General features: G+C 47.9%; 1 protein-coding gene and 1 pseudogene across 4 annotated transcripts; both read right to left on the reverse strand.

Moving 5' to 3' along the window:
- Window positions 1–38,925: 38,925 nt before the first annotated feature.
- On the reverse strand, window positions 38,926–109,971 carry LOC128333146 (mitochondrial peptide methionine sulfoxide reductase-like). 4 transcript variants are annotated; one of them, XM_053268267.1, is made up of 8 exons: window positions 109,764–109,903; window positions 99,668–99,770; window positions 94,683–94,936; window positions 81,822–81,890; window positions 80,526–80,645; window positions 70,568–70,672; window positions 62,687–62,793; window positions 38,926–41,208 (listed from the first exon to the last, which is right to left on the reverse strand). In XM_053268267.1, exons 4-8 carry the CDS (start codon window positions 81,862–81,864, stop codon window positions 41,050–41,052), a joined length of 534 nt encoding a protein of 177 aa, XP_053124242.1. In that variant the 5' UTR covers window positions 81,865–81,890; window positions 94,683–94,936; window positions 99,668–99,770; window positions 109,764–109,903; the 3' UTR covers window positions 38,926–41,049. The 4 variants fall into 4 exon arrangements, with proteins under 4 accessions (XP_053124242.1, XP_053124244.1, XP_053124241.1 ...); XM_053268269.1 differs by lacking the exon at window positions 94,683–94,936; XM_053268266.1 differs by lacking the exons at window positions 94,683–94,936; window positions 99,668–99,770 and having other exon boundaries at window positions 109,764–109,971.
- Window positions 109,972–124,957: 14,986 nt separating this feature from the next.
- Window positions 124,958–125,907, reverse strand: LOC128332795 (testis-specific serine/threonine-protein kinase 1-like; annotated as a pseudogene).
- Window positions 125,908–144,179: the final 18,272 nt, after the last annotated feature.

A 144,179-nucleotide genomic window follows, 5' to 3' on the forward strand; every position in this document is an offset into this window, starting at 1 on the left:
GAAACCGGGTCTCACTGATCATGAGACCCGGTCCATTGTGTCCATTGTGTTCTCCAGGAAGGGCTGCATTTGGGGCAGGTGACTACCTGGTCCTCAGCATTTATTTATGTATTTATTACATTTTATATCCCGCTCTTCCTCCAAGGAATCCAGAGCGGTGTACTACATGCTTAGGTTTCTCCACACAACAACCCTGTGAAGAAGGTTAGCCTGAGAGAGAAGTGACTGGCCTAGAGTCACCCAGCAAGTATCATGAGGCTGAATGGGGACTTGAACTCGGGTCTCCCCGGTCCTAGTCCAGCACTCTAACCAATCCGCCTTTGTTGGCTCCATGTACAGGGTGTTTCAGTTATTCTTAAAATGTCAACATAAGATCATAAGGACAGCCCTGCTGGATCAGGCCCAAGGACTATATAATAGTCCAACATAGGAACATAGGAAGCTGTCATATACTGAGTCAGACCAATGGTCTATCTAGCTCAGTATTGTCTTCACAGACTGGCAGCGACTTCTCCAAGGCTGCAGGCAGGAATCTCTCTCAGCCCTATCTTGGAGATGCTACCAAGGAGGGAACTTGGAACCTAGTTGCTCTTCCCAGAGTGGCTCCATCCCCTGAGGGGAAGATCTTACAGTGCTCACACGTCTAGTCTCCCATTCATAAGCAACCAGGGCGGACTCTGCTTAGCTAAGGGGACAAGTCATGCTTGCTACCACAAGGCCAGCTCTCCTTTCCAGCATCCTGTTTCACACAGTTGCCCACCAGATGCCTCTGAGAAGGCCACAGGCAAGAGGTACAATCATGCCCATTCTCCTGCTGTTGCTCCCCTGCAACTGGTATTGAGAGGCATCTTACCTCTGAAGCTGGAGGTGGCCTATTGCCACCAAACTAGTAACTGTTGATAGACCTGTCCCTCATGAATCTGTCTAAGCCCCTGTTAAAGCCATCCAGCTGGTGGCCATCACCACACCCTATGGCAGAGAATTCCATAGATTATCTGTTGTGTGAAAAAGTACTTCCTTTTGTTGGTCCTAAATTTCCCAATGCTTCCCTAAGAGCAGAGGAAACAAAACTGGGTTGATATTTTTATTTGCTTACTTACGGCATTAACAAATACAGGTTTACACATCCATCCATGCAAGTGTAGCATCTTATATGACAAGAATAAATCATGCACACAGCTCATTCATCAACGTTGTCAAAGATCTATACATTGATGTGTGTTTTTTAAAAATTGGGGATTCAGAGGTTGAACAAACAGAGGGGACACTTCTCATCTGAGGTCCATTTAGTCTATGACTGGCCATGCTTGTGTCTGTCTGTCTTGTGAGACGTAGCTGAATTAAACATCATGCCTGACATTCCGACTAAGGTTACTCAAAGAAGTCCGACTCAAATGAAAAAGTCCTTTTAATTTCAATGGGACTTTCTCAAGTAAAATTTCTCAGCCACTAAGAACAAAAATTGTAGTTGCTAATACATAGCAGTAAGAGTGAAAGTGTTATATTCCAGGATGAGTTGTTTGGCAATCTGGCAGCTTTTTAGTAGCTGGCATACTGACACCCCTCCCCACAATAAGCAGAATGTTAATATTTTATTTATTTATTTATTGTTAAATTTATATAACGCCTTTCATTAAAGCAATCCCAAGGCGGTTTACAGCAAAAATTTAAATACAAGATGGTAAAAAAAGACACAATTAAAATATGAAGTGGGGGGGGGAAATTAAACAAATCTGATTAAAAATTTAAAACAAAAGCATAAAGGCAATACAGACTATAAAGAGCAGCAGCAGCAGAGAATCAAATAAATGCCTGGGCAAAAAGCCAAGATTTTACACTTTTTCTAAAAGCTGCGATGGAGACCGAGGAGCGAATAGCCACCGGGAGAGCATTCCAGAGTCTGGGGGCAGCAACAGAGAAGGCCCTGTCCTGCATGCACGACAGCCAAGCCTCCCTCATTGTCGGCACCCAGAGCAGAGCCCCCTCAGATGACCTCGTTGAGCGGGCAGCAACTCTTGGGAGCAGGCGGTCCCTCAGGTATCCCGGGCCCAAACCGTTAGAAGGTTTACATTATATTCCAGTAGTTTGGACCTAGCTGTTTCTAACTTCAGTGCAAAATCCTATGTGCTTGATCCATTTGGGCCAGGATCCATCATTTCCTGCACAGGCCCCCTTGAAACAAATGTGCAAAGCAGCTGGAAACTGGCAGGTCAGAACAATGAGGCTATCATATGATGCTTATCATGGAGACAAAGAGGTGGGGCGGAGGGAGAGAGGGAGATAAAGTAGGGGAGAGAGGGAGAGAGTTGGAGAGAGAAACAGAGAGCAAGAAAATGAAAGGGAGAGGGGGAGAGAGGGAAGGAGGGATAGAGAATAAAAAGAAAGAAAGGAGAGAGGGAGAGGGAGAGTGGGGGGGAGAGAAAGAAAGAGGGAGAGAAAAAGTTGGGGAGAGACAGATAAAGAAAGAAAAAGGAAGAGAGAGGGAGAGAGAAAGAAAAGAAGGAAAGGAAGGAAGGAAGAGTAAGTGATGGTGCTGCTTACTTCAGCTGTGATTATTGCTGAGCGCTAGCTTTGCATATTGTTTAGCAGTTCTACTTGTAGGATGTGCCAGCTTCATCTCATTCTTTATCGGCTTCAAATAACCTTTTATTTATTTTTAGATAAGGTGCAAGCCATCTCAAAAGAAGTATTTTCCACTCTCATCTGCACGTTCAACACTGGCTTCCGGCTGTGGCCTGAACCTGAAGAACTTACCCAGAACTGATCAGAGAGTCTTCAAGAATTCTGAGAAAGTTTGGAAACCAGATTTGAAATGGAGTGTTTAATAGTCACCCCGGGGACAAAATCGACAAAAAGGTTTCCTGTGCAAACCTCATAGAAAGGAAGCCCCCTATTCATTTCAAGGCGGCCTGCACAAGATAACATGTTGGGGGGATTGTGGCCTTGTGTAGATTGCCATGCTGCTGTGTCGCTTCCATCCAGTGAGGCTGACACAAGAGAGCACTTCCATATGCACAGATGTTTTAACTTGTGGCATTTGGAAGCCACCTTCTACTAAATCAGACTCCTGGTCCATCTAGCTCAGTACTGTCTACATTGATTGGCAGCAGCTCTCCACGGAAGGGAGGAGCAGGGCTGGGTTTTTGGCCTCTTTGAACCAAGTTTGACTTTGGCGCCTCCCCAGTCGAGAAGTGTGGAAGGCTGACTTTAACTTTAATGGCACAGTCTGCTCATTCTCCAGGACTGAGGAAATTTTGGAATGGTGGAGAGAGCAAATCAAATCAAGGCAAGGTTGGCTTGGCTTAGGAATACAGGATGCTGCCTTCTACTGAGTCAGACCATTGGTCCATCTAGCTCTGTATGGACTGGCCAGAGGGGCTCTTACCCCTGGACTTTGGGGCCTTCACACACCCTGGGGACCCCCAAATCATCTTTCGTCTGTCCTGGGTGGTGTGGTTCGTGCCCTCAAGAACCTATGTGTTTAAAAAATTATGCTTAATTTGCAGCGGGGCTGGTGGGGGGGGGCTCCAAAGGCCTTTAGGTCCAGGCTCCAAAATTACCTAGCTGCACCTCTGGGACTGGCAGTGGCTTCTCCAAGGTTGCAGGCAGAAGTCTCTCTCAGCCCTACCTGGAGATGCCAGGGAGGGAACTTGGGACCTTCTACATGCAAGCATACAAGTGCTCTTCCCAGAGCAGCCCCATCCCCTAAGGGGAAGATCTCATAGTGCTCACATGTAGTCTCCCAATCAAATGCAAACCAAGGCAGGCCCTGCTTAGCAAAGGGGACCATTCATGCTTGCTGGCACCAGGCCAGCTCTTCTCCTTTGCAAGTGCAGTCTTTCTCCCTCCCCCCGCCATGCCTCCCCCTCTCTGGGGAGGAGAGCGAATGGGCACTCCCAGCACATCAGACGTGCCAGTAGTTGCCTGGAGAGGGAAAGCGAGGCATGTGGTGCCCCCCAAGACCTGGTGCCCTAGGCAACTTCCTAGCTCGGTCTAGTGGACAGGCCGGCCCTGGGGAGGAGCAGTGGAGAGGTGAGCTATAAAAGGTTTTGAGTTCATAACAAGTAGTGGGCTTAGAAGACTGAAGGCGCTGTGGTGAGCTGGTCTTGTAGTAGCAAGCATGAATTGTCCCCTTTGCTAAGCAGAGTCCGCTCTGGTTTGCATCTGACGACATGTGAGCACTGTAAGATATTCCCGTTCCCTTCCTGGCAGCATCTCCAAGAAAGGGCTGAGAGAGATTCCAGCCTGCAGCCTTGGAGAAGCTGCTGCTAGTTTGTGTAGACCAGGCTTGCTCAACTTTGGCCCCCCCCAACTGTCTTTGGACTACAACTCCCATAATCCCCAGCCACAGTGGCCGATTGTCTGGGATTATGGGAGCTGTAGGCCAAGGTCTGCAGGAAGGCTGAAATTGAGCAGCCCTGGTTTAGACAATACTGAGCTAGATGGACCAATGGTCTGACTCGGTAGAAGGCAGCTTCCTACGACCACTGGATTTGGCACCTTTGCTATACAGAGCCCGAACTGCCAGCTCTGCCATGCAGACTCTGTGGTTTGCGTGTTCGCATCTTCATTTGCTACTTCCCTTCCCATCCCCAAATGTACAGATGATCACCTGTCTAAATAAATGCAGAAATACATGATGGCTCTAAGGAATTGGACCTGCACTACAACAGAAAGGAAACAACATCAGCTCGTGCACACACGCGCACGCGCACACACACACAAACACACACACACACGGCTTACCTCCACCTGCCACCTGTTCTTGGGTGGATGGAAAATGTGTTTTAGGAAGGAAATGGTGTCTCAGAGGTCAGCAGTCTCTTTGCCTTGGAGCGGCTTCTGCAGAATAGTATGGAGGTCTCGTGATGGCACTGGATGGGCTGATCAGTTTCAAGAGAAGATGGCCATGCTTGGAATGGTAGTTGAGAAGGGGACATTTTGGCAGCTGTCGGTGTTCATGGGGGAGGGAGGCCTTCCTGCACTCCTGGTTTGGCCCTTGCATGCATAAGTGGGAGTGGAGACACACCCTCCATTCAAAACAAAAAATAATGTGTTGCAGGTGGGGCATATCCCTGATTCCTGAGTCTTCAAGCGCATTGATTCTGGCATTACAGTCGCCCCCTATCATTATTGCTGCCCTCAGATAGTCCATCATCAGCTGCATGAGGTATCTGAAAGGGACTCCAGCTGCAAACCCAGGAAAGCCACTGCCAGTAAGTGCAGACCAGGCCAGGGCTGATCAACTTCAGCCCTCCAGGTGCTTTAGGACTACAACTCCCATAATTGCCAGCCACAGCAGCCAATAGCCAGGGATGATGGGAATTGTAGGCCAACGTCTGCAGGAGGGCAGAAGTTGAGCAGCCCTGGTGTATATTGAACAATGGTTTGCCTCTGTACGGGGCATCTTCCTATGTTATCCTTCCTGTGCTTCCTACGATGCTGCTCATGATATGAACCAGAGCGAAGACCTGTTTGCTCCATCGTGCACAGCATGTACCATGCATGCATCTGACATTACCCTGAGGGGCAGGGCCCAATCCAGAGCTCAGGCACCTTGGCACAGGACATCTGTGACTCATTGTTAGAAGCATGACGGTCGGCCTCCTTGCAGCTGGGAGGAAGAGCCTTGGCCCATGCAAATCCGATCTGCTCTAGAGATTGCTCTCCAGTCCCCTCCGCTTTCTGGCCCCTGGGTGAGTGAATTTAGCAGCCTGGCCTTTTGACAGCGATAACCTGCATCTCCGTCGCCACCCTTGACTGCATCGCACCTGCGAGGCTCTGCAGCAGAGGAAGAGGAAGATGGAAATTTTTTTTCTTTTTTTTTGGCAGAAGTCTCTTCGGAGTTTAAATCTAGGCCTGCGATGGTGCAGCTGTGGCTTTGGTCAAGGAGGTCTGCTGCAGAAGGCTTCTGCCAGATGCGAAGCAGCGGGTGAGGAACCGAGGAGCGGATTTGTAAGTGTGGCATGCATTCAGCGCTGGAGCAAGTGGCAGACTGAGGGGGGCGGGAGATGCCACGTTTGAATGCTCCTCCGGGCAATGAAACAAAACCATCCATAAGAACAGCCCTGCTGGATCATGCCCATCTGGTCCAACTTCCTGCTTCACACAGTGGCCCACCAGATGCCTCTGGGAAGCCCACAGGCAAAAGCTGAAGGCATGCCCTCTCTCCTGCTGTTGTTCCCCTGCAACTGGTATTGAGAGGCATCTTGCCTCTGAGGCTGGAGGTGGATTATACTATCCCTGCAAGTATAATCTAGTACTGGAGGGTCCCCACCTTTCATAACAAATGTACCCCTTCTTCAGATCAGGTACCCCATAGAGATTTCAGAGAGATTTCCAGGTATCCCACAGAGATCCCCATAAAGAGCTCAGGTGCCCCGCAGAGACAGACGGACAGAAACACACACACACACACACACACACACACACACACACACACACACACACGTGTCAGTTGAGAGATGGGCTACATAAAGCAACAAAACAAGATCAGGAGTATCATATACGACCAATTAATATTTATGATCTAGAAACAAATATTCATATATTCATGTTCATATATAGCATAATAGATAAGAAAATATTAAATACTCCACAAAAACAGTTGGAAATATACATTCCATGAATCTAGTTCACAGATGCTTTACCCAAAATGACTGCAATAATAACGTTTATTGAAAAGGTTCCAAAGTATAGTATTGCTGGTATTTAGATCCTCGGTTCTTTTTAGGAGAAGATAGGCACGTTTTGATTCTTGGTCTTCCTCAGTGGCATCCTAATTTCTCTGTTTATGTGAAGGATCAATTTATCTAAGAATAATGATTGTATACATTATATTGTAAAATCTGTTCCATATCTTGTTTTAAATCACAAAATCACCCTTGTAAAATACATCTGCTAACAGTTGACTTACCCCTCTTGAGGAGAGCTTTTACCAGAAGTTCTTGCTAACTGTAGTAGCTAATGGTGGTAGTAGTAATAATTTGCTTCTTATTAGCATCGCTCCTATAATGGACAACTTTGACATTAAGTACCTAAGACACTAAAGTATTGTGTGGATTATAAACCAAATTGCTTATAAGATATAAGCTTATCAAGTGGGAAGTGCTGTTACTAACAAATAATAAATATTTTGAGTCTGTAGCTGCGGCTTCAACTCCCACTGAGATTAATGGGATAAGTAAATTTGCCCCATTAATTTCAAAAAGACTGCTTATGAGTAACTTAATCTGAATGTAAGCCGGTGACTGGAGTAGCTCATCTCATAACTGTAAGGTGTGTGTGTGATAGATAGATAGATAGATAGATAGACAGATAGATAGATAGATAGATAGATAGATAGATAGATAGATAGATAATCTCAGAGGCACAAATTCCTCTCAATCCCAGTTGCAGGGGAGCAACAGCAGAAGAAAGGGCCTGCCCTCAGCGCTTGCCTGTGGACCTTCTCAGAGGCATCTGGTGGGCCACTGTGGGAAACAGGATGCTGGACTAGATAGGCTTCTTGGGCCTGATCCAGCAGGGCTGTTCTTATATTGCCTATTTGCTTTCAGACTGGAATGTAGAAATTACCTTTAAGGTGGCAACATTTTTGTGTCGCAGCCTGTAAGAGTAGACAAGGTTTGGTTAAATATTAAATGTTAGTTAGTAGAATATTAATATATTAAATCCTATCTAGGAGTTAATATATAAGTTTTCTGACATCTTGCATCATCTGTTTTGCTATTGTATGATTGTTCTGTGTTTTGCTGGTCCTTGACCGAAATAAAGATTGATTGGGCTTTATTATTAATTATATTTCCTTCCGAGTGAGGGAGTGAAGGAAATAAAAGCCCCCAACTGGCAACCAAGCTTTGGCTAGGAAGGAGCAGGAACCTAGGAACATAGGAAACTGCCATATACTGAGTCAGACCATGGGTCTATCTAGCTCAGTATTGTCTTCACAGACTGGCAGTGGCTTCTCCAAGGTTGCAGGCAGGAATCTCTCTTAGCCCTATCTTGGGGAAGTCAGGGAGGGAACTTGAAACCTTCTGCTCTTCCCAGAGCTCTTCCCTTCTTCATCCCCTGAGGGGAATATCTTGCAGTGCTCACACATCAAGTCTCCCATTCATATGCAACCAGGGCAGACCCTGCTTAGCTATGAGGACAAGTCATGCTTGCTACCACAAGACCAGCTCTCCTCTCCATAAGAGAGAGAGGCCATGTGTGCTGGCCACGCCCCCTTTGTCTGGTGCTGGCCACGCCCCTGGTGCTGGCCACGCCCCCTTCATCTGGCATAGATGAAGGGGTGTGGCTGGCACACGAGCAGCATTGAAAGGAAGGCGCATTGAAAGAGAGGTGCAGAAAGTCAGGCCTTTGCTGCAGTCACTTCTTGCCTTAGAAACATCGAGACACAGGAAGCTGCCTCATACGGAGTCAGACCATTGGTCTAGCTAGCTCAGTATTGATTGATACTGATTGATTGCCACAGACTGGCAGCGGCTTCTCCAAGGTTACAGGCAGGAATCTCTCTCAGACCTACCTTGGAGATGCTGCCACGGAGGGAGGGAATTTGGAACCTTCTGCATGCATTCATGCAGATGCTCTTGCCAGAGCAGCCCCAATATCTTCCAGTGCTCACACATTTAGTCTCCCATTCAAATGCAAACCAGGGGGGACCCTGCTTAGCAAAGGGGACAATTAATGCTTGCTACCACAAGACCATCAAGGTATACTTATAAATACTTATATGTTATACAAATGATTAAGGATCTTGTTGTGTGTCCCCCCCCCCCATTTTTCTCTTTTCCTTGTTTTGTTATTTCTTTTTCATTTTGATTATGTAACCATCCATGTGGATTATTTCTGTTTGTTGTTTTAGTTGAAATAAAGGGTAGTTGGGGGGGGGAGTAATGTATATATGCCTTTGATGAGGTGTATTTATTAATGTATTTTTCGCTGATGTACTGTGCAATGTTCCATCTGCCTTGTAAAGAGACATGTGGACAGCTGTGCCAGAAGTGTGCAGAAATTGGAAATTGGAAATTGTGGTCGTCCATCACAACTGTGCTTGTGTGCAAGAGTGATCTTGTGCAACTGCACATCTGTTACAAGGCAGACAGAATGTTACACAGTATGTCAGCCTTTGCATTTTTAGGTTGGTTTGCTGCTGCTGCTGCTACTACTACTACCACTGATATACTGCTTTTCAACAAAAATTTCAAAGCCGTTTACATTGAAAATTAAATAATAAACAAGCTGGTTCCCTGTCCCCAAAGGGCTCGCAATCTAAAAAGAAAATATCACAAGAAAAACATAAATCAATTTCTATCTCATACAAGAAAAACATATTTATCTATCTATCTATCTAATGGAAAGGTTCATCTGCAGTTGCCACCAGCTGGTCTAGGGGGTACTCAGGGACTAGCCAGTCCTTCTCTGTTGCCACAGGAGAGACTAGAATGCGCTCCCTGCTGAAATAAGAGCCTCCCCATCTCTGACAACTTGTTAAAAGTCTCTAAAGTCGCTATAGACTTGTTTTTTCACCCAAACTTTTTAAATGGACTGTGGTCCTAAATTGTTTTATTTTTAATTTGTAATCTGTTGTAGGTTGTTGTAAACCACCCAGCAGAGATGGAGGTTTGGGGCAGTATACAAATTTGAAAAATACAATACAATAAATAAATATTTTGGTTTCTTTTAAGGCAGGAGGTCCTTTCCTTCAATCTCCCAAACCCAAGCACAGGTGGACTAACCTGGGGGCACAGGTGAGCACCTCAGCTTGCCTGTGGTTTGGTTTTGTTGGCAGTTCAAATCTGCATCCTCCAATCAAACTGTGGAACAGGGGAATGAATAGTGATTAGCCATTCCCCACCCCCTCCATTTATCCACACACACACACACCAGTGGATAATCCTCAGGTGAAATGGGCTTTTAGTGAGCTGATAAGAAGCCATCTGAAGGAACAAAAGAGACTCTTCTGGATGCTGCTGAGAAATTGCATTCTCTAAGCCTGGGGCCAGGTTGCACCATCAGTAGCATGTTTCTTGCAGATCAGGGCCCCTGTTCACTTGGCAAGGCCCAGCAGGAGCAGCCATTGAGGAGGATTTCAGCCATGCAAAGTCTGCAGTTGTGATCACAGCAGGAAGAAGGAGACATGGAGCTATTGAATGGCTGGAGAAAGGATGGAAATGAAGGTGGAAACTGTCCCCCAAATGCTCTGGCATCCAGGGCATGCTCATTTGCAAAATGCAGGAGACTGCAGCTTGCCTGGAAAGGGGATCAGCCCTTATCAGGCCTCACTGCTGCTGTTCAGACCATAGAATCAGAGACTCCTATTCATAGGAGCCTGCAAAAACAGGCTAAGGGAGCCCAGCCCAGTTCTGCATGCTTGTGTGAACGACCGGAAGCGTGCCCGATCCTGGCAGCTACATGGTGGAGAAGTAGCCTCCCAGTTAAACGACGTTAAGGGAGTGAGTGCTCCCTTACCCTCGGTTTTTGGATCGTGTGTCAGCCGCGGCTGTGGGGTATCCCAGTGCGTTATTGGGGCTCTGGGGGGGGGCAGGGTGATATGGGGCGGCGCGTTCTGGCACCCTGACCCTGGGAGCTGCAGAAGAAGAATTTGAGAGTTGCAAGGGACCCGGAAGATCTTCAAGTCCAGCCCCCTGATTTCAGTGAAGGAAAATGCCTTTCAGCCTCTGATTGGAAACCTCCAGTGAAGAAGAGCCTGTCACTGCATGGAGCAGACTATTCCACTGTTTAACAGCTCTTACAGTTAGGAAATTCTTCCTAATGTCTAGCCTGACTCTGCTTCCTTCTGATTTCAACCCACTGGTTCTAATTTGGCTCTCTGGAGCAACAGTGGATAAATCTGTTCCTCCTTCTGTGTGACAGCACTTCAGATAAGAACATAGGCAGCTGCCATATACCGAGTCAGACCATTGGTTCATCTAGCTCAATATTGTCTACACAGACTGGCAGCAGCTTCTCCAAGGATGCAGGCAGGAGATTTTCTCATCCCTGTTTTGAAGATGCCAGGGAGGGAACTTAGAACCTTCTTCATGAAAGCAGATGCTCTTTCCAGAGCGGTCCCATCCCTTAAGGGGGATATCTTGCAGTGGAGTCTCCTATTCAAATGCAACCAGGGCAGACCCTTCTTAGCAAAGGGGACAAGTCATGCTTGCTCCCACAAGACCAATATTTAAAGAGAACTAATCATATTTCCATTTCATCTTCCCTTCTCCAAGCTAAACGTACCAAGCTCCTTTAACCAGCCACAGGGCTTGGTTTCCACCATCTCAGTTGCCCTCCTCTCCCAACCCTTTTACAGATAAACCCACACTAGCATAAAGGAGAGGAAACCATCTTCTTTTACAACCAACCAGAACGATAACTTGCAAGTTTGCAAAGCGGCCTGGGAAAGGTTTATTTAAGGGCAAGGGAGAGTTTGAGAAGATCCACCTGGAACAGAACAGCCCCAACTGGCTGGAAGGCTCTGGCATCCGCTTGACTCCAGCATGTCTGGCCTGCCATCTGGAATGCATATTAGAGACAGCCACACAGCTCCTGTTAGCATGTTGCCCTTCAAAGGGGGCTTGGACCCTACTGGCTGGCAAGTAATCTCTTGCCTGGTCCAAAGCTAGGGATGGATGGAGGGATCGATGGAGACACCGTGGCTGACATACAGAGCAAGGATGCACTAGTGAAGCAAAAGAGCAGCCTAACAGAACTTCCCAACAAACTGCACCAGTGCAGCAGTGAAGTAGGGATGTGCTGAAATGCGATCCGGGTGCCGAACCACATTTTGGCACAATCCTTTTGTTGAAAAGAGGCATATACATCTTCGTCATTGTAGTGCTATGATTATTTTACATTTATATCCCGCTCTTCCTCTGAGGAGCTCAGAACAGTATACCTGGTTGTTTTTAGCCTCACAACAACCCTGTGAGGTAGGTTAGGCTGAGAGATAGATGACTGGCCCAGTCACCCAATGAATTTCATGGTTGAATGGGGATTCGAACTCGGGTCTTCCCAGTCCAACACTCTAACCACTCCACATAGTAGAATGCTGGACTTGGAGGATGCTTCTTGTGTTCTTAACCACACCTCTGCACTTATACCTCATTGGTGAGCAATCTAGGAATGGCAGCTTGGTGCTGCTGGACTTCGAAACTCAAGAGACACTCCTACCATTCACACAGGAAACGGTCTTATACTGAGTCAGAGCATTGCTTCATCTGGCTCAGTATTGTCTACACAGACTGGCAATAGCTCTCTAAGATTTCAAGCAGGAGTCTTTCCCAGGCCTACCTGGAGAAGCTGCCAGGAACTGAACCTGGGGCTTTCTGCATACAAAGCAGATACTCAACCATTTAGCTATGGTTCCATCCCCTAAAGGGAATATCTTACAGTGCTCACATGTAGTTACCCATCCAAATGCAAATCAGGGCAGACCCTGCTTAGCAAAGGAGACCTTTCATGCTTGCTTCAGCAAGACCAGCTCTCTTCTTCTTGATATGATGAAATTGCATCCACAGCCTGAGTCTATCCCCAAGACTCTTTTTTGTCTCCTTGAGGTCATTCACACAATCAAAAAACTGTGTTCTACCTGGGTTTGGCAGCTGTGTGTGCTCCCAGTTTTGCGTTGTGTGGAAGCAAGATAAGGGGGAAACCTGGGTAGAAGTGACTGTGTGAAGTAAGGTAGAGGGAAATGCTATGCAGGTTTTTTCCTCCTACCTTGCTTCCACACAACCCAACATTAGGAGCACACAAAGCTCCCAAACCTGGGTAGAACACAGTCTTTGATTGTGTGAATTGCGTTTTACTTCCCTTCCCAAAGTCTTCTGCACTGCAAGTCAAAGCTATAACAGAAGCACCAACCACACTGTATGGCTTGCTGCTTCCATAAGGCAACGGAGTAAAGCTTTCCAAATTCCAAGTGCTGTTATTAGGGAGGCCTCTAGTGGAAAATAGAGGATACAGTCCAGTTCAGCCAGCAACAGACAATCTGGAGAACTGGAATGGTGCTATACTGGGCAGATTCCATAAGCTGAAACTGTCTCCAGAGGCAGTCCCTATGTTCTGGCATCCATCCATGGCCAATGACTGTCCGACAGTTGTCCCCATTTTCACCTCTTGGAGATGCCTTATTCAACTTTGCTTGATGCGAGTTGCTCAAACTGTCATTCTTCAGCTCCCTGCCCAGAGTCTCTAGAAATGAAATCTCCCAGTGGGATCAAATGTCACTGATTTCAAAAAAATCTGTCCCCCTGGGGAAGGTCAGGAGTGGAAGTCAGAAGAGAAAGAGTCAGGGCAGAACCTGGTGGACCAGAGGCACAGAGCCCCTGGAAAAGGTGGCATCGGAACATAGGAAGCTGCCTTATATTACTGAGTCAGACCATTGGTCCATCTAGCTCAGTATTGCCTACACTGACTGGCAGTGGCTCTCCGAGGTTTCATGCAGGAGTCTACCTGGAGATGCTGCCGGAGATTGCACCTGGGACCCTCTGCAGGCAAGTAGGTGCTCTACCACTGAGCTATGGGCCCCATCCCATCCCCTGACAGATCAGGAGTAAAATCAGGGCAGACTCTGGTGGGTTATGAATGGAGCCTGGCAGACTCTAGGAACCTAGGAAGCTGCCATACACTGAGTCAGACCATTGGTCCATCTCACTTAGTATTGTCTATATATGTAGACTGGCAGCGGCTTCTCCAAGGTTGCAGGCAGGAGTCTCTCTCAGCCCAATCTTGGAGATGCTGCCAGTGCTCACACATAAAATCTCCCATTCATATGCAACTAGGGCGAACCAGGGTTAAGAGGACAAGTCATGCCTGCTCCCACAAGACTAGCTCTCCTCTCTAGAGTCCATGGGCACAGCCCGGCAAAAGTTGTAGTCTACTGACCTTTCAGATCTCGGTACACTTCCTGGTCAATGACCGAATAAACTTATGTCTATCTCGGCACTACTTATTAGATTGCAGTACTACTGACATTGGCTGATGCTGCACAAAGTTCCATGCATAATGTAATGGAATATGTGTACAATTGTGCAAATGCACTCTTTTCTTAAATGCAAAAATGACACAACAAGAGTTCTGCAATGGAAAGCCAGGATTTCTAATGGCTGTCCACCATGCAACCATATTTCCACCATTTTTGGATTTGCTCTTTGCACAGACTACTGTGAGCTACTGACTTGAGTGGCCAGGCTGAGCCACTAAAATGCTGGCTCCTTTCCAGCATTGGTGTGCTATATAAAAGAGGTAAGTTTACTGGCATGGCTGCTGTTAGTGGAAGACTCTGCACTGCAGGCTTTGAAATTACATTGAACTCCACAGAATGGCTGCAAGCTTTCAAGCTACACAGAACTCTGCAGAAGGAATGCAAGCTCTTAAATGTCATTGGACTGTGCAGGACGGACACAAAGCCCATTTGTCTGGCATCCCTAAGAGAAAAAAAAGTCTGTCCTGCTCACTACTAATTGATAACACATCTTTTTAAAAACACATACAAAAACACATCTTTTTAAAGAGGCTTTTTAATGCCCCTTTTGTGGTTATATCTGGTAGGTTCCTTAGTTCTTAGTTTTTATAATTCTCAATTCTAGCTTTTAAATATTTTTAATCTGCAATTTAATACTGATTGTGGACTCTCTGACACAAAGCCTTCCATCACATATAGCATTGCCAGATACTGTGCGGCTGCGATCAGCATTCGTCGGAGGATGATAGGCTGTGAGCCCTTTTAGCCTTCATCCAACTCCAGATGATGTTGGCCTGCCTACACCTCCTCTTATTTTTTTTATTGCTTTTTAATTTTTAAACTGGATTTTACTATTTTATATTCTCTGTGCATTTTCTATAATAGATATAGTATTCTTTTATTTTTAGCAGGTTTTAATTTTTTTTAGTATTAATATATGTAATTTATATATATATTAGCTTGTCTCTTTTAAACAGCAATTATTTTTAATTTCAGCCTGTTAATGATATTTTGCATTGTACTTGCAATCACCTTTATTTTTAACACGTAACTTATAATTTGTACCTTTTATTAGCCTCCTTAGTATCACTTTCTTTTAACTTGTAATTTTATGCTGGTCTATGACCATAATAAAGGTTGATTGACTGATTGATTGATTTATACTGATTGTGATTTTTAACCTGACATAGAAACATAGGAAACTGCCATATACTGAGTCAGACCATTGGTCTATCTAGCTAAGTATTGTCTTCACAGACTGGCAGCGGCTTCTCCAAGGTTGCAGGCAGGAATCTCTCTCAGCCCTATCTTGGAGAAGCCAGGGAGGGAACATGGAACCTCAGATGCTCTTCCCAGAGCGGCTTCGTCCCCTGAGGGGAATATCTTAACAGTGCTCACACATCAAGTCTCCCATTCAGATGCAACCAGGGTAGACCCTGCTTAGCATTAAAATTAACCAAAGCATTAAAATTAACCAAATTAAGCGAACATAGCTATGTTTGCTTAATTTGGTTAATTTTAATGCTTTTATCATATATTGTATCTATTTTATTGTTGTGAGCCACCCTGAGCAGTAGTGTACTGAAGGGGTGGGGTATGTATGTATGTATGTATGTATGTATAAATAAATATTACTGTGGGGCGATTCACACCGCTATAGGCTACCTCCAGCTTCAGGCAAGATGCCTCTAAATACCCGTTGCAGTGGAGAAACAGTGGGAGAGAGGGCAGGCCCTCACCCCCTGCCTGTGTGCTTCGCAGTGGGCCACTGTGGGAAACAGGATCGGATCATAGGAACATCGCTGCCTTACACCGGATTACACTATTTGTCCATCTAGCTCAGTATTGTCTACATACACAGGCTCTGCCTTCTCCAAGGTTCAGGTTAAGGAGTCTCTCTCAGCCCTGTCTGGGAAGGAACTTGGAACCTTCTGCATGGAAGCCTGCAGGTGCTCTTCCCTATCCCCTAAGGGGAAGATCTCACAGTGATCACAGGTGTAGTCTCCTGTTTAAATACAAACCAGGGTTTGGACCCTGCTTAGCAAAGGGGACCATTCATGCTTGCTTCCACAAGACCAGCTCTCCTCCCAGGGACTAGATAGGCCTATCAGATGCTGGATGAGATACCCTGTTAACTGGGCAAAGAGGCACCTTTTACCATGGTGATTCTCTTTCTTTAGCAGGGGGAGAGTAACTGGCCCTATCCACCCCCAGCACAGTACTTCCAGTGACTGTTGCTGGTGTCTATCTTGTGGGTTTTTTTTAGAATGTGAGCCCTTTAGGGACAGGGTTCCATCTTATTTGTTTGTTATTTGTATATGTAAACCGCCCTGAGCCATTTTTGGAAGGGCAGTATAGAAATGGAAATAATAATAATAATAATAATAATAATAATAATAATAATAATAGGGATAAAGGAAGCTGCCATGCTGAGTCAGAGCACTGGTCCATGTACCTCAGTATGGTCTGCACAGACTGGCAGCAGCTTCTCCAAGGTTGCAGCCTGCAGGCAGGAGTCTCTCGCAGCCCTGCCTTGGAGATGCTGCCAGGGAGGGAACCTGGAAGCTTCTGCTCTTCCCAGAACAGCCCCACCCCCTAAGGGGAATGTCTTACAGTGCTCACATGTCTCCCATTCAAATGCAAACCTGGGCAGACAAGGGGACAGTTCATGCTTGCTCCCACAAGACCCGCCTCAGGCCTGATCCAGCAGGGCTCTTCAGCATGCAAATGCTCCATCCTCCTTTTCCTTTCGGGTGGCAGATGGATTGGGGGCGGGGGCGGTATGTGCCTGGTGTGCCCCATATGCGCCAGTGTTTCCCTTGCCCTTGAAGGCAGTGAGCCTGCTTCCCCTCAGCTTGTGGGGACAGGGCCGAGGCAGGGAGTGAGCAATCGCTTCCTCGCACCTGGGCCAGTGCCTCAAAGGTGTGTCATTAACAAAGTACTAATTACCCTGAGAACCTTGAAAGGGAAAGTGCAGGCAGAGGAAGGGAATGTGGGCTGGCGGCTTCTCCCTTGGGAAAGCGCTGAGTGGCCAATTTGCTAGTTTCAGTCCTTTGTTCTCTCCCCCCACCCCCCAAAGCCTGTTCTGAGCTCAGCCCTGGAGGGAAGAGCAGGCCTGGCCACAAGAGACCTCCTGGGCATCGGGAGGAAGGAGGGGCCCTCAAGAATGGACCCCAAAGAGAGGCTGCCTTTTAGGAACATAAGGAGCTGCCTTATGCCGAGTCAGACCCTTGGTCCAGCTAGCTCAGTGTTGTCTACCCAGACTGGCAGCGGCTTCTCCGAGGTGGCAGGCAGGAGGAGTCTCTCTCAGCCCTATCGTGGAGATGCTGCCAGGCAGGGAACTTGGAGCCTTCTGCATGAGCAGCCCCATCCCCTAAGGGGAATATCTCCAAGTGCTCACACGTGTCTCCCATTCAAATGCAAACCCGGGTGGAGCCCGCTTGGCAAAGGGGACAATTCATGCTTGCTACCCCAAGACCAGCTCTCCTCCTCACTTCTCGCTTCTTTTGAGGTATAGCAGTTCTGTTCTTTAGCAGCAGCAGAGCAAGTAGAAATAAAAAAGGGAAACTTTTCTTGGTCTGGCAATACCAAGCTGGGGAAAGGTTGGAAGGAGAGCTGGCTTTGTGGGAGCGAGCATGAATTGTCCCCTTTGCTAAGCAGGGACTGCTCTGGTTTGCATTTGGAGGGAGGACTACTTTTGAGTGCTGTCAGATATTCCCTTTAGGGGATGGGGCCATCATTCAGTGGAAGAGTATCTAGGTTCCAGGTTCACTCCCAGGCACCTCCAGATAGGGCTGGCCTGGCAGAGACTGCTGCCAGTCTGGGTAGGCAATAATGAGCTAGACCAAGGGTCTGACTCAGCATAGGGCAGCTTGCTTCATTCCTGTGGTTGCCTGGTCGATTTGTGTCTGTTTTGCAGATAATAAAAGCACAGAGCCTTTTGTCCATTCAAAAAACACAACAGGCAACTCCACCCAGCTGCCTTTACCACAGGGTACAACAACAACAACAACAATCTTCTTTTGTTTTTATTCATGGACAAGTATGGACCCACAACAAAATGTTGCCGTTTAGGGATTGTGGAATAAGATGCCTCTAACGCTGAATGCTGTGAGCTTAGGGTTCGGTGAGACTGTGTGACAGACCGTGAGCAGCAGATTAAGAGATACAGGGCACAACTGCTCCTCAGGACGGTTGTTTTTATCTTCTGGGGGGGTGGGGACCAGTGAACCCTGTGCACACCAAGAGTTTTCATGCTTTGGGCTCTTTCCCTGCCAGAAACACAAAGAAGCTCTTCTCGCGACCAGGTCTGCGGGGAGAGCAGGCATAGCCCGCTCTCCCTGCAGAGGATCAAAAGGCAGCCCTGGGTGGCTTCTGTCGCGGAGCCGGCGGGAGCTGCGGGGATCAGGGTCCGTGGGGCCCCCGGAAGTTCCAGGATGCCCCGCGCATGCGCGTAGGGCATCTGGGAGATATCCCCGGACCCGAAAGGCTGCCTGCAGCCTCCCGGTTGGGGGGTCTACTTGTGTGTTGCCGTGCGCCGTGGCAACACACAAGCAAAGAGAGGAGGATAATGGAGCGCCCGCTCCGTTACCCTCCTCTAAGGGGAGGGGTATTTATGGAGGCTAGCTGCTGGGAGCTGCGTGGCTCCCATTACAGCACACAATTGCCCCAAACCGGGCTAGGCTCTCGTGATGTGCACGGACCGGTCCAGAGGCCATTCTAAAGGCCTCCGGACCGGTTTGGACATGGGGCGGTTCGGCGGTTCAACGCCGGGGTGGGCGTTCCTTTAAGGGCGGGGGGAGGGTGTACTTACCCCTCCTGCTGCTTTCCCCCCACCGGCGCACGTATTTTAGTAAGCATTTGGGGTGGCAGGGTACTTCCCTGCCGCCCCTTCCCCCGGTCGTCAGCAAAAGGCACAGCTCCACGGTTCCGTGCACATCCCTACTAGGCTCCCTTAGCCCGCTTTTGGGCGATCGTGAGAATAGCCTCAAAGCTGTGAAACAGCTGGTGAGAAAACAAGAGTTTTAGATACCTTCCCCCCTCAAAAGCAGAAGGGCTTGTGACTGTCCTGAGGGGGTATTCTTAAAGCTGAGAAATCTCCTATTTCTGTTCAAGCCCTCTTTCCACCCTTGCCACTGAGATCCACCCATCTGCCTGTCTGTTAGCTGCTCTCGGAGCCTGCAAACATTCCATCCCATTGACTGAGATTAGGCAGTTTGGGTTTGGGGTTTTTATTTACCCAATAGTACAGCAGCTCATCCTAATAAGCCAGGGGGGGGGGGACCAAAGCAGCAGCTAAGTTTCATGGGATGACCCCTGGTTCTAGTGTTGTGAGAGAGGGAGGAAAATGTCTCGCTGTCTACTCTCTATGCATAATTTTATAACCTCGATCATGTCTCCCCTGTAGTTGCTTCTTTTCCAAACTAAAGAGTTCCTGATTCTGTAGCCTTGCCTCACAGGGAAGGTACTCCACAGCATGGATGCCTCACCAACGGTACTGCCAGTTGCTGCCATTCAGTGCAGACAATACCAAGCCAGACTGGCCAATCGTTTTGACTCCGCAGAAGACAGCTGCCGATGTTTCTAGGTCTCCCAGTCATAATACTCCAAGAGCTGATGTTGACTTTCTGCGATACCACATTGCAGCGAGTTTGACATTCCAAGCTGGAGGCAAGGCAGAAACAGGCTTGAGGAGTCAGAATAACCCTTTGGCTGATGAGTCATGAAGATGTCCCACTTCCTCTGAGTCAGCAGCATCTGCGAAGCCCTCTTGAACTGGGCGGCCTTTGCCATGAAGACAACACAAGCTGCCTTTCCCAGAGGGGAAAACACCCATTCATTGCTCATTTGCATATGCTAATGTGGCTGGAAGCCTACACATGGCTTGCCGAATCACCATGAATTGAGCTCAGAAGAATGTATAATATATATGACTTACATACATATGGTGCAGAGAAGGAGACCTCTAAAGGAGAGGTATGCGTGCTGCTTTGATGCACCGTAAAAGCCATGCCCGCTCTGACTGCTCCATGCGCACGAAGCATCGGTAAATGGCCAAACTGGATATGATGCAGGGGATCTGCATTCAGATCTCCAGACATAGGAACTTAGGAACATAGGAAGCTGCCATATACTGAGTCAGACCATTGGTCCATCTAGCTCAGTATTGTCCAAACAGACTGGCAGCGGCTTCTCCAAGGCTGCTGGCAGGAATCTCTCTCAACCCTATCTTGGCGATGCTGCCAGGGAGGGAACTAGGAACCTAGATGCTCTTCCCAGAGAGGCTCCATCTGCTAAGGGGAATATCTTATGGTGCCCACACTTCTAGTCTCTCATTTGAATGCAAACCAGGGTGGACCCTGCTTAGCTAAGGGGACAAGTCATGCTTGGTACTACAAGACCATTTCTCCCCTTCCTCATCTTTTTCTTTCATTTGGACTGAGGTCATGGTGCCTGGAAAGTGTTTTTTAAACTATACTTTATTTTGATTCATATTTACATTTCTATCCCCCTTTCCCTCCAAGGAGCCCAGAGTGGTGTACATGGTTATGTTTATCCCCACAACAACCCTGTGAGGTAGTTTAGGCTGAGAGAGAAGTGACTGTGTCACCCAGTGAGTCTGACGGCTGAACAGAGATTTGAACCTGGGTTTCCTTGGCCCTAGTGCAACATACTAACCACGATACCTTTTACCTTTTGCTCTCAGAGCTGCTATTGTTTGAAGGGCAGGTGGGGTTGGGCGGAGACAGTGGTTGCGACATACTGTGGTGTGCAAGAGTATGTCAGTGTCCTAATGCTGCATTTGTGCAAATTGCATTGCATAAGAGTAAGCCCATTGTTTCAATGGGCTTACTGCTGTGTTAAGGACAATTGTGCAACACAGTTGTTACACAAAGGGGCTATTCTCACAATTGCAGAAAATCGGGTTAGCCTCCGCTAGCCTGATTTTCCGTAATCGTGAGAACCACCGGGCTCAGCTGTGAGCCCGGTGGTTCTAGAGAGGGCAACCCACTCAAGTACCCCTGCCCTAAAACCAGGTTTGTGGAGCGAGCGCTCCGCAAACCTGGTTTTCAAGATCGTGAGTAGCCACGAGGAGACCCCCGGAAGGGAAGGCAAAAAGCCGCCTCCAGGCTCCGGGGGTCTCCCCAGTATGCCCTGCGCACTCGTGTAGGGCATACAGGAGCTTCTGGGGGAAGTATGCTGAAAGGTGGTGCAGGGATTTGAACCGGCAACCTCTGGCTTGCTAGTCAAGTCATTTCCCCGCTACACCATTAGGTGGCTTCTTAGCAGGCAATACACCTGAGTAAACCTTCATTAAGAGGTAAGATTTCCAAGGCGCTCATTAAAGATCTCCTCACCTGCTGGAAGGCTGAGCGTGGGCAGGAGACATCCGGCCTTTCTCTGATACAAGATAAGATGGAGCACAAGGCAGACAGGCTATCTGGCAGCTACAACCTTGAGCAGAGGAGGAGGAAGGATTCCAGTGTTTCCCCACATATTTTGGAGAGCTTAATCATGCCTTTTCTCTCTACATCCTGTTTTCCCCAGTGTTTCCTCATTGATGTCCATGATTTGACCGAAATGGTACTGCCAGTTTCACCTGTGGTTATTGGGAGTATCCCATGAAGAGGAATAAAAATACTGACTGCCACGCGAAGCAAGGAACTGTTGGTTCAGCGAGAGAGCAGCCTAACAGAACTCCCCAACTAACTCCACATGTGCTGTGGGAAAGTGGCAAAGTTTTGTTTGTTTGCTATTAATCAAAACTAATCAAACAAGAACGTAAGTGCACTATACAGTCACCAGGGCTCAGGAGGTCCACCAGTCTACTTCTCTGTGCTGAGTGAAAAATGACGCCTGATGAGCAAAAAAAATCCAGATGAGTAAAGTACCAACATAAATAATAAACATAGCTTGACAAGTAAAAAGCTTTGTCTGGCTGGTGAATGGAGCCAACATTTCTTGACTCCTGACAGTCACTACCCCATCACACGCAAATGGGGAAAAAGAGAGGTAAGGATAAATAAAAACTAAATAGAAATAAGTCAATAAATGCAATATATTCATAAAATAATAAGGAGAAAACCACCTGGTGGGCCAGTGTGGAAACAGGCTGGTGGACTGGATGGGCCTTGGGCCTGATCCAGCAGGGTCTGATACCTGATACATTGCCTGATATATTGGTATGTATGTTATGTCTTATGTTAACTCCTCCACGAATCAAACATTGATGGTACGAGTGCTTACTATCAGAACCCAAATAAGTCCAAAAAGGGATTCCATAGTTCCATAAATGTGGAGGATCTGTCCATTTCCCTGAAGGTAAACTCTCCCCTGGTTGCAAGCTTTACCATGTCTCCCAGCCAATCATCCAATCATGGTTCAGCTTGACTTTTCCAATGCTGCAGAATTAGTCATTTAATGACCACTCCCTCCCCTTCCCCAGGAAGCCCTTGAACCACCTGAAAATATATCCCTGAGGGTTGCATAGCTTCCAAGGACGTATTCTCCGGTAGCACAGAAAGCTTCATGGGGAAGAGGAGGGCATCAGTTTTGCCTTTCTGCTGCATCAGTGCAGTAAAGTGGGATATTTTTTTCTTTTCGAGTGGTAGGGTTAAAGATGCGAAGGCGCGTCAGATATTTCTGGTTGTATCCAGTAAATGAGGGCAACGGGGCAGCAGAGAGGTATACTGCAGCCCCAATAAACTTTGGAAAAAAGGAGCGCCGGAGGGGGAACAGCGGAGGGAAGTGACCCTCCCCCGCAATCTTAAAGCAGCACACACACACACACCCGCCATCAAACTGCCTCCGCCTGGTTCCATGCACATCCCTAACAGGGAGAGCCCACATGAGCGGCTTCGGCATGATTTGGGGCCAGCATTTGAGGGCCATGACTCAGTGGTGGAGAATCTGCTTTGCATGCAGAAGGTCCCAGTTTCAATTCCTGGCATCTCCAGGTAGGACTGGGAAAGACCCTGCCTGAAACCTTGGAGAGCTGCTGCCAGTCAGTGTAGACAATACTGAACTAGATGGACCAATGGTCAGACTCAGTATAAGGCAGCTTCCGACATTCTATAGGGCATCCACCTCCTGTCTTACTCCCTCCTTGTAGCTTAGCAGCTTTGTGTGTAGCACAGGGGTAGGATTTGCAAATGCATGTCTAAATTGAGGCAGCAGAATGGCACCTTTATGTCAATCTGGTTGGAGGCAACATGAAAAAAACTGTCCATTTGTCTGCTTCTTCAAGGCTTAGGGAGGAGCTCTCTGAGGACGTTTTGTCTGAGGACTCTCTCAACATCCAGGAACCTGCATTGGAGGCATGCACACCTGTCAACAGCATAGAGCTGGAAATAGAGACACTTTTCTATTTACTTCCAAAACAAACAAACACATATGGGAGGAGAGCTGGTCTTGTGGCAGGGAGCTTGAATTGTCCTCTTTGCTGAGCACGGTTTGCCTTGGTTTGCATTTGGATGGGTGACCACATGGGAGCACTGTCTCACAGGTAGAGGTTATTCACACACAAAAAAACCTGTGCTTCACCCAGTTTTTATAGCTGTGTGTGTTCCTAATTTTTGGTTGTGTGGAAGCCAGAAAGCAAGCTACCTCGCTTCCACACAATCACTTCTACCCAGGTTTTTCTCCTACCTTGCTTCCACACAATCAGAGGTGCACCTAGATAATTTTTGAGCCTGGACCTAAAGGCTTTTTGCGGCCCCCTGCACCCACCTCACAGTATTTTAAACACATTTTTAATGTGACCACATCACCCAGGACAGTCCAGAAAGGATTTGGGGTCCCCAAAGGGTGTGGAGGCCATGGACTTTGGCCCAGAAGTCCAGGGGTAAGTGCGCCTCTCCACACAATCACTTCTACCCAGGTTTCCCTCCTACCTTACTTCCACACAACCCAAAATTGGGAGCACACACAGTTCCTAAACCCAGGTATAGCACAGTTTTTGATTGTGTGAATGACTTCGAAGTCCCATGAGAGGGCCTCTACAATACCCAAATAATGAAAAAGTAGGCCACAACATAATCCAGTGTGGTACTGTAATTCTAAATATTTACAGAATAAGATCAGACAACATATAAATGAATGGGCAACATATCAATAAAACGAAATGTGTAACAATGGAGAGTTGGTAAACACGCTCCCAAGGTTGCAGGCAGGAGCCTCTCTCTCAGCCCTGGCTGGGAGATGCTGCCAGGGAGGGAACTTGGGACCTTCTGCATGCAAGCAGGCAGGGGCTCTTCCCAGAACGACCCCATCCCTTAAGGGGAATATCTTCCAGCGCTCACACATCTCCCATTCAAATGCAAACCAGGGCAGGCCCTGCTTAGCAAAGGGGGCCAAGTCATGCTTGCTACCAGAAGACCAGCTCTCCTCCCTCTAACCTTGGAGAAGCCGCTGCCAGTCTGTGTAGACAATATCGAACTAGGGGTCCACCCCACCCCCCCCCCGCCCCGCCCCGCCCCCAAGAGGCACAGCCAGGGTCCTGGGCTGGGAGCTAGCCCTGAGACCCGCCACACAACAGCACCATGGTCTGGGCGGCGCCTGCGCGGAACGTCTCTCCAGACCGGAGATGAGTAGGTGGCAGCAGCGGGCGTCACTCAGGCGGCCCAGCTGGGTCTCGGTGGCTTCGCTCTCGGCAGCCAGCGAGCGACGGAGGGGAGCGTGGGCGGAGAGGAAGGGTGGCCCGGGGCTGGGTGTCAGCAGCAGCAGCAGCAGCAGCAGGATGAGCTGCAGGCTGGTCCAGCAGCAGCAGCAGGTGAGCAGGGATGGGAGAACGCGGCTTGCAGGAGCGGCAAACAGGACACCGCAGAGATCAGATTACTCACCTCCAGCTGCTGGGAGGCACAGCCGCGGCAGCGCAGCTAATAAAAGACAGGCGGCTTCCTGTTGTTGCCTCATTAGCACCCGCCTACCTGACCAGGCCCCCCAGAGGAGGAGGCAGATGTGTGGGGCTGCTGGGAGGAAAGGCCTCCCCACCCCCCCACCCCCGCGGCGCGGCTCTTCCTGAAGGGCTCATCATCTCTGTTCTCCTGTAATCGGTGGTTCGGCTTTAAACTTATTTTTTATTTATTTTCAGATTTGTATGCCGCCTTTGTTTAAAAAAAACAACAGTACACAAACCATAGGAAGCTGCCGTCTACCGAGTCGGGCCCTGGGTCCATCTAGCTCAGGATTGTGTTGACCCAGGCTGGCAGCGGCTTCTCCAGGGCTGCGGGCAGCAGGAGTCTCTCTCTCTCTCCTAGCCGTCTCTTGCCAGGGAGGGAACTTGGGACCTCAGATGCTCTTCCCAGAGGAGAACCATCCCCTAAGGGGAAAATCTTAGTGTGCTCACATGTAGTCTCCCATTCAAATGCAGACCAGGCCTTTGATTAGCAAAGGGGGCAATTCATGCTTGCTACCACAAGACCTGCTCTCCTTCCAAGGCAGTTTATTTTATGTTATTTTTACACTTATATCCCACTTTCTCTCCAAGGAGCCCAGAGCCACACATGGCTATGTTGATCATCACAACAACCCTGTGAGGTAGGCTAGGCTGAGAGAGAAGTGACTGGCCCAGAGTCACCCAGAAAGTTTCATGGCTGAATGGGGATTTGAAGTCAGGTCTCCCTGGTCCTAGTCAAACACTCTAACCACTACCCTGTTTCCCCGAAAGTGAGACCTACCCCGAAAGTAAGACCTAGCAGTAATTTCTGATGTACCGCTAATTGCCCTAGTGCATTTTTGGGGGCTAAAATTAATATAAGACACTGTCTTATTTTCGGGGAAACACGGGTATGACACACTAGCTCTCAGTACTGGTTTATGGTATTTTAAAAACCATACAAATATATTAAATCAGAGTTTCTTAAACTTAGATCCCCAGATGTTGCTGGACTACAACTCCCAGCATCCCCTGTCCTCATGGCCAAAGGCCTATAACTTAAAACAATACAAATATCAAGTTTCAATATTAAAAATAATACACATCTATTAAAGTTAAAAACATATACAATAAAAACACTACAGTATACATAGGAGCATGTTCAGTGCCACAAAGAATCTGTGCACAGTATGGAAAGGCAGATCTGTACACATGCGCAGTCATTTGCCCATTATGTTCAGTGTGCCATGCACAGTAGTACAGAGCTGGTCTCAAGCCTGCATTTGAGGGGGCCTTCATCAGGTTGCAGATTCACCCTAAGCACGGCTGTCCCTAGGGGCCAATGTGAAGTAGTGGTTAGATTGTGCTGGACTAGGACTGTGGAGCCTGAGTTCAAATCCTCACCACTGGGTGACTCTGGGCCAGTCACTTTTATCTCTTAGCCTAACCTACCTCACAGGGTTGTTGAGAGGATCGACATTACCATGTGTGTCCTTCAAAGAACCTTTGGGCTCTTTGGAGGAAAAGCAGGATATACATGTAAAAATAAATAAGAATTAAAAATAATAATGTCGGAATAGGACTCTCGTAGTGTGACTCAGGCACAGATGACATGGGATCAACTCCTTCCTTAACCCTTGACAGTGGGTGGCTTTGGGCAAAGCAGCACCTCTGAAGCCTGGCCCAGACATGCAGCAGAATGAGGTAGACCACAGTTTGGGAATACCAGTTTCAAATGTGCTTGTGCACATGAAAACACCCTGCATGCTGAAAAGTAGCACCACAAGGTTCCAGCCCAACTCTCTCCTTGCAAGGAGATTGCAGGAGGGAATGTAGGAGAGCATTCAACACACTCCATGAAACCACCTGACAACTCTACCACGTCATTGCACCAGACCACAGCCTGAAGCACATTATTTCCACCTCCGTTCGAATGCCAGCCTCTCTGTCGTCAGGCCTGGTTCTCAGAAACAACAGATGTGGTGGCAAACCTGTGTCTGGACTGCAAACTGCTCTAGGGGCTAGCATATCCGGATGCTTTTACATGGGGTGGGGCCAGGGGTGGGGTGGGGAAGCCTGCGCTAGAAAACTAGCATTGCAGAGAAGATAAGCTAGGACCAATCATCTTGGTGTAGGGCACAGCCAGACTGCATGTAAAGGAGAACAGACATGGTATTGAATGAACCTGTACCTCGACAAATGCCTTGTTCTGCTGTTTGCTGGACTTGGTCAAAAAGGATTCAATAGGTGGAGTTTTCTCCATCACTGTATCTTGGTGTTGGGGAAAGCTCCGTCTGTTGGATTTCTGCCTGTCACATCATAGTTAAAGTGATAGTTAAATTGCTGTAAAGGAGATTTGCTAAACTGAACTTTTATTCAGTTCTGTATGTATTCTGCATTTTGTAAAGCCTTTATAGTGGTACACAGTAAAACATGGATTGATTGACTGACTGAGCATAGAATCCACTCTGCACCCATTAAAAAAAAAAAAAAAAGCCAGTGTGGTGTAGTGGTTAGATTGTTGTACTAGGCCCTGGGAGACCTGAGTTAAAATCCCTGTTTAGCCATGAAACTCACTGGCTTACTCGGGACCAGTCACTTCTCTCTCAGCCTAATCTACCTCACAGGGTTGATGTGGGGATAAACATAACCATGTAGACCACTCTGGGCTTCCTGGAGGAAGAGCAGGATACAAATAGAGAGAGAGAGAGAGAGAGAGAGAGAGAGAGAGACCACCCACTTTATAAGTGAATGATGTAGACAGATATGTTAAAAAACAAGGTGGCTGCTTTTGTAATGTTTAGTTTACATAGGAAGCTGCCTTATACCATGTAAGACCACTGGCCCATCTAGCTCAGTATTGTCGCAGGGCTGCTCAAGTTCAGTCCTCCTTCAGATGTTGGCCTAGAATTCCCGTAATCCCTGGCCATCGGCCACTGTGGCTAATGATTATGGGAGTTGTAGTTCAAAAACAGCTGGAGGGCCTAAGTTGAGCAGGCCTGGCCCTACACTGACCGGCAGCGGCTTCTCCAAGGTTATAGGCAGAAGTCCTCCCAAGCCTTTCCTGGAGATGCTGCCAGGGAGTGCAAGTGGGACTGGGGCGGAGCCACCATTGAGCGAATGGGTTCAAAGAACCTGGGCCACCGCCTCTCAGGGTCCACCCCTTGCACTCCAGACACGCCCCCCTGCTCCACATAGCCCTGTTTGGGAGCTAAACCACATCCTATATCTGATGTCAGATGAGGGGGTGTGGCTAAATGCTCCCAGCGTCTGGCCACTGCTGGCCTCCCTCCTCCTCACCTGACTGGGACCTTCTGCATGGAAGCAGATCTTTTACCCCTGAGCTCAGCCTTTGGCCCCATCCCCTAGGGGGAATATCTTACAGCACACAGTGCTCACATGTAGTCACCCATCTCAGTGCAAACCAAATTAGCAAAGCGGACAGTTCATGCTTGCTACTACAAGAACAGCTCTCCAGGTTGGTTCAAGAACTTGGCCTACCTCACAGGGCTGTCCTAAAGGTGAACGTGGTCCTCTTCATACAGTACTTTGCATATTAAAACTGCTGCTCTCCAGGGAAGGGGAACAGGGTTATTCGCCCTCCTGAAAAAGCACAACAGAACCACAGATAAAACCAAGAATCACAGAGCAGGAGCAAAATAACCCGTAGGGTGTTATTGTGCTGCCTGATCCCAAAGCACGTGTACTTGGAAGTAAATCCCACAGTGGCCAATAGGGCTTGTTCCCAGGTAAGCATGCACAGGAGTGCAACCGTTGTAAACTTGCAAGGAGCACTTCCTAAACTCAGCACTTCAGCTCTTGCAAAGCTTAGCTTGGCTCCCTTGACATTTGTTGTCATTTGTTCAGGAAACCTCAGTCGAGAAGCAAAGGAAGGGATGCCAGAGAGAGATAAGGCAGCAAAACATATTCAGGGCCATTGACCTTAATAGCAGGTGTCTGCTTTTCTAAAAGGGTCGAAAGGGATCTGCCTATATGTGAACTGCCCAGGGACATTTTTGTATGGGGTGGTGCAGAAATGTACTAAATAAATAAATAATGTTCGGAAGAATCACCTGGCAGAGCCTCCTGGGATAGTATCACTTCAGAATGCAGGTAGAGGAGAATCACCTGGTCATGCCCCCCCCCCAAAAAAAATCAGAGGCCCTTACACAGAGATAAGTAGCAGATGTGGCAGAAAACCAGACTAGAACCCTCTCCTCTGGCTATGAAGCCTCAAGCATGACATCTTTGATGTCAGGAGGTATTCAGGCACATGATCTCCCACCTGCAGGGTGAAGGAGCAGAGTTCCCAGGAGGGTTGTCACATGTCATCCTTTTTCATATGTAGGATGGTCCTGAGTCAGAGTAGGTACAGTAGCTGTAGGAACAGAGGAAGATGCCTTATACTGAGTCCGACCATTGGTCCACCTAGCTCAGCATGGCGTACACTGACTGGCAGCGGCTTCTCCAAGGTTTCATGCAGGAGTCTTTTGCAGCCCTAGCCGGAGATGCTGCCAGGGAGTGAATCTAGAGCCTTCCGCATGCAAGCAGATGCTCTGCCTCTGAGCTAGGGTCCCAGCCCCTGTTTTGCAAGAGGATTCCAAGACTGGAATAGATTCTGAGACTGGCAACACATTACTACAAGCACTGTGTCAAAGAGAGTCGCATAAAAGGCAGGTCTGGTTTATACTTGCAGTGGAATAAGGTGGCAGAAAGCTGAGCTGAGTGGTACCAGGGTTTTTTTTTGGTAAAGCAATTCTGTGCTGGTTTTCTACCTGCAGGGAGGTTTACAAACAAAAACAGAGAACATTAAAAAGCAATCTGTACAGTGCATTCTATCATCTCTGAACTCTGACACCTCATTTTCATTGTATTCAGCTGCATGTGTCTACCAAACCTTTCTGCTGAGTATCCTGAAGTCTCCGCCACCTGTATCCCACCCTTGCCCCAGGCGGGTGGAGATAACTGGAAGGGATCACAGATGGTCCACTTTTCTCCATCTGTTTATCTGTGCACATCTAACCTTTGGCAGCTAATTTGGCCAAGAGCTTGGGAGCGGGAGGGGAGGAGAAGGGACGGGAGGGAGGGACAATTAGGGACTGGAGGAGGGAAGAGATAAGCAGAGCTAAAGGAGGGCTCTGGGATTCTGTCCACTTTTCTCTGCCTGTCTTGGGGGGAGCTTCAAGAATTCTCAGCAGTTTGAACCTGGTTTCCATGTGCCTCCTGTTGACATGAAGAGTGCAATGCATAGCCAGAGGTCTAGACAGCAGTAGAAGGCACTGCTGTCTCCTATGGGAGGAGAGCTGGCCTTGTGGTAAAGGTGACAGCAATTTTGGACACAGTGCTGGCAGGGGAAACGTGGTGGTGGGGTTGGGGGAGAGCACCTTCCCTGCTCCTGAAAGGTAACACACACACCTGCCACCAAACTGGCTATCTGCCTGTTCTTGCACATCCCTAATGTGTGCTCCCAATTTCTGGATGTGTGGAAGCAAAGTAAGAGGAACATCTGGGTAGAAATGATTGTGTGGAAACAAGGTACAGTAATCCCTTGACCTACGAACTACTCAACTTACGTTTTTTTCGAGTTACGAGCGACAAAAAAGACCGGAAGTAGTTGCCGGTTTAGAATCAGCTTACTCGACCTACGGATGTTTAGATGCGGCTTCCTCGAATTGCGAGTGTTTTGAGACTTCCGTGGTGCGCTCCTCGACTTACGGAAATTTCAACCTCCGAACGTGCGTTCGGAATGGATTATTTACGTAAGTCGAGGGACCACTGTAGGAGGAAAACCTGCCCAGGTTCTCCTCCCACTTTGCTTCCACACCACCAAAAACTGGGAGCGCACACAACTCCCAAACCTGGACAGGGCACAGTTTTTGATGGTGTGCATGACCTCTCTGTTTTCCAAGCAGGGGCCATTCGGGGGAAAAAAAACACCCTTCAAACTGAGAGGCATTTCCCACTGTGCTGGCCTCTGCACAGTACTGTGCTTTTCTCAGTGCTGGGAGGGCCTTCTGTGAGAGATGGAGCCCTCTCTTCAGAGCTCTGTGCATCAAACACTGGAAAAAACTACACTTCCCAACACTCTGTGCACATCCTTCAAGATGGTGCGGGGCTTAAGAGGGCTCCCTTTCCCTTAAAGAAGCCCCCCTGGTACTGGAGAGAGCGCAGCACTGCATAGTGAGAATGGCCGCCTGTGGGACTATTAATACACGATTGCCTTTGCTGGAGCTTCACATAGGCCAAATAAAAAATGAGTCGGGGAGCCACTCTTGGGGTTGCTGGGGATTGTCGCTGGCCCTGGGCCTTACAATGTGTGCCTTGTCCACACAGCCATTTGAATCTAGATTTAATGGGGGTTACGTCAAAGTGATGGGGGAAGCTCAGGCCATAAACCGCCATGGCATGGGTTCTCACAATCACTCCAAAGCTGGTAAGCCACATTAAACCTAGATTCGAGCAATTGTGTGCAGGAGAGCTGGTCTTGTGGTAGCGAGCATGACTTGTCCCCCTGGCTAAGCAGGGTCCACCCTGGTTGCATATGAATGGGAGACTTGATGTGTGAGCACTGCAAGATATTCCCCTTAGGGCAGAAGGTTCCAAGTTCCCTCCCTGGCAGCTTCTCCAAGATAGGGCTGAGAGGAATTCCTGCCTGCAACCTTGGAGAAGCCGCTGCCAGTCCATGTAGACAAGACTGAACTAGATGGACCTATGGTCTGACTCAGTATATGGCAGCTTCCTATGTTCCTATGAGTCTAATGAAGAACATAGAGATAGAGGAATGCTGGCTTTATAAAGCAGGACTGAAGAATGTGTTAATGGCCAATACAGAAAAACAATGGCTTTTCCTATATTAATTAAATTAAAGAAATGGCTGTTCGAGCTGCATGTGCACCAGGGGAATCTCAGACTGGAGCAGCAAAGGGTCATTGCAGGAGAGAGGGATTCCAGCACATTTGAGCCATCCCAGCCACATCTGTCAGGAGTGAGTGGGGGCTCCAGTTCTTTAAGCAACCCTCCTAATGGAGCCGTAGAGTTCCTATTTCCCGATGAGGAAACGTTTTCGGCAGCAAAATCCTTGCTCCAGGCAGCATCCTGAGCCAGCCACTAACTTGCCTATGCCCACTTGGCTTGAAAGCGTGCCAGGTATGCCTTCTGTTGCTGCAGTATGGAATAAGCCAATGTCTGGGGAGGGATGGAGCCAGCAGTCTCAACTGACCACCTCTCTGCTGCATGCATGGCAGGGATGAAGTTCAGCCAAAGCAAGTCCGGGGCAGGGTGCGGGGAGAAGGCACAAGGTTTGCAGCCTGTGCATCCTCCTTGCCGTTGCTATTCAGGAGAGTCTGATTCATATGACAGAGACACGAACCCTTGCTTGCCCTCATGTACATACAGGCCTTTTGCAGTTGTGCCACCTCATGGGTACTGTTGTCCACAGTACCTATGCAGCATTGTGACTGTGACATGAGCCAACTCTGGCTTGGCTGGGAAAGTCCCCTGCCTGCAGCCTTGGAGAAGCCGCTGCCAGTCTGTGTAGTCAATGCTGAGCTAGATGGACCGATGGCCTGACTCGGTAGAAGGCAGCTTCCTATCCTATGTCCCTATAAGCCTATGAAGGCTTATGCCTTCATCACTGGTGGGCTTAGCAGAGGACAAGAAAGTTGTACCCACAGCCATGCTAGGAAAGCCACAGAACAAAAACAGAGCCAGAGATGACTTTCAAATGCTGAACTCAGTAGCTGCTACATTAGTGGTGCTTCTTCCCCCTCCTCCTCCAGGAGGCATTGCCAGCATTACTTAATTCCTAAGAAGTTCCTAAATAATAGAAATCTGAAGGCCATAGTGTACTTCTGACCTTTTCATCCAATGACACTAGAACCAGGGGGTCATCCCATGAAACTGGTGGACAGGAGATTTAGGACCCACAAAAGGAAGTGCTTTCCACAGCACATCATTAATCAATGGAATTCTCTGCCACAGGATGTGGTGATAGCCACCAGCTTGGATGGCTTTAAAAGCAGCTTAGACAAAGTAGATAGACCTGTTCATGGAGGACTGGTCTATCAATGGTTACTAGTCTGGATGGCTATTGGCAAATACCAGTTGCAGGGGAGCAACAGCAGGAGAAGCCTTAATCTCTTGCCTGTGGGCTTCCCAGAGGCATCTGGTGGTGGACCACTGTGGGAAACTCGATTAGATGCTGGACTAGATATGCTGTAGGCCTGATCCAGCAAGGCTGTTCTTCTGTTCTAAGCCAGGGGCTGTCCTAGAGATGAGGAGAGCTAACAGCTGGCATTTGATCCTCCTCCTGACTCATGTTGTTTCTGCATCCTGAGCCGCCCTCTTGCACCTGTTCCCAGCACACTTCCTGTTGTGACTCACCTGCAGGTTCAAAGCAGGTAACTAGTTCCTTCCTCTGCCCTCTGGCTGTTGAAACCAAGGAATGTGCGGTGCCCAAGACTGTGACCACGGGCTGCTAGAGCTCATTGCATTCTGGGAATGTGCATTGGAGGTGCGAAAAGACTCACAGTGTGACAGCTCTGATCCATGTGATGTTTTCTATCTGTACAGGCAGAGTGGGGACATTTCACCAAGGGGGGGGCATTTTCAGCAGCAGCTGTGAGCTCTGCCCTGCTTCTAAAACCAGCACCAGAGAGCTCTTTTCTGAGGCTGAAACTGCCCGTTTTTGGCTAATATTTTCAGCCCTTTCAAAAAACGCCTCACCCTTTTAACGATAAAAATCATAATGCTCTCCTTGCAAGAACGTTCACATTTCCATTGCCCTCACTTGTTCTCAGTAACATGACTTCACATCCCCTCACCTGCCCTCGGTAACATAGCCAGATCTGGTTGTGGAACATTGTCATGACATTCTGTTCATAACGCGATTTTGACTGGGTGAGATCACCCCTTTCTCCACACCGGGAGGGAGAAGATGCTGCAGCTTCAGAAGGGGGAAATAACATCAAAGAAACAGCAGCAGGGGGTAAGGGGGCGGATGCTGAACAGGGCTGAAGAAATAGAAAAGCCTTAATTCACATTATGTTGTACAAGTGAAATGTCTGTACACTTGTATTTTGCGGGGTAAATAACTGTGTTTGCATTCATTTTAACAGTGTACCAGACAGCATCAGATGTTTGTTGGAGATTCGAATTACATCAGGTAGGGTTTCTTCATATATGTTGGGACTGCAAGGCAATCAAAATAAATACATCATTTTCATCATCATCATTAATATAATTGATTATGATGATGAATGTTTTTGTTGCTGCTGCTCTGTATTTTTTGGTCTTGTGTATGTTTTTTAAACTTTTAATTAGATTTGCATTTTTATATTCCAATTTAATATTTTATTGTTTGCCTATTTAATAGTTTTATGTTGTTTTAAATGCCTTGTAAACCGCCTTGAGATTGTTTTAAAGAAAGGCGGTATGATAATCTTAACAATAAAATAAGTAAATCATACAAATTTGGCTAAGTGTAATACAAAGTATATTTGAAATCACAGGAGATTGTCTGGACTGCAAATTCCAGTCTTTTCTTTTAATGGATTTTAGAAGCTCAGTTAAAAAACAGTAAATAGAATGACAGTGGGTAACTGTTTGGTAGCAGCAAAACTACTGATAGCCAAACATTGGAAGTCAAGTAGATTGCCAGGCATTGAGGAGTGGCATAGGAAGATGTGGTGGCGAGTTATGCTTACGGAGAAAAGTACACTAATTAAAATTAAAAAATGGGAAAATCAAAGCCGTAACTATATTGGACAGTCAGTGGAATAAGTTTAGAAGATTTTGGAATAATAAGTACAGTCAAGAAAATGTGAGTGAAATGATACTGCCAATAGCATAAGAAATAATTATATGGTTACTCTGAAGATAGTCATTTCAGCTAGCTATGAGAAAATGAAAACGAAGTAGGCCGAATAATCCTACCCCATATGTCATCTCCCTTTCCCCCCCTTTTTCTGTATGGAAGCTTCGTTGGTATATTCCTTTTTAAAATTTCACACTGTATGCATACACTATCAGGAGTGATTTGGTCCTGTAGTGTTATGGATTCTAATATGTATTTCAAGGTCTTAATAAAGACATTGCTTTAATAAAAAAGCTTTTTGTCTTAATTAAAAAAAATGTTTTAAAGAAGTGAACCTGGGTACAGGCCCCTCAAATGCAGGGTAGAGATTAGGAAGTGTGCTGCTGTACCTGCGTTCAACGTAATGTGTGAATAACTGTACCTGTGTGCAGATCTGTACTTATTAACACTGTATACGTGTTAACATAAGAACAGCCCTGCTGGATCAGGCCCAAGGCCTATCTAGTCCAGCATCCTGTTGTACAGTGGTCCAACAGATGCCTCTGGGGAGTCCACAGGGAGTAGCTGAGGGCGTACCCTCTCTTCTATTGTTACTCCCCTGCAACTGGTATTGAGAGGCACCTTGCCTCTGAGGCTGGAGGTGGCCTAAAGCCATCAGACTAGTAGCCATTGATAGATTCGTCCTGCATGAATTTGTCTAAGCCCTTCTTAAAGCCATCCAAGCTAGAGGCCATCACTACACCCCATGGCAGAATTTAACATGTAGAACTCAGCATGTGAATAGGGCTTAAATAGTTGCAGAGCTCCTGCAAAATGGCTCATTTGTACCCAAAGCAGTTCTAGTTGCTACTTAGCTGCTTCCTGTTTCAAAGCTGATAGGGAGAAGCAGATGCTCCCCCCGCCCCGCCCCGCCCCCCGTAACAAATACTTTTATATCACTTTTCATTTTCAGCATGACTGGCAACACTCTTGCTCTCCAAAATTTCAGGCTGGAGTCTCTTCCAGCCCTACCTGGAGATGTTGCCAGGGATTGAACCTGGGACCTTCTGCATGCAAAGCAGATACTCTGCAACTGAGCTATGGCCCCATCCCCTATGGGGAATATCTTACAGCAGTCAGCGCTCACATGTAGTCACCCATCCAAATGCAAACCAAGGCAGAGCCTGCTTAGCAAAGGGGACAATTCATGCTTACTACCACAAGGCTGCTTCTTCCAGTTATCCTGACCCTTTACTTTTCTTTGGGTCCTGGCTGAACAAAATGGCCTTCCCCTTCCCCTCTGCTTGACCTACTGCTGTTGGTCCGCCCACCCGCAAGCCTCCACCACAACCCATGCAAAAAGTCCAGTTAAAGGCCACCAAGAGGGGAAGTTTGGTTATTCCCTTTTGGCTCATGCAAAAAAGCTCTGATTAATGTAGCAGCTCCCCCAGCTGGCAATCAGGTGTAAGAAAAAGTGAAAGCCAGCATTTATGAAGGATTTGGTGATGGGTCAAACTGCACATTTTATTATACCAGAGCTTCTCAGACTTGGTCTCCAGATGCTGGACTACAACTCCATTGAACCGCATTGCAATGGCCCAAGCCTGGGGATGATGGAAATTGTAGTTCCAAAATCTGGTAATCCAAGTTTGAGAATCCCTATATCAGTGCTACCCAACCAGGGTTCCTCCAGATGCTGCTGAACAACAACTCCGAGCATCTCCAGCTAGAATTTATTGTGGCTGGAGATGCTGGGAGTTGTAGTTCAGCAACATCCGGGGGAACCCAGGTTCAGCTGCCCTATATTAAAACATACTTAACTCTGACATGCATACGACGAATATATGACAAATATTTATTTTTTGCTTTCAACAGAAAGTTCCTGAAGTGGTTTACATAGAAAGAAAGAAAGAAAGAAAGAAAGAAAGAAAGAAAGAAAGAAAGAAAGAAAGAAAGAAAGAAAGAAAGAAAGAAAGAAAGAAAGAAAGAAACCGGCTCCCTATCTCCAAAGGGCTCGCAATCTAAAAAGAGAAATATAAGATTAGACACCAGCAACAGTCACTGGAGGGCCAATTGCTCTCCCCCTGCTCAATAAAGAGAATCACCACTTTTAAAAGCTGCCTCTATGCACAGTTAACAAACAACACTAAAATAGCCACCAGACTGGGACCCCATGGATTAGGGCCATGACACGCAGTGAAGTTTTTTTAACCCTCTGCCCCACTGCAACTCCAACCCATATGCTCATAGCAAACAGAAGGCTGCAGGGGACAGGAGCAGCTCCCCCATGTCTGAGCCCCATAGAGGGATGTTTCCTCCTCCCTGCTCTCTGATAACCCTGGAGGGGGAATTCACCCAAGGAAGCCGGCTGGCAGCAGGTGCAAGACAGACACCAGCAAGTCTATTGCTGGCAATAATAATAACAACAACAACAACAGCAGCAGCAGCAATAACAACAACAACAATATCCCCCAGTGATAACAATAATCAGTTGTTAAAAGATTAATTAGTTGTTGTAAAAAGATCACACAGACTGACTACAAACAAAGGCATGACAAGGTAGCAGGGATGATACACTGGAACATCTGCAAAAAATACAAGCTTCCAGTAGCCAAAAATTGAAAAAGTTGAAGAAAATGAAGATGTAAAAATATTATGGGACTTCCGACTACAAACAGACAAACATTTGCCACACAATACACCAGATATAACTGTAGTCGAGAAGAAAGAAAAACAAGTTAGTATAGTTGACATAGCAATACCAGGGGATAGCAGAACAGGAAAAAAAGAAATAGAAAAAATCACAAAAAACAAAGATCTACAAATTGAAATTGAAAGGCTGTGGCAGAAAAAGACCAAAATAATCCCAGTGGTCATTGGCGCCCTGGGTGCAGTTCCAAAAGACCTTGAAGAGCACCTCAACACCATAGGGGCCACAGAAATCACCATCAGCCAATTACAAAAAGCAGCTTTACTGGGAACAGCCTATATTCTGCGACGATATCTATAACAACAGCAACAACATTGACAATAAAATTCAGCCATCTCAAGTCCTTGGGAAGGAATCGATGTCTGGATAAAACAAACTAGACAATAACACCTGTCTGACTGTGTAAATAAATAATAATAATAGTAATATTAGCAGAGGGAGCTCTGAGACACCCATGCTGTTGGCATGACCTGGTGTTGGGGAGAAGGAGCAGGGGAGGGCTCCTCTCTCAATGCCCTCTCTGAACACTTCCCAGGGCTTCTCAGTCGGGAACGAAAGGCTGGACTTGGGAGATCTCTGGCCTGATGAAGTTCCCCTGCCATCCACCTCCCAAGGGAGGCTAGATCCTTGCTTAGCATCTCTTTGGGTGCTCATGTTCTTCTTCAGCTGGCTGCCATCTCCAACAGGACAGTTCCTGGAGCAGCTTTTCTCTCTGTGGGGGGCCCCAGTGAATTGCTCAGAGCCTCAAATCTCATCAGCCACCTCCCTCCTCCATGACCTCTTCCCCAAGTGAAATGCAGCCGTGGAGGTGCCTGCACAGAGCACGGGAGAGAGAACGTCTCCTAGTTCTCTGTGGCTTCCACCTTCAGAGGTGCTGGATTATAACATCAGAGATTTCAAAAAATAAACGTAATTATTCTTGTGAAGGGATATGATTGAGTTTAATTATGAAAGTGGTGGGGGCAGTGGGCCTAGGCCCCAGCCAGCTATTTGAAGTACTTAGCAATGCCCCTAGATCTAGGAAAGACCCCCAGGCGAGGGCTGATTGCCTGTTGGAGTAAAGCTAGATAGACACAGGAACATAGGGAGTGGCCTTATCCCGGGTCAGACCACTGGTCCATCTAGCTTGGTACTGTTTACACCAAGCCTGCTCAACTTAGCCCCCCTCCCCCCAGCTGATTTTGGACTCCAACTCCCATAATCCCCAGCCACAGTGGGATTATGGGAGTTGTAGGCCAACATCTGCAGGAGGGCCAAAGTTGAGCAGCCCTGGTTAACACTGACTGGCAGTGGCTCTCCAAAGTTTCAGGCAGGAGTCTTTCCCAGCCCTACCTGGAGATGCTGCCAGGGAGGGAACCTGGGACCTTCTGCATGAAAAGCAGGTGCTCTTCCACTGAGCTACGGCCCCATCCCCAAGTAGTCTCCTTTGAGCTGGAAATGAACCAATGACTAACTATTTGCTTCAATATAGTAAGTGTCAGATGCTCAGTTTTAGTTGCACATTCACATGATGGTTGCATAAAACAGGTTTATAGTCTGATCGCTTGGAGCTTGTGCAAATGAAAACATAGAACTCTGGCAGCAACAGTAATATGTGTAGTTTAATATCACACATACTTAACATCAGCCTGCTTGTATACATTTTTGTTTGATCATCTATCATCCTCATCCTCATCATCAATGGTGATATACAGAGCAAGGATGCACCAGTGTAGGGAGAGGAGGAGCAGCCTAACCAAACGTTTCAACTAACAGCATCAGTGCAATAGAGACGCTGCAATTTTTGACACCCTTCCCTTCCACTCTCTGGGCCCATCCAAAAATATGTCCCCGGGGGCTGTGCAGAGGACTTCCTGGGGAAAGGGAGAGTGTTTCTGTGCCACCTGAAAATATGTCCCCAAGGGTTGTGCAGAGGACTTCCTGGGGAAAGGGAGAGTGTCTCTGTGCAACCTGAAGATATGTCCCCAAGGGTTGTGGAGAGGACTTCCTAGGGAAAGGGAGAGTGTCTCTGTGCCACCTGAAAATATGTCCCCAGGGGCTGTGCAGAGGACTTCCTGGGGAAAGGGAGAGCATATCTGTGCCACCTGTATATATGCCCCTGATGGCTTGGCAAAGGACTTCCTGGGGAAGGGGAGAGTGTCAAATAAATTGCCACTTCCCCGCAGTTAGTGCAGTTAGTTGGGAAGCTCTTCTAGGCTGCTCTCTTGCTGCACTGATTCATCCTTGCTCTATATGTCAGCCAATAATAACACACCACTTTTCAATGAAAAGGTTTTCAAAGTGATTTACATAGAAAAAGTAGTAGTAGTAGTAGTAGTAGTAGGTTTCCTGTTTGCAAAAAGCTCATCATTTAAAATGAAACACAACGGTGGCCCCCCCATTGCAGGGGTGCTGTGCTGGGGATGGATAGGGTCACTGGATCTCCCCACAGCTAAATATAAAGAGGATCAACACTTTGAAAGGTGCCTCTTTGCCCTGTTAGCAGAAGATAGTAATGGAAATATCAGGGCCAACCAGATGAAAGCTGTAGTCAGGGAGCGGGAGGGTTAAACCCTTCCCCCCTGCATCAGTGGTGGCTGGTGCTGGCAGTGCTGGGAGGCAGAGAGCAGTGCTGGTGGCCCAGAGAATGGAGCTGGCCATTCAATGACCAGCCTTTGCTGCTTCAGTTACTGGCAGGATGGAAAGGGAGAAAGATTCTCAGCTGGGGCAGGGCGGAAAGAGAGAGGGGCAGCTGCCTATCCCACCCTCCACCAATCAAGAGCCCTGTGGGCGGGACATGGCCTGCCAAGGAAGGAAACCAGCTCTCTCATTACAAGATTGGTGCTACAATCCCCATCTACAATCCCCATCATCCCAAGTTGTAATGGCCTTTGGCTGGGGATGATGGGAGTTGTAGTTGACAACATCTGTTACAAGGGACTCTGGTGAGGGACAATATCGGGGCTGGAGGGGAGAGCCATCCATGTTCCAGAGTAGCTGACTGGTGGTGCTCTTCTTCAGGCGATGCAGGGGAGTGGAAAACAAATATCTTGGCTCCCACCACAGGCCACAGATGTGCAAATCCTCCACGAGGTCTAAAGAGCAATCCATCATATTTCCAGACAGTCTCCCTCTAGGTCAGGGTGACCTCCAAAGAATGCATCTCGGCCAATGCTCGGTACCAAGACCAACGCCTAAACACTCCAAGGAACAGGCATTTCGGATTGCTCCAACAGCTTCCTACGAGGCATTACTGGAGAATGTGGGACTGAGATACAAACATGGCTCCAACCTGCAGGGGAATACCAGCCATTGGCCCTGGATGCTGTTCTTGTGGGAGCTGGTCTTGTGGTACCAAGCGTGACTGGTCCCCTTTGTTAAGCAGGGTCCACCATGGTTTGCATTTGAATGGGAGACTACATGTGAGCATTGTAATGGTATTCCCCTTAGGGATGGGACCGCTCTGGGAAGAGCACCTGCATATGGAAGGTTCCAAGTTCCCTTCCTGTCTTCAGATATCAAAGGCATGGGGAGTTCGGCCAGAGGACCAGCCGTCTGACAGGGCCTGAAATCCCATTGTGTCCTACAAATGAGAAAGGAGAAAGCAAAGGCCCCGTTTGCACAATTACAGCTGAATTAAAAGAGGATGCTAGGCCGCTTTGGCTGCCATGGCGTCTCTCCAGGGTTCCAGTCACGGTGACTGCCAGGAACACACCCATTCCGGGTTCTCATTTGCAACCAGGGAAGGCCACACCGGTGCCTCGCAGGCCGCAATATTCATCTGGGTTTTTGTAAAGGTATTGCTGGTGGTAATCTTCAGCGTAGTAGAACTCGCCGGCTGGCTTGATCTCAGTGGTGGTTGGCCCCAGCTGCTTCGTCGCCAACTCCTGCGGAAAGAACAGTTCAGATAATGAGCACTCCTGGCAAGATAGTGAAAGCAAACCATCAGCTCTGCTCAAACTCTCCCCTTGAAGATTGGCCCGTTTCTGCCCACAGCCTCCTTCCTTTGCAGCACTGAACCTACACTGAAAATTTGGTGCTGGAGATTGAGGGTAGGCATCCAAAATAAACTTAGTATTAAAAGCGAGTTTCTAGTCCTTAAGGTGTGAAGCAAGGCTTGGAAACATTAGGCTTGTTCACATGACTGTAAACGCAATACTGGGGACTGGATGTTCGCATCTGAAATAATCTTAGTATTAAAAGCAAGTTTCTAGTCTTTAAGATGTGAAGATAGGCTTGAAAACATCAGATAGACATAAACATTAGAAGATAGGCTTGTTCACATAACCACGAACTCGCTACTGCGGACTGAAAGTTAGCATCCGAAATAATCTTAGTATTAAAAGCAAGTTTCTAGTCCTTAAGATGTGAAGCTAGGCTTGAAAACCTTAGGCTTGTTGAAAGCATTAGGCTTGTTCACACGACTGTGAACTGGGTAGGACAAGCGTCATACCCAGCTTACGGAGCTGTGTGCGCTCCTGATTTTCAGTTGTGTACTAGCAAAAATCTAGATAGGAGGATCAGGGAGTGATCGTCTGCAAGAGAGGATTCGGGTAGGATAGCGCTGTTCTACCCAGCACTTGAGTTAGGAGGAAAAGTCATCCTGCCCAGCTCCTCTCCTGCAACAAGGGAAGGTGATTGCCTTTGTGGGCATCCTGTGGGCATCTGGTTGGCCGTTGTGGGAAGCAGGACCAGATGAAGAGCAAGGGTTGTACTTCCCCAAAAGGACCACAAGGGGGCTGCCAAGACCCCCACTTCCTAAGTAGCCTTTTGCAGTTAATACTGCGACTTAACCCTCAAAGATGTTATTCAATATTTTATTTTTTAAATGGCATTGTGTCCTGCCTCTCCAGAAAGTCGGGGGGTAGCCAATGCTCTGTTCCAAAAGAATAAACACAAAGCCCTATTTGGACATAATGTTCCGCATACAACCTGCATGCAGTGAACATGTTGAGATTTATACAAATGTAGAATCATTCATACATCCTATTCAAGGTATGTGCAGCAGTCCACTTCCTATCTGTATTCTGCATTTGAGTGGGGCTGTACCCAGGTTCCCTTTTAAAATGAACCCAGGTGCATGATGCACACAACAAGAACATAGGACAGAACATAGGAAGCTACTATATACTGAGTCAGACCACTGGTCCAGCTAGCTCAGTCTTGTCTACACAGACCGGCAGCCGCTTCTCCAAGGTTGCAGGCACGAGTCTCAGCCCTATCTTGGAGATGCCAGGGAAGGAACTTGGAACCTTCCACATGCAGATGCTCTTCCCAGAGCAGTCCCATCCCTAAGGGGAATACCATTACAATGCTCACATGTAGTCTTCCGTTCAAACACAAACCATGGTGCACCCTGCTTAACAAAGGGGACCAGTCACGCTTGGTACCACAAGACCAGCTCCCCTTCTGTGAACATGTAAATATGTACAGACACCACAAGCTCAAACAACACTAAAAACGATCAGAACAAGAAAATACCAACTTCCACAATGAAAAACAAGCAAGCAAACAAAACAACACAGCACCCTTCCAGACAGCAAAAAGCCTGGCAGGCATGAAGAGCTCGCATGCAAGTTATTTTGAGGTTCTGTCCCTGGCATCTCCAGATAGGACTGGGAGAGACTTATGCCTAAAACCTGAGGTCCTCTCAGTCCATGTAGACAATACTGAGCTAGATGGACCAAAGGTCTGACTCGGTAGAAGGTGGCTTCCTTTGGGGATGGAGCCGTGGCTCAGTGGGAGAGTATCTACTTGCATGCAGAAGGTCCCAGATTCACCGACATCTCCAGGTAGGGAAGGGAAAGACTCCTGCCTGAAACTCTGGAAAGCCTGAATAGATCAGGGCTGCTCAACATGGATGGGGCAATTGGGCCTATTCATCCTCAACACAGCATCCCCCCAGCTGTTTTTGGACTACAGCTCCCATAATCTCCAGCCACAGTGATCAATAGCCAGGAATGATGGGAACAGTAGGCCATAACAGGAGGGCAAATGTTGAGCAGCCCTGAGCTAGATGGACCAAGGGTCTGATTCCAAATAAGGCAGCTTCCTATGTTCCTATGAACTGATTTTTGTGATTAGGAGTTTAATTCAAGGCAACCGAGGAATTTGGGGTTTGGTCCTGGTTTGCTCATAAAAATGTATCTCTACTGGTTTTGGGGTTCAGGGTTGGTCCCCTGCTAACTGAGCAAAGAGGCACTTTTTAAAAAGTGGTGATTCTCTTTATTGAGCAGGAGGAAAGCAATGGGCCCTATCCATCCCCAGCACAGCATCCCTCAGTAGCTATTGCTGGTGTCTATATTAGGTTTCTTTTTTAGATTGTGAGCCCTTTGGGGACAGGGAACCTTATTTATTTGTTTGTTTGTAAACCACTTTGAGAACTTTTGTTGAAAAGCGGTATATAAATATTCATCATATTTGTATCTCCCTGATGGAACGCATAAAGTGTGATGGGAAAGGATGAAGTTGACCAGATCATCATATATAGGAAAGGTTTGGGGAATCACAGGCCTAGGACTGAGTAATGACTCCCTCTAGTGCCTGGAGCACAGAACTAAGAAACTGGAATGTTTTTGCAAAAGCAAAAAGCTCTCTGCTTAATAAACTGCTCTGTAAAATTGCATTTTGCAGTCTTTGCAAAAGATCCACACCAACTACAGCATCAACACCAACTATCCTTGGAAGGAAGAATAGGGAAGTAAAGATTCTTAGGACTGCCTCACTCTCGGGTATCAAAATGGTCCAGTGCATTTCCTCACTGCTAGCAAGCCATCAAATCAACCCAGGAAATTCAGAAAACAGAACACCTCACTCTCAAAAGTGAAGGAGGGAAGAGGTGGCATGAAGTACAGCACAAAACATTTAAGAAACTTCAATACCAGAACATAGCTGAAAGCTTAAGAGACCCACATTGGTCTTGGGTCTTGCAATCAGACCTTGCGAAGAGGAGATTGCAAACAGGAATAAGGGAGTTTTGTGTGGGATTTGGTTAAAAGAAAAAGAGTTTGCAGGCCATTCTGTTTTGTTGCAGGCTGGAATGTTTTGTGTGAGGCTTTTTTGTGTGAGATTGTACAGTTTCTGGCTGTTTCAGTTCAGTTTCTGTCTGGAGAAAGTGAGTGATGGACCTGAGCTAGTTGGACCAAGCGTCTGACTCGGTATAAGACAGCTTCCTATGTTAACTGACTATTTTAGAGGATGGGGCCGTAGCTCAGTGGTAGAGCATCTGTTTGCATGGAGAAGGTTCCAGGTTCAATCCCTGACAGCAGCTCCAGTAGGACTGGGAATAACCCCTGCCTGAAATCTTGGAGAGCCGCTGCCAGTCAGGGTAGACAATACTTAACTAAATGGCCCAGGGGTCTGACTCAGTAGAAGCCAGCTTCTGATGACACCTTTTGTTAAGAAAGGATCTTGAGTTGTAGGTGTAGTGAAGTGATTGATTAGGGTGTTGGACTAGCACTGTCATGACCCGAGTTCAAATCCCTGTCCAGCCATAAATCTCACTGGGTGAGTCTGGGCCAGTCACCTCCGAACTTAACCTGCCTCACAGAGGCAGAGGCATAACCATGTACACTGCTCTGGGCTCCTTGGAGAAAGAGCGGGCTAGAAATCAGACAGGCAGAGAGAGTCCTGAGTTCAATCCCTTCTATCTCCAGTCACAGCTGGAAAAGACTCCCTCTTGAAACCCTGAAGAGCTGCTGCCTGCCTGTGCCGACTGTGCTGAGCTAGAAAGTCTGACTCAGTAGGAAATGGCTCCGTACGTAGGGAAGGGCCCAGAGCTCAGTGGCAGAGCACCTGCTTTGTATGCAGAAGGCCCTGGGTTAACCCCTGCCGCTCCAGCTGGAAAAGACTCTTGCTGAAGCTCCTAAAAGCTGCTGCCAGTCAGTGCAGACGACACTAACCAAACGGACCGGCGATCAGACTCAGGGTCAAAGCAGCTGCCTGTGTGTCCCTTGGCCTCCGCCTTCCTCTTTTTGCCAGCAATAGCCTCGCCAGCCACTCAGGCCTCCGCGAAGTGCGAGCATCTCCCACTCTTTATTTGGGATCGCCATCTAGGGAGAAGGCAAGGCAGGCAAAGGCGCCAAGCGATTGGCTTAGAGGAGGGTGGGATTTATCTCAAAGAAGCTGGCGGGGGGAGGCAGCCCAGCTTTTCAGCTCGCTCTCTCGAAATGCAATTAACAAAGCTGCCCACTTCAAAGGAGCCGCCAGCGAGGAAGGCGTCCTACCCAGGGAAACTGGCTGGCGGAGGGGCGGGGCGGGCCAAGAGGAGGAATGTGGCTCTCCAGGGCCCAGAACAATGAGGCTTATCGCAGGCAGAGTTAATTCACATGCAGCACGGATGGTGGGTGTGCGAGAGAGCCGATAAGACAACACAGTTAATTAACTGGAACCCAGCTGGGCCCAGCATTGGCACAGGAGCCGAGGCAGCAGCAAAAGAGCAGCGGAAGCTGTCGAGAGGGCTGGGCGGGCCTGTGTTTGCGATACAGAGCATATGGGCAGGGGTCGCGGGTCCCCAAGGGGTGTTTCCGAATCCTTCCCATTGGCAGGACAGGCGGGCGCGCGGGAGGGAACTAATTGAGACGGCACCTCCACGGCCTGCAAGCCTCCAGCCGAGAGAGGATCTCGGCTTCGGGAAATCGATCTGGGTTTGATTTCCCAGGGAAGGGAAATCTCCTTCGTCCTGCTCTGCTTCTCAGCCACAGTACTTGGGGAGGCACATCAGGCTAGGGGAGGGTTGCTGGTCTTGGGGTAGCGAGCATGACTTGTCCCCTCTGCTAAGCAGGGTCCACCCTGGTTTGCATTTGAATGGGAGACTACATGTCTGAGCACTGGAAGATATTCCTTAGGGCAGGCCTGCTCAACTTAGCCCCCCCCTTGCTATTTTTTGGACTACCAGTTTTTGGACTCCTATAAACCCCAGCCACATTAGGAACAAGGGGTGTAGTTATAATTGAGCAGATGGGTTCAAAGAACTTGGGGGCTCCAGTTCCTCCCCTCCCTAGTTTCTTCATTATCTCCTCCGCTCCAAAGGGGCCTCTGGGGAGAGGGTCCAACACGGGCCCCCTGGCTATGCCCCTGGCCAGGGATAATGGGAGTTGTAGGCCAATATCTGCAGGAGGACCAAAGTTGAGCAGCCCTGCCTTAACGGATGAGGCCTCTCTGGGAACAGCACCTGCCTGCTTGCATGCAGAAGGCTCCAAGTTTCCTCCCTGGCATCTCCAAGATAGGGCTGAGAAAGACGCCTCCTGTCTGTAACCTTGGAGAAGCTGCTGCCAGTCTGGGTAGACAATACTGAGCTAAGTGGACCAAGACTCTGACTTGGTAGAAGGCCGCTTCCTATGCTGCTATGATTATATGAGTCATAAAGGGACCCGTTTACCAGGTTGGCAGGGCCAGCCGCAGTGTCGTTAGCACCCTAGCCAAATGTACACTCCCCAGCTGAGATGTGCAGGGACCCAGCTTTAACTTGAGCCATGCAGGCTGCTCATTTGCCAGGTCAAATGACTGGCCCACATGGACGGCCAGCAAATGACTAGCCCACCCTGGTTGGAAGATACAGTGCGAGGGAGCTCCCCATCTATTATGGGGGCGAAATGCTAGCACTTCCGAGATGAAAAGATGCTGCTGTTAATTTGGGAATTAAGTCCGAGACCCTTTCTTTTTGGAAATGGACATCAGAACAGGCCTTTCTGGAAGAGGCCCCAGGCCCATCCAGACCTGCACCCTGTTTCCCACACTGGCCCCCCAGAGGCCTCTGGGGGGCTCACAGGCAAGAGGTGAGGGCATGCCCTGATTCCTGCTGTTGCTCCCCTGCAACTGTTAATTGAGATGAGGCAGCGTGCCTCTGAGCCTGGAGGTGGCCTAGAGCCACCAGACCAGCAGCCAATGAATGCTGAGGCAGGCAGTTCACCTTCAAGAAAAGGGGTTCAGCTGATGATGGGGGCCGAGGTGCAATGAGCCGGTCTGGGCCTGCAGGCGGATGTTCATCCACTAGACTTGTGCGACCGTTTCTGAATAGTTCACACCATCTGTACACATTCTATGATGATAAAACAACGGTTCCCATCAGTGTCTCCTGTAACAGAGATTCCCAGATGCTGTCGACTACAACTCCCATAATCTCCAGCCAAATCCTCTAACCCATTACAATTGGGGATGTTGGGAGTTGTAGTCAACAAGATCTGGGAATCCCTGTTACAGGGGACACTGGTCTCCATATTTTGCACACCCTCTCTGTGTTTAACGTCAGGGGCGTAGCAAGGTTGGAGTGGGCCCAGAGACAAGATTTTAAAATGCACCCCCTCACTGAAGTAAAGAAAGCTGATGAAGTAAAGAAATCTTAAATGAGGCTGAATAGTGGTAACAAAAAGCATAGTAAAATCTACACACACACACACACACACACACACACACACACACACACACACATGCCACAATAGAACATCATCCTAAATTATTTTTTAAAAGGTTTTGCAAATTGTGGACGATGCAAGTCGTTTAATGGTACTAGAAAAAGACATGCTGTTCTGGTAGCGCCAGGTCTTAACACTCACATCAGTTTTGGAGGATGCATACAACTGAAGGAAGCCCGGGTGGGTGCGCGGCTGAGGGAGTCAGTCATGTGACTTACCTCTGGGGGCTCCCCAAGGCAGTGAGCACCCAGACAACTGTCTCCCCTTGCCCTATTATAGTTACGCCCCTGGTCAACATCACTTGACTGCAGTCAAACTCCTTCCAATGGTGAAAATTAAATGACGCTGAGATGTTCAGCTATGGGGCAAGCTGACAGAGGGGCTGCCCTTTTAAAACTGTCAGTGACAGTACTGCCAGTGTTGCATGGAAACTATGGGCCAGGTCTTCCGATCCGTGAGACCCGGTTTGGCGCTGTGAGTGGGAAGAGCAGGCTAAGTCCGCTCTCCCCGCTCACTATCCATTTTCTGGATAAGTTTGAAACTCTGATGCAAGCTTCATTAATAAGGTAAATAAATGAACATAAATTACCTTACCTCTATTAGTATTTAATGTATCGCAAGACCTTCGCTCCCCTAGTAATATCCTGTGGCACCTCCTTTACTCCCCCAAACTAGTTATTCTAGAGTCTGAATGAATGAATGAATGAATAGGAACTCAGGAACTCAGATGTGCAGGAGGGTGCAGGGTCATCTCCCCTGCAGTCTTTCCTGCCACATGGTCTAGGACAGGAATAGAAAACTAGCCAGGAGAGCAGGTTGCAAAGTTTGGCTCATCCAAACAAGACAGTGAGGTCATTCACACAATCAAAAACTGTGTCCTAGTCACCTTCTTAAGTGGCGCAGCGGGGAAATGCTTGACTAACAATCCCTGCTGGTACTATATCAGCGATATAGGAAGATGCTAAAAGGCATCATCTTATACTGCGTGGGAGGAGGCAATGGTAAACCCCTCCTGTATTCTACCAAAGAAAACCAGAGGGCTCTGTGGGCTCCAGGAGTCGAAATCGACTTGACAGCACACTTTGGGAGGTTTGGGAGCTGGGTGTGCTCCCAATTTTTGGTTGTGTGGAAGCAAGGTAGGAGAAAAATCGGGGTAGGAGTGATTTTGTCAAAGCAACGTCAGAGGAAAACCTGGGTAGCCTTTTCCTACTGCCTTGCTTCCACAGAACTGAAAATTGGGAGCACACACAACTCCCAAGCCTGGGTAGGACACAATATTCGATTGTGTGTGAACGACCTCAGTGTCTTCCAAGAGGAATCTGGCTGATTTTCTGATTAAGCTTGAACTTGTCGGGCAAGTTTCATTTATAAGGTAAAGAAACTAATAACATTAATTACCTTACCTCTGTAAGTATTTAATGCAGTGGTTCCCAGCCAGGGTTCCTCCAGATGTTGCTGAATTACAAATCCCAGCATCCCCAGCCACAATCAATTGTAGCTGTGGAGATGATGGGAGTTGTAGTTCAGCAACATCTGGAAGAATCCTGGTTAGGAACCACTGATTTAATGTAAAGCCAAATTCTAGCTCCCTAATAACATTCTTTGCCACCCCTTGGTTCCCCTAAACTTGTTGTCTACTACACTACACTACAAATAGTTACATACCACTTTTCAACAAAGGTTTCCAAAGCAGTTTACACAGAGAAAGAAATAAAGATGGATCCCTGTCCTCAAAGGGCTCTCAATCTAAAAGTCCTCGAGTCAATCCTGCCTCCTTGTAAGACCCCCACATTTCAATAAGAGCTGCAACAAAACACTTTCTTCCAGTTTCTGTCATGGGCAGCCTAGCCTGCAGACTTGAACTCAGGGCACGATCCACGCCTTTGGAAAGGAGCAGGCTTTGTCTCGGCTCCAGTTCCAAGCCAATTCCAGCTCCAGTTCCAAGCATGTGTGTGTGCAAGCGAGAGGCAGGAGGAACGCCTTCCTGCAAGAAAAAAAGGACAACGCTCTTGAGCTATTGAGACAGGATCCCAGGTGGCTCCAGACAACAAGGAGGCTCGGCTCCCTGGGAGCTATTAATAAATGCTAAGATATTTCTCCTGCCACACACAGGCCTGAGATGAGCTAAGCTCTGGGGGCCCCTCCAGGGAGCAGAGAGCAAGTGCCTGGTATTTAGGCTCCGTGGAGGAACAGAATATATAAATAACAGATTGCTCCTACAAGCAGCATGCTGTCCCTCTGGGATCGGGGCCGGGGGGAGGGGAGGGGAGGGAGGGGATGCAATTGAATTCTCTTCTCCCTGGTGGAGAATATCTTAGCATGTCTAATGGGCTATTGGAAGCTGGCCTGCCAGTGTAGAGTTGTGCCGCTTGGGATACCTAAGACAGGGACGGATTTTGATCTCGGTGACGCTGCCGCATAGCCAGAGACACCCCCATGGGTGATGACAGGACGGATATGAGAGGAACAGAGGTCCATTCGCACTGGGGCAACTGAAGGTGGAAACCAAGTAACACAATGTGTACTGAGATCTATACACACAGTGAATGAAACACTATGCATGGGAGGTCCCATGTGGAGTGACACCATGGGTGTGTGTGTGGGGGGGGGGGAGAAGGTTCTAATCCTCTGTCCCTGTTGTGGTTCTGGACTGGCCTCCCCTACTCCAATGGTTGCCACTTGTCTTGGAAGGTTCCAATGGAAACTTCCCTCCCAGGACAAATAGTCCCAGCAAGGGTGTGTATGTGTCATGACCAATAGGAGGATGGAGTTGGTCCCTGAGAGAGCAGCTAGACTGGAGATGCCAACCCCATACTCAGTCCCTGCCCCGAGTTAGGAACATAGGAAGCTGCCATATACTGAGTCAGACCCTTGGTCCATCTAGCCCTGTATGGTCTTCACAGACTGGCAGTGACTTGCTTCTCCAAGGCTGCAGGCAGGAATCTCTCTCAGCCCTATCTTGGAGAAGCCAAGGAGGGAACCTGGAACCTAAATGCTCTTGCCAGAGCAGCTCCCTCCCCTAAGGGGAATATCTTACAGTCCTCACACTTTTAGTCTTCCATTCAAATGTAACCAGGGCAGACCCTGCTTAGTTAGCTAAGGGGACAAGTCATGCTTGCTACCACAAGACCAGCTCTCCTCCATAGCCGATAGGATATCACCTCTGATATTTTGGATTTTGGAGTCTGGAGCTAAAGGCCTTTGGAGTGCCTCTCCCCACCAGCTGGAGCCCTCCCTGCAAGTAAAGCATCACACACACACACACACACACACACACACACACACACACACACACACGTCTCACGATCAGTGAGACTCACCTCTAGGGGGTCTGCAGGGAGAGCAGGCTTAGCCCTCTCTCCCCACAGATGAGCAGGCAGGAAGCCCTGGGCTGCCGCATCGGCTGCCCACACAACTGCCGGCTCCGTTATGGAGCCGACGGGGGCTGCGGGGATCGGCTTTCAGCCTCCTGGCCGGGGGTCTCCTCATGTGTTGCCACAGCGCGGAGCCACGATACAGCAACACACGACCAAAAAACTCAGGTTAGTGGAGTGCTCACTCCACTAACCTGGGCTAAGGGGAGGGGGAATTAGCGGGGTGCCGCACAGCTCCCGCTGCAGCACACGGCCGCCAAAAAGTGGGCTAGGCTCCCTTACCCCGCTTTTTGGCGATCGTGAGAATCGCCTCAGTATTTTTAACACTTGGCTTCTTGAGGGTACAAACAGCAATTGAACTCACAAAACTGTAAGAAAATAAAACAGGCATATTTATGCAAATGTGCATTAGCAGAAACATTTCAATGCACAACTTAACATATCCTCATCCCACATATTTCTTTTCCCATTCCCCCCGGCACAGGTCACAACCACATCTGGCCTCCTGGCGCAGTGTGGGTCTGCTGCATGGCACGGCGACCACCTCACCCAGGACAGACTAAAGAGGCTTTGCAGTCTGGCCCCAAAATCCAGGGCTAAGAGCACCTCTGGCTGATATGTTTCTGGGCAAAGTACAAACTGCTGGTTATTACCTTTAAAGCCCTGAAAGGCTTAGGTCCAGGTTACCTGAGGGAGCATCTCTCTCTACAAGACCCCCACTGCTCATTGAGATCATCAGGAGGGGTCCGTTTTCAGGTGCCACCGGTTCATCTGGTGGCGACCTGGGATAGGGCCTTCTCTGTTTTGCCCCTAGGTTGTGGAACACGCCCCCTGTGGATATAAGAGGATCATCTTCCTTGGAGGTCTTCAGGAGAGCCTTAAAGACCCATCTTTTCAGCCTGGCTTTTAATCATGTCTAGTTTTAATTGTAGTTTTAATCGGGTTTTAATTGTTCTATTTTAAATTTTAATTGTTTTGTATTTTTTAGTTTAGTGTAGACCGCCCTGAGCCACTTTAGGAAGGGCAGTATATAAATCAAATCAAATCAAATCAAATCAAATCAAATCAAATCAAATCAAATCAAATCAATGAGCAGATACTGGGTCTGAGACCTCCAATAAACTGGCCTCTTCCACATCAAGTATTTCATCCCACCCCTCACCCCCGGACAAGGCTGCACAACAGCTCCAGTCATGGACGGGAAGGACTTGATGAAGCAGAAGAGAAGTGCTAGGGAAGTGCTCCAGGACTGCCCCTTTAAATCTCTCTGAATCAGAAGCAGAGCTAGGAGGAGGACTCTGAGCCTGGAGGTATTTAGGCCTCCTTCCACCTCTGGCCCTCATCTGAGCAAGCTGCTCATTGGGAGCTTTCCAGGGTGCTGCAACCCCAAATGAGCTTTGCCATGTCTGATTTTGGAACAGGGCACTGTGGCTGTTCTGGATAAAAATCGCAGTCGAAGTAATTAACAAGCATGTTAATTGCATGTACGTCGGCCATTTGCGTGGTGATGCTGTACCAGGCTACAAGAGGGCATGCTGCAGCCCCGTGTGCCCACTTTTTGGAAGGGGGAAATGGCAGGGCAGGGGCTGGCAGGTACGCAGTGCCTTCTCTGCCATTTAGAGCAACCCCTGCCCTCCAAATCGGTCCCAACGCCGGTTTCCGGAACCGGAACCGGTTCAGTGCTCCTAGAATGGAGCACCAAACGGTTGTGTGCACATCTCTACTACTGGCCAACACCAAAAATAATGCAACATCTAGATTAATTTTCCCAGGTGTAAACACAAGAGGCCTGTCCACATGACCATATGTGGTTGTGTGTATGTGTGTGTGTGTGTGTGTGTGTGTGTGTGTGTAAAATAGTAAAAGAGAGAGAGTTTCCCTTTTCCACCCCAAGCCCAGGGAGGTTCAAGCTCTGTAATAAGGAAGGGTGGTGGTGGCAGCCATTTTTGAACCTACCAAAAATACAGAAGATCTTAAGCAGAAGCCTAGTCATGCAGCTCAGCATGGATGAGCCAGCATCTCCTCCCCTCACGTGAGCCTGAGACAAAGAGGCTATTCTCATGGCCACGCGGAATGGGGCTAAGGGAGGCCAGCCTGGTTCCGTGAGGTCGTGTGCTCCAACAGGAGTCGTGCGGCTCCCAGCAGCAAAAATACCAAAAATACCCCTCCCCTTAAAACAGGTTAACAAAGTGAGCGCTCCGTTAACCTGGTTTTTCCAATGGTAAGGCGTGGTGGCACAGCTCTCTGTGGTCCAGCGACTCACATGCCTCCTCTCCAACATGCCTCCTGGGCTCGGGGGGGGGGGTTTCTCCCCAGAATGTCCTGCACACTCGCGCGGGGCATCCTGGCACTGCCCACTGCCCCTACCAGCTCCATGACAGAGCCAGTAATCATGTGGGTGGCCAGTCCAGATGCCCAGGGAGAGCTTCCTGTTCGTGTGCAGGGAGAGCGGGCTCAGCCCTCTCTCCCCCACAGCCCGGTTAGGCTCTATTCACTGATTGTGTGTAGAGCCTCATTGTCCTTAATCCACTACAACTACCTACTTGCCAGCCAGCCTCCTACTTGCCTGCTTGCTAGTTCCCCACAGACCACTGAAAAATCCACTCTGTGTTCTTAGATTTCAGCAACCACTGCCCAGATGTTTTCCAGCTTACCTCAACCAAACATTAAAGCCTACAAATGTACCACTGCAAATAAACACAAGAAGAAAAAATGAAAGATGATTCTCTGGGCCGCATCTTTTAAGAAGAGCCTTGCTGGATCAGGATTATTTATTTTTTGAGAGCCAGCTCAATTCAAAAACATGATTCAAACCCTTCAATTCCAATTGAACAGGCCTGGTTCAGGCGGTCCGAGTCTGAATTGGACTGGCCCTCGTTCTAAGAACTGGTTCACAGGCTGGTTCAGCCCGGTTTGATGGCTGAACTGGACCAGACCCAGTTCAGCCAAATCCGAGACTGGACCGGGTTGGTTCGAATCTAGTCCAGATTCAAACCAAATTGGCTGGTTCACACATCCCTAATGTATACTGTTTTGAGAATGTTTGTTGAAAAGTGGTACATATGTAGTAGTGGTGGTGGTGATGGAGGAGCCCTGATTTAAGCATCAGCTCCAGATCTTTGCTGGAGTAACACCCTGGCTTGTTATTTTGGAATGCCTTGTATCCAGCTAGCTCCTGTCCAGTGATCTGTCCATGGTCCTGTCCTGTCTCTGGACTGTTTTTCTTGTATCCTTCCCTGGCTGAATTCTTACCAAAATACTTACCTTCATCACCAGTACCACTACCCCCATGGGCGCCAGCCTGGAATAGGATAATTCCCTACCTATCCTCAGTCCAGACCAGTCTTTGAGGACCTAACTCCGTTGCTGTAAACATCTTTCCTTCCTGCTCCTGATCAACCTTGGTTTCCGCATATACAAACATGCATAGTTGCCTTAAACTGAGTCAGACCATTGGTCCATCTCACTCAGGATTGCTGGCATTGGCAGAGTGCTGACTCAGAAGAGGTGGGCCATCTTGATGAGTCATCATCAGTCAAAGTATTTTTCTGCCTGGCTTGCGTCCAGAATGTAACTCGGTAAACTGTGAAATCGCTGAAACTGAACTAACATTGTAGACCAACAGCAGCCATCAGAATAGTATGATTGGTCCTAGGCAATGTTCCCTGTGATTCCCAGCTGTTGTTGACTACAACTCGCATCATCTCCAGCCGAAGGCCGTTGCAGCTGGGGGATGATGGGAGTTGTTGTTAACAACAGCTGGGAATCCCTATTGCAGGGAACCCTGGTCCTAGGGTGTAGTCTGAAGGCACAATTCATAGCATCCTTGCTGAAGCTAAGCAGCACTAGGTCTGGTTAGTGCATGGATGGGTGATTCAAGGAAACCCTATGGAGCCTGCGATGGGTGCAACAACAATAACAGGGCTCAGCAGCTAGCATCTCCTGGGCCACATCTGTCCCTATAGGGGTGCTAGCTGGCCCTCCAATTACCAATTCAAAGAAGTATATGGAGGGAGTTGTGCCTCTAACCTGGGTGGGCATGAACACTTGAAGCTGCCTTTTACTAAAAAAAGCTGGCTTTAAAAAAAATGTCTACACTGACTGGCAGCAGCTCTCCAGGGTTTCAGAGAGGAGTCTTTCTCAGCCCTGCCTGGAGATTCTGGGAACTAAACATGGGGCTTTCTGGATGCACGTGCAAAAGCGGAATGTGCTGTACTGGGACTGAAAATTGCCATGCAGTCTGATGGATGCATGGGATGGACCATGCTACAGGTGAGCTGCAGTGGCATAAAGACACCACAAGGTGGCTGTTCCTTAATCCATATGCAGCAATATAGGAAGTTGATGAAAGGCATCACCTGATACTGTGCAGGAGATGGTAATGGTCAACCCCTCCTGTATTCTACCAAAGACAATCACAGGGCTCTGTGGTTGCCAGGAGTCGACATTGACTCGACGGCACACTTTACCTTTAAGTATAAGTTAAAAGATTGACTCTGAGACCAAGATATAACCTGAACATTCTCTCAAAGAATTCACTCCTGCTACCTTCCTCATTCCTATGGCATAAACCAACAAGCAAACAGAAAATCTGCCTACTTTCCTTTCCCTACAACTGGAATAAATTTGGTTCAAATCAGTTAGGTGGTCCACAAGTTAGACCTCTTGCACCTCAAACGTTCACATGTCTGTCATCTTGGATCAGGGTGGATGACATCATTACAAACTACACCACTGTGGTGTCCCTATATGTTGCTCACTACAACTGTACCAAATTTGATTCAATTCAGTTAGACAGTCTACAAGTCAGCCCACTTGTGCCTCAAAGGTTTGCATGCCTGCCATCTTGGATCAGTGTGGATGACATCATCACAGACTACGTCATTATGGCATCCCTATGTGTCCCTACAGCTGTAGCAAATTTGGTTCAAATCAGTTAGGCGGTTCACAAGTTAGCCCACTTGTGCCTCAAATGGTTATGCGTCCGCCATCTTGAATCGGGGTGGATGACTTCATCACAGACTATGCCGTTGAGGTGTCCCTGTGTGGTCCCTACAACTGTAACCAATTTGGTTCATATTGGTTCAGGTGTTAAGTTGATAGTGGGGGAACACACGCACATACACGGACACACAAAATGCCAGGTGATCTCATAAGCCTACTGGAAAGTAGGCTAGAAATGAGAGCAGAGATTCCTTAGTCGGAATGGACCACAACAGCCACTCCACAGCCCAGCTCACTCCAAACTGGGAAGCCCTCCACAACTGGGCACAACTCTCAAACAAGCAGGAGCATACTGAATGTGAAGATAGCAGGCTATCAGCAGCCCAACCTGCACTATCAGCACTGATGCTGATGCATTAGCATCAGCATTGGTAGGAGAGCTGGCCATGCAGTAACAAGCATGAACTGACCACTTTGCTAAACAGGCTCCCCCTTGGTTTGCATTTGGATGGGTGACTACATGTTTGCTCTGTGAGATTTGGGGCCATAGCTCAGTGGAAGAGCATCTTCATGCTTGTATGCAGAAGGTACCAAGTGCAAGAAGTAGAGACTCCTGCCTGAGATTCCTACCTTGGAGAAGCCACTGCTAGTCAGGGCAGACAATACCAAGCTAGATGGACCGATGGTCTGACTCAGTAGAAAGTGGTTTCCAATGTTCCTATGAAGGCAATGGTTGAGAATTTAGCTCTTTCTCGCTTTCTTTTCTTGCTCCTATGGGCAGGGTCTGGTGAAATCTTAGGAGGAGTCAACAAAGGAGTGCAGGAAACAGCAAAGAGAGAGCTGCCACCTTCCCTCAGGGGCCCAGGGACATCTGCCTCCCTCCCCATGTTCAGTGCCCTGGCACTGTTTGGATACTTTAACCACATGTTTCATTTTGCTTTTAATGGCCTACATGCTGAGGAAAATAACTCAAAAGTAGTCCCATTGAAATTAAAAAGACAAGTTAGGGCTGCTCGGAGTAATTTTCCTCATCCTGCCAGCCAATGCTGTGTGGTTTTTAAAAAATCTCTAAGGGTCATATCAGCCCCTGTGGCTGTGATTTGCCTCTTCGGAGGTAAGTGAAAAAAATATTCCTCTTCCACTTCCCTCCAGAAGCCAAGCTGTGCTGTTTGGGTTGCTGGTCTGCTTTGTTGGGGGAGTGGTGGTGTTGGTGGGTGGGTGGTTAAAGTCTTGGGTGTGTGTGTGTTCATAAACAGTGCCAGAATATAGCACTCTCATATTCATTCTCTCCCCCCGCCTCTTGTATCAAACCCCTGAAGGGTGTGGTACAGCAGTGTGAAACATAGGAAGCTGCTTTATACCGAGTCAGACCATTGGTCCATCAAGTTCAGTATTGTCTACACAGACTGGTAGCAGCTTCTCCAAGGTTGCAGGCAGGAGTCTCTCTCAGCCCTTTCTTGAAGATGCCAGGGAGGGAACTTGGGACCTTCTGCATGCAAGTGCTCTTCCCAGAGTGGCCCCATCCCCTAAGGGGAATCTCTTACAGTGCTCATACAAGCAGTCTCCCATTCAAATGCAAACCAGGGCAGACCCTGCTTGGCAAAGGCAACAATGCATGCTTCCTACAAGATCAGCTCTCTTGTGAGAACATACGATGTAATATTGCACCCTGCTCCCCAAAGGTCCTGCACATTTTGCACCCCAGAACATACAAGCCCCATCCACATTATGCTGTATGAATGTACAGATGTCTGTACACTCGTACACATGTTTTTGTGAAGGCCTGTGCCTGTGTTCATTTTAAAAGTGAACTTGGATACAGGCCGTTCAAATGCAGGGTACAGTTAGCAAGTGTGCTTCTGGACCTGCGCTCAACATAACATGTGAATGGCTGTATCTGTGTACGAGTGTTGAACATAATGTGTGAATGGGTCTAGAGTCCCCTTTGTTTACTGCACCTCTTTGGAACAACAAACAGCTCTGGCCCCCAACAAACAGCTAGTCACATAAGTTGTATTCCCTCCCTGGAAGATGAATTGCCTGCCCAAAAGCAACAGGCTCAGGCTGAATTTCCAAATTAACAGCAGCCTCTTTTCGTCTTTGAAATGTCAGAGTCCCCGTCCCCCTCTGCCCCCGCCAATAATAGACACAGGCTGGTCACTGGACATTGCAAATGAGCAGGCTGCGTGGCACAAGTTAAACAAATGAATGAATATTTATATACCACTTTTTGACAAAAGTCCCCAAAGCCATTTCCATATATATAAATAAAGATGGCTCCCTGTCCCCAAAGGGCTTACAGTCTAAAAAGGAAGACACCAGCAGCAGCCACTGGAGGGATGCTGTGCTAGGGCTGGATAGGGCCAGTTGCTCTCCCCCGGGAAACCTAAGTCACCACTTTAAAAGGTGCCTCTTGGCTCAGTTAACTTCCCTCTGCACTTCCTGGCGGTGGGTGCTAAAACCAAACTTTCCCTGGAGTGCCCCAAACCCAAGAGCTGGTCCTGCTGTTTGGAAACGTATTGAAAAACGTATTGATAAAGCCAAGAGATCCTGCAACCAAGGATCTGTTGAAAAGGATCAGACTTGCTGGACGACTGGGGAAAACGGGGGAGCAACAGCAGGAGAGAGAGGGCATGCCCTCACCTCTTGTCTGTGGGCTTCCCAGAGGCATCATTCATGGGGAGCAGGATGCTGGACTAGATCAGCCTCGGGCCTCATCCAGCTCCGTGCCTGGATGTTCTTATGAACATGACGCATCCCTTCCATCGGATCCCTTCTTGGTTCCCAAGTATTAACATTTTTTTTAAAAATCAGGCCGCATTACCTGGGGTGCTGACAGGGCCTGTCACGCACCGAAACACACTTCCGGTCCCCTCTGGTGAACAGAACTTGACCCCGGGGCCGTACCCCGTAACAAAGGCAGGCAGAGTGACTGTAGCTAAGGACTCCTCCAAGGCCACGCACATCCTCTCGGATGGAAGACGGGATGGCAGTGTGGGGGACCGGGGGGGGGCCCTGTGTCGGTTTCCCTGGCAACTTGCCATCCCGGCAACTGGCAGCGAGGGAGCAAAGGTCATGGGGAGAGACAGGTGCAGCATCCCAGCCCTCCCTTTGTTGAAGTGATTCATCGCCGTAAGCGGTTTGCCCCGCCGGCTGCCGCTGGGACAATTAAGGGCGGTGCGGCTTAAAAACGGCACGTGCTGCGCAGACGTCGGCGTGTGTCTGAAGGGGGAGAGAGGGAGTGTGCAGGGGGGCGGCCGGCGGAGCTGGTGGAGGAGCAGCCTTCCGCGGAGGAAAAGCAGCTCTGTGACTTGGCGGGGCGACTTGAGAGGTGAGATCAAGGTCGCCCAGGGTGGCTCTGAATTGTCCCACGGCAGCTTTGTCTGAGGAGGAGAGCTGGCTTTGCAAGCATGAATGGTCCCCTTTGCTAAGCAGGGTCTGCCCTGGTTTGTATTTGAATGAGAGACTACATATGAGCACTGGAAGATATTCCCCGGGGGTGGGGGGCACCTGCCTGCTTGTATAACGAAGGTTCCAATTCCCTCCCTGGCATCTCCAAGATAGGGCTGAGAGAGATTCCTACCTGCAACCTTGGAGAAGCCGCTGCCAGTCTGTGAAGACAATACTGAGCTAGATGGACCAATGGTCTGACTCGGTATATGGCAGCTTCCTATGTTCCTACGGCCCTACATGTCAGCACAGTCTATTTCAAGTTATTCAGGGGACGGGGCTGTAGCTAACTGCTTCCTCTCCCAGTGTAGGAGAGTATCCTTGAATGTGGGTTGTATTCCCCTCTTGCTCCTATTGGACAGGACCAAATTAAAGCACATTGAGTTTCATCATACCCCTGGCTGGTTGAGGCATCTCCCAGTTCTGGTCCTGTCTTGCTCCTGAGAACAGGGCCTCTGAAAGAGCTCCAAAGTTTCTTCTTCTTTATATCTGTTCCTTCTGGTTCTTCTCCCTTTTCATTCAAGTTGTTTACCATTTTATTTCTCTCCCCCATTCTCTCTCTCTCCCACACTCAAACAACGCCCCCCCCCCAATCGTACTTTGGCATTTTCCTCCTCCCTTTTACTCATGGAGCAATCGGACCCGGCTGCTTCCCTTTGGGAGGTCCCAGGACCAAAGTCTATCAAAATATACAATGGCGAGGAGAGAACTGGAACCGGCCGCAAATGCCCGCACCCGCCAGTTTTGCCCAACACCTGCAGATGCCAAAAGGGGAGCAGGGCGATGCATGCTACCTGCCCCCTGACTCTGGCGGCAGCAGGTCAACCAGACAGAGAGAGGTGGCATCTCGTTCTGAGGCCTTAATCCCTTGCGCCTCCGAGGGAGCCATCGCCCAACCAGGCACACTTCTCCCATCATCCTCAAGTGGCGATCGGAATCTGGTAGTGAGGTCTCTCAGGACCTGCTCTCATCTGGAGAGGAGGCGGTACCAGATGAGGAGTCAGCGTCAGAGCCAGACTCAGAGGCCGCCTCGCCGGCGGTGACATCAGGAGACTCACAAGGCAGGCGGCACAGCGGACCACCAAGGGACGCACCATGAGTACTGGTGCTCCTCCTGCCATTCCAGTTTCAGCCACAATTGAGCTCTCTCCTGCTCCTCCTTCTCTTCTTGGGGAACACGTGCTGCCAGATCTATCCATTTGGATCAGGGACCTCATGGCTGCCCAACTTAGGAAGCGCAACACTCCCTCTCATCTCGGGGGCGGGGTCAGTGCAGCGCCACATCTCAGTGCAAATGGTAACGGCCCCAGGGCCAGCTCTTGTCGGGCTCGCCACCATGTCTAGGGGGCGCCCTGATTTTTGGCGAGGAAACTCACATTCATCTGTTTTATCAAATGACTGTGAGTTTTTATGTTTTTATGGCCAGTTCTAGCTGCAAGAAGGGTCTGTTTAGACCATGGCCATCTGCTCGCTGCCCCAGGCATACTTATAGATTTTGGACCCTGGATACCTGAGTGGCTGCCTGCTCCCAAAAGTGGTTGCTCGCTTGACAAGGTCGTCTGGACAAGGTCGCATTGTCGGCATCTCTGCTCCAGGTGCCGACAACGAGGGAGTCTTTGCTGTGGTGCACGTAGGACAGGGCCTTCTCACTTGCTGCCCCCAGATTCTGGAATGCTCTCCCGGTGCCTCAAAGGCAGGGAGAGCAGTTCTGGCCACGCTGCCAATGCAGTGCAGGCCGATCTCTCTCCTAAACAGGGCTGTGCGACTTTGGCAGTGAGACCAGGAGTGGCTCTCCCTGCCTTTAAGGCAGGGAGAGTCACTTCGGCCGCACTGCCAATTCAGTGCGGGCCAATTTCAGCTCCAAACGGGGCCGCACGGCCCCATTTGGGACTGAAATAATGCCACCCGCATCTGACATCAGATGCAGGGGGCTGATTGATGGCGGCCTGGGTTCTTTGAACCCCTTCCTCCAATGGTAGCTTCGCCCCTGGGGATAAAGTGACATTGGTAGATGTACTGGGAAGAGTTCTTTCTCCCCAGTGTATGGAAGGTATCTGATCCACCCTTGGTTTACAAGGGTGTGGTATTTTGATTTACACTATTTGGCTAATTGGTTTCCTTGTCCTTCCCCGCTTTATTCCTTTTCACTGCATAACTGACACTCTGATATCGTCTACTCTACCATTATCGTCTTTCTCAGTGTTTCCCAATCTAGGAGCCTCCAGATGTTGGAGAGGAGAGCTGGTCTTGTGGCAGCAAGCATGACTAGTCCCCTTAGCTAAGCAGGGTCTGCCCTGGTTGCATATGAATGGGAGACTAGAAGTGTGAGCTCTGGAAGATATTCCCCTTAGGGGATGGAGCCACTCTGGGAAGAGCAGAAGGTTCCAAGTTCCCTCCCTGGCAGCATCTCCAAGATAGGGCTGAGAGAGACTCCTGCCTGCAACTTTGGAGAAGCCGCTGCCAGTCTGTGTAGACAATACTGAGCTAGATAAACCAATGGTCTGACTCGGTATATGGCAGCTTCCTATGTTCCTGAACTCCAACTCCCATCAGCCCCAGCTACAATTTATTGTGGCTGGGGATGATGGGAGCTGTAGTTCAGCAACATCTGGAGGTTCCCAGTTTGTTGACCACTTATCTAGAGATGCCAGCCCTGTTCCTTCTAACAGGGATTCCCAGATGTTCTTCACTACAACTCCCAGCATCCCCAGATTCAATGGCCTTTGGCTGGGGGTTATGGGAGTTGTAGTCAACAACATCTGGAAATCCGTGTTAGAGGGAACACTGGATGCTAGGGACTAAAATCCGGGACCTCAGATGATCTACTACTGAACTACAGTGCTACCCGCTAAGGGGAATGTCTTACAGTGACAATTCAAGAGACAAGACCAGATCTCCCTCCTGCAAAAAAAAAAAAAAAAAAGAGAGTCAGACACACCCATGGGGTCTGAACCACCAGCTTCCTGGGATTAGGCCTCTAAATTGAAGTGTGAAGGCGAAGCTGGCCGGAACTGTGGCCTAACCAAAGCTCCAGATAAACCTTGTGATACACACTTCATCGCTGCAAAATAGCTACTGGCCTTGGAGATTATGGGCCACAACAAACAATCATCAGGTTTGCTAATTAACACCAGGCTCTCAGGGGTTAACATCCCCAAATCCACCACCCTCCCTCCCACCTTCACCTTCTCGTATGCTGCCTTGGCCCTCAAAGCAGATTCTAGTTGCTCCGCTCCAGTGGTGTAGATGGCTGAACGATACTGTGTGCCAATATCTCCCGACTGCTGCATCCCTGGAAAGCAAGCAAGATAACAAAACATAGCTAAGCAGGGTCGTATATGAAAGGAAGGCTGGAAGTGTCAGCACTGTAAGATATTCCCCTCAGGGGATGGAGCCGCTCTGGGAAGAGCAGAAGGTTCCAAGTTGCATCTCCAAGATAGGGCTGAGAGAGATTCCTGCCTGCAACCTGGAGAAGCTGCTGCCAGTCTGTGAAGATGGCAGCTTCCTATGTTCCCATAATCCCTGGCTATTGGCCACTGTGGCTGGGGATTATGGAAGTTGTAGTCCAAAAATAGCTGGGGGGCCAAAGTTGAGCAGGCGTTCTTCAGATCAATGCACCACCTGGCTAAGTATTGTCGGGCAACAGCTTTCCATGGTTTCAGACTGGGGTCTTTCCCAGAAATCCCTGGAGATGCCAGTGGATTGGACCTGGGGCCTCCTGGGTGTAAAGCAGGTGCTCTACCACTGAGCTACGACTCCCCTGCAACCACCTCCTGCCTGGGCTTCTCCCTGCTTTGGTTACTGGAAAGCTCCGCAGTTCCAGGCTGTATTCTCTGGAGCAGAGATCTCCAGAGGCCATTGACTACAACTCCCATAATCCTTAGCCAGAGGGCATTGCAGTTGGGGATGCTGGGAGTTGTAGTCAACATCTGAGAATCCGTGTTAAAGGGAACACTGGCATGCACCTATTTTTGGGAATGGTGCTTTGGATTTTAAAATGTTCTAAGCCACACTGAGGATCTGATGGGTGAAGAGCAGAATAGAAACGTAGCAAACAAACAAACCAGCAACTGTCCACACCAGTTGCCTGACCTAAGTATACAAAGTCACCTTAAGTGGTTTTTGGTTGCCAGAACCTAAGGGCTATACTCGTGGGTCAAATGGGCCGTAACCCAAAATTTGGCTATAAGAAAGCCAAATCTGGCAAGTGCAGCGGGAAAATGCTTGACTAACAAGCTGAAGGTTGCCAGTTCGAATCCCCGCTGGTACTATATCAGGCAGCAGAGATATAGGAAGATGCTGAAAGGCATCATCACATACTGTGCAAGAGGAGGCAATGATAAACCCCTCCTGTATTCTACCAAAGAAAACCACAGGGCTCTGTGGGCTCCAGGAGTCGAAATCGACTTGACGGCACACTTTTATCTTTAAGGATACAAAACACACAGTTTACCACCATCCTACCAGCCATAAAAGAACAATGGATGCTTCTCTCCTGGGACAGGCGGTTAATCAGCCCAGCACAACAAATCTAATGTGGCCATGTAGGAAGAGGGGGAAGTGATTGTGTTAGCTGCAATCTAGGTAGGACAGGTCTTGTGGTAACTAGTCTTGTGGTAGCAAGCATGACTTTCCCCCTTTGCTAAGCAGGGTCTGCCCTGGTTGCATTTGAAGGGGAGACTAGAAGTGTGAGCACTGTAAGATCTCCCCCTGAGGGGATGGGGCTGCTCTGGGAAGCACACCTGGATGCTTGCATGCAGAAGGTTCCAAGTTCCTGCCCTGGCATCTATGCCTGCAACTTTGGAGAAGCTGCTGCCAGTCTGTGTAGACAATACTGAGCTAGATGGGCCAGTGGTCTGACTCGATATATTTTATTTATTTATTTTACATTTTATATCCTGCTCTTCCTCCAAGGAGCCCAGAGTGGTGTACTACATACTTACATTTCTCCTCACAACAACCCTGTGAAGTAGGTTAGGCTGAGAGAGAAGTGAAAGGCCCAGAGTCAGCCAGCAAGTCTCATGGCTGAATGGGGATTTGAACTTGGGTCTCCCCGGTCGTAGTCCAGCACTCTAACCACTACACCACACTGGCTCTCTACACCACTATATGGCAGCTTCCTATGTTCCCATGACAGCCATCTTCATTTACCCAGCATTGTATCGAAGGTGGGTTAAAAGCATGTCCCATGCTGTCCAGCCCAGATCGCAGTTAGCGCATGAATGCTTTCCTGTCTTCCTCCCTTGATTTTTGGCAACACATGACCATTTATCAGGAGTGTGCACAGGTTTGAGATCTTAGCTAGACACTCCTCTTGCCAAGTTTTTGGTTGTGAGAACAAGCTTGTTCTGTTTTAATATATAAAAAGATAATGGATCCATCAATCATCCCCAGCCATGGTTAAGGATGATGGGAATTGTAGTCTAAGAACACCAGGAGGAGAGCTCTTCTAGCCCAGGAGGATAGCCAGTCTTGTGGTAGCGAGCCTGAATTGTCCTGTTGCTGAGCGGGGTCTGCTCTCTGGTTTCCATTTGGATGGGTGGCTAATGTGAACACTGTAAGATATTCCCCTTCGGGGACGGGGCCATGGCTCAGGGGTGGAGCATCTGCCTTGCATGCAGAAGGTCCCAGGTTCAATCCCTGGCAGCATCTCCAGGTAGGGCTGGGAGAGACTCCTGCCTGAGTCTTGGAGAGCTGCTGCCAGCCAGAGACAAGACTGAGCTAGACGGATTAATGGCCTGACTCGGTATACGGCAGCTTCCTATGAACCAAGGATAAGAATCCCTGGCATACAGGAATGTGTCTGGGCCACCCTGTGCAGAGCTGCCAAGCCAGGGTGCTTCCGTTAACTCCTCATATAGCCAACGTCGTTTGATGTTTCCATACACCAAGCTTGGCTTACCACACACACACACACACCCCTTCCAACTGCTGCCTCTTTAAATGCCTTCCACCCACTCTGCAGCACAGGCTGGGACCAGCAGGATTGCAAGAGGGCATCCATTGATGGAGGTAAGCAGTTGCAAGGGTGAGGACAATGGGGATTTTTAATCCCCTCCTTAAAAAAAATAATAATAACCAGGAGGCGGAGGGGGAAGGCCTGCTTGAAACCCGCCTCACGTCAGCGCTGAGTGGCAGCAGGGGGAGGGTCGGTGGCCTGGGGAAGGCTGAGCCTTTGTAACGAAGTGTAATTTTAATGAGCAGATTAGCATTCTCTGTGTGTCACTGACAGGGCACTCCTCTGGGCTTGTATCTGCGTGTTTGTATTTTAATGAGGAACGTGTGTCTGCGTGGATGACATATGGGGGGGGAGGCGGGCCAGTACCCCAGACAGACCTTGCAAGAAGTTTGCAGGGGGGGGGCTCTCCCCCTATCCCATTATTGTCCCTTATATCAAGAAGAGAGACTTAACATACCTGGTGGGGAAGGGTTTTTGCCGACACCCTCCATAGGAAGCTGCCTCCTACTGAGTCGGGCCATTGGTCCATCTAGCTCAGTATTGTCTACCCAGACTGGCAGCGGCTTCTCCAAGGTGGCAGGCAGGAGTCTCTCTCAGCCCTATCTTGGAGATGCTGCCAGGGAGGGGACTTGGAACGTGTTCTTCCTAGAGTGGCCCCATCCCCTAAGGGGAATTTCTTACAGAGCTTACACATGTAGTCTCCCCTGCAAATGCACACCAGGGCAGATCCTGCTTAGCAAAGGGGACAATTCATGCTCGCTGCCACAAGACCAGCTGCTCTTTTATTGGGATTAGCAGGAAAGATGGACGGAGAGGAACACATTTCAGGCTGACCTCTTTGTTTGACAAGCCCTGCCCCACCATGCTTAGAATATTTGAATATTAGTCCATGAGCCAGGCCCACAAATTCTGGCCATCTGTACCGCCTCTGGGGATGAATGCTCATAGTGATTTTTGGCATCGCCTGTCCCACTAGAGATGGGAAATAAGTGATAGGATTGTTGCACTTACAGCTTTCTCTGTGTTCTCACCCCTTCTTTATCTTTGATAAAATGATAAAGGTAAAATTGCAGTCATTTTTGCACAGAGCAAAGGGTTAGGGTTAAGGTAACAATGAATAAATGGCTGTATTCTCTTCATGCAGTAACCCATGGAGGACATTCCTGCCCATTTGGATTTGCATTCTTCTGACAATATCGATAAAACTTTATGGTAGTTTTTCTGTTTTTAAAATTTTAAAAAACCTTTAAAACACCATTGCAAATTTGGCCACTGCAGGCCTGATGGTCAGGACAATAAAAGCATGAGAACACACTGAAAGCTGAAAGCCTTGCACTGTTATCACCTCTTTCCATCTCTAGGGGTGTGGACCTTGTCAAAAATCAAAATGAGCATTCGTCCCCCCAGATGGAACCGACCCCATCAGCTGACTCACGTACTACATAAAGGGATGGAAATTCTTGTCCAGACCCATGCCGTTGCCTTTGTCATGGCTGCCGTCTAACCACTAGGCTGCACTGCAGTGCTGTATGCTACTCAGCTGTCTCTAATTTCCAAAGACAGTCCTTGTTTTCTGCTCCCTTTCCCTGGTCAATCCCTCTATTTTCTATGTTCGGGAAGCACTCGCTTTCCTGTCACCATCTTGGTAAGTAGATGATAAAAAATTAACTCTTATCATCTGTCTACTGACACACCTTGCTACAGGAGCCGGGCCACAGCCCAGGGCGGACCTTTCATGAGGCAGGCTGAGGCAGTGGCTTCAGACAGCAGATTATAGGTCGGGGTGGGCAAACTAGGCCCTCTAGCTGTGGTTGAACTCCCATCAGGCCTGTAGCTATGGGAGAGTGGGCTTGTGTTCACCTGTCTCCTCTGCAGCCCCTCGTGAGTGCCAGTCACGCCCCACGTGTGATGTCACATGCAGGGGGCGTGGCCAGCACCCAGAAGGGCCCACATGGCTGTCTGGAGCCCATTTCCCGACCGCCTTCATGGTCAACCAGATGTTTTCTTGGTTCTCTCTCACGCGTGAGGGAGAGAACAAAGCAAACAAAGCCAGTTGGGAATGAGGCCGGCTAGAGCTTGTGGGGAGGGTTCAATACAACCTTTATTGGACAACTCAACCCTGAGCCTTTCTGGAAGGGTGGTATAAAAATTGAATAAATAAATAAACAAATAAACAAGCTCGGGGGAGGGTGAGCCAGGCAGCTCCCAGGATCTGGATGGCTCGGGTTCTTTGAACCCGCCTGCCCAAATATAGCTCTGCCCCTGACTACAGCTCCCATCATCCCCAGCCACAATGTATTGTGGCTGGGGATGATGGGAGTTGTAGTTCAGCAACAGCTGGAGGGGCATGTTTGCCCACCCCTGTCCTAGGGGCACCAGCAGGAGAGCAAGATGCCCCCCACTACAGCCATCAAAGCAGCTCATGGGGACCAAGCCGACACTGCCGGAATGTGTCTAGGAGGCACCTTTTTTAAAGGGGTGATTCTCTTTGTTTATTATTATTATTTATTATTTTTACATTTATATCCCACTTTTCCTCCAAGGAGCCCAGAGCGGTGTACTACATACTTAAGTTTCTCCTCACAACAACCCTGTGAAGCAGGTTAGAGGAGAGCAACTGGCCCTATCCATCCCCAGCACAGCAGCCCTCCAGTGGCTGTTGCTGGTGTCTATCTTATGTCTCTTTTTTAGACTGTGAACCTTTTGGGGACAGGGGTCCATCTTATTTATTTATTTCTCTAAACCGCTCTGGAAACTTTTGTTGAAAAGCAGTAGATAAATATTCATGGTGTTTGTATTCTCCTCCTACTCTTTGCAAAGCTTGCCAGCAGCACAGGCAGAGAAGCGGAGGCTGCTGGCAGCCTTCTCTCCTTCCTGCCCCCTCTCCAATGCAATTAATTCAAAGCTTGCCAGGGTTGGTTTTGAAAGGGGGCTGGCCCCAAACAAGGGCCCCGGAGACGGCAGCCTTTTGTGCCTCACTTCTGGTGCCACAGTACCTTGGTCCATCCCTGGCTACAGCAGAACCAACAGGTACCTTCAGCTAGGGTTGCCAGCTTTTCAAGCAGGCCCTGCAGCTATGACTTTACCACCACATGGTCTGCAGCAATGAGTCAATAAGTTGGCAACCTAGACACAGCAAGGAAGGGTGAGCTGTAGGAGACGGGCTTTGCCTTCAATTCTTTTCATCTTTGCACAGATAAATTTTGCTTTGGGTAGCAGTATCAAGGCAGCGTGTGCACATCTGCATTCAGAATGGGTTCTTTCCAATTTAACCTGAGCGGGACCTAAAATTAACCGAGTGGACATTTTAAAAACTTGTATGTGCGCACACGTGCACTAGGGATGTGCACAGAACCGGTTCGAAGGCCCTTTATGGGCCTCCAAACCAGTTTGAACGACCGGTGGTTCCACCGGTTCGAAAGCAGGGGGCATACCTTTAAGGGTGGGGGAGGGTGCCCTTACCCCTCCCACCGCATTTCCCCACTGGTGCTCCATTGAAAAGGTCCCCGTCAGGGTGGCAGTGTACCTCCCTGTCGCTCTGGTGTCCTCCTCGACCAGCAGTAAAAGGAAGTACCCAGGACGTGTGCGCGCACACCGGCCTTGTGTGTGCACATGTCACGCTTGCTCGTGCGCCTGTTGGGCAGGTTCAGTGGTTCAAACCGGTTTGGAGGACCTTTTCAGTGGAGCACCAGTGGGGGAAATGCGGTGGGAGTGTTAAGGGCACCCTCCCCTGCCCTTAAAGGTATGACCCCCACCTTCGAACCACCTCCTTCTGGTTCCGTGCACATCCTTAACGTGTGCATGCCTCAGATACATGCTCACTGTAACCAAGTAATCCCTGTGAAAAGGATTTCACAACCAAGTAATCCTTGTGAAAAGGTGGAAGGCCAAGAGCTATATCAGCCGGTTGCTAGAGTTGTGAGCTTTTCAACCAGTCCTTGTAGCTGTGCTTTTAACATGCACATGTACGTTTTTTCTGGCCAGGGGCCATACTTCAGTGGGACCTTGCTGGTCTGCTCCAACAGGGCAGTCCTTCTATAATTAAGTACCTGTTCATCTCATCCTTCCTCTAAGGAGCTCGGGGTTACACACACACTGCATTTTCTCCTTTTCTCCTCACAGCAGCCTGTGAAGTAGGTTAGGCTGAGAGGTTGTGACCGGCTGAAGGTCACCCAACATGTCTTAAGGGTTCAGTGGACTTCGAATCCAGGTCGAATGTGGCCTTCCTAGTCCTATTTCGACACTCTAACCCAAGGATTTTCAGTCTTGTGTCCACAGTTGAAGTTGGGTAGCTTTTGGCCACTGTGGATGGGAGCTGCGAATATGAATGCGACAAATATTTATATACTGCTTTTCAACAAAAGTTCCCAAAGCGGTTTGCACAAGATATAAATAGAATGGCTTCCTGTCCCCAAAGGGCTCACAATCTAAAATAACAACAACATAATATAGACACCAGCAACAGACACTGGAGGGATGCTGTGCTGGGGATGGATAGGGCCAGTTGATCCCCCCTTGCTCAGTAAAGAGAATCACCACTTCAAAAAGCAGGGGACATCATAGTTGTAGTCCACCATCATCTGTGGACCCAACATTTGAGAACTCCCCCTACTCCAACCACTACACCACACTGCCTGATTCCCTAAGGACATATCTTAAGAGTTGTCTTGGTAGGAGGATGGGAACTGTAGTCCAATATCACCTGCAGGCCCAAATTTGAGAACAACCTGCCCCCCTTGCACTAACCACTGCACCAGACTGGCTGCTTACATGTATGCAGCATAAAATGGAAGCCAAGCCCACCTCTGGCCTAACTTCTACACTGCACTTCCTTCCTTCTTGTATGCTAGTGGAAGTAACCGTTGACAAGGACGACCGACTTCCTCCCATGTCTCTGATGCTAGATACCTACTACACAGGTATAGTATTGAGGGTGGAGAGGCAATACAAGCAGGCCGCTGAGATACCACCCAGAGTGTACAAGAAGACGCCAAATCTAACAACATCTTGGGGTTTCAATATCCAGTCAACCAGAGTGCAGTCATCACTCTTCTTGTGATTGTTGTCCTTGGAGAAGTCATAGTAGGTATTCTACTACGCTACGTACCTTGGGTTGGATTGTGCTTCTCCCAGAAGAATTTGAGAAGGTCCTCGTAGCTGATCTTCTGGGGATCAAACACCACTCGGACTACCTCCGCATGCCCAGTCATCCCTGGGAATTGCAGAAGAAAGGAGAGAGGAAAGAGAACATGATATCTGATATCCTGCCATACCAAATGAACCCAAAGTTTCTCTCCAAATATTTATTTATTTATTTATTTATTTATTTATTTATTTATTTATTTATTTATTTACTACATTTTTATACCGCCTTTCTGCCTTGACAAAGGCACCCAAAGTGGTTTACAATATTAAACAAAGCAAATAAAAGAAGATTAATAAAACATTGTCTCAGGCTGTTGGTCTTTTCAGGAGCTGAGGACAAGAGCTACCCGGCCTGGATGCCTCCTTTCTTACCTTCCTCTCAGGGCACGCTGGCCTTTCAGTACTCCTGGGAAGGCTCGGGGTGGGCTGCCCCAACAGTCCTCACAGGCCAGAGCTGGTCTCTATGGGGCCAATGTTATGCTCTCCCCTGGCCAAAGGGGGAGAGCAACTGGCCCTATCCATCCCCAACACAGCATCCTTCCAGTGGCTGTTGCTGGTGTCTGTCTTATGTTTCTTTTTTAGATTGCGAGTCCTTTGGGGTCAGGGAGCCATTTTATTTATTTCTATGTAAATGACTTTGATAACTTTTGTTGAAAAGGGGTATATAAATATCCATCCTATTCCATCGTATTCACTTCTCTGATCAGTGAGGATAACCCCTCTCCCCAGATCTGCTGCAAGAGCAGAACTGGTCCATGCACTGGATTCGGACACATATGTTCTACAATCCCCACCCTAATGGAACTATAAATGCCTTTAGTCCTATTCAGACATGATGTTGTACCAGTGTACTGATGTCTGTACACTTGTACTTGTGCTTGTATGAATGACTTTACCTGCATTCATTTTTAAAGTGTACCTGTGTACAGGCCTTTCAAATGCATGGTACAGATAGGAAGTGGACTTCTGTACCTGCGTTCAAAATAACATGTGGATGACTGAACCTGTTCCAGCTGCTATTAAGACACCATTTTGTATCATTTGTACAATTGGTTTAGTTTTATAGTGGCCTTTGTTAAATACTATACATGGTTACATTACAATATGATATTTTTAAAGATTGCCACTGATGAAGACATTCTAATCGAAACGTGTTTGGCCAGATTGATTAGAAATTGGGAAAATCAAGTCTCGATACTTTATTTCTCAACCACAATGCGATATTGTGACTACTTTGGAACACATGTCAACACTTCTCCCGTTCTGGGGGGACAGTATAATTTGGACATGAACGACTGGATTCTATCTTTTCAGCTGGATACATTGAAACTATTTTAATGACATTTTGTTCATCATTTTTCATCTATTTTATTAGAGTATATAGATGTATTGATTTGGATTTATTATATAAAACCTAATCTGGATAATTTCCAACCATCCAGTTGTATTACCATGATATTAAAATACTAGTATACAGCATTTGGATTCTTTTTTGATGCCTTGATATTGTTGAATCCAAACAGGGTTTTGTTTTCTCCTGTGTTCAACATAGCGTGTAGATGATTGAACCTGTGTACGGATCTGTACCTGTGTACACTGCACACTCATCATCAAAGTAGACGAACAGCGGCATCTATACACAGAGATGCTATAAAGTACCTTGTATTTGGAAAAATGCTCAATGATCTGACACTAAATCCCAGAACCCTGCATCCTCTTTGCAGATTTGAGCAGATTTTCCTGGGTTGTGATAAGGTTTCCCTGGGTTCTCCTGACCCAGATTTCCCTGGGTTAAGATGGACATTTCAGCGGGTGAGGATGCCAGCTGCAGCAGGGATTAATCCAGACCTTCCACAGTGCCACCGTATTGCTGCCTCCTATCTCAAGTTGTGGGGGCGGGGGGCGCAGCTCTTTTCCACTACAGTACCCACGGATGGAGCTGAAGATTCTTCTCACGGAGGCATTTCCCTGGGGCGGTTCTACTTAATTTCCCCGCCTTTTGCTCAGGCAAACCGGCTGCCCCTCACACGGTAATTAGGAGGAAAACGGGGCACGGGGAGGGTGATGCGCGACGTGATGAGCACACAGCTGAGTGCAGAAGCAGCACTTGCTGTGAGGTGCCAGTGGAGGGGGAGGGAAGAGAGGCTCTTTTGTCAGGCAGGCCTTCAGGAGGCGATCAGTGGTAGAGAGGAAGAGCAAAGTGACTGCGCCTCATCACTTCTGGCTCAAGTGCTGCAAGCGAGGAGGAGGAGGAGGAGGAGAGGACAGCCGGCCAGCCACATGGAGTTGTTCGGCTCCCACGGAAGCCACGCCACTGCAGTGCGTGCAACGCCTTCACTCCGCCTGCTCGCCACGACCAGCCAGGCTCTGGAGAAAGCGGACAGAAATCACGCTCCCCTGCGGCAGAGAGAGATGCAGCTGCATCCCCAAAATAGCCCTGCTTCTCCGGGATGCCAGGTCCACACAGCTGTGTGCCTCTGCCCTCTGCTGCTCCCGAGGAGGTACTGCAGACCGCTGCATGGGAGGGTCCTGTGTTGGCTTAAGAGAAGCTTCTCCTTGAGCATCCTGGCTCAGCCGAAAAGAGGACAGAACAAGGTTTCCAGTAGGCAGGGCGCACCGCAGGCACACGGGGAGAAGCGGCCTTCTACCCAGCCAGACCATTGGTCCATCTAGCTCAGTCCTGTCTACACCAGGGCCTCCCAGGCTTTGGGACTCCAGCTGTTGCTGAACTATAACTTCCATCATCCCCAACTCTGAATTTACTGGCTGAACAACAGCAAGTTATTGTGGCTGGGGATGATGGGAGTTGTGGTTCAGCAAAGACACCAGGGCTGCGCAACTTTGGCCCTCCTGATGTTGTTGGACTACAGCTCCCATTATCCCCAGACACTGTGGCCAGTACTCAGGGAAGATGGGAATTGTAATCCCACCACAGTTGAGGGGGTTGAAATTGTGCAGCCCTGGTCTACACTGACTGGCAGCAGCTCTCCATGGTTTCGGGCAGAGAAGGGTCTTAGGAACATAGGAAGCTGCCACATACTGAGCCAGACCATTGGTCCATCTAGCTCTGTATTGTCTACACAGACTGGCAGCGGCTTCTCTGAGGTTGCAGGCAGGAATCTCTCCCAGCCCTCTCTTGGAGATGCTGCCAGGGAGGGAACTTGGAACCTAGATGCTCTTCCCAGAGCGGCTCCATCCCCTGAGGGGAAGATCTTCCAGTGCTTACCCTTCTAGTCTCTCATTCATATGCAACCAGGGCGGACCCTGCTTAGCTAAGAGGACAAGTCACACTTGTTCGCACAAGACCAGCTCTCCTCTCTTCCCCAGCCCTACCTGGAAATGCTGCCAGGGACTGAACCCAGGCCCTTCTGCGTGCCAAGCAGATGCTCAGCCATTGGCCCAGTTGCCACCCAGCCCCTCCCTTCTCGGACTCCATTAACAGCTACCCACCCTGCACGGGGCAAAGGGAGAAAGAGGCCCACCATTGGCCGGCTGTGCAAGCAGCTCACTCTGGCTTCCCCCAGTTGTCTCTTCCCCTTTATTCCTCTTTCCTCTCCTCCCTGCCATTACCATTATCTTGTGACCTTTGTTCTTTGGATGAAGAAGGGCCCAGGGTCAGTCCTGGACATCTGCGGGTAGGACGGAATCACACCCACCTAAGACCCCGGAGGGCTGCTGCCAGTCAGTGTAGACCAGGGATTCTTAACGTTGGGTCCCCAGATGTTATTGGACTTCAACTCCCATAATCCCCAACCAAAGACCACTGGAGCTGGGGATTATGGGAGTTGAAGTCCAGAAACATCTGGGGACCCAACGTTGAGAACCCCTGGTGTAGACAACACTGAGCTAGGTGGACCAAAGGTCTGACACAGCTGAAGGCAGTTTCGAAGAGTGAAGCCATCGAAGAGTGAAGCCACCTGCTTTGCATGCTCAAGGTCCCTGGTTCAGTCCCTGGCAGCTCCAGGGAGGGCTGGGAAGGACCCTTGTCTGAAACCCTGCTGCTGCCCGTCAGTGCAGACCATACAGATCTAGAGAGACCGATGCCCTGATTCTGTATAAGACAGCTTCACGTTCACAGATGCTTTCGGAGCTTCCATAACTCAGTGGTAGAGTACCTATGTTGCCTGCAGACGGTCCCTGGTTCAATCCCTGAAGCCTCTCCAGGTAGGGTGGAGAAAGAGCCCTCTCTGAAACCCCAGATTGCCACTGTCAGTCAGTGTAGACCGTTCTGAGTGAGATGGACCAATGGTCTGACTCTGTCGAAAGCTGCTCCCTGTGTTCTTATTTCTCACCCAGGCATTTCAGGTGCTTTCCCAAAAAACAAACAAACCTCAATTTGCCCTCCAAAGAAAAGAACAAGACTCTGACCCTCCTGTCCACACTATTTTAATCCGGTTTGAAAAGCATAAGCAGAGGCTCTGTGTTGCCTCTGTGGGGACTCTCCGTCCAGACAGGGAAGAGTTAAACTCCAAGCCAGGTTATAATTAGATGCATCTCTGCTGCAGTTTTAGCCCAGTGCTGTATGTACACTGCAAAGTCTGTTGCCTTCTGTTATCTGCAGCCAACCAACCGCACAGAAGGGGAGGAAAGAGTCTATGGGGAAGGGGGGGGGCAGCAAAGCCAGGCAAAAAGGCTGCTGCCCCAGATATCCTGCAGTCATTCCATGCTATTAAAAGAAAAATGCGTAGATGCATCTGGGTCATTATTCTGGATTGGTAACATTTCTATTAATAATTAAGGCCTGGTTTTTAGAAAGCTAAAATATTTGAGGTATTACGTGATATTATATACGATGTGATTTGTGATACTATGTACGATTCTGTTTTTTAAAAAATGGGGTGTTTTCCCCCTATTAATTTATTATCTATCTTTTTCACGGGCAGGGCAAGAAAAGCATGGATAAGTCTATGGGGAAGGCAGATTCCTAGAGTATTTGGCGGAAAGCAAGGGAGGGAAGGACACTGATGTCACCAGATGACCAGACCCCAATGGTTGGGGTTAAGATGCGCCATTATTCATGATCTAGTGGCCATGTGGGGCAACATTACCCTGGCTCACGGGAACATAGGAAGCTGCCTTATACTGAGTCAGACCATTGGTCCGTCTAGCTCAGTACTGTCTTCACAGACTGGCAGCGGCTTCTCCAAGGTTCCAGGCAGGAGTCTCTCTCAGCCCTGCCTGGAGATGCCAGGGAGCAAACCTGGAAGCTTCAGCATTCAAGTAGATGCTCTTCCACTGAGCTATGACCCCATCCCTAATATTGCAACATAGGCAGCTGCCTTATACCAAGTCAGACCGTTGCTCAGTACTGTCTACAATGACTGGCAGCGGCTCTCCAAGGTTCCAGGCAGGAGTCTCTCCCAGCCCTACCTGGAGATGTGTCCAGGGAGTGAACCTGGGGCCTTCTACATGCAAAGCTGGTGCTCTTCCACAGAGCTATGGCCCCATCCCAGCCTCCAAGGCTAATAGCCAGAAATGTTGCAGTAAGGAGGCCTATGGGACTGGGAGAATTGTTGCAAAACAGCCAGGGCAAACATACTATGGGTCATCTGATGAAACTGACTGCCAAGAAATTTAGGACCAAGGAAAGGAAGTACTTTTTCACACAACACGTAATCAACTTGATGTCAGATGTGGGGGGCGGGGCCATGGGGGACAAATACGGGCCGCCGCCAGCCTCCCTCTGGCACTGTGCTGGACTACAGAGGTCTTGAGCCTGATTCAGCAGGTCTGTTCTTATGTTCTCACTACACTACTTGTATTTATAATGCTATGTAATTGTATTACATATCAAAAAATACAAATATACAATTTAAAAATACTGACCTAGTGCTTGTCAATTATTGTCCTTGTACTCATTGACCAGAACACTGGAAGGTAGGAGTGCATTTCAGTCTTAAGTAGGACTGAGCCATTTTTGAAAGAAGGAGAAAGTGTTTGCTTGTTCAAGAAGTATTGTCCTTACTCTGAACTGGCTTTGTCTGTCTTCAGTGGTATTAGCACATAGTTAACTCTGATTGGCTACCTAGTGTCATGAGATCATCTCATTCACTACGCGATCCCTGATTGGCTAGTATTGCCCATGTGGCTATTCTAGGAATTAATTAGAAGTGGGGGGAAGGCGGGAGGCACCAAAGCAGCAACAGACAGGAGAAACAAGGGCACCAGGCAGGAATGAATAGGTATATGAATGAATATGCATAATGTAGCTGTTTTCAGGACATACTCCCACCCATTCCCTGAATGTCCTATTCAGTCCAAAACCTGGGGAACATTCAGCACAGCTAATTCGGAACATCCAGACCACCATTCTGGCTATCAGTTCCTCCCATTAACTCCATAAGAGAGTTAGATTCCTTCTTAGTGCAACTCCCCAATCAAGAGATTCTGCTTCTCCCACTTTGTCCAAGTTGGTTAGCAGGGGCCTCATTAGGGGGTGGCCCATGTGGCCCCCAATGAACTGCTCTGAGCCCCAAATCATACCAGCCACTTCTTTCCTCCAAGGCCTCTTCCACAAGGGAAATGCAGCCGTGGAGGCGCCTGCACAGAGCAGGGGGAAGAGCTCCTGGCCTCACCTCGCTCTCTGCCGCTTCTGTCTTCAGAGGTGCTGTATTATATTAGACTGTTAAAAACAAACATAATAACTCTTGGTGGGTACGACTGAGTTTAATCAATCCTTAAACCCCCCAAAAGGGAGGCTGTGGGCCTGGACCCTGGATCTTTTAAGTAGGGATGTGCAAGCCAGCTTAATTTGAACCACAGTTTGGAATGAACCAATCCAGTTCAGCCAGTCTTGAGTTTGAACCGGCCCGGCCCCAGTTCTAACAACTAGTTCATGGACTGGTTTGGGGGTATACTTGTAAAGGGGAATCTGGCAAGGATTCTCCTTTATAAGTAAAGGGCATTCCCTATAGCTAGGTGGGTGGTGGGAGAGAGAAACGTACTCTGTGCCTTTATTTTTGATGCGGCGGGGATGGCGGAGACATGAGCAACGGCAGGGGCTCCTCCAACCTCCTCGGCCAGCCTCCCAAAGAGCAGCTTGAACTGGACTGCACCTGGTTTGGTTGGCCCCTGAACTGGACCGGTTCAAATCCGGTCCAGATTCAAACTGGATTCAAACCAGATTCAAACTTTTAAGTATCTAGCAACGCCCCTGCTTGTTAGAAAGGTAGATTTTAAGGCGGGGTAAGATTTGAATCCGGTCCAGATTCAAACCAGATTCAAACCAGATTCAAACTTTTAAGTATCTAGCAACGCCCCTGCTTGTTAGAAAGGTCGATTTTAAGGCATTCTGCAAAGCTGAGAGCAGATTGGGTGGAAGCTCTCAGTCATGCATTACCTAGGAAGCTGCCTTATACCTGAGTCAGACCCTTGGTCCATCTAGCTCAGTGTTGTCTACACAGACTGGCAGCAGCTTCTCCAGGGTTGCAGGCAGGAGTCTCTCTCAGCCCTATCTGGAGATGCTGCCAGGGAAGGAACTTGGAACCTTCTGCAGGCAAGCAGGCAGATGATGTTACTCAGAGGGAAGGCAGCAGGGCAGGAGAGTCACTGCTGTCTTGTGAACTATTCCCAAGTGGGTCGGTTCTGCAAGGACTTATCGGCCAAAGGCTAGTGAGAGCGCACACCAGAGAAGGCATGCTTTCATCCCACATCAAATGTAAAATGGCCGCCCACCAGGCAGTGGGTGGGAGGACGCAGCCCTATGCTGCATCCCAGACACGTATGCCATCCATTTACCTGAAACACACACTGGCCGCCTGCAAAGGACCCAGAGCCCGGCATGCCTCCGGTGGATCTGTTCAGATTCCTCCTCTCCTAGCTAGGTGTGCGCGCAAAAGTCCCTCTCCTTTCCCAGCTGTGTGGCATGAGCCACACCGAAACGCCGACAACAGACACGGATAATGTTTCTTGCAGACAGATAATCCCCTCCGCCCGCACTCAAAATGTTTTCACAGATAAGCTGCAAAACCGTCTGTTCCGATTTCTGACGGGTCCAGGTTGAGGAGGGAGGATTAGCCTTGCCAATAAAGGCATTCGCGTGCGGAAGGAATTGGGGGCAGCCCTGTGCTGCCCTGGCCTGAGTCAAAGGCTGGGCTCCCTCTCGGGAACCAATGAGCCCCTTTGCACTCGGCTGCAGCTCCCCCAGATTCGAACAGGGAGGTTCCAATCAGCGCCCAAGGAGGCTAGGGTGGCAGTCCTCAGTGTAAGGCCTGGGGGGCAGTGGCAGTCCCCATCAGCTTGGCTCCCTAGCTAATTCTTTCCCGGGCCTGTGTGAAGCGTCAGCCAAGGCAGAATATTCTGCACAGTCCCCCCGGCACTGTGCAGAGACAAGAACATAGGAAACACAGGAACATAGGAAGCTGCCATATACTGAGTCAGACCATTGGTCCATCTAGCTCAGTATTGTCTTCACAGACTGGCAGCGGCTTCTCCAAGGTTGCAGGCAGGAATCTGTCTCAGCCCTATCTTGGAGAAGCCAGGGAGGGAACTTGGAACCTTCTGCTCTTCCCAGAGCTCTTCTCTTCTTCATCTCCAGAAGGGAATATCTTGCACTGCTCATACATCAAGTCTCCCATTCATATGCAACCAGGGCAGACCCTGCTTAGCTATGGGGACAAGTCATGCTTGTGACCACAAGACCAGCTCTCCTCTCCTACCATTCTCACTGTGCAGTGCTGTGCTTTGCCCAGTGCTGGGGTGGGGGGAGGGGGCAGGACTTCTTTAAGGGAAATGGAGCCCTCTTGAGGTCCTGGGCCATCTTGGAAAACGTGCATAGGGTGCTGGGGAGTGTAGCCCTTCCCAGTGCTGTTTCTACAGAGCTCCCAAGAGAGGGCTCAGTCTCTCTTAAAGGGCCCTTCCAGCACTGAGAAGTACTTTTTCAGCACCAGGGGAAATAGCTCTCACACTGACGGGTTTTTGCCCAAGTGGCCCCTGCTTGGAAAATAGTAAAGATCACTGGGTTGGGGGGATGTCCCCCGACTCCAAAGCCAAACATATATTCATGTTGGCATTACTACTACTACACATATTTATATACCATTTTTAAACCAAAGTTTTCAAAGCAGTTTACATAGAAAAGGCAAACAAAAAATAAGATGGTTCCCTGTCCCCAAAGGACTCACAATCTTAAAAAAACATAAGGTAGACACCAGCAACAGCCACTGGAGGGATGTTGTGCTGAGGGTGGATAGGGCCAGTTGCTCTCCCCTTGCTAAATGTAAAGAGAATTGCAATTTGAAAGGGCACCTCTTTGCTCAGGTAGGGACAATTAGGAAAGATACTTTGCGTATTTCCATGAAGCCCGGGCCTGATCTACACACAGAGATCAAGGTGCTGGGTGGAGATGGCAGAATTTCTGTCATGACTCAAGTCTGGAGCAGTAGCATGGAGTTAGACCCTAAGGAGGAGCCGTAAAGTCAGTTCTAGCCTCAAGTTCTGACAATCTCCCCTTCCCCCAGAAGTCCTCTGTGTCCCCTGAAAATATGTCCCTGAGGGCTGTGCAACCCTCAGGGACATATTTTCAGGGTGGTACAGATGGGGAGGTCATTGAAATTCATCCCCCTGCCCTGTTCGAGTGCCAGTACTGTTAGTCAATTGTATTCGAAGCACTGGTGCTTCGCTAGTGAGGATATCAGCTACTGATTCACCTCCTCAGCACCCAAACATGAGTGTTAGTCTGACAATGAACATGATTTTTAAAAATTCACATCCATCTCCAATCCAGTCTGAGTAACATGGCATAACAGTGTCCGCTTGTTTCCTTTGCTTCTATGAAAAACCAGTGGGACCTCTCCTATACTGGCAGCTGTGCATGCACAAATGTTCACATGATGGCACAATACCTCCGGGATGCTTGGGAAAGATATCCTTTCCAAGAACATGCCCCCCACCCCTGTAAGGAGGAGAGAAAACGGACATACCAGTGCGGACTTCTTTGTACGTAGGATTGGGCGTGAAGCCTCCTGAGAAGCCCACCTGGGTGGAAAAAACACCTGGCAGCTTCCAGAACATTCTCTCCGCTCCCCAGAAACACCCCATGCCTGGAAGGAAGGATGGGAGAGGGGGAAAAACACACACTGAGTACATGTCAGCTGAAGAGACGTTCTTGGGTTTGGAATTGTAACTGGGGTGGGTGGGTATTGCTACTTAGAATATAAAGAAGCTTAGCTATCATCAGTCCCCCCACAAAGCATCCAGGGGGGCATGCACAGAATTTTATTTGCAGCAGTAGTCCCCTGAAAATTCTCAAGATTTACGACTTTAAATTAGAGTCCGACAGCCAAGATCAACCCAACCCAGAAGACAATAGCACCCAGCCCGATTCCAGTATGGGTCTGACTCAGGATCATGTAAGTCTGGGGAGAGGGCAGGGGTTGCTTAGTTTTTCATTTGTTGTGATTAAACCATGCCTACTCATCAAGGAACAAGTTCTAGAAGAGAAACGTTGGTAGCATTGATCGCCAGCAGCAAAAGGCAACACAAATGTAAAAATTTACTCCCTAGTCTCTGGAAAAGTGGAGGAAGCCTCTGGAAAAGAGGGGGCCTTCTGGGAGCTACTTCCTTCTCCCCGGAGCTAATAAATTACTGTACTTTCATCCTCTCAGCAGCTTCGGCCCAAGGAAGAGAAACCACCACTAGAGACAGTCACTGTAACTGGCTATTCCCAACTAAGGTCACATACAAATGATAACCATCATTCATAATTATAACAAGAAGTTCTGGTAAGAACCAAGGTATCTACTTTCCTTTCACTATAAGCTTAATTGATATGTACCATCTTCACAAGTTAGCCCACTTCTACCTCAAATGTCCATGCCATCTTGAATTGGGGTGAATGACATCACCACAAACTATGCCATTTAGGTGTCCCTATGTGTCACTCACTACAACTGAATCAAATTTTGTCCAAATCGGTCCAGGCACCGCAAAGTTGATAGGGGGACACACACATACGGACACATAGAGAGAGAGCTGGGTGATCTCTTAATCTTACTTTCCTTAAGGAAAGCAGGCTAAAAAAAATCAAAAGACAGCCAATCGATGATCTCTCTAGTACATGGGTCATCATCAGAGGAAATTCATTCCAAAGAGTGAGCTGGCCAGATTGAATTTACTTTCTGTTCTCAGGCAAGATTACAGGGCAGCCAGTGCTGCAACCCAACTGGGGGCGGGGATTATAGTCAAACCTGGGCATGAAGCAAGCAAAAGTCACGCACCAAATATCGCCATCTGCATTCCTTCTGGGTACGGTGGGTACATTGGATTTTTGTTGACGGCATGGTTAGCTGGGAAAAAAAGAAAGAGAGTGTAAGAGAGATGGATACATTCTTTTGCTAAGTCTTCTGGAGTTCACCACATGGACACTTGGATGGGATCACCAAGCCACTGGAAGTTCATGTTGGGGGCAAGGCAGTGAAAGGACCTAGGGAAGAGAGGACTTCTCAGGTTGGAAGGCAGAAAGAGAAAGCAATTCCAACTCAGGTAAAGATACATTTCAAATTAAGGAAGTTATCCTGAACCAATTCTGTAGGCAGGATGTTGTGAAAGGCAGGCCTAAGCCAACTGCCCACATCAACTGCCCGTCCACTTAGACTGGGGGCGGTGGAGGAAGAGGCCTTCTCCATGTTCCTGCTGCCTTATTCATTTATTTATTTATTTATTTATTTATTCATTCATTCATTCTTATATACTGCCCTTCGTCTTTAAACACCAGGGCAGTAAACAAGATAAAACTATAAAATTCAACAAGACAAACATAAAAAACAAGATAAAACTCAATTTAAAAAACCATAAAAAAGAATCAAATATAGGCGAACATTTAAAAAGAGCAGGGACAGCTCACTGGCCAGCATCCTGAATAAAAACGTCTTCTCTCTCCTCCTGAAGGCTAGGAGAGAAGGAGCCATGCAGGTCTCATCTGTGAGCAAGTTCCACAGCCTGGGGGAAATAACTGAGAAGGCCCTGACCTGCTTACTTGACAAACAGGCCTCAGCAGGTATCAGCACTCAGAACAGAGCCCTCCCAGACGATCTAGCCAGGTGGGTAGATTCAGCTGGGAGCACAGGATCATAGGAAGCTGCCTTATACTGAGCCAGACCTTTGGTCCATCTAGCTCAATATTGTCTACACCAGGGATTCTCAACGTTGGGTCCCAAGATGTTATTGGTCTTCAGCTCCCATAATCCCTAGCCCCAGTGGCCTTTGTTTGGGGATTATGGGAGTTGAAGTCCAATAAGATCTGGGGACCCAACGATAAGAACCACTGGTCTAAACGGACTGGCAGTAAATCTCCAAGGTTTCAGGCAGGAGCCTCTCCCAGCCCTACCTGGAGATGTGGCCGAAGAGTGAACCTGGGACCTTCTGCATGCAAGCATGTTGAGGCTCTACCACTGAGCTACGACTCCAACCACTAAGGGAAATACCTTACAGCGCTCACATGTCATCACCTATTCAAATGCAAACCAAGGTGGGCCCTGCTTAGCAAAGGGGGCCATTCATACTCGCCACCATAAGACCAACTCTCCTCCTCATCTCCTGCCATAGAGGTGTGACTGGCGGGGGCATGGTAGAATGCATTCTCTGCAGCAGTGCTCAAAACGTTCATTATGGGCGACTTCACACATCACAGCAGAAAGTACGATCTGCCAGTCCCTGATGAGCACATGCTCCCAGGAGGAGCCACAAACTCTGTTCTCACGGGTCATCTGAACCCGTGGCTGGGCTGTTCCCCAGCCGCGGTTCCCTCCAGTAAACTGACATCTGTGACATCAGGTTCTTGGAGGGAAGTGTGGCCAGGTAAATTGACATTGGCAGACGACGCTGGGAGCATAACTTGCAGCTCATGGTGGGAGTGCAATTTTCGTCAAGAACCAGTGGTTGGAGGAAGTGCACCCGCTACTGTGAGGTGTGAAGCCGTTTGATATCAGCAGTTCTCAAACTTGGGTCCCCAGATGTTGTTGAACTACAACTCTCATCATCCCCAACTGTACTGGCCAAGAGGTACCCAAAAAAGCCAACATTAAAAGCATAAAATAAGGCCACACAGCCAATACAATTGTCACTAACTAAAAACACAAATAACAATTCTTCCTCACAATGAAAATTAAATATAAATTAAACGTAAACCCACATTAGATTTAATGTACAGAAAGTGTACATTAAAAGTTTTCATAAATGCTAAGTAAGAAAACGTAACGTATTTTCATTTAGAGGCATTTCTAATGCAATTAGGCGTATTGCAAGATACAGAGATGGAATCCGTGGGGACTCTGTTCTCTGCTACTACCGTGGAGACCTGCTAAACCGCAGACCCCGAGGCTTTAAGTCAATGGGAAGTGGAGGCTAGTTTCCAGGAAGCTGGAGAAAAGGGCAAAAATCAACAAAGAACGCCAAATAAAAAGGGGGAGAGTGCCCTACTGCTCTCCATGGGTCTCTAGCTGTCCAGGAATGCCCCCCACCAAGTCCCCAATTTTTCCACAAAGTATTGCATGGGGAAAATATGCTTTACACAAACAAAAAGAGAGAGAGCCACAAAATGGCTCCTTTTCTTAAAATGGTGGCCAGAAATGACCTCTGAGGTCATTTCTGGCCACTCCGAACCCGTGGATATGTGGAAGTACCCCCCCCCTTTTCTGCATGTGCTGAGGTAGGGTGTCAGTTACCTGACTGTGGATACGTGAATGGCAAATCCACAGATAGCAAGGTTCTGCTGTAACTGTTTTTGTTGGATTATTAGCTTTTCATTGCACGGTAGCCAAGTATTCATGTTTTTTAAAAAGCTTTGTTATTTCTTTTTCCATTGGCCTTTTTGCTAGAATAGTGTTTGTTTTTTGTAGTAGTATGGGGCTTTTAAAGCTTGACATAGCTTAGGGCCTCAGCAGGTCATAATCCAGCCCCGATTGTATGCGATCCTCCTTGAATCTACTGGATTAGGGTTTTTTAATCTGCCGAATTATATCTGTTTGATTTTGGTATTGTTTCCCCCCCAGCTCTCTTCTCTTGGTTTTTGTATTGATGGTTGTCTCTGATGATGCAGGCTTCCTTTGGGCACTTGAGAAGCCAAGCGGAAAGGCAGGATATAAATATTTCAAATAAATAACAAGAGTAAACGGGGGTGGTAGGTACATAAAGCAGTGCAGTTCTGGAATATAAATAGGGGTAGTCTAACATGTTTTTACAAGATATTTAGTTGTACTGCATACCAATAGAATTTAAATTGAAAATAAGTGCCAAATGCTTGCCAGTTATCCCAATATTCATTGGCCGGAACACTAGGAAAGTGGTACATGGGCACTTTCTGTGGGGAATTGGGTAGAATCCTTCCTACGTACTTTCCAGGTAGACAGACAGGAACACAGGAAGCTGCCTTGTACAGAGTCAGGCCATTGGTTCATCTAGCTCAGTATTGTCTACACTGACTGGCAGCAGCTCTCCAAGGTTTCAGGCAGGAGACGGTTGAGCACCATCTGGAGATGCTGCCAGGGAGTGAACCTCGGACCATCTGCATGCAAAGCAGATGCTCTTCACTATGGCCCCATCCCCTGAGAGGAATATATTACAGTGCTTATATATAGTCACCCATCCAAATGCAAACCAGGGCAAACCCTGCTTAGAACAATCCATGCTCACTACCACAAGACCAGCACTCCTCCCTCATAGAGAGAAACCTGTTTCAGACATTATGCTGCATGGGTATACAGATGTCTGTACACTTGTACATGTGTTGGTGTGAATGACTGTCCCCCTGTTCATTTTAAAAGTGAACCTGGATACAGGCCCTTCAAATGCAGGGTACAGCTAGGAAGTGTACCTCTGTACCTGCGTTCAACGTAACATCTGAATGACCGCACGAGTGTTGAGCATCATGCACCTACAGTCTGTGAATGCTTCTACAGTCTCCTTTGCTCATGGCACCTTGGTCTCCAATAAACAGCTCGTCTCAGAAGCTGCACTCCCTCTCTTGAAGATGAAGTGAAGATGAGTGGGGAGAGGACAAAGAAAATATCCAGCCAACGACAAAGACAACTGGGAAATGAGCTCCAGAAGACCGCAAGGGCCCTTCCAAGTGTTGGCCACACCCCCTGTGTGTGATGTCACGTGCAGGGGCATGGCTGGTGCATGAGAGGGGGCCTCGGGGAGAGGGGGGAACATGGGTCCCCACTTCCCAAGCTATGCACCTGGCTGAGCCAGTCTGTTCACGGAACAGGCTGCTGTCGGAATGCTGCCACACAAGCCAGGAATTCTTCCGAACTAGATACGAATTTGAATCGATTCAGAACCACTGAATAGAGTGGGGATACGTTCAAATAGAGTTCGGGCACATTCAACTAAATTTGATTTGAATTCACCCAAATTCAAACAGATTCCAACAAAACTCCATTCTATTCAATGGTTCCCAATCAAATCGATTTGAATTTGAATCGAATTTGGTCGAATTTTGTGCACATCCCTACAAGCCAGGACAACCCGGGAAGCCGGCTTACTGAAGAACCAGTGCAACCTGGGAAGCCAGCCTGCCAGCTAATCTGCACCCAGAGGCAATGGTCAGCATCAGGAGTGGACGTGCACCAGAGTTACACAATGTCCCTCCTGCTTGCAGATTAAAGCTTCAAAAGCCCTGATCTGATTTCAGTCCACCCTCCCTCCCCATCCCTCCCGCTGCAGATCTCTATTTTAAGTACCTTTCCAATTTCATGTGTTCGGCTGGGATGGCAGTACAGCTTGCTCGGAGAAGGGCCTCCCTCTCCCCTCCAACCCCAACAGATGGATCCGGCAACGTTTATAAGCCTGGGACAGAGCTGCTGACCACAGCCGGGACTTTAACACTGCCATTGGGGCCCGTGAGGGGTGGGGGAGGGAGTTTCACAGCCCTCTCGTGAAGATTAGCCTGGACGAGCTCATGTGCTCTAAATATGTACAGTGGCCCATAAGCCCTGAGCTCATCCTACAAGCCAGGACATCCCCGTTGCTTCTAATGTCCTTAAGCACTGTTGCTAATATTATATGGATCAGCAGAGGGAGCGAATGTGCAGAGGAATATGAACTGCTGGAGTGGAAAGAGAAGAACTGAATAAGGAAAATTAACTGGACATAAAAATAAAAAAAAGAAAAGAATCCAAATGCCATATACTAGTATTTTAATATCATAGTAATAAAACTGGATGGTTGAAAAATATCCAGACTAGGTTGTATCCTAGATCAATTCCAAATCCAATACATCTATTTATTAGAGTATATAGATGTATTGGATTTGGAATTGATTTTATTAAATAGATCAAAAATGATCAATAAAATTTCATTAAAATAGTTGCTATGTATCCAGCTGAAAAGATGGAATCCAATAGTTCATGTCCAAAATATCATGTCCTCCAAAACTGGGAGAAGTGTTGATAGATGTTCCAAAGTAGTTGCAATGTCGCGTTGTGGTTGAGAGATAAAGTGTCAAATCTTGATTTTCCCAATTTCTAACGAATCTGGCCAAATGCGTTTCAACTAGAATGTCTTCATCAGTGGCAATTATCTGTAAAATTTCTGCGTCTATGGGCAGTCTCCAATCCCAACACGGGGATTGAACTGCACCAGTTTCTCTCTTCAGCGGCCTGATGGAAAGAGACCAAGCCAAGTGAAGGATGGGGAATAGGAAAGACTTGGGCCTCAGTGGTGGTCACATCAGATCATTGCTCCATGGTATATGGTAACTACTGCCAGGTTAGCTATAGCCAAAACATTGGGGGAAATCTGACCATGTCAATGGACAGCTGCTACAAGAACTGAAGGCATATCACGATCTCAGAAAAGCTAACTCGTATTATTTAGTCCCGTTCAAACCGGACTACAAATGATGCTTTTTATGTAATTTGATCAAATGTTTTTCTTTTCACTAATCAGGAAAATTATGGTTGTTTTCCTACCCTAGGCAATATTAAAGTTTGGACAGAGTGATGAATGGGGGTTTGTCATATTATATTTTGCTGTTTGTGTTTGGATCAATATTGTTTAGCGCTGTATTCTGATTTTATTTTTTTTAAGGCCTATCTAGCTCAGTATTGTCTACCCAGACTGGCAGCAGCTTCTCCAAGGCTGCAGGCAGGAGTCTCTCTCAGCCCTTTTTTAGAGATGCTGCCAGGGACATAACTTGGAACCTTCTGCATGTAAGCATGTAGGTGCTCTTTGCAGAGCAGGCCCATCCCCGAAGGGGAATATCCTACAGTGCTCACACATGGAGTCTCCCATTCAAATGCAAACCAGGGTAGACCCTGCTTAGAAAAAGGGGACAATTCATACTTGCTACCTCAAGACCAGCTCGATCAAGCTTCCCTCCTCCAACCTTGTTTTTATCAAGCATGTGATCAGAAAATCGGGAATGCACCTGGTTCCCCAATTAGGGTAAGGTTCTCCTACCCTTCTCCTACCCTAAGGCAATGGTAAACCCCTCCTGTATTCTACAAATGAAAACACAGGGCTCTGTGGGTGCCAGGAGTCAAAATCGACTTGATGGCACACTTTACTTTACTTTCTCCTACCCTAATGGTGATCATGTGAACTGCCCTACAACCTGTTGACAACACCCATACTGCCTGCTCCTTGGAGACTTCTGTCCTCCACCATCCTATGGGCATCATCTTTATTGTTCTAGCCTCTGCCTGGCACAAAAGTCAAATCTTTGCAACAAGGAATGTAAATGAAGCGCATTAATCATATTTTGCATGATTTGCATAATGAATTTGATCTGCCAAACTCTGGGAGGGTTTTTTGAACGCAGATTTCTAGCATCACATTTCAACCCAGCCTGCTGGCCCACAGACGTCAACACTTAATAAGAGAGGAGAGCTGGTCTTGTGGTAGCAATCGTGAATTGCCCCCTTTGCTAAGCAGGGTCTGCCTTGGTTTACATTTGGATGAGACTACATGTGTGAGCACTGCAAGATATTCCCTTTAGGGGATGGGGCTGTAGCTCAGCATCTGTAAGCAGAAGGTCTCAAGTTCACTCCTTGGGAGCATCTCCATGTAGGTCTGGGAGAGACTCCTGCCTGTAACCTCAGAGAGTCACTGCCAGTCAGTGTAGACCATAGTGAACTAGATGGACCAAGGGTCTGACTTGGTATAAAACAGCTTCCTTTGTGCCTATTTCACAGATGAAAGTAAGGATAGGTGGCGGGGCGGGGGTGTTGTTCTTATAGCTCTAGCTCACACCAAGAAGCAGTGCCCTGGCCTTTTCCACCCAAACACGTGCGCGCGTGCGTGCGCGCGCGCGCGCGCACACACACACACACACACACACACACACACACACACACACACACACACACTTGCGTACTGCCTTAGAGTCTTCTCCTTCTGCTGTGTTCTCAAGGGCATTGACAGCCTTGGGCCATCTGGGCGTGTGCTCTAGATCAGGGATTCTCAACGTTGGGTCCCCAGATGTTATTGGACTTCAACTCCCATAATCCCCAGCCCCAGTGGCCTTTGGTTGGGGATTATGGGAGTTGAAGTCCAATAACATCTGGGGACTCAACGTTGAGAATCTCTGCTCTAGATCAATTCTTTAGTACTCCACTCTTCCACACTGCCTGACATTGGCAGATGTATTGCTGATTAATAGCTTCAAAAACTGGAAGAGAGCACTAGATTCCCTTAGAGAACCTGAAAAGATTTAAGTATCAGAGGTGGAGTGGGGGGCTATGAGGCTGGCCAGATCATATATGTACCTAGCAATGCCGCTATGATCCACACCCTCACCATTCATGACCCTGACCCACAATATTTGACAGTCGGTACCATTTCAGAAAATGAATGCTCACAGTGATTTTTGACAGTGTCTACCCCACTAGAAGGCCACCTAATGGGGCAGCGGGGAAATGGCTTGACTACCAAGCCAGAGGTTCCTGGTTCGAATCCCTGCTGGTATGTTTCCTAGACTATGGGAAACACCTATATCAGGCAGCAGCAATATAGGAAGATGCTGAAAGGCATCATCTACACTGCACAGGAGGAGGCAATAGGAAACCCCTCCTGTATTCTTCCAAAGACAACCACAGGCCTCTGTGGTCACCAGGAGTCGACACTGACTCGACAGCACACTTTTACCTTTACGCCACTAGAAATGGAAAAGAGGTGATAGAATTGTTACACTTAAAGCTTCTTCTGCATTAATCTCTAACTGAGATTCCCTTGCTAACTGAGCACAGAAGCACCTTTTAAAAGTGGTGATGCTCTTTATTGAGCAGGGGGAGAGCAACTGGCCCGATCCATCCCCAGCACAGCATCCCTCCAGTGGCTGTTGCTGGTGTCTACTTTATGTTTCTTTTTTACATTGTGAGCCCTTTGGGGACAGGGAGCCCTTTTAAAAATTTATATCTATGTAAACCACTTTGGCAACTTTGGTTGAAAAGCAGTATATAAATATTCATTGTATTCTAACCCCAAATGATGGGGCAGAATTGCAGGTATTGTTGCACAGAGGAAAGGATTAGGGTTAGAGACAAAGCAACAAGGAACAAATTGTTGTACAATCCCCATGGTGTAAACTTTAAAGGACATGCTGAAGTCATCCACACAATAAAAAACTGTCGTCTGCCCAGCTTTGGGAGCTATGTGGGCTCCTAATTCTGAGTTGTGTGGAAGCCAGGTAGGAGGGGAACCTGGGCAGAAGTGATTGAAGCTCTTCTCGTGACCGTGAGAAGAGCTTCTTCAGGGTCTGTGGGGAGAGCGGGCTTAGCCCACTCTCCCCGCAGACGATCCAAAGGCAGCCCTGGGGGGCTGGATCGGCCGCCCACATGACTGCTGGCTCGGTCATGGAGCTGGTGGGGGCTGTAGGGATCGGGGCCTGCGCAGCCCCTAAGAGTCCCAGGATGCCCCACACAAGTGCGAGGGGCATCCTGGAGAGACCCCCGAGCCCAAGAGGCTGCAAGGGGTCCACTCATGGGTCGCCACACGCTGTGGCGACACACGAGCAAAAAAATGCGATTAACAGAGCACTCGCTCCATTCACCGCATTTAGGGGGAGGGGGAATTAGGTGGGCTAGCCGCCTTGGGAGCACCGGGAGCACCTGCGAGCCGGGTGGTTTCCATGATCCCTGGAAAGCAGGCTAAGCTCCCTTAGCCCACTTTCCAGGGACCGTGGGAATAGCCCCAGTGAGCCGGGTCTCATGATCAGTGAGACCCGGGTTGGGGCGGTGAGCGGGGAGGGAGCCCTGGGCAGCCGGATCGGCCGCCCACACGATTGCTGGCTCTGTGACGGAGCTGGCAGGGGCTGGGGGGAGCGGGGGCCAACTGGCCCCCGCAAGCTCCAGCATGCCCTGAGCAAGCGCGCAGGATATGCTGGCAAGACCCCCAGAGCTGGGAGGCAGCTTGCCTCCCCTCCGGGGGTCTCCTCATGAGTAGCCGTGGCATGGAGCAGCATTGCGGCTACACACGATCAGAAAGCCTGGGTTTGCAGAGCACTCGCTCCGCAAACCCGGGCTTTAGGGAGGGCTACCAAAGCGGGTGACCCGCTTGTAAGCCACCGGGCTCGCCTGCAAGCCTGGTGGTTTACACGATCAACAAAAATCGGGCTAGGAGAGTTTGTTGATCGTGAGAATAGCCCCATTGTGGGTAGCTTTTCCTCCTACCTTGCTTCCACAAAACCAAAAATTTGGAAAATACAGAGCTCCCAAACCCAGCTAGAACACAGTTTTTGATTGTGTGAATGACCTCTCTTGTCAATGTTTATTTCTGTTCCTCTGACAACACTGATACAATACAACGTATATTTACATACAGCTTTTCAACTAAAATTTCCAAAGGAGTTTACACAGATATAAATAAATTTAAAAATGGCTCCCTGTCCCCAAAGGGCTCACAATCTAAAAAAGAAACATAAGACAGCCACCAGCAACAGCCACTGGAGGGATGCTGTGCTGGAGGTGGATCGGGCCCGTTGCTCTCCCCCTGCTCAATAAAGAGAATCACCACTTTTAAAAGATGCCTCTTTGCTTAGTTAGCATATGGTAGATTTTGTGTTTTAAATTTTTTAAAAAGCTTTTAGAGCACCATCAGAAATTTAGCTGCTGCAGGACTATAAAAGCAGGATGACACGCTGAAAGCTGGAAGTCTTACAATGCTATCACCTGTTTTCCAGCTCTAGGCATTTACACCTTGTTGAAAATCACAATGAATGTTGGTGTGTGTCCCCCCCCCCCCCGCCCGCCCGCCCGCCACAAATGGCTCTGTACTAAGTGTATACAGTATTTGCTTTACTATAGTCTGATCTGTGAGGTCCTTTGCTATTGGGTGTCAGGTAACTGCCCATGGCTTTAATAAACAACAATAACCTTTGATGGCTTCTTAATCTTGCAATACTTCTGGTTGAACTGAGGTATGAAAGGAAGCCAGTGCACTGGCATTGTGTGCATAGACAGCTAAAATAATCCGTTGAGTCTTAACCTGGTTCAATCAAATGACTGAAAACAGAAGGCAGATCACAATCAACTGGTAGATCACTGGGTGATTCTTAGCAGATTAGCAAGGGCTGCTGACTCCCAGCGACTTACCGCCAGCAAGAACAAAGGACTTTCTTCTCCTCCTTCAAAATAAGGTTGCTGAAATGAAGCAAGCTTGGGGGGAAACCAGGAGTGGATTTTGAGGGAGTGTGTGAGAGAGGATTAGGAGTTTGGTTCTGGTACTGAAAATGAGCATATGCTCGGAGGCATAGAGGGAACACTGGTGCCCATGCACTGTTTTAAGTGCTGCACCACTGTCCGTCTCCACAACGTTGTCAGGGCTGCTTTTCATGTACTCAGCCCTGGCGGGACAGAGATGCCAGCCCTGGATTGTGCTGCATTTTGGCCACTGATTCAGGGACAGTTACCAGGAAATCCTTTATTTTTACATTTATATCCTGCTCTTCTTCCAAGGAGCCCAGAGTAGTGTACATGGTTATGATCATCCTCAGTAAAAATCTGTGAGGGGTTAGGTAGGGCTAGGGATGTGAAGGCCTAGGGAAACACCAGGTGGGGTTCCGTCCCCCCATGTTTTCCCTCCCCCCCAACTTTCCCCCAGGCCTTCTCACATCTCTAGGTAGATTAGGCTGTGAAGCAGGTGAGGCTGAGAGAGAAGTGGCTGGCCCCAGAGTCACCCCATGAGTTTCATGGCTGAATGGGGATTTGGACCCGGGTCTCCCTGGTCCTTGTCCAGCACTCTAACCACTACACCACAATGGACATTGAGACTGTCCCTGGAAAATGAGGACCATTGGAACACATGGCCTGTCCATTTTGCATAAATTACCTCTTGGTACGGCAGGATATTACCAATAAGGGAGCCAGTGTGGTATAGTGGTTAGAGTGCTGGACTAGGACCAGGGAGACCCGAGTTCAGATCCCCATTCAGCCATGAGACCAGCTGGTTGACTCTGGGCCAGTCACTTCTCTCTCAGTCTAACCTACTTCACAGGGTTGTTGTGAGGAGAAACTCAAGTATGTAGTACACCGCTCTAGCGGGATATAAAATGTAAAATTAAATTAAATTAAATTAAATTAAATTCAGAACATATAAGCTGATTCTTCTCCCAGAATATTTTAAACACAAACACACACACACACACACAGACAGCTCTATATAATCAGCTTCCCATTAAGCTGTTGCTAGCAGGAAAGGACAGTTCAGGGCAGAGCTGAATCTTTCTTTGCTTTCCCTCAGTCTCCTCACTGCAAATCTGCATCGGAGAAGTCCTAGCCTATGCAAGCCTCCCTCTGCCAGAGAGCTGCTTCCCGGCATTAACTCCGGCCTCCCGGACCACGCCCACCTAGCACAGCTTGCAATCCCAAATCTGCAAAGATGCGGCCATATTAGCGGCTCTGCTTCACCTGGCCTCATTGGCATGCACGAGCCACAAGAGCGGTTGCCCAAGAGGGTCTGTGGAGCTGAGAGATCTGCCCAGCGTGGCTAAGAGCACAATGGGGAATTCAAGAACCCCGTAGACTAGCAGCGCATGTACACATTGCCCAGTTCAAATGTCCAGAGATTCAGGGAAGGATGCACTGCCCAAGGCATAAAGCAGGCTTAAATCTGGAATTATTTTCAGTAAGATTCACACACACACGCCCAAACCAACCCCGCCCCATCACGTACCCGACTGGCTTGCCAAGGTATTCGATGTTTATCATCAACGGTAAAATAAGACCCAGAGTCTAGTAGGGACCCAAAATGGATGCTTTGATCCTGAATTGTCCTACCTGTCCTGAGCTACCTGCTATGGACTTCGGAGGCTGCCCGATTTAGGGGCCCAATGTGAACAAGGCGAGTCTGCGCAGGGCACTGCAGGGGCAAAGCCATAACCCCCGAGGAGACAAAACGTGTGGAGGCCTGCTTGCATCCGTGCGAAATTGAGCTGCCAAGGTGGCCAGTCCGCTTGGCAGCTTGTGCCGATTCCTCCCAGTCCCCCCGCCCTTCCTTTCTTCCTTTCACACACATACTCCCCCTTTTCCTAGGGAGACAAGCAGGCGATATAATTTCCTTGGCCCGGATTCAATTCCATCAGCATAGGAACTGTTGCGTTCCCTTAACACAACTCCCTGCTCCGCCGAAAAATTAATAAATAAAGGCGAGAACAATCTCTGCAAGGAGAGGGGAGGGGGAAATGAGTCAAAGCCCAAAATGGTTTGCCATCTTTCAACACACACACACACACACACACACAATGTAGCCACAAAAGAAGTGCCTATTTCATGGTCCACGGGTCTCCCCCACTACCCCTCCGTCCGTCTGCGTGTTGCCATTCCCTCCTCCCCACTGTACACGGCCACGTCCAGGCGGCCCCAGCCTTCCCTGGCATCTCTGCCAAGCATCCTTGGCAGACCTCCAGCCCATGCCAGCTTTATTCTCTCCCTCTCCCTCTGTCACGGCTTCCCTGCCAACCTTCATCCCAACTGTAGTGTTTCGATGCCACCCTCTCCTCCCCCCGCTCTCTCTGGCTGCTTCGCCTGCCTGGCAGAACCAGCCAACAAAAGTAGTAAGATTCGAACATTCACAGCAACTAGTTTATGTTTCGGGGGAAAGAGAGAAACAAAAGGACAGGACAAGGAGGGGAAAAGACTTACCCCATTTGGTCCGCGGCTCCCTTCAGGCCAGTACCCGCCCGGACCCCTTTCGGATGCCCGCCTTGTGCCCTCTGCCCACAGGAGGTTCTGGATGTCAGACGGGGGGATAAAGAAAGCAAAAGAAGACCAGACGAGGACGACGCTGGCAGGGACTTGGCGTGCTCCGTCTCCGAACGGTGCCAGGTTCTTTTCCCCTTCTGCCATCAGAAGAACGGGCAGCAAAACAGCCACTCTTTTTATATGGCATCAGCTTGCTGAGGTGCAAAGCATCATGGGACAGAGAGAAAGAAGGGAGGAGGGAGAAAGAGAAAGCAAGAACAAGACAGTGAAGACCGAAAGAGAAGGGAAAGGGAGACAATGGGCACGTTTGCCCTCACAATATGCCACTTTGAGGCTTCTTAAGGAAAGAAAAAGGCAGAGCTCAGAATTAGCAAAGAGAACGAGAAAGAGAAAGCTGGTAATAAGTTCTCCCAGGTGGAGGGTAAAGCTGGAATTGTGTGCTTGCTCGTTTGAAGTCTGACCAGCAATGCGATCCCTCACCCTATCTTTGAATAGGGCATTGATTCTTAAATTCATGTGGCCTGTGACAGTGGTTCTCCTATTGACTATTTGCTTTGGTTGCAGGTTTACCCTCCACCATCAACAGTCCTCCCGACTGGGGAGCTTCTCCTTTTCTCTATACTAAACTAACTACCACTCATTGAAGTCATTCACACAATCAAAAGCTGTGTTCAACCCGGGTGTGCGTGCTCCCAATTTTCAGTTGTGTGAAAGCAAGGTAGGAGGAAAACCTGGGTAGCCTTTTCTCCTACCTTGCTTCCAAACAACTAAAAATTGGGCAGCTCCTGAGTAGAACACAGCTTTTGATTGTGTGAGTGACCTCATTGACTTGTATGGAAAATGGAAAATAATCTGCAATTGTAGATGGCAGTGAGTGGTGACAACGTCCCTCTGTCCTAGTTCCTGGGATAACTGCAATGAGGTTCTGATCAGGGGTTCTCAGCCTTGGGTCCCCAGATGATCTTGGACTACAGCTCTTATCATCCTCAGCCACAAAGGCCATTGTGCTAGGGATGCAGACTCAGCGGAGAATCACATATAGGTCAACAACATCTGGGGACCCAAAATTGAGAATCCTTGATCTCAATGGGCAGTTACATCTGTGATGCCTCAGAACAGGACAGCCCTTCAACTTTGGCTCTCACTCACAGGAGAAGTCTACCTAAGCACAACATTCTGGATTTTTCAGAAGAGGGAAAAAATTCTTTCCAGTATAGCACAAGTTTAGATGAAGCATAGGAACATAGGAAGTTGCCTTATACTGAGTCTGACCCTTGGTCCATCTAGCTCAGTATTGTCTACCCAGACTGGCAGCGGCTTCTCCAAGGTTTCAGGCAGGAGTCTCTCTCAGCTCTTTCTTGGAGATGCTGCCAGGGAGGGAACTTGGAACCTTCTACATGCAAACATGCAGGTGCTCTTCCCAGAGTGGCCCCATACACTAAGGGGAATATCTTACAGTGCTCATATATGTAGTCTCCCATTCAAATGCCAACCAGGGTAGACACTGCTAAACAAAGGGGAGAATTCATGCTTGCTACCACAAGTCCAGTGTTTTGTAGGGTTCTATTGTATTGTGATAATTTGAGGTGATGTGGATTTTAGTAGGATGTTGTCATGTCGGGAGCCATGCCATTCATGGCCTGCTGGTGGCTTCGCCATTCTAACTAGATGTCTATGTGGCCTGACGAAGTGCCACAGTGCCACTGATGCAGACGTCACTGCTGAGCCTGTGATCCTGTAAGAGGGGATCCCAGTTGTTGTTGACTACAACTTCCAGCACCCCCAGATGCAATGGGCTTTGGCTGGGGATGCTGGAGCTGCAATCAGTATCATCTGGGATTCCCTGTTACAGGGAACATTGCCTTGAGAGGAGGGGAAGGCAAAAGAGAGAAGGAGAGTAGGATATGGCGCAGGAAAATTAAAATTGGGAGAGGAGAGCTGGTCTTGTGGTAGCAAGCATGACTTGTCCCCATAGCTAAGCAGGGTCTGCCCTGGTTGCATCTGAATGGGAGACTTGATGTGTGAGCACTGCAAGATATTCCCCTCAGGGGATGAAGCTGCTCTGGGAAGAGCAGAACGTTCCAAGTTCCCTCCCTGGCTTCTCCAAGATAGAGCTGAGAGAGATTCCTGCCTGCAACCTCGGAGAAGCCGTTGCCATTCTGTGAAGACAATACTGAGCTAGATAGACCAATGGTCTGACTCAGTATATGGCAGCTTCCTATGTTCCTATGTAAAAGCGTTGGGAGGGGCAGCCCAGATGCTGAGTGGTGGGAGGGAGGAGGTTTTGAAGGAAGGAGCAGCTCTAAGGCCTTCCTTCCCTGCAGGCACTTCACAGAAAAGGGGCAAAAGCTGCCCCACACTGTCGAGCTTGGGATTCTCCCTGCCCCCTTTACTAGCTATGGGATATGACCAGGCCAAATCTATGATCCAGGGTTTTGAAATTGTTTTAAAGGGTTTTTTAATGTATTGGGTTTTTATAAGGTTTTGAATTGTTTTGTTTTTTATTGTATTGTTTGATTGTATTTTAAAATTATTATTCCCGATTATCTGATTGTATTTTAAAATTATTATTCCCGATTATCTGATTGTATTTTAAAATTATTATTCCCGATTATTTGATTGATCTCAACTGTTTTATGATATTTGTGAACCGCCCTGAGCTATTCTGTAAGGGCGGTCTAGAAATCGAATGAATGAATGAATAAATAAATAAATAAATGGAGACCGCATGAGCACCTACAACACAGTCCCACATCTGAAACAGGGCTTCCTATGCCAACCCACTATAACAAGGAAACCAATATTTCTCCAAAGCAGGCCTGATCAACTTTAGTTCCTACCCCCCGCTGTTTTTGGACGACTCCCATACACCCCAGCCACAGTGGCCAATAGCCAGGGATTATGGGAGTTGTAGGCCAACATCTGCAAGTAAATGACCTTAAAACAGTGGTACATATGCTGGTAACCTCCAGGCTTGACTACTGTAATGCACTCTACATGGGACCGCCTTTGTATGTAGTCCGGAAACTACAATTGGTACAGAATGAGGCAGCCAGACTGGTCTCTGGGACAATACGAAGAGACCACATAACACCAGTTTTGAAGGAACTGCACTGGCTGCCGATATGTTTTCAAGTGAAATACAAAGTGCTGGTTATTACCTATAAAGCCCTTAATGGCTTGGGTCCGGGGTATTTAAGAGAGCGCCTCCTTTGTCATGAACTCTGCCACCTGTTGCAATCTTCTGGAGCGGTCCAGTTACAGTTGCCACCAGTTCATTTGGTGGCCACCAAGGACCGGGCTTTCTCTGTGGCTGCCCCGGGGCTTTGGAATATGCTCCCTGCTGAAATAAGAGCATCTCATTCTCTGTTTGTTTCCAAGAAGACCCTCAAGACTTACCTGTTCTCACAGGCTTTTAATTAGAATTAATTTTAATAATTTGTTTTAAGAATTGTTTTATCTTACTGTTTTTATTTCTGTTTTTATGCTACTGTTTTAATTGTGTTGTATTTTAATCTGTGCTGATTTTTAAATGTGGTTTTAAATTTTGTACACTGCCTAGAGATGTACATATCAGGTGGTATAAAAATATGTTTAAATAAACAAACCAAATAAAATAAAACAAAAACAAAACCACAACACATCACATGTTCAGGAGGGCCAGAGCTGAGCAGGCCTGCTCTAGAGTGAAATTTCTCCAAGGAGGAACTGTAATTCAAAGAGTATTTTGGGCTCCCCCAAGGAGAATTTTCTTAAATAGTTCTACAGTACATATCCTTCAAGACCAATGTCCCCTGTAACAGGGATTCCCAGATGCGGTTAACTGCAACTTCCATCATCCTCAACTACATTGGCCTTTGGCTAGGGATTGTGGGAGTTGTTGTCAACAACATGTGGGAATCCCCGTTACAGGGAACGCTGAGACAGACCAATGGTCCATCTATCCCAAAATTATCTACACTGACTGGCAGCAGCTCTCCAGCTGTGTTCCCTCCGACAGGGATTCCCAGATGTTGTTCACTACAGCTCCCAGCATTCTCAGCTGCAATGGCCTTTGGCTGAGGATGCTGGGTGTTGTGGTCAACAACATCTAGCACTGATCCTGATCCTATCACAGCATGTACAAGCACACCATTTAGGGTTCAGCCAAACATTCACAGGGTGAACTTTTCCTCAAATTTGTGGGGAGGCTGGGGTGAGTGTGAAACTGGCTTTCCATTTCCATTAGCTCCCAATTTTAGGCACAAACCCTGTTGCAATTCTCCCAGCAGCTACCAACTGACAGCCACAATTCTTCCTCAGAACCCCCTACGAACAATGCTATGTTATCCCATTAACCAACACTCCATTGCCAAAATGCCCACCACCTTCACCACCTGTCAATGGGGAAGAAAAATGGGGAAGCACATTTCGACTCTACATCCCCGCAACCATGTGGCCAGGAGGCCCTTGCGCATTTCCTCAATGCCACATGACAGGAGTGGGCAGAATGTTCTAGAACAGGAGAAACAACATCCACGCAGACCTCCATCTCATTCATTCCAGAGGGGACAAGTTGTACAAGCTCATCGCCTGGATGAGAACCAAAACATTTGTGTAATCAGATGCTGGAACAAATGGAATTACACCAGGATACACTGACACGTGACTACACCAGAAAAACTGTGTGGATTCATATGGGGAGGAGGCTTTTGATAGCTAAACTGCAGAGCGTGTGGCTGTGCACACTATTGGATGACCCTAAATTCTTGGTTCTGTGAATTCACACCAGGTTTTCAGGAATTCCGCAATATTCCCCTTGTATATGTGTATGCTTGTGTGTGTGTGTGTGTGTGTGTGTGTGTGTGTGTGCATGTGCACACACACACAGTAGGCTTGCTCACACAACCACTTGGGGGTAGGTAGAAGGGCAGGATGGCACCTACCTCATGACTTCCCGATGTCCAGAACCTCTGTTTGGGTTTGCAAACTCAGCATCCAGACAATCAAGTCAGTGGCCAGTAGAGCAGAAATCCGGAACTGGGTCTGCTGAGTATTGAAAGATGTATCTTGTCATGGATCATGCCACCAGTAGACTAGCAACTCTCAGTACATCGGCAGCTGCCCTCTGAATGGCCACCAAGGGGCAGGAGGTGGGGCCAGCCCTGCTGAATCTGTTTCAAGCTACAGGAGCCTAAAGTGTGCTGTGCAGAGTGGTACATTCACGGATGACAGCCGCTGTAGCTGCAGGGCTCTATAGTTTTAATGGCTGCTGGGTCCTGGAAACAGCTTAAAATGCTGTATGCACCCAGATGACCAAAGGATTGTGGCAAGAGGACACTGTTGTCCCCCTACCTCAATTTAGAGCAGGGTAGAGGACCTGAGTTATGAAGATTTGGGAAGGCTGGGTTGGTGGGATTCCTGTGGCTCCACAAGACTTTTGAGGATACCATGGACAGCCAAGAAAACGGATCATAGAACAAATCAATCCAGAATTTTCACTCGAGGCACAAATGACCAGGCTCAAACTATCATACTTTGGACACATTATGCGAAAACCCAGCTCCCTTGAGAAGTCCATCACGTTGGGGAAAGTTGAAGGAAAGAGAAGAAGAGGATGACCAGCAGCAAGGTGGTTGGACTCCTAATGACAGCAATGAATGCACCACTGAGAGACCTTAAAGGCCAAGTTGAAGACAGATCATCCTGGAGAGAATCTATCTATGTGGTCACTAAGAGTCGACACCGACTTGACAGCACTTAATCAATCAATCATCTTGAAACTGCTGGTCACAAGAACAGTCCCACTGTCTGCCTTATACTGTATATTATTTTAGGAACATAGGAAGCAGCCTTATGCTGAGTCAGACCCTTGGCCCATCTAGCTCAGTACAGTCTACACTGACTGGCAGAGGCTCTCTGGGGTTTCAGGCAGGAGTCTTTCCCAGCCCTACCAGGAGATGCTGCCAGGAACTGAACCTGGAACCTTCTGCATGCAAAGCAGATGCTCTACCACTGAGCTATGGCCTAATTTTCTCATTTAATGCAGTGCTGAGGAAAGTGTGCCCTGTTACTGGGTTTTTGGTCCAGCTTCAAATTACGGTGGTTAATTCATTCTTGGTGTGTTATCACAATCATTAACTGAGTAGGTCAAGGGTCCTATCCAGTTTCAGGAACTGTGCATTCTTCCAATTTCTGGCCGTGTGCTTGTCAGGATGCTTGGTCGTTTGCTGAGCCCTAGCAGTGTAGGATGCGTGCACCCTACCCAGATTCTGCCCCCAGCTTCTGAAGGAGGAAAAACCATCCTACCCAGCTGGGGCTTAGCAGAGCCCCACCACCTACCTTGCTTTTTACAAGCACACAACCGAAGATGGGGAAAACACACAATTCCCGAAACTGGGTAGGACACTTTTCCTACCCAGTTAATGATCGTGAAAACAAGGCCTCTGTCTCACACAGCAGCTTCACAATCAGCTAGAGCCTTTGGAACATGTGCATGCCCTACTTCTGGTCTAGATAACAAGGCTATTCTCATGACCTCCCCAAAGCAGGCTAAGGGAGCCCAGCCTGCTTTGGGGAGGTCATGTGCTTCAACAGGAGCCATGTGGCTCATGGCAGCAAACCTCCCAAAGTACCCCTCTCCTTAAACGAGGTTAGCGGAATGAGCGCTCCGCTAACCCCAAGATCGTGAGATGCTGCAGTGCGGCTCTGCACCACAGTGACTCACAAGTAAACCCGCAACTGGGAGGCTGCAACAAGCCTCCTGGCATTGGGGGTCCCCTTCGGGGGACCCTCCAGTGCTGGTAAGGCACGTACAGGTTGGAGTTTACTCAGAGCTGTGCCCCGATTCATTCTTCCCTCCGTCCCCTCACATAATTGCGTCATACGAAGCCACCAATCTCAGCATATTCCACCCTACTTGTGATACAGATCCCGACATCCTTAACTAAGATTTGAAATGAGGGACAGAAGTCGAATTCTGTACTGCAAGTAGGATAGAGTGTGTTAAGACTGATGGGTTAGCATGACATGCCTAATCTTGGCATATCCTCCCTGAGACCGGACGTAAGGCACACTTGCATTCAAAGGGACCCAGTCACTCCTCTGAACCTCTGGTTTGGTGTGACATGTGGAGCCAGCCACAGGCTTGTTCTGGGGAACAAGTCCACAGAAGCTTTCGTGAATCCCATTGAAGTGTTCTTGGTAAACTGCTCCTGCCGCCAAGTAACAATGGACGAATTTCCCTCAGTTCAACTTAGAATCAACTCGATATTTTTGAGCCTTCTCAGAGAACTTCTCAGAAAATAAATCTCATCTTTTCCTCAAGAGAGTGAATAGGGAGAATTTCTACTCTTGCTCTCTCAACATTAGAACCAGAGGTCATCCAATGAAACCGATTGGCATAAAATTTAGGACAGACAAAAGGAAGTACTTGTTTACATAATGCATAATTAATCTATGGAATTTTCTGCCACAGGATATGCTGATGGCCACCAGCTTGTATGGCTTTTATAAGGCCTTAGAAAATCTATGGAGGACAGGTCTCTCAGAGGCAGAAAAGGTGAAGGCATGCCTTCATGTCCTGACTGGGTAGCTTCCCAAAAGAATCTGGTGGGCCACTGTGGGAAACAGGGTACTGGACTAGATAAGCCTTGGACCTGATTCACACAAGGCTCTTCTTATGTTCTTATGACCATTTCCATGCCCAGAATCATGTTCTGAGCCATGTGGGATGCCATCCCCCCAATGATGGGTACTCTTTCTCTCCCACTAAACTTAGCAGAAGGTCATATGATGCATAATGCATGGATGAAAGAATGCATGTAATGCCTCCCTAAGTCACAGCTCAGTGGTAGAGCATCTGCTTTGAGTGCAGTAGGTCCCAGGTTCAATCCCTGCCATCCCCAGGTAGAGCTGGGAAAGACTCCTGCCTGAAACCTTTAACGAGCTGCTGCTAGTCAGTGTAGATAATTCTGAGCCAGATGGCCCCATGGTCTGACTCAGTACAAGGCAGCTTCCTGTGTTCTTAAGTCTTTGAATGTCCCCTCCATTGCTTGGCGCCACTGTGCAATGGCTGCAATTGCACTTGCCATGTTTCAGGAATCACCACGGTCCAAAGACACTTGGGGAGAGAGGAGAAGGCGAGGAGGAGGAGGAGGGGTCGGAAGGCCTCTGGGCATCCCTCCCAGTCTTTTATTCCTCTGCTGTTGCCTGGCAACCCCATCCGTTGCCATGGAGAGAGCAGCATCCCCCATCCCCAATCAGCAAGCGGGGAGCCAGGGCATCATTCCACAGCACAGGCCCTTGGCACATGTTCAGAATGTAAACAGGGATGACACTCTCTGGGGAAGAACAGCTGGAAAATCAGCAAGCATGCAACCCTTCCCCCAGCCCGCCACACATACAACCATCCACCCGCTTTTTCCACGGAGAAAACGGGAAGAGAACGCAAGTTGTGGAGTGACTGGATATAGATCGTGCCCATAGGAGCTGATCGGATATTCAGAACGCTCAACTCAAGGTCAAGCCAGCCGCTACCCTTCAGTCCAAGAAAGAGTAGCCCAGAACACCTGTCTCAGCAAGATCAGAGCATTTGACCTCCAGAACCGAATGCTATGTAGTGGCCGTGACCATTTTGCTTTGGATCTCGGAGCCAGCCCCCAAATCCGGGAACCAAACAATGAGCTCTTGACAAAATTATTGGACTGAATTAATGAAGGTGGTTGAGGGCAGTGCTCTCTAAAACCGGGGTTCCAAGATGTTGTTGACTATAACTCCCATAATTCCCACCAAAGGCCATTGCAGCTGAGGATGATAGGGGTTGTAGTAAACAACCTCTGGGAATCCCTGTCACAGGGAACACTTGTGGTATGGGGTAAATGGGCTCTTCTCCCCGTCCCCCGCTTTATAAGTAGCTTACTACTACGAATATTTGTATACCGCTTTTCAACAAACGTTCTCAAAGTGATTTGCAGAGAGAAAGAAATAAACAAACAAAGATGGTCCCCTATCCCAAAAGAACTCACAGTCTCAAAGAAATATAATATAAGACAACAGCCGCTGAAGGGATGTTGTGCTGGGGATGGATCGGGCCAGCTGCTCTCCTCCTGCTATACATAAGAGAACCGTCGTAACAGGGCTCCCATTAGAACAGACACACTTAAAACAGAAACAGGGCTGCCTGGGACATATAAAGATTTTATTAAATAACACTACTTCTAAATAAAACCCCTGCTAAAAGTGCAAGGAGGCACCTTTTAAAGGTGGTGATTCTCTTTATATAGCAGAGGGAGAGCAACTGGCCTTTTCCATCCCCAGCACAACATCCCTCCAGTGGCTGTTGTTGCTGTCTATCTTATGTTTCTTTTTAAGATGGTGAGTCCTTTGGGGGAGAGTGGGCCATTTTATTTATTTTATATCTATGTAAACTGCTTTGGGGACTTTTGTTGAAAAGCAGTATATAAATATTTGTCATATTTGTATAGACACCATGGTTAAATTTCAAGGTGCCCTTGTTCCCTGGCTCCAATTGGCACTGGAAGGGAAGCTCACATTGACACTAATCAAAGGCTGCCCAACTTTGGCCCTCCACCAACTGCTGGACTACAACTCCCATCATCCCTGACTATTGGCCAGTGTGGCTTGGGAGGATGGGAATTGTAGTCCAACAACCGCTGGAGGGCCTCTGTTGTGCAGCACTGCAAATTGAAGCTTTCCTCCTGGGGCAAATAGTGGCCATGGGGCAGGGGAGGGATTTGGATAGGGATCCATGGGGCAGGGCAGGGGGAGCTAAAGGTTAAAATGCCCTCGGCTCATGCCATGATCCTGCTTGCTCCCCACCCACATAGCTATCTGTATTTTAAAAAGGAATCCAACATGCAAAGTCAAAGTTCACATTTAATGTAACATGTTGTTTGGGTGCCCAGAGAGCCGACAAAAAATAAGTTGATTTGGGGGAAAGTGAGAGAGTCAAACTCCCATTAACTGTGCCATACCCACCCAATATCTCTTATTTGCCAGATTCACTGAGAGGTTCATGTCGCCTAACGTCAGTGTAACTGTATGTAAACAAAGCTCCTGTTTATGCAAATATCTGATTATCCAAATTGCTTAGACATCCCCTGGTAATTCAAAGCCATTTTGCTCATTATGGGTTTTGTTCACCGGAGTGCTCCCATAAAGAAAATTGGAAGTATTTGTATCTATGTGCAATTCACTTTTCCTGCACTGCGAGAACCGGTCTTGCGGTAGCAAGCGGGAATTGTTCCCTTTGCTAAGCAGGACCTGTCCTGGTTGCGTTTGAATGGGAGACGACATGTGAGCATTGTAAGATACCCCCTTAGGAGATGCGGCTGCTCTGGGAAGGTCACCGGCATGCTTGTATACAGAAGGTTCCAAGTTCCCTCCCTGGCAGCATCTCCAAGATAGGCCCGAGAGAGATTTCTACCTGCAATCTTGGAGAAACCACTGCCAGTCTGGGTAGACAATACTGAGCTAGATGGACCAATGATCTGACTCAGTATACGGCAGCTTCCTATATTCCTATTCCCCTGTTCCATGGGAGTGATCTGTGTGAATACTTGCCTACGCTAATATGTAGTCACTTTAGTCATATTTTGCCATATATATATAACACAGTAGACATATGTTAGGAAGCCCTGGCCAACTGCGATTCCTCACCTCTTCATCACTGGAAGTATGAATCAATCCTAAATGATATGGTACAGTATTAAGACTGGGGAAATGAATCAAAACAGGAGGCTTATCTTTGGAGAAGGAAATAAATTTTGGCTGGGAAAGGACGGGAGTTGTAGTTCAACAACAGCTGGAGTGCCAAGGTTGTCTACTCCTGCTTTAGATGAAGAGGACTAGCCACTTAAGAGCAGAGGTGCACCTAAGTAATTTGGTGCCTGGTCCTAAAGGCTTTGGGAGGCCCCACTCCCCTGCAAATTAAGCATCATCATACTCGGCCGGGTGACCACATCACCCGGAACAGACTAAAGAGGATTTGGGGGCCCCCAGGGGATGTGGAGGCCCTGGACTTCAGCCCCGAAGTCCAGGGGTAAAAGCACCTCTACTTAAGAGCATTTGGCTGCACAGAAACCTGTCTCAGTGCAGCGGGTTTGGAAATAATGACTTGAAGGTTTCCTATAATCCTACAGGTTTACGATTCCAGAGCTTAAAGCCTGACTCAAATATCTCTGCATTCAAAGTTTCCTATCGCCAGGGATTTTTAAACATCACAAGGCTGGAGTTGGTTCTTGGTCCACAGTTCTTTAATCAACGTCATAGTGTATAAGTATCCTGAACAAAGCACTGGCCTGGTTCACACAATTGTTCAAATCCGGGTTTAATGTGGGTTACTGACATTAGCATGATTGTGGGAACCCTGTCAAGGTGATTTATAGGCTGAGATAAATCTGAAATTCCTGCCTTCACGTGGGTTCGCACAATCACGCTAATGCTGGTAATCCACATTTGACTCAGCTTTGAATGACTGTGTGAACCAAGCCTGTGCATTTTGCACACTTCTGCACTCCCAGTTAAAATTTGAACCATGCCATATATTCAGCTTCTCGCACACTTGTAATTCTTGGGGACCAAGAATCAGCTCCTCAGCCTTTAACGTGTAATTCAGTTTGTGGCCCAACTCATGATATATTTGTTACCCGACCTGCCAGAAGGAAGATGAGTTGTGAGACGTGTGTGTGTGTGTGTGTGTGTGTGTGTGTGTGTGTGTGTGTGTTCGCATAGGTCCATCTGTATGTACCCCACCCCTAATAACTTTTGTATTTACAATCTGGTACAAACCAAATTTGCAGCATATGGGAGGGGGTCCTGCAGGACCCCCAGGCAGGTATTTCAGCACATGGGAGGAGGGCCTAGGTGAAGGTCACCATGTTAGCCCGCATGCCTGGAACACAGGCCACCAGTGGGTGAAGGCAGGAACTACACTGCGTTGCTTGGCAACGGAAAGCCAGCTGGCTGGCAGGGATGGCTCAGCAACACCAAGGGTGAGTGGAGGCCATCGATGGGTGGGTGGGGCATGGTTGGGGGGCTGGTAGTTTCCCCCGCCCTGAAAGTTTCAGTGTTGCCTGCAGTGCTGCAAAAAGCAGGGGCATTTCTCTCCTTTTGAACATGGGGACTCTTGAAAGATTGTTGCACTGTTGCTTATATGGCTCTCAATTCTTGATCACGGCACTCATATATTGTGCAAATATATATGATATTACTGTCCATACCGCCTGTGGAGGAGAGCTGGTCATGTGGTAGCAAGCATGAATTGTCCCCTTTGCTAAGCAGGGTCTGCCTTGGTTTGCTCTTGAGTGGGAGACTACATGTGAGCACTGTGAGATAGGGGATGGGGAAGAGCATCATCTGCTTGCTTGCACGCAGAAAGTCCCCTGCCTGGCAGCATCTCCAAGATAGGGCTGAGACTCCTACCTGTAACCTTGGAGAAGCCACTGCCAGCCTGTGCAGACAATACTGAGCTAGAGGGACCAATGGTCTGACTCAGTATATGGCAGCTTCCTATGTCCATATGCTATAAATAGGATGTGAGCATTTAGTCTAGAGTGCCTTGAAATGCAAGACAAAATGCAAATAGATTGCTTAATGAGCACAATCCCTTTTCAAACAACCCTGCAGTGCTTTCACTCTCCTCTGACCAAAAGAGAGAGGGGAGCCGGAGGGAAAGCTCAGTCGGCAAGCAAGGGGCCAGTCTGAGTGGGGCAGGGGAATACACTACATTCCACCCACCTTATCTCTTCTTTCAGATCCTTTGCAAAATATACAGCATATATTAGTAAATAAATGTAATTAAAATGCCAATGCCTGTGCAGGGAGTAGTTCATGCAAACCCTAGAAGAAAGTGAAGATATAGGATTTTTTTTCTTTAAAAAAAATAAATCATATCATACATATACATATACAATCCCTCTCCATAAAGAAGCAGAAGTCAGAGAGTAGAGTCTCAGCCTTGGCTCCTACCCACCCCCACCCCAATTTGCAAGTTGCAGAACTCCCCCCACCCCCCCTTCACTGGGAAACATTCACCAGAGCAAACCTCCTCCTGCAATCTGAAATGGCAGAACCCAGGGACAATTTTACCAACTCAACTGTTGCGCGGGTGAACGAGGCCTTTGGACACTGTACAATTAAAGAAGTCGTGGGATGAACACAGCCACTCTGGCTTGGATTTCAGACTTTGTTCCTCTGCAGCTGATTAGCCCAGGGAGCTTTGCTGAGCAAGCTGTCTATAGACGCTGCTTTCCAAAAGCCAGCTCTGCAGACTCCTCCAAAGAGAAAGGACGAGTTTGGAAAAGCAGAGAAGGAAAACACCCCAGCCCCCAGCTCCACTGCACTGCCTCACTTATAGACTTGGGGTGCTTTTACACCAGAGACCTTTAGCGGTGCTTTATCCTCATTGCAATGCTCCTTAATGAGCAAAGGTCTGGGCTCCTCCTCCTCCTCTCCCCATCCAATCCAGGAGGACACCAGATCTCTTATCCTCCTCTTTCCCACCCCCTTTTCCTTTCCTGATTGGGGGGGGGGGAGAGCAAAAGAGACCACTAAACACAGGAAGCTGCCTTATACAGAGTCAGAGCATTAGTCCAGAACTTGGAACTTGCTGCATGCAGGTGCTTTCCCACTGAGCTATGGCCCCTTCCCCTAAGGGGGATATCTTACAGTGCTCACATGTAGCCTCCAATACAAATGAAAACCAGGGTGGACTCTGCGTATCAAAGGGGACAATTCATGCTTGCTACCACAAGCCACCTAATGGCGCAGCTGGGAAATGACTTAACTAGCAAGCCAGAGGTTGCTAGGTTCGAATCCCCACTGGTATGTTCCCCAGACTATGGGAAACATCTATATCGGGCAACAGCAATATCGGAAGATCCTGAAAGGCATCATCTCATACTGTGTGGGAGATGGCAATGGGAAACCCCTCCTGTATTCTACCAGAGACAGCCACACTGTAGGCATTTAAAAGATCCAGGGTCTGGGCCCCCAGCCCCGCTTTTGATAATGAAACTCAATTATATTCCTCCGAGAAAGTGTCTAATATAATACAGCAGCTGTGAAGGTGGAAGCAGCAGAGAGCGAGGTGAGGCTAGGAACTCTCTCCCTTGCTCTGTGCAGGCGCCTTCATTGCTGCACGTCCATTCTGGAAGAGTCACGGAGGAGCGGGGTGGCTGATGAGATTTGGGGGGCCCCTCTGTCTTGTAACAGACAACTTTAATTCTTTCCTTTTTCACTTGTTTCCTTTCCCCTGGCTTCTCCTGACACTGGCAGAACTTTAATTAGTTCCTGAAGTTTTCTCATTCTCTCCCCACTCCCAATTCCTTGCAATTTTCTCTTTTTAAGTTTTCGATTTTTAATCCACACTATTACAAAAGGAGAACTAAGCACGAAATGATCTAGAACCGAAAAGACTGTGCCACCATTCTGTTGTTTGGAAAAGAAAAAGGTTTTCGGAGGCCTGAAGAGAGACTGGTGAAGCATGGGCGAAACACAGAACCACAATTGGAATAAAGCATCATGTGGATGCCAGGTAAAAATGGAGAGAAGAAGCGGGAGCGGCGATTCCAGAGTAAACCCCTTGTCTGCAAGCACGCTTGAAGCAACAGTCCTGAAAGTTACCCTTTGGGATTCCAAAAAAGTTTGCAGAGGTTTGCAAACTTCAGCTTGCTCATGTGCTGAATAAGGAACTGGGAATCAGAAGCCAACTTCTGCTGCGTGGAGTTATATAGATGGGTCTGGGTTTGTTTCTTAAATCCTCCCGCTGCACATAAGGAACTGACCACACTCCATATTTCTAGCACAGCTGAAACTGACCAGACATCTAGCCAAGAGCAAATTAAAAGCGAGACGCTTGTTAACTGGGGCAGATCCGCAGATCTGGAAGCGAGAGCACTGCACCCACGAGCGCAGAAAGAAGAGAGCGCGCAGCAGACACCCCCAAATCCTCCTCTTAAACAGCCCCCCTCCCCACGAGTCACATGCGTCACGCAAATGCGGGACTTGCGCGGCCAGTACCTGACACTACGATTGTCTCAGATCTGCCCGGCAGAGCCTCCTCCCGGCTGGGCAGCTGCGTTTTGCCAGGCATCGCTGCGGAGGAGGAGATCCACCAAGAAGCAAGCTACCCACGTGCAAATCAACCAGCCAGCGCCTAGGGACCCCCCACAAGCCTTCCTCTCTCTTCCCACGTTTGCTATTGCAGGCTGGCTGAGTCCAGCAAGGTGGGCGGGGACAAGGGGGAGAGGGAGGGACATCTGACGTAGGCTCTTAGAGGTGGGGGCTGAAGCTTCAGCAGCGCATGCGCCGAACTGAGAAAAGGACTGAATAGCGGGCTTTGCTGATTCAGTCAATGCCTGGATCGTGCCGGGCTGCGCCTTAGTCTTCCTGCAGAAGTGGGACAACTCCCAGCAACCCTCACTGTTGGCCCCTGTGGCTGGGGATGATGGGAGTTGTAGTCCAAAAAGAGCTGGAGGGCCACAGTTGTGTGAAGCCCTGAAAATTCCGATCAGACCACTCAACAGCCATTTAGTGCCACTTAAATCGATCTACCCTCGCTTTCAGTTCCAGCTGATTGTTTTCGTTGCTTTATTGTACGCCACTGTGTGCGTGTTTCTAACAGAAAGGGCAGCCAGTTTCTAAAAGCAAAATAAATAATGTTAACTACTGAGTATGCATTCCCACTATTATATGCTAATTAAGTTCGTAATATTGTTATAGTTGGTTATCAAAGTAATGATCATTAATAGAGTGGCCGCCTTTCCACAGGAATGCCCCTGAGGCTGCATACCTTCTGTCCTGATACAGATTGCAGTCTAATGTATTGTGACTCTAGAGTAAGACCTATGCAACTCTATGAGACGTAAATGTGCATATGGATCGATCAGGCTGCAGAGGTGTGTTTGCAGTAAAGCTCCAGCTCTTCTGTTCAGGATTGATCCCTACAGTGGAAAATGAAAATGTCATTAGGAATTCATAGGCTGCGGAAAGATACAGCCCTCTCATCAACAGGTTTGGGACCTTAGCCAGCAAAAGGTGTGGATGAGGGAGGCTAAGAGTATTTTGTCCAAAAATCGAAAGTCACATGATGCCTTATTAGGTCCAAAAATAGGGGGGAGGGTGCAGTGTTTAGGCAATCAGATTGATTTAAAATATTTTGAATTATTAAAGCAGTGCCCCCCAAATAATTGGGCAGCAGGAATTCTTTTTTATTTCCCATGGCTCAAGGAGATGCTCATCACACCTACGGCCCCTGCTTCATCGCAAATGCCTCCGGATCCCTTCTTCCCATGTTGGCTGTGTATAGGCAGCTCTTGCATATCTTTCAGTACAAACTGTGAATGGAATCCTTTTCTTTTAATTTTCACCTATTTACATGTATGTCCTGCTCTTCCTCCTGAGAATGCATGCATTGACACAGCATGTTGTATACTGCTTTTAAAAATATCCAAAGCCGTTGAAAGCATATGTGAGATAAAGCCCAGTAATAGAGTGCAAGAGAAGAAGCCAGCTGCAACAAAATACAACCTAACCCCTCAGAAACAGGGATCTCAAGGCAAGAAAAGTAGAATAAGAAAGTCACCCAAACAATTAAAGAACTGGCAGCTGAACCTCTCTGGGAGGGCATTTCATAACTGGGATCCCATCTTTGAAGAGGCCATGTCTCCCTCATTGACCCTTTCATCACCTCAGGACACCCAGGGGAGGATCAATGAAGCAGATCTTCTATTCCAGGAAGGTTCATATGGAGTAAAGTGGTCCTTGAGTACTCAGGCGCCAAGCTTCTTAGGACTTTCAAGATCCACAATAGACCCATTCACACATTGTGTTCAACACTCATACAATTAGTGTACAGCGTATACAGGTACAGCCATTCGCAAGTTATGCTGGACGTAGGTACAGAAGTACAACTCCTATCTGTACCCTGCATTTGAAGGGCCTGTATCCAGGTTCACTTTTAAAATTAACATGGGTACAGTCATTCGTACCAACACATGTACAAGTGTACAGACATCTGTACACTCATACAGCATAATGTCTGAATCAGGCTACTGACACCCAGAATTGGTCCCAGAAACATATTGCAGCTCCTTCAGCACTGGTGTATTGTGATCACACATCTGAGTTAGGGCTGCCAGGTTCTGAGTCAGCTGAAGTTTCCAATTAGTTTTCAGTGTCCGCTCCACATATAACACAGCAAGTTCACTCTGTAGGAATAAAATATAGGTGAATTTTTGTGCTTATGCTGTCCCTGCTTTTCTCCTACCCTTCTCTTGTCATCATCATCATCATCATCATCATCATCATCATCATCATCATTTATTTACACAGTCAGACAGGTGTTATTGGCTGGCTTGTTTTATCCAGACATCAAGTCCTTCCCAAGGACCTGGGATGGCTGAATTTTATCATCAATGTTGTTGCTGTTATTACAGATATCGTCGCAGAATATAGGCTGTTCCCAGTAAAGTTGCTTTTTGTAATTGGCTGATGGTGATTTCTGTGGCCCCTGTGGTGTTGAGGTGCTCTTCAAGTTGTTTTGGAACTGCACCCAGGGCGCCAATTACCACTGGGATTCTTTTGGTCTTTTTCTGCCACAGCCTTTCAATTTCAATTTGTAGATCTTTGTATTTGGTGATTTTTTCTATTTCTTTTTCTCCTATTCTGCTATCGCCTGGTATTGTTATGTCGATTATGCTATGTTGTTGTTGTTGTTGTTGTTGTTATATTAATTAACACACCTTTTAAAAGTGGTGATTCACTTTATTTAGCAGGGGAAGAGCAACTGGCCCTATCCATCCCCAGCACAGCATCCCTCCAGTGGCTGCTGCTGGTGTCTTCCTTAAGTTTCTTTTTAGATTGTGATCCCTTTGGGGATAGGGAGCCATGTGTTATATATATCTATGTAAACTGTTTTGGGAATGTTTGTTGAAAAATGGTATATAAATTTTCATCGTATTTGTATTATTATTGTTGTTGTTTGTTGTTACTACTACTACTATTTATTTACTGTTTTTCAATGAAAAAAAGTTCTCAAGGCAGTTTACATAGAAAAAGAATAAGATGATGATTCTCAGGAGGAAGAGGAAGAGGAGGGGGAGGAGATATGCGTTATAAAGCTTCTTCCTTTTGCTTTCCTGACAGTGCCTCCTTTCCAATCTCCCCCCCCCACTCACCAGGGTTCAATTGTCACCTGAGTGAGTGAATGAACACACACATCCTATAATTTCCTACTTGATGTCAAAAGGCATTTAATAAGCATTCTTTGTGAGTACGTAATAACACTCTTGCCAGCCAAAAGAGAGGAACACCCTTCTCATAGCTCCCTCGCTTTCTTCTCCTTCACTTCCATTTGTTATTTTAATTGTGCACATAACTCGTTATTTTTATTTAATTCTTCTCTTGAAAGGAAGAGTGAAATCTTGGGTGGAGCAGCCTGAACAGCAACCCAAAGCTATAGCCTCTGAACAGAGAGGCCACCTTTGGATATAACTTGAATCCAGAGTTAAATGTGGCAGAGGTTGATTTTTATTTATTTATTTATTTATTTATTTACATTTTAGATCCCGCTCTTCCTCCAAGGAGCCCAGAGTGGTGTACTACATACTTAGGTTTCTCCTCACAACAACCCTGTGAAGTAGGTTAGGCTGAGAAAGAAGTGACTGGCCCAGAGTCACCCAGCTAATATCATGGCTGAATGGGGATTTGAACTCAGGTCTCCCTGGTCCTAGTCCAGCACTCTAACCATTACATCATGCTGGCTCCCACCATGCTGGCTCCAGGTTTGAGTTTGTGGTTATCTAAATGCATGAAGCCGTGGGTTGGTCACCCAGCCGCAGCTCCATTTCCACCTCCAAGCCTCAGGTTCCAAAGAGCCATTGTTTCATCCGAATTCTGCCACCACCATAACCAGGGTTTTGTGCTGTAGCTCCTCCCAAAACCATAGAGAGGTCATCTCAGAGCAATCCAGAAATGGCTCAGCTCTATGCCGGCCACGTTTCTCACTGGCCACCTCTGGGAGCTATTGCCCTGCCTTCCACCATCTCGGCACTCCCCCTGCCAGTGCTTGGCAATAGAGGTGACACATCCCTAGCATTCATTCATTTAAAGGGAAAGAAGCACATTGGAGAAAGCCCACTTTCCCCTGCATCTTATGAGCCCCCCTCGTCCATCTGCACAAAAAAGATGGGATAACAAGATGGCGGTAGCAAGAAAAGTCTCCAGCAATTCAGGACCGCAGAGATATGTGCACAAAGACATGAAGCCCCGATAACACCAGAAATTGAACCATTAGGTTGTTTCCCCACAAAGGGCACATATGACAGGCTGTTGAGAGAGAGAGATACCATGGCACTTAGCAGAAATACCAATGTACTGGCCCCATGCACAGCGGGGCTCCCATCAATGCTATATATAGAGTAAACCTGCGGAAACCCCAGGTGTGCAACCTTCCTGAGATCCAGTCATATAAAGAGATGACATGTAGCCCCACAAATCTGGTGTCCTAACCCAGCCTGTTTTGCTGTGGATGTAGGAACCATCTTTGGTTGCTAAGCCGGGCGTGCTTCCAATGTTCTATCATGTGTTAGATAAAAATGTCAGAGGTGGGCAGCTTGATTGTCAGTCAAGCCTCAGGAGGGTAGGACAACCAGATTCCATCCCCAGAAACAGGACAGAAACCTGTCCTACACAGCTGGGGGATTGACTGACGATCAAGCTCTTTGCCTCCAAACTTCTAAAAAATCTAACACATGTGATGCCTGATCCTGCAATTGTAGTTGAATCTTGCTTTGTTTCAGTAGCTGCACCCTTATAAGACTCTCACATGGAGAGGCAAGCCTAGAAAAGGGGCAGAAAGGTGAGTAGGCAAGACCCAAATAAACAATGGCATGATGAAATATACCAAAGGCTGATTCAAACATCATATGGAACTGCAGTTAAATCCAGACTCCGTCCAATTTCCTTGAGCTTCAGGAGTGTGCATTCATTGCTAAGTAGGGTCCACCCTGGTTTGCATTTGGATGAGTGACTACCAGTGTTCCCTCTAAGGTGTGCCCGTGTGCATGCGCTCACATGGTTTTTCATGTCCACTCAGTTAATTTTAGATCCCACTCAGGTTGAATCAGGAAGACCCCACTTTTTATTTATTTATTTAACAAATTTCTAGACTACCCAATACTTACATCTCTGAGCAGTTCACAATAAAAACACCATCAAAACAATTTAAAACTTAAAACAAGTTTAAAGTATTAAAACTGTAAAGTTTTAATACTGCAGATGCGCACACACTGCCTTGATACTGCCGCTCAGAACAAAACTCATTCCGCACACAGATGAAAAAAAATGAGAGAGAACACTGGTGACTACATGTGAGCGCTATCTGCTGTAAGATATTCCCCTTAGCGAGTGGGACCATGGTAGAGGTCCCAGGTCCCCATGCAGAAGGTCCCAGGTTCAGTCCTTGACATCTCAAGGCATGCATGGATGCTGAATGCATGCTGATGGTGCATGGAGCTTTTTGGGATTCATGCTGCCCCAGCAGGAAGCTAGAAGGGGTGGCAAGGAGCAGGTAAGCACCTGCTTTCCTTTTTCTTAAAGTTCCCTTTCTAATTTCCCTAAAAGTGCTTGAACCGCACTTTGGGCACATCTCTACTTTTAAAGGCAGAATATTCCTTTGCCTGTAAAGGGGAATCCGGTGAGGATTCCCCTTAAGCATAGCCCCTCAAACTGTTGAACTGGGTCGAACGGGTCTGTAATGGAATGGGCCCAATTTGGTTCACCTTTTTTTAAGGCTGGTTCTGTTTTAGTTCAAACCAGTTGAACCGGGCCTGTTCGAATCAAACACCATTCAATTAAAGCCAGTTCTGCACACCCCTATCCTGGACTACTATGGAGACAACAATTCCTTAGCATGCTTTCTGTCCAAGCTGTGGGACTCACAATACTGATATCACTGAAACTGAGATCATCTCCTGCATTCCTGGCAATTGAAATGTTGTGCGCTCTACTGTTTTTCTCCATTGCAGGGAATGCAGGAGGGAGGAAAAATGAGCAGAAATATCCATGAAAAAAGACAGTTGCAATTTAAAAAAAAAACCCCAAACAAAACATTTTTTAAAAAACCCCAAAGTGGTGACTGAGAAGTGAAACTCTCCTCTGTGGCCCACACAATGGCAGCAAAGCCAGACAGCTCCAAGTTCATTAAATTCTCTAGTAATATTGAAATGACATGAAAAGCATAAAGGCAACGCAAAGCGGGGGGGGGGAGTGCTTTTGTAGCAGAAGCAACTCTGTCATTAAAAGGATCCATCAATGGGGGGATGGCATTGTGGCTTAAATTGCAGGGTAAAACTGCGTGTTTCAGGAGGAGGGGGGGAGAGAATCTTAAAATTCAAGTGATTACTGCAGCTGAGAATGAATTAAAATCCCAGTGCGAGCAATTTAGGTCACATCCAACGTGCTCAGAAAGTAATATGCAAGAAACATATGGGGGGGGGAGCCCCAAGCTCCAAGGAGAGATATTTTTCGCTCAGTGGGTGGAAAATAGGGATAGTGCATTGATTTAGGGCCTTAATCAAAATGGCTTCTTGCTCCTTTGATGATCTTTCTTTGTTGTCATGCTTTTCTCTTTCCGCACCAGCAGTTTTCTATAGCACAGAGCAGGCTACTGATGCTGGAGAAATTGTAGATAAAAGTAGTATGAACCTGCAGTAAAATGTTGCCATATATCCCAGGTGTACATATATTACCTGAGCAATTGCCTAAGCATGGTGCAAGTTTTGCACCATAGAAACTTTTGCCCCATAGAAGCAGAAGGGGTTGCGGCTATCTTGAGGGAGAACTCTGCAAGCTGAGAAATTTCCCCCTCTTTTTGTTAGGGCCTCCTTCTCCCAGTTTGCCACTGAGTTCTAGTAGCAATGCCCACCTGGTTGTCTATTAACTAGCCTGTGAGTCTGTGTGGAGAGATGGAAAGAGCACATAGAATGGTGCATTTCTCTTTCTTTTTCAAACTACATACCCTTGACTGGGGGTGTCCCACTGCAGCCTGTCAGCTGTTTTTGGCCTAAAGTTTCCATCATCTCTGGCTACTGGTCACTGTGACTGGGGATGATGGGAGTTGTAGGCCAAAAACAGCTGGAGTACCACAGCTGGACACCCTTGCCCTAGATTTTCCTGCACAAGTTCTCCTGCACCAAAAGAAGGGCCTATCCTGTTCTGGCTGCATCACGTTCTCCTGAGCAGCAAGGGCCAGGGATGCTCAGACCCAGGGCGACTGTTCAGAATCACAACTAGAGCGAACCATGAGCTGGGTTCTGCAACAGGAGAATGATCCTCCAGCGGCAGCTCTCTGGAGACTCTATGTCTTTTATAGTCTGTTGCTCAGACCCCTCTCATAGGCCAGCCTTGGTATTTAAAAGGGCCTTGCCCAGTTTCACAGCTGTTTGCTGTGGCAGTCTTGAGGAGCCTCCACCATTACCAAGAGGTCCTCAGTAGACTCTTCAGACTCAGAAGACATGGGCAGGGCAGTGTCCTCAGTTTGGGTGAGGTTGCTGGTTGGGAATCCCCTGGTTTGCCCGGCATGGGCAACTCAGGGTCATCTAGTTGTGCTTGAGGCATTAATGTCTTCCTATCAGCTTCTTTAAACTCTCCCATTCTTACCTGGGGGTTTCCAGTGATCTGTCCATGGTCCTGTTCTGGTCAAGTGTGCTGTCCGTGGTTCTGTTTCTTTCCCTGGTTCCCTGAAGGGACCCCTGCTGATAATAACAACAGATATTTATATACCACTTTCCAACAAAAGCTTCCAAAGCATTTTTCATAGATTTATTTATTTAAATAAATAATAAATGTATTTAAATAATAAATAATTAAATAAAGATGGATCCCCATTTCCAAAGGGCTCACAATCTAAAAAGAAACATAGGACAGACATCAGCAACATTCACTGGAGGAGTACTGTGCTGGGAGTGGATAGGGCAAATTGTTCTTCCCCTGCTAAATATAAGAGATCAACCACATTAAAAGGTGCCTCTTTGCCCAGTTAGCAGAGTCTTCAGCTGGTGATATTTTCATCAGAGTCTGGGGCCAGTAATCCCATGAGCCTCCAACCTTGGAACAAGATAGGCAGCTTTTTCAACATTTGCTTGAAGTTCTTCTTCTTCTTCTTCTTCTTCTTCTTCTTCTCCTCCTCCTCCTCCTCCTCCTCCTCCTCCTCCTCCTCCTCCTGCACTGCTTCTGATCGGCTCCAGCAAATACTGCGAAATGTGTACACCTTACAGGGAAACAGGGCAACAACGTAAGAACATAGGAAGCTGCCATATACTGAGTCGGACCATTGGTCCATCTAGCCCAGCATTGTCTTCTCAGACTGGCAGCGGCTTCTCCAAGGTTGCAGGCAGGAATCTCTCTCAGCCCTATCTTGGAGAAGCCAGGGACAAGTTTGCATAAACATCCTCAGGCCTCAGTTTCCGTCATGGTAATGGCCTTGGAGCTCAGGCATCAGTGACACGTATCTGTTTTCTCCCCACCCCTTCCATGCTTGATTGATCCAGCCAGCCTCACACTATTTCTTGAGCAGCAGATGGGGAAAGCCGTTGACCTGTCTGACGCTTGTAATGTGCGACGATGAGCTCTCATCTTTTACATGAAACACAGTTTCAGTTGCACTCCTCACTTTCCAACATCTGTGATACTATGGCGTTACATGCTTTCCCCTATCCCTACCCCCACCCCCACCCCCAACTTTTGTTTCCTTCATGAATCTGCACTGTTTGGCAACATTCTATTGCTGACAGCTTCCCTCTGAGCAGCTGGAATATTTGTGAAATTCCATGACATCACAGCAACCGAGCCAGTGTGGGGGAGGGAGGGGCACAAAAAGGCAATAGAAGAGCCACAGCCAGCTTTTGGTTAATTATGGCTAACACCCTGCATAATGGTATATCAGACTAGTAATGCTGCATGCACACAGGTTGCACAGATGCAGAAATTATGCAAATGATGTTACAAGAAAGTAAGCCCCATTATTTCCATGGTCTTATTCTTGTGTAGCATCATAGGCACAATCTTTGCATTTGCGGGACATATGCATGCAAAGCTTTGTGATTCCTACATACTGAGCACTCACAGGGAGATTTCTGCCTTCAGCCTTCCTCAAAATCTTGCTCTTGATGTTCCCTCTACCCCAAAGACCTACTTTTGGATTAGTCCCTTTTCTTGATGCTCATTAATCCTGTTGTCACGGCAACATATATTTTTCGGTTTGCTCTGTGAGCATCACCACCCACCATTTTGCAATGGAGACAGTGGCAAATTCTGAGATCATCATCCCAGAGCTTGAGGTAATTTCCATTTGAGAGTTGCTTCTGTATCTGTGGACTCAAAAGGATGCATAGTCCTAATGAAGCTTCAGAGCTAGGAGGGCAATATGTCATAGGTCAGCAGAGGAAGGGACAGAGATTCCTGTTATGGAGACAGTTTCTCGGCCAGATTTAAAGGCCCAGTTTGGGAAATAGGAACATAGGAAGCTGCCTTCTATGTACTGAGTCAGACCATTGGTCCATCTAGCTCAGTATTGTCTACACAGACTGGCAGCAGCTTCTCCAAGATTGCAGGCAGGAGTCTCTCTCAGCCATATCTTGGAGATGCTGCCAGGGAGGGAACTTGGAACCTTACGCTCTTCCCAGAGCGGCTCCATCCCCTGAGGTGATTATCTTACAGTGTTCACACATGTAGTCTCCCATTCGAATGCAAACCAGGGCAGACCCTGCTTAGCAAAGGGAACAAGTCATGCTTGCTACCACAAGACCAGTTCATACTTCCCGATCTAGATTAAATTGCAGAAAATATGCATTTTAAATGCATTTGCTATGGCTTCATTTTTATACCCAATATTAACTTTAGCAATATTATTAAACCCTGATAACATTTTTTAAAGAGCCACTTTAAAATAAAAATAAAAATAAAAGTGATTAGTTTTTGTTTTGTTTTTTTGGCAAGCACTACTAGTACCAAATTTTGTTTAATATTGTACAACACAGACAGGCAGAGGGCATCTCTGGGTCATTTTAAACCTGCTAGTGACTCAGGTATGGGGTTGTATAAAAATGTGATAAATACATACATTTGTGGTAGATTAGCAATGGTTTCTAAGTTTCAGTTTTAACATACACACAACAAAAAGCCACAGGTGTGCGTGTGGGAGGGGTGTGTATTAAGTCTGCTGAAATGAAGCCAGATTGGGGGAGAAACCAGGAGTGGATTTCTGAGTGACAGGACTGTGAGCTCAGTTTTCATATTGCTGATCCCTGGGGCATCTCTACCCATTTCCTTTGTGTGGTGGAGATGGTGGCGGTACGAGGACTCTCTCAAGGCCCACTTAAGTAGGAAGGGGCTATGGAGGGCAATTTGTTGGAGGGGCTGAAGCCACTTCTGGCTAGATCTGTGGGTAAAGGCCCCACTTTGGCCAAAGCATGCAGAAGATAAGGCTCCAGCCTAAAGTATATATAAAAAATAAGTACCTTATACTCATATGCCAAACAAAGTTGGCTCTGTAAGTCCCAAACAAAGGTTTGTCATGATATGCTTAGGCTCAGGCCTGTTTCACACAGTTCAAATCTAGGTTTAATGTGGGTTACCAATGTTAGCATGATTGTGTGAACCCACTCCAAGGCGGGAATCTCAGATTCATTTTGGGCCAGACACCATCTTGGCGTGCATTCACACAATCACTCTAATGTTAGTAACTCACATTAAACATAGATTCAAGCAATTGTGCAAAGCAGGCCAAAGGCTGTTTGTTTGTTTCTTACATTCCTATAGAGTGCAAAAGATATTAAAACATTATTCCCCTCTGCCTTTTCCAGTACAAAAAGCAAATTAAACTACACAGCCTGATATGATAGAAAACTAAGCAAGTTTGCCTTGCACATACAAGGCCCAACCTGCCAGAGGCTAGGGGTGTGCACGGATCATTTGCTGTGGTTCGGTCTGAATTTGGACTGAATTTGGACCAGACCACGGGTCCCCGAACCAGTTCGGTTGAACCCACCAGCTTGAACCAGTTTGAAGTGGTTTGCAATCCACCCGCTCAAACCAGTCCGTTTCGTGGCAGACCAGTTCATGATCAAACCCTACCAGAAGCAGCTTGGTTCTGGAGAAGGCACAGCTGTGGAGTGGCCAAATTTCTGTTGTCTGAACATGTAACTATTCTCTGTATTCAGCTGTGTTCAAACTGTGTTCATCAACCCATTATCATGTCTGCTTACTGCATTCTTTTTTTTTTTAAGTATAGACTGGATAACAATCCAACCCCTGATCACCCCCCCCACCACTGGATCCCCCCCCCCACCCCGCATTTGGCCTTTTGGGAACTGTTTCAGAAAACTAGTGCATGAACAACCATTAGCCCTGGGGTTAATACATCTCAACAGCCATCTAGAAATTCCATGCATTCCTACAGCCATTGGTAAGGAACCAATGCATTCTCTGATAGCTGTTATCGGCCACTTATTTTAGCACTTCAGTGTGTTCCCTGCTCTAGGCAATATGTTTTCAAAGGATCATCTATACTTTTAAAGATGGGACCAAAAGGAACGTCACACAGGATGATTGGAACTCTTAAGGACTTGACGTGCTTTTCTGCATCTTCTGGGCTTTGATGCTTCCATAATACAATTAGTGGTAGACAGGTAAACGCATTTACCGAACAGGTGAGCCAAACACCCCTTTAGTCCAGTTGGCTTGGAGAGAATACCAGTCATGGGAACATGGGAAGCTGCCTTCTACGGAGTCAGGCCATTGGCTCATCTGGCTCAGTCTCGTCTACCCTGACTGGCAGCCGCTCCCCAAAGTTTCAGGCAGGAGTCTTTCCCAGCCAGAGATGTCAGGGACTGAAGCTGGGACCTTCTGCAAAACAGATGCTCTAACACTGAGCTATGGCCCCATCCACAAGAATTTACCAACATATGCATACACATGAGTTCATGGATTCCTATTCACATTTCTCTGAATTTCCTCTCTGGTTTTCATAGGAGCCTAGGAGGCTGTCTAATATGAAGTCAGGCCCTTGGTCCATCTAGCTCAGGATTGTCTCAGCAGCTCTCCAGGGTTTCAGGCAGCAGTCTCTCCCAGCCCTACCTGGAGAGGCCCCGGATTGAACCTGGGACCCGCTGCATACAAAGCAGAAGCCCTAACACTCAGCTGTGGCCCCACTCACTGTGCCTTAGAAGCTGGGACTAGACATCTCTTCTGGCTGGTGAGCTGATCTAAACTGCAGCAGCATCTTAGGGTTCCTTCTCCCTTCCAGGGCCTTAGGTGCAGCCTCTGTGTCCCTTTTGAAGCTCTGTCCTTTTTGAAGCTGGCTGAAGATGTTTTCAGTGCCTTGTCACAAAAGGGTTAAATAAATACACACACACACACACACACACACACACACACACAGCATCCCTAACAGTGGTGGTGGCCTCATTCTGGCTGAGAAGAAGGTGACTTACCCAAGGTGTCAATGTCGGGACATTGACACCCTGGGTGCCACCCATCAGCTCACAGCTAAGATCATTCTCTCACTTGGGTTTTATTTGCCTGTACACGCCAGCCGTCTCCTCCCTCCTCCCTCTCTCTGTCTGTCTCTCTCTCCCCTCTCTCTCTCTCTCTGGCTCCCTCTCCACCCAGAAGAAACAGCTTGGAGTGTTCTGCAGTTCAAACATTAAGGTAATTATGATGCAGTGGGTGTTGGGGGGGGGGAAGGGGGGAGAGGCAGCTCAGGGAGGCGGGTGGGGGAAATGGCGATACACTGTCCTGTAATGAATGCCCTATTGTTTCAGCCACAAATGGGGAATTTGGGGAGAGGGGCTGGAGGGTGGGTGAGAGGCACAGTCTTGGTACCCAGTGGGCTTTCCCTTTGTGTGTGTGTGTGTGTGCGCGCGCTACAGGAGAAGAGGGTCAGGGCTGGCACTGGGCGAGCAATGGGCCATGGAGGTGCAATCTAGCTCCAGATGTCTTTTGTGTCCTTCTGGGTAGCTGCATACCTCTAGAGAGACACACCTAGCGAAGCATCTCCCAAACCGGCTGCTGGAGCCATTCTCTCACCCTTCAGATCGAGATCTCCCCCTCTGCGTGTGAAGTCCGGACTTTCCTCATCCTTCTCCTCCCTCTCTGTACAGATCCATAGATACCTAGAGAGAGGAAGCCTTTCCCTGTCCCTATGGCCACATCTTCCCCTGATTCCCACTGGTGCTTTGCTATCCCCTTGTCCTACTTGCCCTCTCCCTGCCTAGCTTTCCCACAGGCTCCTTGGCATCCTGAGCCACTCAGCCTTCCCTGCCTCCGCTCAGATCACTCCTTGCAGCATCTGGATCCCTCTTTGCCATCAGAGTCTCTCTCCCCACTTGCTTCCCTCGGGTCCCCAAACAAGATCCAGAAATGCGGCACCCTCCTCTTTTATCAGTGTCTCCCCCCCACCCCCGTGGATCCTCCCCAGCCAGCTCACACCCCTACCTGCCCCATTCTGCCTATAATAGACCATCTGGCTTCCCTCCCCTGCCTGCCCGCCAGCAATCCCATTGTTCTGTATAGCCCAGTCAATGCCACTATGCACACAAGCTCAATATCATATAGCCTTTAAAAAAAACACACACTGATTTTTTAGGAGGCTGAAATGGCTGTGCCACAAATGGGCTAATATATATGTTTTTCCCAAGGAGCCCTTTTTGCAGGAGGTGGTGAAGGGGGACAAAAGAGCCCAGCCCTCCCACGCCCGACCATCACCATCTCCCCCCCCCCCCCACCGCCACCGCACTTTCATTAATACCCCTGATTCAAAAAAGAATGAACTACAAATGCATGCCAGTAGGGTAGCTTGCTTTGAAAGACTCCCTGCATATATGATCAAGGGCCAAGGACACAGTTAGCAAGCCTGTCTTGGAGATCTGGCACGGCAGGTGAGAGCTGGCCTCAGCCCCCCGTCCATTTTTCTTGTGTTTTTCTTTGTCAGGCTGGTGCAGGTTGAATTTAAAGAGACTTCTCGGTGGAGGAAACCGGTCCTGAGGCCCAAGGCAGGGAAGCAGGGGGCAGAAATACCCGGCGACTTCCTTATGCATCCACACCTTAAAATCCAGGCATGGTGCAGGGGCATCATCATTAGGGGCTGGCCCATGGGGAACAGGCCCCCCCAGTGGATAGCTCAGAATCCCGAAATCAGCCACCTCCCTCCTCCATGACCTCTTCCGGAAAGCAAGTGCAGCAGTGGAGGCTCTTGCACAGGGCTGCTAGACAGTGTTCCCTGTAACAGTGATACATAGATATTGGCGACTACAACTCCCATCCCCCCCAGCTGCAAAGGCCTTTGTGTTAAGGATTATGGGAGTTGTAGTCAAGAACGTTTGGAAATCCCTGGTACAGGGAACAGTGCTCCTAGCCCAGGGGTGGGCAAACTTGGCCCTCCAGCTGGGGATGCTGGGAGTTGTAGTTCAACAACAGTTGGAGGGCCAAGTTTGCCCACTGCTTTCCTAGCCTTGCCTAGCTCTCTGCTGCTTCTACCTTTGGGGGGGCTGAATTATATTACAGACTTAAAAAAAAAGCATTTGTATTTATGCTTGTGGGATGTATGACTGGTTTTAATTCTCAGAAAAGGAGCTGTGGGCCTGAGGCCCAGATCTTTTAGGGACCTGGCAACGTCCCTGCCTCCAAGTAGAGAAATGTTGGTAAATAAAAAGAGATTTGGTGGTTCTTTGTGGGAACATAGTAAGCTGCCATAGAGAGTCAGACCATTAGCCCATCTAGCTCAGTATTGTCATCACAGACTGGTAGCAGCTCCCCAGGGATGCAGGGGTCTTTCCCTGTCCTAGCTGGGGATGCTGGAGATTGAACCTCAGACCTTCTGCATGCAAAGCTGATGCTCTACTACAGGGAAGGTGGCCATGTGCATGCTGATGCCACACACAGGCTGCTGAGAACAAGGAAGCAGCTATGCGTGGTCTTTTGCACGCCAGCACCAATCCACTGCCCCACCACAAGGAGTGGTGAGGCAGTGGAGGAGCAGGAGAGCAACTGCGTCCCTCCTTAAAAGGAATTGATCCCCACCCCACCGGACCGGCTCAGGTGTGCCCAACCGAACCAGTTCGGTGCTTCCATCCTGAGGCGCCGAACTGGTTCAAGCACATCCCTAGACTGCATCCATTTGCGGTTGATCACAGCTTCAATCCGCAGCCTCCGCATCACAACCAGCTGCAGCATGTAGTCGAGTCGACCAGATCCATGCAGTACAAACTCAGGATTTTAGACTTGGGCAAAGGCACTTGGTGTTCTTTCTGGAGCTGCAGCATCTCCCCAATATTGGAGTCTTTGTAAGGCATGGAGTTATAAACCATGATGACATGGAAACTCCACATACTGTAGATTTGGAGATTGTAGGAGATGCCCTGCTGAGCTTCAGGAGTGGTGTAAATTGTACCACAGAAGGTTATGCTGAGGAACACTCTGCCCAAGGCCTGATCAACTTTGGCCCCCCCAGCTGTTTTTGGACTACAACTCCCATAATCCCAAGCAACAGTGCCCAATAGCCAGGGATTATGGGAGTTGTAGGTCAACATCTGCAGGAGGGCCCAGGTTGAGCAGCCCTGCTCTGCCCCCTTTATTATGGGCCAACCTTTTGGAGAAGCCAAAGCCTGGAAGCTTGATGTGATCATCATTGTCCAGAAGGTCATTTTCACACTTCTAGTCCCAAACTTCCCAACAAGTTTGCAAACTTGTTGGGACCATGTCGGCACCATGGCAATACTTTATGGCTGTGCATAACTGACGGAGCATCTCGCTTGCAAATTTCTTCAGGCATCGCCCTTTGGTCTCGATGGACTCCAGCAGATCCCCTTGAGTGCCAAGTTCCATCACAATGTACACTTTGCCATTCAACATTTCAAAGATCTCATAGATTTTTTATGATGGACTGGTGATTCACTTTGGTTAAGATGTTAGTTTCTCTTGGGAAAAAGCTCTCCAGAAAGTCTGGAGGAACCTTTTTCCGGACTATGATTTTTACAGCGACACCAGATTTCAATAATTTGGAGTTGGGCAATTCCACCTTGGTGTAAAAGCCTTCTCCTAAATCTCTTCCCATGAGGCAGCCTCTTTTCTTGAGGATTACAGCATCGTCTGTGGCACTATGCATAGCTGCAAAGATCAGTTTGGTCACATGGTTAATGTACGTTTACATGTCCATGTGTATTCCATGATGGGCATCTGGGGATTGACTAGTTCTTGGAAGATACAGAACTTTGAGCATTGTGTAATGGTGTTAAGTGTTAAGCGTTGTAAGGAACTTTGACTGTCTTCTGGTCCATCCTCCTGCTCCATGTGATGTCACAAGGCTGAGCTGAGAGTAGTAGTTAGTGAATTAATCCAGATCTAGTATAAAGCAACTAGAAGCCATTCTGGTTCATCCTTGACTGTCACCCCATCTCAGAAAGGACATGGAATTGGTGCATCAAGGGTGGACCCTGCTTGGCAAAGAATTCATGCTTGCTACCACAATACCAATGCACTTACATAGACCTGATATTAGGAACATAAGAAGCTGCTGCATACTGAGTCAGACCATTGCTCCATCTGGCTCAGTGCTGTCTACACTGACTGGGAGCAGCTCTCCAAGCAAACAGGCAGGAGTTGCCTACCTGAAGAGATTGCATCTTCTGGATGCAGATGTTTTACCACTGAGTTATGGTCCCATCCAGTAAGGGGAAAATCTTACAGTGTTCACATGAATTCTGCCATCCAAATGCATATCAAGGTTGGCCTTGCTTAGCAAAGGGGGGAATTCATGCTCACTACCACAAGACCAGCTCTCCTCCTCTTATTTGTGGGTGTGGGTTAAGGGGTTGAGCCAGAGCCGTCACAGAAGAGGTGAGCTTCACACTGGGTTTGAAGGAGGAAGCTGGCACTACATAAGTGCTCCAGGAGACAGGTCCAAGTGTGAGGGACAGCAAGGGAGAATGGCCAGAGTATTTAAAAGGAACAGGAGAGCTTAAGGCAGCACAGAGTGGAAGAGTCAGAGGAGTGAAGGTCGCAGGCAGGAAAATATCAGGATATGAGAGCAGATGGACGGGAAGGACGAACAGCAGAGAGCATTAAGAGTTAAGGCCACGGAATTTACTGTATTTACCAGAATCCATGGCTAGGTTTTTTCCAGATTATCTGGTGTTAGAAATCAGGGGGTCATCTTAAATTAAAACTCCTCTTCCTTTTGGATAAATACAGGTATAACCTGAATATTTTTTAAAAGGCTGTCTTAAATTTAGAGTCATCTTCGATTTGGGTAAATACGGTATCCTGCTTAGGCAAAGAGATGTATTGGTAGCAGCTCACTTTTTAAATTACCTCACAATCTCGACTCATATTATGCTGCACATGCATGTACGCATCTGTACACACACATACATATTGATTGATTGATTTTTGTCTGAATGACTGTGCCTGTGTTCATGATTAAAATGAACCTGAGTACAGGACCCTCAAATGCAATGTACAGATAGGAAAGGTACTGCTGTACTTGTCTTCAATATAGCGTGTGAATAACTGTACCTGTGTACATCGTACACTCATTGGATGAGTGTTGAACACAACCTGTGAATTGGGCTTGTATGTGTGTACAAAGATGTACTTGTGTACAGTGGACACAGATTGAAAGTGTGTGAAATGTAATGTACAAGGCAGTAGTATACTTTGTTAGCAAAAGGAAATAGTTTATCCTTTTCCCCAAGTTCAGGCCAACACACACACATGCACGCATGCACGTACACAGTACTCTTAAATTACCCACCACCCTTCAAATGGCATATAAAATCAGACTTTACTATTATTACTTGCACTCATTGTTTAAAAACATTTTTGCCACTGGCCTGCCACTGGGTTCCCGAGAAAAAGCCCAGGAAGATCTGTTCAGTCTCTTGAATATCATCCACGTGGTTTCTGTTTGCATAACATTGTTAGTTCCATGAAACGATTGCAATAATTAGAATTTTATTTGATGGTTTCGTAACAACTACTTTAGTATTTGATAATAAGCAGGTGCCTCACTCTGCTATTATTCTAATAAATTAGTGCCTGAAATGGCTGTGCATGCTTTGAAAATAATTGACCATATTTCATTGATATTGGTCAAGGCAGCTAGCCAAGAAGCTAGGACTAGTCCAATGACCAGCCATATTCCAAGGCTGAATTACCTTTTTTCCATAACTGTGAATCTGTGGCTACTGTCACAAATCTGGATATGTGTCTCTGGCAGACATACAGAGCAAAGATGTCCCAGGGCAGCAAGGGAGCAGGCTACGAGAACATCCCAACTAGCCCAAAGTGACTCTAGGACAACTAGTTTGGGGGAGCAAACATAGGAAGCTGCCTTAAACCGAGTCAGACAATGGGTCCACTGAGTTCAGGCCTGCTCAACTTAGCCCCACCCCCCCAGTGGTTTGGGGACTCATTTATTTATTTATTTGTTGCATTTTTATACCGCCTAGTATAGAAATCTCTAGGCGGTGTACAGATTAAAACATAATATAGAACAAAACATTTAAAATTCATTAAAAACAGATACAAATCACAATAGATTAAAAAAAACACATTACAATTTAAAATTTAAATTTCAGTTAAAAGCCTGGGAAAACAGGTAGGTCTTCAAGGTCCTCCTAAGAGCAAACAGAGAAGGAGATGCTCTTATTTCAGCAGGGAGCTTGTTGCAAAGTCCTGGGGCAGCCACAGAGAAGGCCCAGTCCCGAGTTGCCACCAAACGAGTTGGCGGCAACCATAACCGAACCTCTCCAGATGATCTTAATAGGTGCCAGGGTTCACCACGGAGACGGCGCTCTCTTAATGGACCGAAGCCATTAAGGGCTTTTAAGATAATAACCAGTACTTTGTGTTTCATTTGGAAACGTATCGGCAGCCAGTGCAGTTCTTTTAGAATCGGTGTTATATGGTCCCTTTGGGTAAATCCAGAGACCAATCTGACTGCCGCATTCTGTACCAATTGTAGTTTCCAAACTACGTACAAAGGCAGCCCCACATAGAGTGCATTACAGTAGTCAAGCCTGGAGGTTACCAGCATATGTACCACTGTTTTAAGGTCATTTGTCTCCAGAAATGGTCGTATCTGGCTTATCAGCCAAAGCTGATAAAAAGCACTCCTGGCCACACCCTCAACCTGAGAAACCAGGGAGAGTTTGGGATCCAGGAGCACTCCCAGACTACAAACCTGATCTTTTGGGGGGAGTGTAACCCCCATCCAAAACAGGCAGATCTAAACCATCTCTCAGATCCCGACCCCCTACAGACAGTACCTCTGTCTTGTTAGGATTCACCTTCAGCTTGTTATCTCTCATCCAGCCCAATATTGCCTCCAGGCAGGCACTTAGTGGGGTTCATGCCATTTCCTGATGAAGTTGGTATGGAGAAATAGATCTGGGTGTCATGAGCATATTGATTGATTGTTTGATTGATTGATTGATTGATTGATAGCATCCCAGACCAAACTTCCTGATGATCTCTCCCAGCGGTTTCACGTAGATGTTAAAAAGCATTGGAGACAGTATGGAGCCTTGTGGAACCCCACACTTCAGCTCTCATTTTTCAGAACAACAGTCACCAAGTGACACCATCTGGAATCTGCCAGAGAGGTAGGAGCGGATCCACTATAAAACAGTGCCACCCAATCCCGCCTCCTTCAAGCAACCCAGCAGGATACCATGATCAATGGTACTGAAAGCTGCCGAGAGATCCAAAAGGATCAGCAGAGTCACACTCCCTTTATGGATCGCCAGTTGGAGATCTTCCATCAGGCTGACCAAGGCAGTCTCAACCACACAGCCCACCCGGAAGCCAGTCTGGAAAGGATCTAAATAATCTGTGTCATCCAAAACTGCCTGGAGCTGAGAAGCAACAATAATTCTCTCAGTCACCTTGGCCAACCAAGTTAGACTGGAGACGGGTCTGTAATTAGCTAACTTTGAGGGATCCAATGCACATTTCTTTAAAAAAAAAAAAAAAGGTCTAATAATAGCCTCCTTAGGGCAAGGAGGCATCCTCTGAGGCATACTTCCTCAGAGAAGTATTTATGATATTTACCAGACCTTCTCTGATAATATGAGTGCCAGATGAAATAAGCCAAGTTGGGCAAGGGTCAAGAGAGCAGATGGTAGGGCATACTGTCCAAAGTAGTTTGTCCACATCCTCAGAAGTAACAAACTGAAAGTGATTCACTCACATGACTTCAGTTCCCATCATCCCCAGCCACAATGGCCTATAGCCAGGGATTATGGGAGCTATAGGCCAACATCTGCAGGAGGGCTGAAATTGAGCAGCCCTGGTCTACACAGACTGGCAGCAGCTTCTCCAAGGTTGCAGGCAGGAGTCTTTCTCAGCCCTGTCTTGGAGATGCTGCCAGGGAGGGAACGTGGAACCTAGATGCTCTTCCTAGAGTGCCCCCATTCCCTAAAGAGAATATTTTACAGTGCTCATGCATTCAGTCTCCCATTCATATGCAACCAGGGTAAACTATGCATAGCAAAGGGAACAATTCATGCTTGCTACAAGACCAGCTCTCCTCTCATAAGTTGGCAAAGAGCATTATTAAGGTAGTGAAGATTTTGCTAAACATTAAATACTTCTAGAGCGAAGGCAATTAGTGTTGTAGTTTAACTTATTAATGAAACTTGCTTATGAAGAAAATAGGCCAGATTGGGTCCTCTTAAGAAGACACTTTTTTTTTTTAGCCAGGCTTTTGGTAATCTCTGAATGCTTTAAATTTTTTAATTGCTGTTTTTAAGTTTGTTTTATTTTGTTTTTCCTGTGTTTATTTTTGTGAACTGCCTAGACCCTTTGAAGGCAGGTGGTATATAAATAAAATAAAATACTGAGGTCATTCACACGATCGCAAGGGGGTGCACTGAGGGGAAGGCAAGGACTTTTGACACACACCCTTCCCCAGGAAGCCCTTGATGCCACCCAGAAATATGTCCCTGAGGGTTGCCAGGCCCTTGGGGAATAGATGACTTCCTGAAGAAGGGGAGGGCATTAAAAATGACTGCTTCCTCACTGCACCTGTGCATTTAAGCTGGGAAGTTCTGTTAGGCTGCTCAGAGGCGTAACAAGGTTGGAGTGGGCCCAGAGACAAGATTTCAAAATCTCCCATCACTGCCTTCCACTTGCTTTTAAGACCTGCAAAACCACATGGTGGGGAGAGATCAGTTGCAAGGCAGCAGATCTTTTATTTCTTTCCCCAAGATTTCAAATGCACTGTGCAATAATTGCTAACCTTATTTGATTCTAATTTTTGTTGTTGTTGCAAGGAGATCTGTTTGGGCTGTAAAAAAAAAGTGTGTGTGTGAGTGGGGAGGATGCATGCTTTTGGGGGGAGCTAGAGGCAGCCGGGGTTGGGGTTTACAGGCCTAGTAGGGTGCAACCCGCAAGATGCCAGAAGTTCTGCCAGGAGATCCGAGGTGGTGTGCACTCCTTTGCCTTTCTCTTCCCCCCCTCCCCTCCCTCGTCCTTGTTGCATAAGCTGTTTCCAGCACCTTATTCACATGCTCCCTTAGGTTTAAACTACATACTATGGTAAAGAGTGATTAAAAATAAAGCGATCTGCGGTGGGCCATGCCTAGATGGGAGGGGAGCGGGGGAAAGTGGGCCATCGGGCTTCTGTTTTCCTAACAGGGGGAGGAAGGGGGAGTGTCGCAATTAAAAATAAATAAAGTGAGTGACCCGGGCCATGCCCAGACATGCGGTGCAGCGGCCATGTGGGTGGGTGGGGGGAAGTGGGCCATAATGCCGCAATCAATGCCCAACGGGCAACGGCGGACACTCTCAAAGTGGCGGCTGCAGGCTACAGTCACCTCCTCTTCCTTGCTCATCGGCAGGTGTCACCTCAGGCAGCCGCCGAGCCGACCTACCCACTCATGTGCCTTCCCTTTCTTGATCACGTGGGGTGCCGCCAGCCAATGGATGGGGAAGGAGGAGGAGCCGACAAGGCCAAAGGGTGGAGAGGGAGGGAGGACAAGGAAAGACGGCGCTCACGCGGACAAGGAGAATTCTTTTTAAAAAATAAATAAAATGCTTCAATCAAGAAGGAGCTGTGGCAGGTGCTGGGTGGGGGGAGGCACATGGCATGTCTCTGTAGCGCCCCCCCCCCGAGGCCGGGGCCCCTAGACAGCTGCCCCCCCTTGCCCTATCGTAGTTACGCCCCTGAGGCTGCTCTCTTGCTGTACCAGGGCATCCCTATTCCGCAAACCAGCCACTCTCCCCCTCCTGGTTCCTGTACTTGAAGACTGTGGTGCAGGGATTAGGAAGGCAGCCCTGGAACGAGACTGGGAAGGGCCCCATTCACAGCCACCACCACCCCACTCACCTGCTGCTGGCCACTCACCTGACGTTCACACTCTGCCGGCTTCCCTTTGCTGGGTGGGGTCATGGTGCAGTCTAATGATGACCCTACACTGGGGCAAGCTGGTGCTATGCCATTATTAGACAGCATCACAGGTGGCCGAGGGAGACAGGCCAGTGGCAGGGGCCCACCAGGTGGTTGGCAGGGGCTGCAGAGGCAAGGAGGCCTAGTGATGATGCAGGCAGTGGGAGGAGCTAGTGGCCCAATGTGGTGACATTGGGAAACTGGTGTCCAGGCGGTAGAAGAGGCAGATCACAGGGGGTGAGAGTGAAGGGGCAAGGCTCTGGTGGCCCCCGGAAGTCCCATGGCTGCCGGCTGCCCAGGGACATTTGTCAGGCTGGGTCATGGCACGGTCCAATGACGACCCTATACTGGTGCCATGACATTATCAGCCAGCCCCTACTAACTGAGCAAAGAGGCACCTCTTCAAGTGGTGGGGCTCTTTATATTTTGCATGGGGAGAGCAACTGGTCTTATCCAACCCCAACACAGCATCTCTCCAGTGGCTGTTGCTGGGTCTATCTTATCTTTTTGTTTTTAAGACTCTGAGCCCTTTGGGGACAGGGAACCATCTTATTTATTTATTTTTCTATGGAAACCACTTTTCACACTTTGGTTAAAAAGCAGTATATAAATATGCATAGCAGCAGCAGTACCAGTAGTGGTGGTGGTACCGGCCCCATTATAGCGACGTGCCTGACGAAAGTATTTAACCCAGCCCTCTTGATTCTATGTGCTGTTACTTTTATGGGTATCGGGAGAATTCAGCCAATAAAAATGACATGCTCCTCCATCAACAGAATTTGGTCCAATAAAAAGTATCACCTTTGTTATCTTAGATATCCCAACTCCAGCAAATCCACAGGATTCCCACAGGAAAAAAAACATATTAGTTCGGAAAGATCATGTTGCCTTCGTTTTGTTCTTTTAAGAGAGCTCTTCTTCTCCCCTCATGGTCTTTTCAGAATTGCATCTGCTTGTTTGTTTTTCCAAAACTTACATGCCCTCCAAAGCTTCACAGATGATGAAAAAAGAGAGAGGTTGGTAAGACCCCACTACCAAGGAGCACTGCCTAAGGCCTCTCCCAGCCCCCGATACATATTGCTGAAGGGTCTCCAACTCCATCTGCTGTGCGTTGTGTTCATTAATCAGCAACGGCTGTCCTCTGCTGATTTAAAAGCCAAAGTTGTGCTTTGGTTTGGATTAGAGCTACATTAGAAAATCATAATAGCTCAACAATTTGTTATCAGTCGTACTTATTATACCTGAGCAAGGTGTGAAACACTAAATTGTGCACTACATGATGCTTTAGTGTTCATGTGCATGGGTTTATACACATGTGCATTACGGATAAGAGCATCCCCTGTCCTCCACTGCATCTGGAACGCTATGCAAAATACTAAACTGCACTACACCATGCCTTAGTGTTCATGTACATGGGTTTTTATGCATGTGCATTAGGGACAAGATGCATTCTTCCCTGCCCTTCACTGCATCTAGGCACACTATGTGAAATAAACTGTACAGTGTACACTACACAATGCCTTAGTGTTCATGTGCATGGGTTTATACACATGTGCATTACGGATAAGAGCATCCCCTGTCCTCCACTGCATCTGGAACGCTATGCAAAATACTAAACTGCACTACACCATGCCTTAGTGTTCATGTACATGGGTTTTTATGCACGTGCATTAGGGACAAGATGCATTCTTCCCTGCCCTTCACTGCATCTAGGCACACTATGTGAAATAAACTGTACAGTGTACACTACACAATGCCTTAGTGTTCATGTGCATGGGTTTATATGCATGTGCATTAGAGATGAGTTGCATCCCCTGTCCTACACTGCATCCGGCATGCTATGTGAAATACTAAACTGTGCACTACACAATGCCTTAGTGTTCCTGCGCATGGATTTATATGCATGTGTGTTAGGGACCAGATGCATCCCCTATCCCCCACTACATCTGGGCACACAACAACCAGATTCAGATATATGGATAACTGTGGCCATGTTCATCAGAACCTGCAATTGCAAACAGGAACTGGAGTGAGGTTGTTTTCTAATTCTTTCCTTTTCTCTCTCTCTCTTTTTCTCTAACAAGAATGGCAGAAGAGCTCTTTTATTAACAAGAAGGACTGATCATGAAAGATAAGCAGATAGAATATAACAACAGCCCAGCTAGATCGGGCCCAAGGCCTATTTAGTCTAGCTTCCTGTTTCACACAGTGGCCCACCAGATGCCCCTGGGGAGCCCACAGGCGAGAGGTGATGGCGCATGCATCCTCTCCTGCTGTTGATCCCCTGAAACTGGTATTTGGAGACATCTTGCCTCTTAGGCTAGAGGTGGCCTATAACCCTCAGACAAATAGTCATTGATAGACTTGTCCTCCATGAATTTATCCAAGCCCTTCTCAAAGCCATCAAGGCTGTGGCTGACACACCACATCTTGATAAAACTGCTAAGTTTTCTTAAGTCTTTGATGAAGAACTTTGTTGAAAGGTTTTTGAAAGTCCAAGGATACTATGTCAACTGGATTACCTTTATCCACACTTCTGTTGAAACTGTCAAAGAACTCCAAAAGGCTGGTGAGGCTGGATTTTCCTATGCAGAAGCCATGCTGGTTCTCTCTCAGCAGAGCCTGTTGCTTAACAATTTTATCCTTGAGAATGTTTTCCATCCATTTGCCTGGAGTAGATGTTAAGCTAACTGACCTGTAATTTCCCAGATCCCCCCTGGATCCCTTTTTGAAAATCAGTGTTACATTGACTACTTGCCAGTCTTCCGATACAGAGCCTGATTGTAGGGATAACATATTTTTTTGCAAGGAGGTTGGCAATTTCACATTTGAGTTCTTTAATTATTCTCGGGTCTGGCCCTGACAATTTGTAATCCCCCCCCCGACAGTTTAGAACGTCACCTCTCACCACCTCTATCTGACTCAGTTCTTAGCTTCTCTCCCTGAAAAGCTTGGTTCAGTCACAGGTATAAGCTCAATATCCTCTGCCTTGAAGACAGATGCAAAGAATTTGTTTATCTTCTCTGCAATCTCCATCATCCTTAATAATCCGTTTCACTCCCTCATCATCTAATGGACCAACTGACTCCCTGGCAGATTTCCTACTTCTGATGTATTTAAATAAGTTTTTGTTATTCCCATTGGTGCTTTTTAGCTAAATGTTCCTGAAACTTTCTTTTCACCTCCCTTATTGTCATCTTGCATTTCTTTTGCCAGAGTTTGTGTTTCTTTAGAATGTCTTCATTTGGTTAGGTCTTCCAATTTCTGAAGGAAGTCTTCTTCCCCTTTATCACTGCCTCGACTTTACTTGTTAGCCATGCTGGCATCCTCCCGGACTTGGTGGTGCCATTCCTCCTTTTTGGTATACATTCTAACTGGGCTTCTAGTATTGTGGTTTTGAGTAAACTCCGTGCATTTTGGAGCGAAGTGACTCTCTTGATTTTCCCTTTCAGCTTTCTTTTCACCAAACTCTGCATTTTAGAGAAGTTTCCTCTTCTGAAATTCAAAGTGTCTGTGTTATATTTCCTTGGGATTCTCTCCTCATATATATGATGGATTTGATCACACTATGGTCCCTGTTCCCTAAAGGTTCTACGACACTGACATCTTGCACCAGGTCCTGTGCACCACTCAGGATTAAGTCCAAGGTCACCTTCTCTCTGGTTGGTTCCGTGATCAACCATTCTAGGGCACAGTCATTCAGCATATCTAGGATATCTGGCCTCTTTGTCATTACCTGAATGTGAACCCAGTCTGTGTGTGGGTAATTGAAGCCACCCATTATTACAGCTCTGACTCTCTTTGACACCTCCCTGATTTCCTTCTGCAACTCCCAGTCACTGTCAGCGTTTTGATCAGAAGGGTGATATCATGTCCCTAGTACCACATTTCCTTTCAGGTATTGTATTGTCACCCACATAGTTTCTATGGAGAGTCTTCCTAGGTTTTCTAGGTTGTTAAATTCTAACATACAGTGCTACTACACTCCCAATTTGCCCTTTCCTGCCCTTTCTACAGAGATTATATTCAGGAACAACTGTGTCCCACTGGTTCTCACATATCCACCATGTTTCCATTATGCCCAGTATATCTATGTTTTCATTAGCGACCAAGCACTCCAGCTCGCCCATCTTGGCTCGGGGGCATCTGGCATTGGCATATAAAAACGGTTGCAGGGGTGCATTTAAAATGATGCCTGGGGCATAGTCGGCAGGTCAATCTCTTCCCGTGCTATCTTTCTTATGGCTGTTTGACCTCTCTGGCCAGCTAGCACATCCTTCTGTCTGTTCTTTACCTGATTCTACTCTGTCCTCTTCTGGTTTATCTGAAGCATTTACACCCTCACACCTTAAGGCAGGCATCTCCAAACTGCGGTCCTCCAGATGTTGCTGAACTACAACTCCCAGCATCCCTAGACACAATTTTTTGTGGCTGGGTATGCTGGAAGTTGTAGTTCAGCAACATCTGGAGGGCTGCAGTTTGGGGGTGCCTGCCTTAAGGGATGGCATTTGTTGAACTGGATACTGCCCAGCTCCTGTTGGCTATCCTCCAGGCATCTTTTAAAAAGTGGCCCTGTGCTTTTATTTTAAGCACCGGCAGTCTGGTTCCATCTTGGTTCACGTGGAGCCTGTCCCTTTTGTACAGGCTCATCTTGTCCTAAAATTTATTCCAGTGCCTTACAAATCTAGACCCTCCTCCCTGCACACCACCGTCTCATCCACACATTGAGTCCCCTAATCTCCACCTATCTCACTGGCCCTGCATGTTAAATGGGTAGCATTTCTGAGATACTAGTATCCCCTGTGCGAGAAGATATGGGCTCATCATCCATGGAAGGGGTCCCTTCTAAGGGAGCATTTCCCTCTTCCTCGGAATGATGTCCTCCTTGCCCAAGACCTTCATTCTCCATGATAGCAGAGGGGCTGTCTGCCTGGAAGTGGGATGCCTCTATCACATCCCAGATGATCTTGCCCACATACTTCTCTGGCTCTCTGAGCTTCTCCAGATCATCCACCTTGGCTTCAAGGGAACAAACTTGTTCCCTTTGAGCCAGGAGCTCCTTGCACCTAGCACACACCCACGACTTCTGCCCATTGAGCAGATAGTCATACATGCATCACTCTGGGCAATACACTGGGAAGCACCCACTCCCCTGCTGGCTTTCTACCATCATGACTGGTTTTGTTGGCCGTTTAGAGTATTTGCAGATTCTTTAATTGAAAGTTAGGTCTTAGCTGAAGTTGTCAGCTATCCAGCAGTTTAAACTTTCATTCCTGAGAATATAAAAGAGGGAGTAGTACTTATCTTCTCTTCCTGCTGAGCTCTGTGTGAACAAGAGGGGCTCCTTTCAAGCTCTCCTGCACACTTCCCCACTAAACTCCATGCAAAACTCCTATGATACCTGGTTGCTAATTCCTGTTCACTAAACTCTGGTTGCTAACTTCCCTGGCTGCCTCCTCTTATGTAGAGAATAGGCTTCAAACTGAGACAATGAGACTCAACAGGAAGTGGCCTCTCCCACCAGGTGTGACTCACTTCAGCCCTAGCTGGCGCCTCCCACTGTCTCTCTCCAGGCAAAAGAAAAACTAAAATTGAAAGCCACACAGCCACCAAAACAAGCCCTGGCAAAAACCAACAATACATAAGCCCTTGCAAAACAACAACAACCAACACACACACACACAGAGGGACTTATCCTCTAAAGAGACACCGCCACTCAAAATCCCCCCCCCCATTTTTTTGTCTGTTTGTTTGAAGAAACAAAGTTTGTTTTTAAAGAAAGGTTTGCTACCTTCTCAGGTCTGCTTCTCCTCTTCCCAGAGTAGCTTTCAAATACTCTTGAATTTATCCATGCCACAAGCATCCAAAACAATATGAATGGCTCAGATACCTTCGTACCATGGAGAGCTAGCAGCCATTAAGTGGATAATGTTTTCATTCAGGATGTATTCACAAGAGAGGCAGAACTCACCTTTTGAATTATTTTGCAGTGATGTCACAAGCTCCTGCGCGTTGCATGTCCACAAGGCGCAATTTCATCTCTTTCAAGACCAGTCCTTCCAGCTTCCACCAGCACAGAGAAATGCAGGGATGAGCATTTGTTACGATGGCTACAATCAAAACATGTCAAAGTGCTTTTTAAACACTTAGCCTCTGTTGGGTTTTATCTGTCGGGTTTTAAAGACCCCTCTGTCTGCCAGTTTCAAAAGTAGTCAGGGATGAGCACGGACCAAGGTTTGTGCACAGGTTCGGCGCTGAATCAGTTTCGGCAAGGTCCAAACTGGTTCGGCAGTGCTGGGGGTGGAGAGAAGCAAGTAGGATCCTTCCCTGCTCTCCGCCACCCCATGCAACTCCCTGCTGCGATGGCACTTCCCCCACAAGAACCCATGCGCAGTGCTAGCATGCACATGGCATCCATGCATGTGCAAGTGCCATGTGTATGTTGGCGCTGCACATAGGTTCTTGGGGGAAGTGCCATCGCAGAAGGAAGCTGCATGAGACGGCAGAGATCAGCCCCATTCAGGGCCTGGTCTCCTCCTTTTTAAAAATCCTGCTCACTACTGAACTAGATGGACCAATGGTCTGGTTCTGTAAAAAGCAGATTCCTTCCTAGAGGCAACCATCTTTGAGCTCCTTCAAGAAGTCAGGTGAAAGGGCTCAAGTTTATTGCTCGAGATTACTCCCTTCTTCCTAGCTCTCTGTAGAACAAAGTGGATCCTCTGTTCTTTTTTTGCCTATTCTTAGCCCTGAGCTTGAGCATCACCCTGACAGTTTCCACTTCTCTTCTTCTTCCATCACAAACACAGGACAGAGAACAAACCTCGTGTTATCTGTCAAGCGGAATCATTTTACAAAGCTAACTCTGATCCCATGGAAGCCTGGGCTGAAGAATTAGGTCACACTGTGTGCAACTGCTCTTTCCAAAGCCCCATGGGGCTCTGCAATTGATTGATTGATTGATTGATTAATGCAGGGCCGATCATTATTAAGACACCTGGCTTTCTCTATCTCTAGGGGCACCCCTGCCTACTGGGGAAGAACATGTGGCTCTGGGATGGGGATTCCTGAGGATTATGCGGTGCTGCTCTATGGGTAGCAACTGTTGGTGGTAGCACCGGATGCCTGATGGAAGTTGGTTGGGAAGCAGAACCTCTGGTGCCAGGCACATGGCCGGGTATGAGCAGAACCTCTCAGAAGGATGCCTCTGGTAGTGACCAACAGTATTTTTGTTTTCAATTTAGAAGCAAGTGGCTGGAGAGAGGTTGCACTCTGTGAGAGATAGCTGAATGGAGCCTTTATGTTCAGGAGCAGTATTCCAGTGAATGATCACTTGCTGGCAGAGCAAGAGCCATTGCCTTCAAATCCTGCTGACCTCCTGGAAGGGACCTGGTGGGTCACTGTGGCAAACACAATGCTGGACTAGATGGTCCGATCCAGCAGGGCTTTTCTTATGCACCGATTACGTCCCATGGCAGACACTCATGTGTTTCTTTTGTCCCCGAGTTGCTTCTGATCAAAAAGGTGATGCAGGGTTTTAACCCGCAAAACCTATCTAAATATCAGCAATCTGGGTAGGACAATGCAGGAGGTGCTTTTCCTCCACTTTTGAGAGAATGCTAGGTAAGCAGTGTGGGCTGGTTATGCTGTCCTACCCAGAGCACAGCTAGCACACCATCAATATCCTAACCTCATAGGGACATAGGAAGCTGCCATCGACCAAGTCAGACTATTGGTCCACTAGCTCAGTATTGTCCACACAGACTGGCAATGGCCTCTCCAAGGTTGCAGGCAGGAGTTTCTCTCAGTCCTATCTGGAGATGCCGAGGCTCACAGCCAAGCCTGGTGGTTCACATGATGGTAGGAAATCAGGCTAGCGGAGGCTAGCCCGATTTTCTACCATCATGTGAATAGCCTCCTGGTGTAATGAACATCCCCTCCCCAAGAGCTGCTCTTGTGGTAGCAAGCATGCATTGTCTTCTTTGCTAAGCAGGGTCTGCCCTGGTTGCATTTGAATGGGAGACTACATGTGTGAGCACTGGAAGATATTCCCCTTAGGGGATGGAGCTGCTCTGGAAAGAGCAAAAGGTTCCGAGTTCCCGCTCTGGCAGCATCTCCAAGACAGAGCTGAGAGAGACTCCTGCCTTCAACCTTGGAGAAGCCGCTGCCAGTCTGTGTAGACAATACTGAACTAGATGAACCAGTGGTCTGATTTGGTATATGGCAGCTGCCTATGTTCCACCTTTCAGTTCACTGTCACATTTGAATTTCCACTGCTGGGCAAATCTCTATCTCTGTGGCGTAATTAAGGGAGACAAAAGTCATTGCGTGCGTGACAGCTTTATACAGCCGGATTAGTCTTTGAGGAACTTCGTGGTCCAATTAGAGCCATTATGAATGATGATCTAACACTCGAAATAGCAGTGGGGCAGAGAGTAATGACTCCGCATGGGCCATGAAACCAGACCATAAGACATGGTTTTTTGAAAAGGCACTCCCACTTGCGGCTCTCCTTCCCAGCAGGGGATGGAGCCATAGCTCAGTGGTAGGGCATCTGCTTTGTAATTGGAAGGTCCCAGGTTCAATCCCTGGCAGCATCTCCAGGTAGGATTGGGAAAAACCCCTGCCTGAAACTCTAGAAAGCTGCTGCCAGTCAGTGTAGACAATACTGAGGTAGATGGACTAATGGTCTGACTCAGTATAAGGCAGCTTGCTATGTGCCTATGTTGGGGTTGGAGCCGTAGCTCAGAGGCAGAGCATCTGCTTTGCATGGAGAAGGTCCCAGGTTCCCAGGTTCAGTCCTTGCTATGGCATTGCCAGGTACAGGTGGGAAAAATGACTACTGCTATGAATGTTTCTAGACCACTTTTCAACAAATGTTCCCTAAGCGGTTTGCATAGAGTAATATAAATAAACAAATACAGACAGCTCCCTTTCCCCAAAAGGCTCACAATCTAAAAATAAACATAAGACAAACGCCAGCAACAGCCACTGGAGGGATGCTGTGCTGGGGTTGGAGAGGGCCAGTTGCTCTCCCCCTGCTCAGTCAAGAGAATCACCATTTTCAAAAGGCGCCTCTTTGCACCGTTAACAGGGTTAGGGTTGTCTGAAACCCTGAAGTGCTGCTGCCAATCTGTGTAGGCAATACTGAGTTCAATGGACCAATGGTCTGATTCAGTAGGAAAGTCCACACAACTGTCATTAGGGTAGGAGAAACCTCCTATCCTCTTTCAAGAGCTGGGCATGCTCCCAATTTACAATTGTGTGTTAGATAAAAACAAAGTTTTTCGAAGGCGGGGAGCTTGCTCTTCTGTCACGCCCCCGGTGACAGGTCAAGCACACCCTACCCAGATTCCCTACCCAGTTTCTGAATGAGGCAGGTGGGAAACGTGTCCTAACCAGCTGGGGACCTGACTGACAATCAATTCCCTCAACTCCAAGCTTGTTTTTATTTAACACATGATCGATAATCAGGAGGATGCCCAACTCCTTAATTAGGGTAGGAAGCGCCTCCTACCCTAATAACCATCATGTGAACCACATCAGAACAGCCCTGCTGGATCAGGCCCAAGGCCCATCTAGTCCAGCATCCTGTTGCACACAGCGGCCCACCAGATGCCTCTGGGAAATCCACCGGCAAGAGGTCAGGGCATGCCCCCCTCCCCTGCTGTTGAGAGTTTAGAGTTGAGCGTCTGCTGTTGCCCTCATATAGGGCAAGCTCATATAGACCTTGCTCTATATGAGCCCATGTGCCATATGTGAGCCCATGTGCCATATGTGAGCCCATGTGCCAGTCCAAGCCCCCTTTAAAGCCATCCAAGCTAGTGGCCACCACCGCATCCCGTGGCATAGAGTTCCACAGATTAATTATGGTGCTGTGTGAAAAAGTACTTCCTTTTGTCGGTCCTAAATTTCCTGGCCATCAGTTTCATGGGATGACCCCCCAGTTCTAGGATGACTGCCCTATTATAGGGCTGTTCTTTACATCCCTCTTTTATAGAGTTCCCATTTACCTATCACAGCCACTGGCCATTGATACATCTTTTATCCATGTTCCTCAATAATGAATTTTCCTGGAAGTACACATCTGTAGCGTTCCTTTTAGTCACAGCCAGCCTTACTAGGATGCCGTTGCAACCATTTTGCAACTGCAACTTGAAAAATGGGCCGTTTCCTGCCTGTACTTACATTATAATTTTTTAAAAACCCTATATTTCAGAACTGAAATGGGGAAGAAGCAACATTTTTCACATCAGTTGCACACATGTCTAAGACCAGCTCTGCTTCTTGACAAAGAAGAGAGATCCCATGTGAAAGTTTCTTCTTCTTTGCTGCAAACCCTTATATGCTAAGAAGCTTCAGCAGATTGGAGGCTGGAGAAAATCCTGGCTTAAAGTCTCCCTAATGAGTTGCCAAACGGAAATCTGCCTCTAAAAATCTAAAAATCGTATCTTAAGTATTTGCACCTTTTCTCGGCTTTACAATGAGTGAAGGTGAGGTGCTGGATGTCATAATGGGTGGCTGATGCATGCAAATGATCTCTGGGTTATTAGAAGTCTCGCACCCACAGCCCCTTCTGGTAGGTTTCTCTGCCTTTCGCAGAGATTATGATCTGCATATTTTCAAGCCAGCCTCCTCGACCACAAGGAAAGTCCTCCCTGCCTGAGGCCTAGAAGACATTACCCAGCAAAGAAACCATAATCTAAGGTGTCAGAAGAGAGCCTTGGGCTATCGGACAATCCAGGGCTGGTTTCTGTTCTAGGGAGAGGATGAGACAGACCGCAGCAAGGAAGGCCTTGCATGCAAAATAAGGTCTTGGGCACATACTTGGGCAGGGCTATGATATCACCAGCAGCCAATCAGGAAGCTGCCTTCCAGTTCAGGGACCCCAAGTGGCTTCAGAGCAGAAGTGCCAGAGCACCTTCTACTCCAGCTGTTTAAAGGGACAGAGCATGATGTCTAAGGGCACATGATACAGCCACCTTGCTGAAGCTAAGCAGGTCTTGGTGTGGTAAGTGCTTGGATGAGAAACTCATTTATGCCACCTTTGAGGACGAGGCTGTAGCTCATTGACAGAGGACATGTTTTGTATGGAGAAAGGCCCAGGTTCTATCCTTGGCATCTCCAGATAGGCTGGGAAAGATTCCTGCCTGAAGCCAGCCTGAAGGAGAGATGGTCTTGTAGTAGCAATCATGAATTGTCCCCTTTGCTTAACAGGGACTGCCCTGGTTTGCATTTAAATGAGAGGCGACATGTGTGAGCATGGTGAGATATTCCTCTTATGGGATTCCTCTGGGAAGAGCACCTGCCTGCTTGCATGCTGAAGGTCCCAGGTTCCTTCCCTGGCAGCTAGGGGCGTATCTAGGGTAGGGCAGGCAGGGCACATGCCCTGGGCGCCGCTTGAAGGGGGGTGCCATTTTTTAAAATGAAAAAAAGTTCAAAATGGCCACCAAAAACAAAATGGCTACCACGCATGCTCAAATGGCCTCTGAAAGGCCCTAGTATCTGGGGAAAGTCAAATTCTCAATTTATTTTTAAAACTTATCTAATAATGATGCTACAATGCATAGTAGAGAATTAGACAGGCACTTCTGTTCAGTTTTCCAAGTACACTTCCACATAGTATTTGGGTATTTCATAAGCCCCAGCATACTGAAATTTGTAGTTTTCCAGCATTATTTGGTCTGGCTACATCCACTGCTAAATAGTTTTTGAAATATTAAAAGATTAACGAGCTTGACTAGTATTTTTGAGCTGATATTATGGCAAAGTTATCTGAAAGATGGGTGTCAGATGTTTGGACGGGGGCGCAATTTCAGTGCTTGCCCTAGGCGCTGTTTTCCCTAGATATGCCTCTGCTGGCAGCATCTCCAGATAGGGCAGAGAGAGACTCCTGCCTGCAACCTTGCAGAAGCCACTGCCAGTCTGTGCAGACAATACTGAGCTAGATTAACCAATAGTCTGACTCAGTATATGGCAGCTTCCTCTGT

This window comes from Hemicordylus capensis, chromosome 7 (genome assembly GCF_027244095.1).
Source record: "Hemicordylus capensis ecotype Gifberg chromosome 7, rHemCap1.1.pri, whole genome shotgun sequence".
Taxonomy (NCBI): Eukaryota; Metazoa; Chordata; class Lepidosauria; order Squamata; family Cordylidae; genus Hemicordylus; species Hemicordylus capensis.

What these genes read in the sequence shown, in the direction of transcription:
- LOC128333146 (XM_053268266.1), bottom strand. Translation starts at nt 109,836, where the DNA reads ATGCCTGGCAAAACGCAGCTGCCCAGCCGGGAGGAGGCTCTGCCGGGC. An exon ending in AATGCAGATGGCGATATTTG is followed by an intron (nt 80,646 to 81,821) that starts GTGCGTGACTTT and finishes CCTTCCTTCCAG; the next exon opens with GCATGGGGTGTTTCTGGGGA. An exon ending in GTACAAAGAAGTCCGCACTG is followed by an intron (nt 70,673 to 80,525) that starts GTATGTCCGTTT and finishes TGCAATTCCCAG; the next exon opens with GGATGACTGGGCATGCGGAG.